The following is a 144179-nucleotide window of genomic DNA, read 5'->3' on the forward strand; positions in this document are numbered from 1 at the left end:
TCATTGCCTATGTGGTCTTCATCATTAGGGTTCAGGTGGATGCCATTTTCAAACTCTTCCATGCAACCATCAGGCCAAAGGGATTTTTTGGTCAATGTTACAGCTCTCAAATACCCACACAACCTCAAACCATAGAAAATACTTCCAGTATAATCAGAGCTGGTGACTCTGAGGAGAGGAAAAAAATGGATATCTCATTTCTAAGCAAACAGACTGCTGACATAAATAGGAACTTGATAATGACTTCAAGCTGTTGGGTGTGTGACATCTAAAAGGCCAAGTTAATGCAATACCTTGGGCTGGACAATTCTTTAGTTCCTTCTAAGCCTCAAAAGCAGTGTCATACCTGGACTCAACTTTTAATGGCCTATGCTATCAAATATTACCTCGTTAGGCATACAATCAGCATAACTAACATTCAAAAGCTCTCAATTTTGGTCCTTGATCTGAAGGAATTCACTACATTTGAAAAAGAATCAGGTGTTGAGAAAGGCTCTGGGGAGAGATTGAAGTTCAAGTGATACTGGGCATCAGAGGCTGGATTCAGGTTAATGGCAGAAGAAATCAGAGAGCAGATACACAGCAAAATGCAGAGAGGTTTAGCCAGTGAGATGGAGCACGATCAGAAGCAGCTATGTGACAATAAAGGAAGGGCTCTGTGGAGGGAAGGTATTGCTCAATCAGAGCACAGAGTCATCTCCAGGCATGCCCCAGTTTTAGTGCTTTGCTCCAATGACCCTGAAAATTTCAAAGGGTCCACATTTTAATTTAGGTTATCAAGTAAATCTAGTCCTTGGGTCTTGGCTCCTCAGGCTCTTCTAGTTCTCTCATGTTTCTCGAGGGTGATACCTTGTAAGAACCATATACCATATGACCTGATTTAAGGCCAAACTCCTTCTGCCTCCTTTCCTCCAGAAGACCCTATAAATTGGAGATACAGGTGTATTCAAATTAACACAACCAACATACTTGTCATTTTGCAACCCAAAAGACAGAGCCAGACTTGTGCATGTGTATTTTGAAGGCTGAATTTGCAGCCTGCCTCTTATTTCCAGCCTCACATACTTGGTCTGTGTGGGCAGGGACAGGGAGAACTCCAATATGTATTCAGATACAAACATCTATGCTTTTTCAAACCTTACACTCAGAAGTTTACTTTAAAAAAGAAAGGAGAGACTACATTTTTGTGAGTGCCTACGCTGCAAAGGTCTCTGGCAAGCAAAGCTTGACAAAGTCTGTATTTTACAGGCATTTATAAATAAGACTAGATCTTGGTTTTATTTCTCATGGAGTACATGTCCCTAGGTTTTAGTAGAAGTATCCAGGACTTCGGACTCCTCATGTAACTGAGAGGTTTTTAAAGTCAATATAAAAGTCTTCACTGTCTTGTGATAGTCTATCTTGCCTACATAATAACCATAATAATAAAAACAATAACAGTAACAAAATAATCATAATTAATATAATACAATATAATGTGATATGTCTTGAAAAACAGTTTACTAGCAGCAGAGAGTCCCAGTCAAGGGAAAAGATTTTTTCAGCCCTTGACCAGTGGGGGTGTTGCATACTTTTTTTTTTTTGTAGTGAAGCTTTGAAAGACTGGCCCTGGTATGTTCACTGCATACATACTTTGCAAGACTGGTATGCTCAAGGTTTTAAACTGTTTTAACATTAAGGAGTCAGCAAGCAAACACAGGAGTCTTTAGAGACACACATGCAACTGTTTGTTACCTTTGGTTACCTGTATTTATTTGTAAAATTCACCTGTTTGAGCTAGGAATTACATAAGAACTTTCAGCTTCTATTTAATATCTGTTAACTAAGTTTTTTTCCTGTTGCTCTTTAATTTGTGAAAAAAAATTTGTAAATGTGAATCCTGAGCACTCCAAACCAGAATGCAAGTAAAACAGTTTTTAAAATATTGTCAACTAACTTCTAGACAATTTTTCAGTTCTGGGTTTTTTTGATAATTAAATTAGTTATGAGTTCTCTTGTGTCAAGAATTCTATCAGTATCTCTACATCTAAGCCCAGTTCATCCCAGGTTAGGTTCTCCAAACCTGACAATACACAGTTTTTCCCCCTTACCATGTAGCTTAAGTGATAGGCTAGCATTTGATTTTTCCTTTCTTGACTTGGGCACTGATTGAAAGCTTAATGTTAAGACAAATTCAAGCTAGAGGGACATTAAAAGACATGAAGCCTGAATGGTGCTTGAGCTCTAGGTGGTGAGACAGCCCCACAAAATGATGGGTTACAGAGACCAGCAGGCAAGTGGCTGAAAGGTCTGGCAGACCACTTGTTGGAGTCTCTGCAGCTGCCTGCAATGAGCCCTTGGGTGGGTGAAATTTTCTTTCTGGGAACACCATAGGGTAATACTGATACTTTCTTACCCCATTTCAGCATTTCTGAAAACAGGAAACGGACGTTTGTTCATTCATCTTACCCATGAAGCTAACTCCAAGTGTAAGAAAGTCAGGGACTGGCTAAACAGCAAAAAATGAAAATCGTGAGGCTTTGGGGTGGTGGTGGGGGGTTGTTTGTTTTCTGTTTGTTTAATTTTGCCTACTTTTTTTGTATGGGATAAATAAATTTTTCTTCATCATCAAAGAAACAGACTTACGGAAGAAATCCAGGCAAATTCTCCCTTTTCCCCTTGCACAAACTAAAATTTTGTTGTTTCCATATTCCAAGAGCTGGGAAACCCAGGATATCCCTGCTAGGTTTGCAGTATCATCATCAGAGTTGAAAGCAGGATTGGTAAAGGGTTTATGGATTCACACAGTACCACTAGCAGGCCACACACTGAATTAGCGCTCACCTTGTTCCTTCAGGGCCTGAAAGGGGTTCACAACTATGTACATACATTTAAAAGCAGCTACAAACATACTGCAAACGGGGGTAGGGAAGATGAAGATACAGCAGTGTGCTGTAACTACAGGCTGTGAGATTCAGAGGCAATGGCTTTCACCTCTTGTTTTTCAGGGATTTCATCCCGGCAGCATCTGAACTGTGGAACCTAGGTACTCTCCTCAGAAGATGCCCCAGAAGACTTGATGTGTATACTTGATGCCTGATTTCCACGATGACAAGAAATCTGTTGACAAGTATCAGGAGCTTGCTATTATATTCAATTATGATCCCACCTTGGGATAGCATTGGATTAGGATCAAGGGTCACACCAAAAAATGCATCTGGGCTACAGTTTAGATACAACCTGGAGTGACCTGTAGCAGCCTTTTTTGCTACCCATATTCAAAGGGCCTTTGAATCCCATATTCAAAGGGCTTGCTCTTAAATGCCAACCTAAAATGATGATGCAAACTCTCATGCCATGTCTAGATGTAATCACCTTCACTATTCTCCAGTTATTTTTTCCTTTAAACATCTGCACAGATTTATTTGCTTGTGACTTTAGACTGTATCTTTGTATATGGATTATTCTCCCTTCTGTATTTCAAGTCAATCCTGCTTTCCATCCTCATCCACAACTGCATCTCTCTTCGGAAAGGAAACCTGAGAGCAAGAGGCAGGTGTGTCCCTTCCCTCGCTGGAAAGAGCTACCTCAAGGGAACAGAAAAATCCACATAAAACCAAACACACTTTTGCTTGGACGAGCGCATGGATGGCGGCACCTCACACTTTCCATCAGAAACCTCCTCTTTGGTTGCCACATTTTGGGCTTGTCCCAAGGGCGCACTGGCCACCGAACGAACGCGGCAGGCAGAAACGCGGAGCCAGGAGACGTCGCGATGCGACGGGACGGCTGGGACGGCTACACTCGTGGCACCCGGTTTGGGTGGGAAAGCGGAGTATTTTGCAACTCGCCAGCTCATACGCTCTCCCGCCGGCCGCGGGACCTCGGGTACAGGCCGGTGCGGAGCTGCGAACACTTCGGAGCTCGTTTTTTTGATTTCTACACCCAAACCTCCTCCTCCTCTCCGTGTGGAGAGGAAAGTCAAGGCAGCCCATACCGTGTCACTCGCGGGCCCGTACCCCAGGGCGGGGGTCCCGTCCCGGCGGGTGCCGGCGTCCCTGCGGGGAGGGGGCGGCGGCGCTGCCGATGGGTCAGGCTGGGCGCCAAAACACCGTTCGCCGTTTCCCGTTCGTGGCCCCCACCCCGACCACCCCATTCCCCCCCTATCCCCTTCCCCGCTGCCCCCTCTCCGCCCCCCGCCCCGGCAGCGGTAGCGCCATGGCGTACGGGACGGCGGCCGCTGCATCCCACACGCCCTGGGCCGGTCCGCGGCCCTGCCCGCCAGCGGGACGGGGCGAGGCCGGCGGGAGGAGGGCTCGGCTCGCCGCCTGCCCACGTCCCCTCCCCGGCCGAGAAAGAGGAGGAGGAGAAAACGAGAGAGGTCCCGGCAGAGCGGTTAGGAGAGGGTTTGAGAGAGCCCTCCCCGCCCCCGGAGGGGAAGAGGAAAGGAAAGCCGTGGCGGGCGGCGGAGGATGATAACTTAGGGCCGTGGCTGGCGGTGGGAGCTGCCCGAGCTGCCCGGGCGAGGGCGGCTGGGAGGGAGGCAGCGATGTCCCAGTGCACGGCAGGAGGACAGGGAGCGCCCCAGGTACTGCCGGAGGGAAAGGAGAGGCAGAAGAAGAGGAGGCGGAGGAAGAAGAAGGAGAGTAAGACGAGGCTGGTGCGGTCCAACTTGCTGTTACCTGAGGCGGAGACTGAGAAGTCCAAGGGGACCGTCCTGGCCAACAACCGCCTCAAGACCACCAAGTACACAGCACTCTCCTTCCTGCCCAAGAACCTTTTCGAGCAGTTCCATCGCCTGGCCAATGTCTACTTTGTGTTCATCGCCCTCCTCAACTTCGTGCCGGCTGTCAATGCCTTCCAACCGGAGCTGACCTTGGCTCCCGTCCTCTTCATCTTGGCGGTCACTGCCATCAAGGACCTGTGGGAGGATTACAGCCGCTACCTCTCCGACAAGGAGATCAACCACATGGAGTGCCTGGTGTACAGCAGGTAAGGTGGAGCCGGTGGCTGCTGGGGATGGGGAGCGTCACGGTGGCAGCCGGTGCTGGGGGCTTGGGCAGGTGTGGAAGAAAGGCATTGAGCAGGTCCGTGGTGGAGAGCTTTGCTCTCTTCAAGTGTGAAGAAACTTCCAGTTGCCTCTGGAGCTGGCGTCTCCCATCTCTTTACTTGGAACTGCAGGAGTTCCTACAGTCCTGTACCTTCAGGTGAAAGTGAATCCGCTCTGATCGGCGGGGTCCCACAGTAAATCACTGATTTATGAGTAAGCAACTTTTTACCTTTATTTTATTTTCTTTTATTTTTATTTTTCCATAGGTCTACACATACGCTCTGGGCTTCTTAGCTTTTGTTTTAAAGGAAGGCCAGTGCATGGCTAAGTGAATGTGAGCGTCACAAGCAGTGATTGATTTGCAAGTGTTTATGCAAACACTTCCAGTGTGAGTGGTCAATTACACCGCTGTATAATTTCAGACATTAATTTGTTTTTAGCAACATGAGACCTCACTTAAGTAATCAGCTCATAAATCTTCACTGAGCAAAGGAAGGATAGAGGCCGGAGGCTTCAGCATATGAGTTAGAACTATGAGGATTCATGACATGCAGGTTAGCAAGCCTGAGCTATGTTTGCTTTTCTAAACTATGAGGCAGTCTTTCCATTTCCATTTTCTCTTTTAGAAGAGTGCCTTTTTTTTTTTTTTAATCATCTCAAATGTCATCATTCCCTGTGACTTCACTCTTTCCCAGAGCTCATGGATGGAGTGTTGGAGCATTTATCTCCTTCAGATTTTTAAATTTTTAGTAAGTATCTGGGCTACACATTTAGACCATGGTTTGATATCCGTAAGTCAGATTCAAATTACTTTTGTACCAACATTTGTGTGCTCAGAATCTAACCTTACAGAATTTTTGGTCTGCTTTTCTCTCAGTTCCAGATAGTCACTCACCTTGTAATAGCTACTGCTAAGGTTTTCTGGGGACTGAGAGGAGAACACATTTTCCGAGGGAGCAGATTTTAGTTCTCTTTCCGCTGCTTCTGAGTCTAACTGAAACGAAACACGTGCCAAGAAGCTTACATTCTGATTCCACAGGCTGTCTGGGAGGGGTCCTCTAGGCTGACGTAAGCACTGAGACAGAGAGCAACTCTCCTATTGCAAGAAAGGCATGTGAAAAGAAAAAAAAAAAAAAAAAGAAAAAAGAAAACAAAACCAAAAAAACCCCAAACCAAAAGCAAAAACAAAACTTAAAAGGGCTCAGAATAAGCGTTCTTTTAGGCTGTGTTTTCAACATCAGCAGACTCAGCTTGTTATTTCACAAAACTCGTATCACAAGAAATTTCACCCTGGGTTGTTCCCCAACCACTAGATATGCATACATGGGAACACAAACCAACCTTATTTTTGTAAACTAAACAAATAATAACCTACACAAATTACACACATAGGCACTGCTAACCTGAGGCTGTGCGTAGTGCCTTTCTTTCCTGTAGCTGGCCTTTACTGTGAACACTTCTGGCACTGGGAGAGATGGGTGGCAGGAGAGATAGTAGGAGACTATTCTTGCAGTTAAATAATATAGTGCCATTAAGGATGTTTAATCTAGCCTCAAAAAGAGAAAAATCAGTTTGTAAATAAGCTTGCATGTCTTTCATGCTGAAAAGAAAGAACTACATGTTGCAAAAGCTGTTAAAAAATACTAAGAAATACTGGTACCGGGATACTAATTCTGGAATTTTCCCCTCCCTTGCAATTTCCCATATACCTTTCTGCTACCAAAAAAGTGGACATCACTATAAGAAAATAGGTATCTTTGGTGTTACTAGCATTTGTGCTTCTTTGGGAGTCCCAGAGAAGTGCACTTCCCTTTGTACTGCTTATGCTGTGCCAAAGTGAAAATCACAATTGTTTATTTCACTGCAGAGTGACACTTACACAGATTAATTTGAGAGTAGTTTGCCTTTTCATTTTCATCAAAGGCACTTGTTAGCCTAATCCCTGTAGGGCATTGAATATGGAAGCTTAGGAACTCCTTAGGACCATCATCACCTGTGGTGGCACAGCTTTCTGTCTGCAAACTGAGAGATGTGTCCTTACAGCCCACTGTAGAAGCCTAGTCCCCACTAGCAGCTCACCAATTTCCTTCTTCCAACAATTCTTTGGAAAAGCTTCCCTCCCACAGCTAAAAGGCAAAGCAGGAGTTTAAAATGATTTGCCTGTAAGTTTTTGATCTGCTCACTTTTTCTTCTTTTTTAGCCCTTCACCAAGTCACCTTTTTGAACATCCCCCAGCCCCAGTGGGTGAGATAAGACTAGAAACTTGCTCTTTTTGGAGATTAAGATTCTCAGCAACTCAAATGACAGGGAACCAAGATTGAGAGATTTGTATCAAGGTCATGAAAGCTGCTGGGTGTGAGTTCACAAAAGTTGTTTTCTCAGGAAGGTGTTACGCCAGGAGAAACACAAGTGATTAAAAGTGGCTTTTGCTTTGCCTCCTTAGACCTTTTGTTTCTGGAAAAACGTTGAAGTATAAATGTCACATAAGGAAGTAATAAACGACAGCTTTTCTCCCCACATCTGTTTTACGCTTATCACTTCATCAGTTTTAACACCTTTAGACCAAGCCAGGGACTCTCTCTGTCTCCCCCTGCTCTGCCACATCCTTGTGGTATGGTGGAGGCAGACTTTGATGCAAGTACTGTCCTCAGCAGAGATGTTTCTGTAGGAGGGGCAGGTTAATGAACATAGCCATAGTTGTATGTTCCCGGGGGCTGCCAGAGAGCAGGGACTCTTCACTTGCTGATGTACCCAAGTGTCAGGGAGGTCCTCTGCACTGTGATGGGCTCCCTTTCCTGACAGTGTCCCACAAAGCCCACCTCAAACATGGGCCACAGAGTTCAAACACAGACTACAACAAATGACAGCGAATTACAACAGTCAGCAATTTGAGACAGGAGATTTTTCCTCACAATAGCAGGGAAAGGCTTCTATCGCATGTTATATACTGTTCAGTGACCAAGAAAAGGTTCAAGTTGGATCCTGTGCGCTCTGTCATATGTCCTCCACATGCTGCTTTTGTGACTGCTGAAGTACCTGTCTCCTGTTAGATACAAGCAGCAATTAGTGATGCAAGATCTACAGGACAGAGGGAAAGCAGGGGGAGGCAGAGCCTCCCTCCACTCAGGAGAAGGTTCAACAGCCACAGGCAGCGTCCACTATGAGGTCCTCTGGAGCAGCCTATGCAGCTGTACCATATTGGTAGTCTGATGTGGGGGAAAAGACTGTTCTCCTCTTTCTGACTGCTTGACAGCTGGTGTGCAGGCAAGGCCTTCTTACTCCTGCCTGCCCAGTGGTGTGGACTCAGATGACCCACTCTCAGACAGCCACTGCTGAATCAATGACTCAGAGGCTCATAGTTGGCAACACCAGACAAATGAACAGCAAAGGATGATGCAACCTAACGTAAAAAGCTGAAGAAAGATACAGCTTGTTTTCACAGAAAGAAGACGACTTCCATTTAGAAATTCTGCAGGTTGTGGAGAGTCTTTCAAAAGATACTGCTTTCTAGAGTCATGGAGGAAAGGGGAAAGACCCCATTCTTTGAATAAACTGAAAGAAGATGTTGAGTTTGAATTGGAAGCACATCTCAGAGAATGAAACACACAGGAGAACTGCAGATTTGTGTTGTACTGTGATGGAGTTTGCAGACCCGCCTGGAAGATCAGTCAGGATCTTGACAGGCAAAGAAGAAAGGTTTCTTAGCCAAGAGAAGTTAATAAGGCATCTCTCTGTAGGCCTTTAAAGGTACCTCATCTGTTTAAGAATACAGAGGAAATTAGGGACTTACTTTAGGACAGTCTTAACAGGTCACCTCAAATTTAGGTTTCGTGCGGTTCTTAAGTTAGAAATGATGGATCACAGCCAGAAGTCTTGCTCAGTTGTTTTAAATGGAGAGAAGTTACACAGGCCTGAGATCCCAAGCCTACAGAAAATGGTTTTGTGTACCTAACCTTTGCAAACCTGTGATCATTTTAGTCTCCTCTCTTTGTTCTTTTTCCTCATTTCCATCAGCCAGGGATTAAAGGTGAAGACTGGAGACTGGAAATTCGCAGTCTTAATGGCAAAATCTTGTTTGGCTATCTACTTTCCTTCATTATTATCTTGAACTTAGAGGATGAGAGGGTGATTTTTTTTCTTTGCAGTTACTGTCCTCCAGTGCTCATCAGCTCTGGCTGGAGTTGTGGATTGCACATGTATATTATTGTTCCAAATAATTCCAGGATGCAGACATTGCTGCTGCTGTTAAATATTTGATAGAACTAAATTTGTCACTGGAGCAAAAGTGTTAAAACTATTCTAAGCAGGGGCTTTGTTTTTGGTGTGCTGTTCCAAACCATAGTATACATTTACATGGTATGTAAATAGAAGAGGAATAGTGATAACTACAATCACAACAAATAATGGCACTCTTCCAACAGGGAATTACATTTTATTACCGCCTGCATAATGCGTTGGTGAAATAATCTCTGTTAGCATTTTTCTAGAAGCCTTACGTTCAAAACCAAAGGGCTTTGTTTTTTAAAATCTACTCCCTAACACTTGCTGTGTCCATTGAAGAGTATTGCTAAAGAGTGTAATGGTCTCTGCATACTGATCACAGTGATAACTGCTTCTTCCATCAACCTGTGACTTAGAAAATCCATGATAAATTGGAATTTACAACCAGATATTTGTCTCCCCTGAGGAGTGGAAAATGTTTAATGGGGCGCTCAGGCAGCTATCAAAGCAGGCTGTTTTACATTAAATGCTAATTTCTTTCTGCAAAACTCAAGAGGAGGATAGAAGAGATTTTGATGTGGACAGTTTCCAAAGTATGCTCCCTTCTTCCTCTGTCAGTTTCTAGTGAAAGCAATCCTAACCTCGGAGAAAAAGATACCGCAGTGTTACCAGATCCTCACAGAAGCACATCAGATTCCATTTAAAATAGCCACATGATGACTCGCCCTGCAACCACTTCACTTCTTAGGTACCTCTCTTTTCTGGCAACACCAGTCTCTGAGGGCTTTGGCTGTGATTATCTCCCACTACTACTCAAACAGACTAGAGTATTGCCTTGTCCCAGAAAGTGCTGGTAGGGTAAGACGTTTCTCACCAGAATAAATGAGCTTGTCTCATCCCTTCTAGAATACAAATGTCACTAGGTGTGATTCAAAGGGAAACTACCTGGGATTACTCAGTTTCCTCTGTGGGTGAGCTTGGTGCACAGAAAACTGAAAGCAGAACATAGTGATCTGAGTCTTTTGGTGAAGTCAGTGTTCCCCCCTTGGTTTCTCTGTTCGTCTTACTCTGTCTTTGTCCTTAACTTCAGTTTTGGCCAAGACAGCAGCGAGTAAAACTCACTGGGAAACACAGTAGAAGCACTTCTGTTAGACTGATAGGGACCAGTTTTATTCTGCAGTAGAGCTTATCCTACTAGCAAGGGATGTCTGTGCTAATCTTCTGAGATGTAGCCAGCTGCAATGCACAGGAGAATCCATCTGTCTGCCCAGCTATATGTATGCAGTTTATATGCTATTCAGCGTAGGGCAAATTTTATGAGTGCCTGAGCTTCAGTACTGGAAAGGAAAAATGCTTTCCTCTTATTACTAAGCTCTTTCATTTGTATAGGATGTCATGAGAGCAGTTGTAGGCTGTTTCACATGCCTCTGGCTAGCTGCCAAAGAAGATGTTGTTAATCTCCACTGAAAGACCTAGCCATGTCCTCACATTACTTTTTGCAGATACACGATGCACTCTGGAGATACACTTGCTTGTTCTAAGCAGACCGCAGCCCACAAGTGCAGGTGGCCACTTTGTGAGCAGATCTGCTTGTCATGTGGCAGTATTATCTTGAGACTGATTATTTCTAGAGGTGGCCGAAAGATGAATAACAGATCTACTTGGTTCAGTCAAAGCTCAATTCCAAAGAAACTATAAAAAAGCTGATATAAAAGTTTATACAAAAAGAATGTCATGTATTGTTCAACTCTTCCTGATACTGTAATCCCAGATTCCATCTTCCACATATGATCTAGCCAGCAGAGTTGGAAACCAGAATTGCAAACCCTGACAGCCATACTATAGATCAATGTTTTATGGGACTGCTTATTAGCTAGCAGGGCATAACTGAGACAGGGCATCCCTCCTGCTAGCAGATCAGTACTCCAGGAATACTTAATCGAGTAGTGTCTCAGGCTCTGCCTGAAAGGCCTTAATGGTATTGTAGGAATGCTGGAGGACCCCAGGGAATGAAGAAAACTTAAAGGGCTTCTTATGGTTTTCCTTACTTCTTCTGTTCAGAGTTGGCTAATGAGGCAGATGAAAATAGGGAAAGAAAGGAGGCTCCCTGCCACTAGGCAGGATTTACTCAGGCACCTCATCCAAGCTGGCCCAGCCCATATGGATGGACAGGCTGCCTTCCTTGATGCAGAAGCAGAAGTCTGAATACCAGATCCACCCCTTGCCATGCAATCCAGCATGTTCCTCCTTTGCAGGATAGTTGCTCTGTACAAGAGCAGTGTAAGAGCTGTCTGTCCTCTCCCCCTGCAACACTGTGTTTTTTGAGTACATGGAGCTTTTGTGGATATGCACAATAAGGGCAATGCAGCTGGCAAGCCAGATGCATCAGGGTTATAACCAATTTGCAGAATTTACACTGTTCAGGCTTGGTTTTAGCAACCACATCTACCAAGAGCAATTAAGTTAATGAAAAGCAGAACTATTTGTTTCACTTCGCCACAGCTGGGGAGGTGAACCAGTTTCCATGGCTTACGTTCAGCCTTGGTGTTTTCACTTGGGAGCTGGCACTAATGCAGCTACATTAGTGGTCAAGCACGTTTTTACTCAGAATTGATCCACTGCAGAAACACAATCCAAAACCTGCTGCTACCTTGCAGCAAGACTCTTCATGTACTGGAGCAGGGAGTGTGCATTTCAGTGAATGGCATGGCTGTAGAGAAAAGAGACAGCTCAATGATAAAAGCCAGAACACTGATCTCTTACTGATAAATTTGCACAGATATGGGCAGCATCTTCCTCTGCTGTATTGTCAAGCACAGAAGTTGACCCATACCCAACAATTCAGCCACAACACAAGTATGCTAGCATATAGCTCTTCCCATGTAGGTGCTGGTGGTGTTTTGGAGAGGAGAAGAGGTACAAAAAGCATGACAATGACATCCTGTCCCAGGACTGTGAGTGGCCCTAATATTGAGGTAAACTAAAGAAATACGCATATACAAATATAACTTTAATTCCAAAAGATTTGATAAAGCTGAAGATTTAGTTTCAGGAAGATTGCCTGCATTAATTTTTTGGTTTAATTATTGCTGCATGTCCAGAAGGCATGAGGGGGAGGTCAAACTAAAAGCTTACAGTGCTTGAAAGATGTGAGCTGAGAGGAACAATTTTCTCTCTTTTACTATTTCTAGGGTGTTGCAACACACTGTCCACAGAAAGCTGCCAACCACCCAGCTAACAGGGTGTTCTGTCCTGTAGGCTGCTGAGGGTATCCAGCCTTTATGAGCTGACAAACTGCCACCAAGTTCTTTGGTTCAACAGGTGCAATGTTTTATTCTGTTTCAGGACTGTTGCAGGTAAAAATCTCTGCCATAGTCAGCTTGCATCCTTAAGGCCGTTGTCACAGTTTTAGCTAATTCCTAAGTGAAGTATGTTCTCTCTTATTCCCCAACTACCCTCCCAAGGGATGACAAAAAAGGGAATAAGGGACTTTAAGGTTGCAAGAAAAAAATAGTATAGTTTTAATAAAGTAGTAATAAGGATGGTGAATTACAACTATATGTTAATAGGAAAATATGGGACCTGTGCTCTTCAGTGAGCAATTACTTCCCAACCGAAAAAGTCCCACACTGGACTTAGCATCAGATGGTGGTGCCTGAGTCCTGGGTCCCTGTGACAGTCCACAACAGCCTTGGTACCACCAAGCCTACAAGCTACTTGAGGAGGCAGGAGAAGGCTACCTGTCTCAGTAAACAATGATCTTCTCGAGGGAGGCATGACTCCAACCCAGCTAACACACCGAGAGGAGAAAACAGCAAAGGACTTGTTTGGGAGCTGGTTTATACTGAGCACCATGGGCAGGAGCACTGTGATCAGTCCATTTGGATCACCTTACCCACCTCCTCCTCACAGGCACAGGGCCCCCCCCACTGGAGCTGTGACAGCCCCATCCTGGGAGCTACTGAGGGGAGGGAGTGCCTGGGAGGTCTCAGGTTGGTGTCATTGCAGGCAGGATTCTGAGTTGTGGCTTGGGTTTTGTTATTTTGTGGGGGGTTTTTTTGCAATCATTCTGCTCCTCTCAAACCAGGACAGCCATGTCTGTCAAAGGAGAGCATTGAACTGGCAAGGGATGTGTTTTCAGGGGTGTGGCATGCACTTTAGGTGTGGAAACATCTGCCAGCTCCTCTGCTATTTTGTTACACTATTATTCTTGCCTGATCACAATTTCTCCAGGGTGACACATAGGCCAGTCTCTCCAGTGCAGTGGCCAACATTTGCATCATGCCCAGTCATTTCATAAACCCAGACTCTGCTGGAGTCTTGTTGTAATAGGCATGGAGGTCAGTTGTTTTGTTTTTATGTTCTGGTTGCCTGGAAATACTGACCTACTTCAAGGAAGAGTTTAGATGGTTGACAGCTGCACTCCAGTTCTTATGTATCTGTGCTGCTGTTACATGTAGTTTCAGTGGAGGTTTCAGCTTAAACCTTTTGAAGCAAAGTCCTTTATGAAATTACAGCCTTTATAACCATATCTCTCTTACCTTTGTATGTTATCTTATGCTTGCACAGCCTTGTAGCTGTGCAGTTGACCCTTGTCTGTTCACCTTCTTGCCTTCCAGAAACCTGAATATGTCCATTTTAGCTAGGTTATGTTTTTTTGGTGTTTTTTGTTTTTGGTTTTTTGGGGGTTTTGTGTTCACTAAAAAGTTCTTGGGCTAATTATTGTGAAATCTCCCAAAATATTGAGGCCAATACATAAAATACTGAATAGTAGTCACCCAAATAGGACTGTGAACATATGCAGGGTCTCTCAAAATGTAAAGTGCCTCCAGGAAGATGCCAGTGGACAAGTTCTAGCAGGCAGATTTAGCACCCAAACACCTAACGGTGCAGGAAGTTCATTAAGTGCATTTTAAAGATGTAATCTATTTTTGGCAAAATCAAATCTAATCCACCTGAGTAAGTCTGATCTTGAAGTTGTAGTGCATTATTTTTGTGTGGGCTTACACTTAACATTTGGGCGTTCAGATGTGTTCTATATTTTCTTTTTCTCCTTTATTATTCCCGTATTATGTCAACTGCCCTCTGTTGTACACCTGCAGAGCCATGAAGCAGAAGCTTGATCTATCAGAATAAAGATGCATATTGTTTTTATCCACACACTTAAAAGCATTTTGATCTTCCTTCCTTCACTAGCATATTTCATATTTTATCAGAGATGCTTGGATAACAGTACTTGTCTCCTGATAGACAGGTTGATTTTTATCTTAACTCTCTTCATATGCTGTTAGTTGTCTTCCCTGTAAGCAACAGTGAGCCTGCTGGTTGTAGCTGACAAGCTGGAATCCCTCTGAAGTTCTAATTAGGGTTTCTCTAACTTGACAAGGGTATTTCCTGAATGTTTTTGGTGGGTTCTTTCTGAGACATGAGGTAAGATTTATTTCATGTTGCCTTTAGGTAAAAGATACATGCCCAGTTTGACCAAGTCATCTACACTTGTGCCACAATCAGCGGAGAGCATTCAGTGGTTCAGGGGGGAGAGGGAAGTATCCTTCCAGTTTATTTAACGTCCCTTAAGTTAGTTTCAATTAAGAAATCCTTACCTCTTTCCAGTGATGATACCAGTGAAGCTGTACTAGATGATTTGTTTATACATCTGCTTTAAGGTAAAGCAAATCCCATTAGTAAACTCGGGGGTGTAGATTTTAAGTCCTGACAATGCTCCTTACAATTTTTGGACAGAAGAAGAGTAGCCTATCCTGCTTACTATTTAGTGATTTATCTAAGAACTACACTTTGAGAAACACAGATGGAAGTATGTTCACACACCAGGTGAAGGTGATAACCCAGTCTCCACTGTTTCATCTCCTGCCACACTCTGCCTTCAGCATTATCCATTAGCATATTTTTTATACTTTTGAGATGTATTATATTATTTATCTCAGTGCTGAGAAACAGTGTAAAAGATGGGTGTTTTTATCTTTCCCTCTTTGAATAACTGATTACATTTTTATTTCTGGGGAGTTTTTCCGACATCCCACATAATGTGAGGTATCTTGGTATTTTGGGATGTAATTTGTTCTCTAACCTCAGATGCAGTTTTTGAGGAGGAGTGTTGAAACAAGGTAGGAGGTTCCTAATTCTGCTTTCTTCTGTTTGTCTGGATCTACCTACACATTAGATCACTAAAACCACTTTGCAAGCTGGGTCTCTTAAAATGAAGCAGGCAGTTGTGTGTTTGACATAACTGTGGCTTTTACAAGAGTGAAAGTGGGGCTTCACTGTCAGGCATTTCAAATATCACATATGGCTATTTGGCTTATGTTTTACATTCCAGAGGATCAAATTTTAAAGCCTGGAAGTGATACTGCTAGGTGATCAGGGAGTGAATCAGAGGGATCAATAGTGAAACTGTTCTGCTAAATTTGAGTATCACTGATTCACCTTTGGTTGCCAGTTTCTATACTGGAACTTTAGTACCTCTCCATATGGGATCACAAGCACATGCAGACATACCACATAGATAGATGTAAAAGAGCTGCAGCACTGTAAGATGTCATGGCAGTGTTTGCTGTCTTGAAAAGTCTTAAGTTCTGCTCGTGGCAGCATTTGACACACTGCTCACCCTTATTGTTCAGGCTTAAATGTACTGTCTCCCATCAGATTTCTCTTACATACCTGTCTCATTTATTGTCAGTGCAGTTCCTTGTGTATGGCTGCTTTTTGTGAAGGGATCATGGCCATGTGTGGGAGCTCCTATTTCTGTCAGATCCTGGGGGAGCTTTCCAAAATGCAAGTTCGACAGAAAACCTGTACGACAGCTGAGCCAACCATCAGTCTAGTAATGCTGATGTTTCATCTGCTGCACCCATTTTCCAGAAGTCCAATTTAAAGTCCTTGACAGGGACTGAACGATCCATGATATATTTTTAATTTGAAGAATTCCACAGTGAACTTAATTTTTCAGGTCCTACCATGTTATATAATAAATGTGACTTTTTAGCAGTGAAATAGCTTTTCATTCTGGAATGGGACATCTGCCAGTGCATGCCAGAAAAAACATGTGTACAACCAGTGAGATCTATCTGCCAAAGAATATTGTAGCATAGGATCCCTGGTCTGACAGTGCACCACTGTGCATAGTGCTAACAAGGCTAGCACTGAAATGTTGTCTGTGATGAAAAGGCAACAGCCAGTTGATTTTCTGTATTTGCCAAGTGTTTGCTTGATGTGGTTTTTGTTTGGTTGGTGGGGTTCTTTTTATGTGTTTGTTTTTTCTTCCAGTTAATAAGTCAGGTAGAAAATATAAGTTATTAGCCTTGTTTCAAAGCTGTTAAAGAATCAGTCTGGTCATTACCAGTCTCACTAAAGATAAAACTCCTGAGAAAACTTAAGTCCAATACACTTGTTCCTTCTTTTCCTAAAAGAAGTACTGAAGAAGAATCTAGTATGAAAAAGACAGAAATAGTATCTTTGAAGCACGTACAGTGTCACTACTTTTTCAAGCCTTTGTTTAGCATTTTGGTGTAAGAATTCTGTAAAATTCCCCATGGTTATTCTAAATTCAATCCTCCTTGGAATGCAGAGAGCAGAAGAGGAGGAAAGTTCCTGAGTTTATTTTCAATGGCATTTGGTTTAGCTTGAAGGATTTTTGTAATGCTAACTTGGTCCTTGCATATTAATTCATGTTCTTCCTCTGCTGCTTCTAAATTGGAAACTTACCATTTTACATCTGGCAATCTTGTCCTCAGTTGTTTAACCTTTATAGTTGATACTAGATCAACTTTACACTAGATATAGCTATTCTGTGCAGTCAATCCAGCCTCTTAGTCATAACAACATTCCCTTTTATAGCTTCTAGAAAGGCTTTTGGTTTGGTTTTTGTTTTGTTTTTTAATGAGAGTCCACATTTACAGAAAGTATGCCTGAGCTGATGGTGCTTTAAGTTTTAAGCAAGAAAAATAGAGTACGTGTTCTTTACTTGTTACCACAGGAAGAAAGTTTAGAAACACAACCACCTCCACAGAAGTGGTTCAGATTAATGGTGCATTAATCTAGCTAATCAAGCTGCATTCAAACTATATGCAAACCCAATTGTTGATCATAAAGGAGCAGGCTGCTTACTTTTCCAGTTACTGAACATACATCCAGGTGTCCATCACTTCTTTGAGATCTCTCCCCATCCGTGTCTTAACTCAGTTCTGACTGGGTTTTGTAACTCATTAGTTCCAGTGAGATTCCATAGAAGATTATTCCGCAGGGGTCATACACAGTATTAAAATATTGTCTGCAAAGGAAGGATTCATATTCAATGTTTCCTGTAACTTCCCTGTAAGTAAAGCCTAGAAGAAGAGAGATTTGTTGTCATCCTACACAGTTGGTTGCACGAATGCCAGTCCTTAAAATTCTCAGCTGTAAAAAGTGTGTACAGCACACATTAAGCAGGGAGCAGGGCTTTCTCAGCTGGTGTATCTAAACACCTTCCAGGTACCATACAGAGGTGCTGGTGCAATAGGGGCCATTCTTGCTCTGCTGTCTCTTAGCAGGGCTTCTGTGCTTTAGCATGGCCAGGCTCACCTGCCCAGCACTTTTCTGTTTGTGGATGGGAAAAAGCTGATGGGAGGCTGGGGATCCTGTACCCTGCTCTAGTTTATTGTTCTCAGACTGAAAAAAAAAACCTGTAAGAATGCTCAGTAAATGCAGTTGCAAATTGCATGATTGCACTTAATTTGGGTGGGTGTGTTTGGGGAGGTGTTTCAGTGTACCTGTGGTGAGATCTATAGTGAACTATGATTCCTATTACTGACAGACAGTTCAGCAGTTGCATTAGTGACATTGGATGAGGAAGTAAATTGTAAAAAATAAAATCCTATCAAAACCTTTTTTTTTTTAATAGAGACATGTATTTAATAGGTGTGATTTGCCACATCAGCACATATAAAATTACTAGAAGGGTCATGATTCTGGGCTGAAAAGCAAATTAAACAAGCTGGCTTAAGGTATTCAAGTGAAGCATATGTAAACAAGCACTACTGCAAGCTGTTATTATTCTATTGTATTTCTGCCATCTGAATCTATTTTCACCAAGAACCTAAATGAAGTGAAAAAGCTGCTTTTGAATTCTTAAGAAAAGAGAACAACATTCTTAGGAGTTTTCCAAAGCTTCAAAAACGTAACCTGTCAGTGCCGCAGCAGTGTGGGCAGTTCGTGTTCCAGCTTCAAGTCAGCAGGAGAACTCTCTCTGAGCCATGATTTTCCCCCTGTCTTTCGAAAATAAGATCCTTTTTGCAAATCAGACTTTCCTTTGGTTAACCTGACACCCCCTTCTGTATGATGATGTATGGGATCACCTCCCATGGCCTTAAACTTCACTGGCTTTCATACTTGACATCTTTCTGCATCCATCCCTGTTGTAAAAGCAATCCCTGGTGATGATTTGTGTAGGGAACTCAAAGTCATTTTTATGCCACCCGGCAAGGAGGTCTCAGTTGGTGCTGCAGCAAGCTTGTGTGTTGGCACTGGCAGAGCCCAACGCAGCATTACTGACTCAGATCAGAGTCCCCAGCCTGTCTGCTGAGCCACCTAATGCTGCCTTACAGCTGCACTGCTTTGAGAGAAAAGCTGGCTGTACAACAGTTTATTCAGATGTCTCCCATCGAGATTATATTGCACCTTGGCAGGCTCTGGAAGCCTGGTTTACATACACATTCTAATGAAGAAGAAATACCGAGGTTAAAATGTTGACAGCTGGAGATAGCATCATCAAGTGTTCAGTTCTTGGACTGGGAAGATACTAAAAAGATGGCTGGGAGCTTATTAAGTCCTAAAATGTGTGTGAATAGAGTTCTAATTGTTACTCTCTAATGAAGCACAGGGCTTTTGGTGAACATTGGGTCAGTTTGCTTTACAGAAGGGTGGGTACATGGAGAAAGTGACCAGGGTGACAGTTTTGATGTCTTGTCACAAGAAAGTGTGATTTCACACTTAAAAGTCCATATGCTGATACAGCTGTCTGTTTTGCATAGCTGTGCTGTTTATCAAGAATGCTCTGCAAAATAATAGGCAGTAAAGAGCAACTGAATGAGGAGCCATTGCAAAAGCAGAGGTCAGTCTTTTTCCACAGGCTCCCAAAGAGTCCAGAAGCTGATGGGCAGAATAACCAGAAGTGTTTTCCTGATACAGAAAGCAGGCAATGCACAGTGGCCAAGGAAGTGGAAATCCTATCTTTTCACCGTGACCTGGTATTATGCTTTGGCCAGCTCAGACTTTTGGTTCTGGTTTTACATTTCCAGGGGATGTGCTTTACTTCTGAAGCAGTGCTTTCAGCTCTCCTGGCACAAGAGAGGGCTGATGGTTGATGGAGAGATCAGGCTGCAAGGGCAGTGCAGGTGGTCCTTAATTCAACCTGGTAGGACAGGGGAGAACAGAGCCAGGCTTCATGGATCAGTAGCACTAGCTCTGTCTCCTGTTATTAAAATAACATTTCACTGTTTTTTTTAAAAGGCATTTTCCTAAATGCTAATTCCCATAATAATTTTAGATGAAGGGAAGTAAATATTTTTCTTCTACCACTGTGTTTTGGGTCTTTTTCCCTGCTTGGAAAGCATTGGTATTTTGGGGTTTTGTGTTTTGTTTGGGTTATTCTTCTACAATATTTAGGATGAAGTAGAAAATAGCTTTGCTACCAACACCTTGAAGCTATACATGCACAAAACACTTGAACTTGCCAAAACAAGTTATTTTTTGCATCAGCATTCTTGAGTTTATTTTCTGCTTGCATGTTTTCAGAAAAAGAGTGCTTCTTACCAGCTGCTGTGGACAAAACATTTGTGTCTGCAAGATCAACAAACTGATGTCTTTTTAGTTAGCGCTGTAGAGGTCAGCTATCAGGGAGACAGTTGGAGAAAAATAGGCAAAAATGTATTATTAGAAGGCCACCTAACATAAGAGCAATGTTAAGATAAATTTTAAAAATAGAGCAAAAGACAAATGTGGTGCTGTCCAGAAAAGTGAATCATTAATGCTTATAACTGGGCCTTGACATGAGCCCTAGGAGAAGACTGGGGTTCTGTAGTGGCTTGATTTATATCCAGGCCTTGATTTTTTCTTTTTTGATGGGCAGTTTTCTAAATCACAACAGACTAATTTTGCTTCACAAGCACATGAAATGTCCCTGCAGCAAGATAGGAACATCATATGTAAGAGAAAGCCAGAATTGTAAGGCAAGCTATATCCTCCCCAAGTCCAGTCTTTAAGGGATAAAGATGTGTTTACCATATCCTTCCCATCCATTTAGAGCTCTGTTAAATGTCCCATCTATGCTAAAGTCATGTTCCTTTCTCCTCTCTTAGTTTTCTTGGTTGGTGGAGTGTCTTGTTGAATTACTGAAGGCCTTGAAGCATTTGGAGGAAAAAGACAGCACTGAATCTAAACACACAAGAAGTCAGCAGATCTCCACTAGGGTCTTCAGTATGATCTCCAGCAAGCTTCATAACTGTTTCTGTGTGTCAAAGTCTACAAAATGGGAATCTCACAGAGTTTTTGAGGTTTGAACTGGGATTTTTAGAGGAGATCTTTGTTATGATTTGTTCAGTGTTTTGATTTTCTCATTTCAGGGTTCTTCGAAGCAGCTACCTATGTGAAAAATTTTAAATTTTTTTCTCTTCAATTTTTGGGTTCTTAATGATCTGATTTAAAAATCTCTTTAAATAGGGAAAGAAACAGGGTATGGAAAAAGTAGAGTCCCTGATATAAAGAAATCTGTACTTACTATCCATAAGGACCTAATCAGTCCCAACACAACTGTGGCTAATGTTTTATAATTGCTCTACTAGTTCCTCAGTTCTCAGATAAACCTCTGAAATAAAGAAGATTTTAAAGGGGTATCGTCAAGCACCCCATAGAAAAGGTGCACCTTTAGTTTAGACAAAGCAAAACATGTGGAGGTACCATGTGCAAAAATAACCCTTTTTAGAAATGCCTCTTTACTGAAAAATATTACTGCACAGTAACAGTTTACAACTGCTGGAGATTTAAGAATCTAGAAGGAATAAAACAGAATAAAATTGTATGTACAGTAAGAAATTATGGGCTGAAAGAGAATATTCCAAATTCTCCATTGTGTTCCTTAGTTACAAATAATCCCGTGAAATATTTGTTCCAAAGGTCAAATAAAACAAGACTTCAAAGCAAATAAAAAGGGCAATAGTTAAACTGTGTCTAGTAGGTTTATTCTGAAAATACTTCAAAAGATGAGGAACTTTTCTTATGCAACAAGAGTCTTAACAGATTTTTACTGTAGGTAGTGTTCTGAAAACACCTAGACTTTAGGATCACTTATGTCATCAGACTGAAAATGAGTTGTGTGTTTTTGGAAAGCTTGTTTGGAGGGAATGCTGAAAAATGAGGGAGATACTAAGTCAAAGTCTGTGTTCACTTACCTTCCTTAGGAGTAGATTGTACAACAGTTTTAAAATTAAAGAAGACAGATTTAGATTGCAGATGAAAAAGAAATTTTTTACCATGAGGGTGGTGAGGCACTGGAAGAGGTTGCCCAGAAGAGTTGTGGCTTCCCCCTCCCAGGAAGTGTTCAAGGCCATACAGGACATGGGATGGGGCTTTGAGCAACCTGGTCTAGTGGAAGGTGTCCATGCCATGGAAGAGAGTTGGACTGAGTGATCTTTTAAGGTCTTTTCCAGCCTAAATCATTCTTTGGTTCTATGCAGCAAAATAAAGGATTTTCACGTGAGCATCTGATCAGAAGTAAAGCTCGGATTTCCAAAAAACAGGGAGACCAAGGTGTTAATTACCCTCTGTATCCATCAGCCAAACTTTCTTTAAACTGAAGTTGCTTGGCTTTCTCTGGAACTATCTAGAGCAGCATGAGATTTGTCTTGCTTGGCTTTAGTCACTTGAATGTTAGGCATTCATTCCCACCAGACCCTTAGACCTTGACATTAGCCTGGGCAGAAAGATGGGCATCTCCAGAGAGCTTTTCATCTCATCCATCTTGTGTTGGTAAGAATCACGCACCAGAAGTGCCCTTGTGCCCCTTGCTATGTGCTGTGGAGAGATGTAGGCAGATGGAGCCAATGAGATCCCTCACATCTGGACAGCTGAAATAAGATGAAATGCAAAAGTCTCACTAGGAGGGTGGATATGGATGTGTAAAGGTGGTCTTAACAGGAAAGTATTTCACTTTTGTACTGATGAGAAAATGGAATCATACTGTAAGACCTGTCACCTGCTTGTTTGATTTTGTTGTAAATATCAAACTCTCTTATGAATTTTAGCCTTCATGTTAGTAAGTTTTAGGCCTAATTACTGTTATTGTATTGCTTTATACAAGTCAGGAAGGTGGTCTCTCAGAATCAGCTTTTCTCATCGCACTGAGTGTATCACTAAGCTGTTCATCAGCACCAAATCCCATGCTCCATTATTTTGTCAAAACTGTAATTTTGTTAGTGCATCTGCTTTTTTCCTAACAATTGTCATGCTTCATTTCTCACTGGATAGAATTTGCTTTTCCTGTCAAGTGTGACTGAAGCCAGAAAAGCCAGCAGCAGCAAGGCAGGAGCCCAGATCCAGGCTGTCCCCAGCCATGAACCAGCACAGTGCCAAGGGAGCCCTCTAATGTCAACCTCGTGTTGCCAGTAGCCAGCTCTTTGCTGCTGCTGTACCTCTGCCAACACTCAAGAAACATAGTATTTCAGAAGTTGTAGGCATACCTGAGTCCACTTAGATCTATTGCCACAAGAAAAATGTTAGGGTAACCCTTTATGGTATCCTTTTTTAAATTACTTGGGAAATGTTCTTACATTTCCTCAATAGTACTCAGCTTTTCTTGTGTAAAATGGAATATCAAAATGTTATTTATCATCATCCATAATTAAGACATTGACATTTATAAATAATCGGTGCTAAAGTCTTTCTGGCAAAGATTTGGATGGTACTACAGGAAGCATTCTCTTATCAGATTTATAGGCAATTTTAATGCTTTTTCATTTCCAAGAGCATTGAAATCTCTGCAGAATGCTGTATGGGGAAATGTCTAAAAAATGTGACATAAGAGTTTGCCCATTGCCCATGCTGTATTCCGTACCTCCATAAGAATTTTGTAAACATTAGGCCATTTTGAGTAATATAAATTTTCAGCTCTATGAGGAAAGAAACCCATTGCTAAAGAGCTGCTAGAGATCTGTTGTTTTGTGAAGAAATGTAGAAATGGAAAATTTATATACAATTTTATTTTCTTTAGATTCTTCTGCTTGTAGTGGCACATCTTTTTGTCTCTTTCCAAGCATTTGATTTTCTCCTTCTGTTTTGTTCTTCACAGGGTGGGATGGGAGCAAGGATAGGGAGGAAATAGAGCGAGCTTGTGAGTAAGATGGGAAAAAAAGTAACAGTTATTTTTCAGAGTGGAATATGGATGTTATTCACTGGCCAGAAAAATGAGCCACTTGTGTAAGATTTAAACTCTAAAAATGAAGGACACATTTCCTACAAGGCCTGTAGAAGACTATAGCAATTCAGGTATAGGAGTGAATGCTGTGGGACTCAGCAGTGTTGGAGTCTGTTCCCTTCTCCAGCTCTGACAGCCTGCCTGTGTCCTCTTGGACATTTTCTCCTGAAATGCACCCAGCAGTAGTTTTCCACCTGCATCAACAAATCCCAGGAGATGCGGGAGGCATTATACACAGGTTCTGTGAAATATAAAAACAACCTTATTGTTAGTAGGCTTAAAAAGCTGGATCTGTACTGCACAAGAAAAATGTTTGCATGTAAAATAGAAGACAAACCTCAGACACTTTTGGTATCACGCAAAGTGAAATGGTAAATTTTCTTATGCCTAGTGTTTGGGACTGAAGCCAGCTTCAAACTGCAAAGACTACAACACTTTATTTGAACCTATCCAGTTCAGAAATTTTGATTTTATCCTAGTGGAGTTGCTGCCCCATCACCTTTTTTTGTGCTATTGTGGAACCTGCAAATATAACAAGTGGACAGACTCTAATGTAGTGCACTCTACTGGAAAATAATAAAAAAAAAGGACTCAATCACTCTGTTATTACACTTGCTGCTGTCACCCCATTGTTTATTTTCAGATCATGCAATTATGAACAAAAGAGGGTTTTGGTGTTTTTTCAAGGTGAGAAGCTGTAAGTTTACTCTAAAAATAAAACCAGAGCAGACTTGTAGGAAGGGCTGAGGTATGTGTTTTCTTTAAGGAGGGCTGTGCATTGTGCTTCAAGTAGAGACATCCTTACTCATCACGAAGAGTACTTATTTCCTTTCTCTTGGGGAAAAAAGCCAGGCCAAGCAACCAAACAGATAATTAAGGTGTTCCAACTCTATGTATAAATTTTTTTTTCATGCTGTGCTTCAATCTTGTTACAGTTTTTCAGGAATAACAGTGATAGTCAGACATTCCTCTGATGGGAATTGAGTAGGGTGTGAATTGCTGTAGAAAAGCACTCTTTCCAGTAATAACATGGCAGGTGTTTTGAAAGAAAGCTGCTCTAGCCTTTCAGATTGCAGAGGCATCCCAGTAATTCTAAGAAACACAATATACAAATGTCTAATTTCACTATTATATTGCTAATTAAGAAGGGAAAAAGGTGTGAGAAAGTGGAATTTTGAAAGACATTCTTCTACAAGTTAGCACCTTCTTATCGCTGAGCTGTCACTAAGAAGTGGGAAGGTCATTTACATGTAGTTTCAGGACCTCCATGATTGGACATTGTGATGCTAGGATTAATGGGCACTCCAGTTACAAAACTTATGCTTTTCATTGCACCATGGAAAACAGACTACCATTAATGATAACAAGATAATTGTCTGATAATCACATTGTCTTGATGGCACAGGACACAACTTCTTTAAAAGATTTCTCCATCAAGCTGCTGTTCAATGCACAAAAGCTTGTCCTAAAAATTTCACCTGCATGGAAATCTTCCACATCCCTTCTGAAATCATCCTGATGTTACAATGAAAAACTTGCATATCATTTTCCATATGAACTTTGTTTAGATTTAGTTTTTAGTCGCTGAATCTTGTTCTTTCCTTTCCCGATCACTTCTCTTGGAAAGCTGTGCCCTGAGTAGCTGAATAACAAATTTTGATCGGGTCATTTCTCATTGTTTTCTTTCTTAACTATTACCCACATCATTCACAGAATACCACAAGCTCAAGAATTGGTTAAACTTTCTTCCTGCATAGTACAGTATCTATTGAGTTTACAATGCAATGTTTGATAAAAGTGTAAGAATCAGAAGTCATGTAGGCAGGGTAAATAAAATTAATCTGTGTTCTATTTTCAGGTGATAGATTACACATTGCTCAATGCCCAGTGTTATGTTTTTCATTAGTCACTAAGGACTGTATTTTGCCTTTAGGTTTCATTTAAATCAGCTATTAAAATAGGCAAAAATTTTCTGTGTCAAACATTGTGAAAGATATTCTGAGTACAGTTGGAATCAAACCTATTCCCACCCATTGTAGCGTAGGAGTATAGAGGCTAGTTCAGAAACTTTTGCTTGGCAGAAATCTGAATGCACCAGAGACCTGCTCTAAAGTGCACAGAAATCACCGAAAAACATTTAGTAACTTCAGTAAATTTGGGGAAATCACTGGAATTTTTCCTGAAAGGGGAAAAAAATTACAAATATTTCTAATTGTATGTAATTTTAAGGCAGACCACTTTTTTTAAACAAACTTACCTTTAAGGAGCTGCTGGAGTCCAAACCCATGTATAATCTGATTAGTATGATGTCTAGGATGGTTTTTTCCTGTTTACTCTTTTTAGCTGATGGAAAAAAAAAAAAAACCAAAACATTTTCTTACAAGCTTACCCCAGATTGATCACAGATAAATTAAAGAGCTTTGATGTGTCCAGCAAAGCATACTTACTGATCTAATAACAAATAGAAGTGTTCTTGGAAAAAAACCTCTGGGGCGTATACTGAAATTTCATGTTTGTTTTTCTCCCCTTTTTTTGAATAATAAAAAATTAAACCCATTTATTTTTTTTAGAAATGTTTCTTCAAGCTGATTGTTCTGCTTCAGCTAAGCACATACTTCATGGCAGAATGGATAAACAAGTACAGCTTTGTACTTGGTCCAGAACTAGGGACCCTACATAAAAAATCTAACTATAAAAGCTGCTGAGAACCTGACTTACATTGCTGTTGCTTGACTTCTGTTCCATGTAAGGCTTACTGCTACCAGGCCTATCTGCTCTTAATTTTCCAGCATTAAGAAAGCATATAAAGACATTAGAAAATTCTCTTGTTTGTTCTAAAATTTAGGGGTGAGAGATCAAATTACCGTTCCTCTGGTTGTTGTTAGACTTTCTTCTTAAGAGGGAAGGAGCTTTGAATTACAGCAATACCTGATGATAAGCTCCTATGTGCTCTTTTAGCTGACCAGAAGATGATAAGTTTTCAAGTTGCTGATGCTCAGCACATTGAAAATAAAGACACTTGCTTAGACACTGGAAAACATAGGTGTCAAGGCCTTACTGAGCTCTGTGGGGACAGAAACTTGCCTGCCAGTAGAGGCACAGGGGTGTGTAGGATTCACAGTCAGGGTCTTCATTTTCAGAATTTTTGTCACTGTGTGGATGAGGTGGAACTGGCTCATGCTGCTCTGCCCCTGCTACCTATGGAATCGTCCCTTTCATCACACTCTGCCTTAAAATGCCTCCACTCCTCGTCCAGACCACTGCTGTGAGAAGGGTGACCTACTATACCTTTCTGTGGTCCTTAGAAATCCTATTCTTTCCAGCTTTAGTTTCTCATAAATAGTTTTATAACTACTTGGTATTTTCCAAGGATTTCCATCTCTTTAAATAGCCATTCTCTTCCTCTCATATTTTTTCTCATGGAAGTAATCAAGCCATTCTCTGAGCTTTGTTTTCTATGTCAAGCAAACCAAGCCAGGGGCAGGTGAAAAGGATTTTTCCTATTATTTACCTTTAGATCATTTTAAAAGCTCAAAATGAAATTAAAAGCTTTTTGATGGACACAAAATGATCTTTTTCCCCCACAATTTGATCATTGAAAACCTTGAAGCTGTTCTTCATTCTGGAGGAAACACTTTTACATTCTAAAATGTTTAAGGAATAACTGTTTGAGACATACTATTTTAAACCATAAAAACCTCAAATGTCTGAAAATTACCATCTGTCTGCCACAAGGGATCTTTAAGATAAATGGCTTGCTGTGGAATAGCCCTCTCTTTAATTTTCCCATCTCAGTTAATTCCTGATGCCCATCTCTGAGAGTTTCACACCTGTTCTCTGGGCTTTGAGCTGAGCCCAGGTGACAATGCCATATAGTGCAGGGCCTTGTGCCTTGGACATAATGCTTTTGTCCCCACCTTTGGTAGACCAGCCTTTTGGAGCCCTGGGCTTTGGAAGGATAAAGCCTCTCTAAGATTCAATTTCCAATTAATTGTCTGTTGTTTTTAAAAATGCAAACTCCTGCCTTGCAGTTGTTAAGTTCTATTTTGAGATTCCTGGTTTAAGTTTGTTCCAGTGGTTATTTTTGTTGAGGAAATAAATTACCTTAAAATACGTGCTATACCTAGCTGTTGAGTTAACAGAGGATATCTCTATTGAAAACTAAAAGCCTGAGGATTTTGGGTTTGTTTTTTTTTTTTCTTCTGGTGTTTCTTTTTTTAATCCCCTGAAGCTATCTACTATATTTCTGTTGTGGCTGACTCCAGAACTACTTAAAACCAGAACAGAACAAAGTTGTTGGGAGACACACAAGCCTGATTTTAGTTTGGAAGGAGTAAATATTTATCTAGAGAGGAGATGACTTATTTAATGGCTGACCTAATTTATTATTTAGGAAAACCACCTTGCAGTATCCACCCTGCAGCCAAGAATTGTCCTTCTTTTTGCAAGAGAATATTACAGTTTAAGAAATGAACCACACAACCCAGAATATACTGTCAGGGACAGTGTCCCAGAATGGAACTAGTCATTAAACTAATTTATCCTCCTAACAGACCATTCTGAAAGTATTGCAGCACATTAGGGACAAAGCTGGATTGCTGAAAGGTCACGGCTGTCAGAGGCAGTAACTATAGTGGGTGGCACCCCAGCCAGGTTTGGGTTTGTACTATGTTTTCACAGGATGCTTATCCATGACAGACATCTTCACTCAGCAGTTCTGTTTAATCATTTTCAAGCTATGTGGCAAGTCAACCCCCAGCAAAATAAGTCTTGGAGAGCATGAAGGGGTCAAGGAGGTTGTTTTTACTTTTTACATTTCATAATCACTTAAGTTAAAATACTGGCAGAGGATGAGAATCATTATAAGAGTTTCTTACTTGGGATTGATTTTTTTAAGCATTTTTTTAGTCTTGTGCAGACATGATAATGAACATACCATGTTTGCTGGGAGTGACTAAAGCATCAGTTTGTGGTCCTAGCAAGGCTTGGAGAAAAAAATGCTTTTCTCCAGCAGAAAAATCCTCTCTGATATAGACCTGGAGGAGAGCAATGTGGTTACACATTTTGTTCTAGCTGCAGCTGAGCCCTGCAGATGTGGTTACCCCCAGGACCCTCATGCACTCCTTGAGCAACTCAACCTAACTGCTTTTAAGGTCACTTCCTAGATCAGTTCCCTCAAAGTGATCCACATGAACTTCAGCACTTCTAAGAGTGGGATTTATTTTTATTTTTTTTTCAAAACTGACCTGACCTAAGAAGCAGCCACACCAGCAGCTGTGCCAACAGCTGGCGTGATCAGTCACCTCTTACAGGAAGCCAGTGGTGAGCAGCCTGCGGTGAGCTGCATTCAGCTTGGCCCAGCAGTACTCAGAGTCATAGAATCATTTTGGTTGGAAAAGACCTTTAAAATCATCACGTTAACCATTGACCTAGCAGTGCCAAGTCCACCACTTAACCATGTCTCTAAGCACCACATCCACACGTCTTTTAAATACCTCCAGAGATGATGACTCCACCACTTCCTTGGGCAGCCTGATCCAGTGCCTGACAACACTTGCAGCGAAGAAATTCTTCCCAATATACAATCTAATGCTCCCCTGATGCAAATTGAGGCCATTTCTTCTTGTTCTATTGCTTTTTATGTATCCAACACTCACCATGCTACAACCTCTTTTCAGGCATTTGTAGAGAGTGAGAAGGTCTCCTTTCAGCCTCTTCTCCAGACAAAAAAAGCCCTGGTTCCCTCAGCTGCTATTTGTAAAACTTATTATTAGACCCTTTACCAGCTTTGTTATATTTCCTTGGATAATGCTCCAGAACCTCAGTGTCCTTGTAATAAGAGGCCCAGAACTCAACACAGGATTCAAGGTGCAACCTCACCAATGCTGAGTGCAGGGGACCAATCACTGCCCTACTCCTTCTGGCCACACCATTTCTGGTACAAGTCAGGATGCTGTTGGCCTTTTTGGTCACCTGGGCACACTACTGGCTCATATTCAGCCAGTGGTCAATCAACACCCCCAGGGCCTTTTACTCTGGGCAGCTTTCTAGCCACTCTTTCTCAAGCCTGTAGCATTGCTTGGGGTTGTTGTGACCCACTTCCAGGACATGACACCTACCTTGTTGAATCTCACAGAGCTGGCCTCAGCCCATCAACCCAGCCTGTCTAGACCCTTCTACTGACCCTTCCTACCCTCAGGCAGATCAACACTCCCTCCCAACTTGGTGTCATCTCAAAACTTACTGAGGTTGCAATCAATCCCTTTATCGGAACTGTTGATATAGATACTAAATGGAACTGGATGCAACACTGAGGCCTGGGGAACACTATTTGTGACCTCCTGCCAGCTGGATTTAACTCTACTCACCGCAACTCTTTGTGCCCGCCCATCCATCCATCCAGTTTTTTACCCAGTGAAGTGTACACCCTTCCAACCCATGAGTTTCTCCAAGAGAGGGCTTGACAGCCTGTGACAGAACAGGTGAAACCATTGCATCATTTTCCTAGAGGGGTGCAGGGAAAACATGAAATACCAGTGCCTCTGCTCTGCTAGTGTTCAGGATGAGATCAGGCTATCCAGCTTTTCCCCCTTCCTCAAGTGTGAATCAAATCAACACATATGGATGCTGTGCTGCTTGAGGATAACAGTAGTGTCTGTCTAGTAGTCCCAGTCTGGTAGTCTATGTTAATGTATTTGCTGCTCAAATGTAAAATACCTTATGGAACTTAGATCCTTTTTCTCTGTCTGTGACCCTTTGTACCACACAAAATTCTCTTTCACTCTTTCATGTAACAGCTCCCAGTATTTGTAAGGTTATCACATCTCTGCAGTTGATTTGAATGCACAGTACAACGTACTTAGTTATTTTTATATTTCCTCCTAAAGACCTTTCCATGTTTGTGTTCTCTGAACTCTGCCCAGATTCTCATCCCTTTCATTCCACTCTTGAGGTCCCTGGCAATATTTCAAACTGCAGAGCAGTAAGAGAAGCAGAAATCTCTGTGTTTAGCTACAAATTGTGCTGACCCTCAACTGCTGTGTTTCAAGATAGCATTGGCATCCACACCCTCATGAAGCCTTAGTGATACTCTTGTTCTTTGGTGTGTTCTCACATCGTAATCGCTGTCATCTAGACCTGTGACTTGACCAGAGTATATCACAGCCCTCTTCCACCCACATTCTGTGACCCCATGCTTCTGTATTTATTTTGTATTTAGTAGCTCACTTAATTTCTTCAAACACATAATTTCAAGAGGTGGTTCAGAAGAGAGATTCCTCAGTGCTGCTTACAGGGATGAAAGGTCTTGTACTTAACCTGAGTATCTTGCATTTTTGCACGAGCACTGAATTGAGCAGTCTTGCTTTGAAAGGAGGAGCTATCTTAAAAACTGAACACAGCCTAATGCTAATAAAACCATCAGTTTAATTTAACATGGCTATGCTTGTGTAATAAAGAAGACAGGAGAAAACTTAACCTCACAAGTCCTGTACTCTTAATATTTGATGTGTCTGGTGTACCTTGGTTCATATCAGTGCCTACAGGTCATTAGCTTTGATGGTGACTAAAACTGAAATTAATCAAGCGCTTCTCTGTGATTCTGTCACTGCTCTATATGCTGTCACTTATTATTAGTCTATGTCAACAGTCCTTTCAGTAATTTGTAAGTCAGGTGCTCTTTACACCTGATGCTATTAAAAGTAACATTTCCAGAAAGCTTTTGTGACATACTATACTGATGAGCTCAACTTTTATGAACTTTCTCTTCTTGTACTGCTAAGCTTTTGGAAATGCAGTCACTTTTAGAGTTATGTCTTTGCAGGTGTTTTTCTGCAGCTGTTTATTGCCAGAGAGGCCAGCCAAAAAGCTGCAGTTGTCATCATTAAGAATTTTGACACGATTGTTTAAGAGGCCTGTGTTTCTTTTGCCATCATTATTCATTCTGGCCCTTAACGTATTTCTTCACATATATTGGCACCCTAAAAATATGATTGCAAATTTTGAGACTCATAGTACCCACTTCTTTTTTTAGGTTTAAAAAAAGAAAAGTGAGGATTTTCATGGAATCATAGGATTATAGGATGGTTTGAGTTGGAAGGGACCTTAAAGATCATCTAGTTCCAACCCCCTTGCTGTGGGCAGGGACACCTCCCACCAGACCAGGTTGCTCCAAGCCCCATCCAGCCTGGCCTTGAACACTTCCAGGGAGAGGCAGCCACAGACTCTCTGGGCAACCTGTGCCAGTGTCTCACCACCCTAACGTTAAAGAATTTCTTCCTGATGTCTAATCTAAAACTACCCCCTTCCAATATAAAGCTATTACCCCTTGTCCTATCACTATATGCCTTGCAAAAAAATCCTTCTCCAGCTTTCCTATAGGCCCCTACAGGTACTGGAAAGCTGCTCTATGGTCTCCCCAGACCTTTGTTTTCTCCAGGCTGAACAGCCCCAACCCTCAGCCTGTTTTCATAGGAAAGGTGTTCCAGACTTCTGATCATCTTCATGTCCCTCCTCTGAACTGGGTCAAAGAGCTTCATGTCCTCTTTGTGCAGAGGGGTCTGGAGCTGAACACAGTACTCCAGGTGCAGTCTCGTAAAAGCAGATTAGAAGGGAATCATCTCCCTTGACCTGCTCCTCATGCTTCTTTTGGTGCAGCCCAGGATAGTGTTGGCTTTCTGGACTGCAAGCACATATTGCCAGCTCATATTCCAGCTTCTCACCAACTAATATCCCCAAGTAAGTGTTGCTCTCAATCCATTCCCTGTACAACCTGTAATTGTGCTTGGGATTGCTCCAACCCAGGGGCAGTATTTTTCACCTGGCCATATTGAACTTCATGAGATTGGCATGGGCCTGCCTCTCAGGCCCTCCCAAGGTCCCTCTGGGTCGTATCCCTTCCCTCTAGCATGTCAGCCACACCACATAGCTTAGTACCATCAGGAAACTTACTGAGGATGCATTCACTTGCATTATTCATGCTGCCAACAAAGGTATTAAGCAGTGCCAGTCCCACTACCAACCCTTGAGGAAAGCTATTTTGAGTATATCTGTACAATCCTGTTACACTGGTGGCAAAATCCAGACTTGTGTGTCTCATCAGGGAAAGCACCATAATAATTCACATCTTTTCATAAATTCTGCAGTTTGTCATAGACTGCAAGAGAGTATTTTTGTTTTTTTTTAAAGCTGGCTAAATGCTATTAAATAATAATACATTACAGTCAGTAGATTCTTTTACAGAAAGTACAAAGACATATACAGTGTCCTTGTTAAGTGATCAACATTAGGCATAGAGGTGAATGAGGTACACTAGCAATTAAAATAGTCATAGTCTCCAGACAGTTATATCTTTTCTCATTTTTCCACTAAGCTATTTTAGAAAAATATAAAAGCATTTGACTCTTCTTGAAGAAAAGACTGCATATCTTTGTATAAATAGGAGCCATGGGTAAAGGAAACAGAAAATTCATTTCCATAGATAGTTGACATTATTATTGGATTTAAACTTTGGCAAATTTCTTAGATTTGCTGAAAATAAGTGTTTAACCTTACAGAAACACCTTTTTATATTTTCTGTTCTACATGCAATAGATTATGTTAGACCAGGAATAACAGAGTAAAAAGTAAAAAAAAAAAAAAACATTCAAATTAACTCTGAATTAAAGCAGGAAGAATAGATCTGTATAGTTTCTCTAATGTTTCCCAAATGAACTGACATGGAAGCAAAATGTGATAGGTAATGAAGTGTAATAGGATATATTGTGCATATCACACATACAAAAACATTGCTGGTTCCTTTAGTTTTGTATGTCATTAAGTGTACAGAAGTCAAAATTATTTACCAAATGAGCTGCAGCTGTCTGTGAAAGCCACAAGTAAGGAAATTTGTCTTCCCTCCCTAGGGTTCTTGGGAGAAACTGAGCACGTCTTGCTGCTCTGAGGTGGATCTTTGCAACACTGACAATAAAATACAACATTCTGCTGTAATCTTTCTGACAACTAGCATGGCCCGTGTATGAGACTGAATTTGAACAGTTAATTTACATTCTCTTTGTCTCCTGTGTTAATAAAAGATACTGCAGGAGTGCAACCCTCAACATATATTCAGAATGTGAATTTATTTCACAGTCTGCATCTCCAAAGACCATTGTGCCCGGCAAACTGATAGAATCTCAAAACTAATGTGGCAGATCCTCAAGACAGAACTATAAAGTACTGCATTACTTTGCAGTCTTTGCAGCAAAGCTGAGGAGTCCCCAGCAAATGTAGTGTCACAGAAGCAACAACCTTTTATTACCAGCCAGCTTTAGTTTCTCCCCATTTCAAATTGCTGACTGATTTTTTCCAAAACCAGAATTTCTGTTCTCTTGCTTAAGTTAAAGGAGGTTTCCCTTAGCAGGCCATTAGTTCCCCTTCTCTGCTTTTAATCTCTTTTACAGGCTTTAGTCCAGGTACACCTCACACTTTTGTCTTCTGTATGTTTGTACCCAAGGTACCTCTTATCATCTGTCTGTCCCCATCCAGCAGAGTCCTCTGCTGTCTGTGTCTGAGACATTTGTGTGAAATCAGGTTTCTTCTAAAACCATGTAAAAGCAGCCTGGAAGGGATCTGCTTACTGATAAGGAGGTGGGAAGAAAGGGGAGACATACTTTGTATTCCTTGTTAAAGATGAATTTGTACAGTGGGCTAGAAGCCCTTGTGTAGTCTAAATTGAATATTACCTGCATTGTAACTAAGATGGTACCTTTCCCAGATGTGGCTTCACTGCATAAAGTGCCAAATGGAGTTTCTTGCAGGAGTCTCATTTGGTATCACCTTAGACTAAAGCAGCTGAACCATTACAGACACTGGCCTGGTCTTCTCCAGTGGGTTGCCAGCTGCAATGGAGTAGTATATGGGCAGTAGCATAGGCTGTAGGCACCTAGAGAATGTTTGCTAGAGGATGCCACCCTTTCCCGTGGTTCATTAGACACCCTCCAGAGGTTAAATGTTCACATAATTAATATGTCATAGTAAACTGTATGTTGGAAATCAACAAGTGTGTGACAGACACTTTTACCCTTGCAGAACAGAGTGGTTTTCATTTGTTTGCAGTTCTTACCAAGTTGGATTTTATGGAGGAATGCTCTGTAGTCAGAGAATGAATTTGGGGCTGCCTATGGCATTGCCTCTCCGAATAAGATGATGTCACTATTACTGCTTAGTCCTGTTGCTTGAAAATATGAAGGAAAACTATGTTCTGTACATAGAGTTCTCAAACAAGGTTTTGGGCCAAGAGCAATTTTTTTTCTCATCTTGAACAACAATGTCTGGAGATGCCTTCCTGGGCCCTGCAAAACATTCTGCTAATTTTTATGCAGGAAAAATTAATATAAGTCTGAACATGTCAAGTAAACTTATTTGTTTGGATTACACTTAAAAAAATATTACAATATTTAGTTAAACCCTGAAGAATTTATATATTTGTCTCACACCACTCTCTTCCTCTAATACCACAGCTCAAATAGCAGAGTAGGTCATGGATTTCTTAAGGTGTCAGTGGTGTATGGCTTTGTCTCCATAGACAGACTAAGCTGTAGGCAGTACATAAGCCAGCAGCCTGCTGATGATGTGACATGCTGTATGTTGGAAGGCATCTAGACTGAATTTCTGTCCTAGTGACACAAGTTACTCTTGAGATATGTTTACAGAAGAAGTGGATTGTTCTGTGGATAGTCAGGAAAGCATTTTCAGAATGCATATGATACGTTTACAAAGCAGCTTGGTCTATATTAGTACCTGTAGATCGAGTATTGTTTTCCTTTTGATGACTAAGACCCATATCACAGCTGGATTGCAACAGAGACTTTCAGTTTTAGTTTTACAAGCTGGGGTGTCTTCCTTACAAAGTATTCTCCTTAGTTAATCTCACAGTTAACTGCAATGTAATGTGTGGAAAAGTGTTTTATCCATAAGGAGAGTAATTAAAAAAAGATACATACACCTCAATCAAGAGGTGACAACAAAGAAGATCACCATCTTCTTGGTGGTGGAACAAAAGCTAGATAAGAGAAGAGAAGTGCTTTGAAGAGGACTTTTCTTCCAACAGGTTATAGGGAGGAGGAGCCATTGGGTTCAAAGTCACTAATTGCTGAAGTCAGAGAAGTCATAGCAGAACCAGTGTGGAAGAAGGATGGAGGCAAGTACTGGAAACGAGTGTTTTGATACAATTTTGGCGTTAGGGATAGAAAGAAAGGCACGCATTTACTATATGGTGACTTTTAATGATGAGTAACAAAGGAGTGAAAAATGACCCTCAGTTGTGATTTTGAGTAATAGAGATATATAAATGGTTATGTAAAAGGGAGAGAAAAAAGTCTTCAAAGGAGGTTTAAGAACTGGAGTTAGATTGTGTTGAAATTCAGCTAATTTGAAGTCCTGTGTTCTCTCTGAAAAACTGCAATTCTTCTCGTGGGATAAGGGTTCAAGGTAAAAAATTCTTGTGTTAGACCTGCAACTATTATCTGCACGATTAGATTGGTTTAATTTGGGATGGCACATTAAGAGATCAGATTGAAGTTCAGTTTTAAAGCTGGTATTCCTGCCTTTCTAAGCTAGCTTCTGACTAGAGGTTGTGACACGAATGTTTCGCTCTCAGCCTATGCCGGGCTGCTCAGTGCTGCTCTTCCTGCCCACAACCAGGGTGGCACAGCACCTGCTGAGGTGTTTTAGGTCTCCCAAACTCTGTTAAACTGCTCATTTCTGCCTCATGACTCACACCCTTTCAATAAATAGTCTCTTTGTAATTTCTTGCTCTAAGCTCCCTTTCTGGGCATTTCAAAAGTGGAGTTGTTTGCACAGTCACTTTCTTCTTTCAGCTGCAATAAAGACTTTGAAATTAATTTTTCTCTAGGGTATTGAATTTCAGTGTTTTATCATTTTCCCCCAAGGAGGGTAAGAATGTGAACTACAGCAAAGTCTTCTTTCTAGATTTCAGCCAGAAAGAGTGCTTTTCCACCTGAGCTTATACATATTTAAGTACTTTGTTGAATTTGAGCCAAGAGTTGTAGCCTGGTCTTAGAGATGAGTGAACAATAAGTGAAAACCACAAATGAACACTTTTTAAATTGTAAGAATAACAATATCAAATAATTTATTTAGTAATTACCAAAAAAGACTGAGCTTGGTGGAGTAACACTTTCCTTAAAAAGAATCAAAGTACAATATCCATTGCTATTTGTTGGCCCACATAGATTTTAAATTCTTAAAAAACAATGGTTCCCATTAAACTGTTCACAAATGATACTATTTCTTTATAACAGAGTAATACTGCAGAAGTGTGTATTTGGAAGTGTGCATACTTTTTTTTAAACATGTGCATGCCTGACAACCAACAAGCTCTTGAATATATTCAAGATGCTACAATGATTTTTAAAATGTTTAGATAAAACCCAAAAAGTTGAAATAAATACCATAGAAATTATTATGGAAAGATATACTTTGTTGTGAAAACATGTTGCCCAGACGTCACAGATGAGAGTGGAAGGTCTTAAAGTTGCTTAAATAATCTCCAACAATGAAATCAGAAAAAGGTGATTTTTAATACAGACCTATAGAAGTGCAGCTTTACAGAATTCAGTGGCAAGGTTTACTCTCTTAATTACTGTGCCACTGTGGAAGGGGCATAAAGGGGTTGGAAATGGATGGAAGTGATTTATATGGGAATCAAAGGAAAAAAATAATACAGGGATATGGCAGACTGAGTTGGCAACAGGCTGGAGTGATTTGCACAGGAATTAGGGAAAAGAATGAGGAAGGTGCTCCCACTGAGACACAACTTTCAACTCCTGCTCTCTAGTCTCCTTATCTAGTCTCCTTAGTCTGGATGCAGCTGAATCCACTCCAAGTCCAGACTTTGTCAACAGTTTACAATGGATGGGTTTAAGTGCAGGGATTTCAGTGTAGTTGCACTAACATAATTATGAGTCTGGTGGGATTTGGAATAGCAATAAATGAAGATTGGTTACCACTGTGGTAACAAATCATAAAAATAGATTATATGATCTTCTAATAGCTTAATAACCTAGAATCAGTTATAATCAATTCAGAGGTTCAAATGAAGTTCCAGCAAAGTTTTTAAACTAAATTGCGCACATGCACACAGAGATAGAGAGGTTAAATTTTGGTACTTAATATCACGAGAGAAGTCACAGTCGTCCCCCTCCCTGATTACCCAACAGAGTCGTATTATAGCTGCTCATATAATCATAATTTGATTTTCCCTGTTCCTAAGATAAGTGGCTGGCAACTTACTCTTTTAATGGGATGAACCAGCTTCCTTTGTGAAACACACGTGATGTGGGCAGCAGCTCAACATGATCCCGGAGGGCTCCAAAGAACCTCCTTCATAAGACCAATATTTATAGGATCCAAGATGATTGACTTTGGTCAGTATTTTTCCATGATAGCCACAATACAGGTTAGGCAGTCTTTGGCAACTTTCAGGGTGTGCCTGTGTTCTGAGCAGAAAGGGGTCTCAGGTATGTTCTGCAAACAGAGTTTCAGGTACTGTCAGGGGGTGCCTCATCGCCCCAAATCAGTTTGTTTGCACTAGGATGAAAAGATCCCAAATTGGAGCTCACTACTCCAGTTGGCAAGATCAGAAAGTGCTGAATGGTATCAGCCTGCTGCACTTGCTATGGAAACAAGAACAACCTTAGGCCAACCTCTCTTGTTTTGTAACTAGAACAAGGACAGTGGTGACTGATGTTGATGTTGCAGTGTGGCTCAGTGAACACAGGGGTCTGCACCACCACACTAGTAAACTGATGGAAAGAGTCTATCAAAATTTATATTGATGGTGTGTCATTTGTTATAAATGTTGCCCTTTTTATTGGTGGTAGTTAGTAGTTGTGGAGAAGTGGTAAAGATGACTTACTTTCTTCCAGAGCTCCATAATTACAAAGCTTTTGAGTAACTATGTCAACAAATTAAGATGTGCTGTCTGTGTTAGCTGACTATCTTATAATTCCACTCGGCTGACTACAATTCATACTAATTTTGATTGTAGATTAGTGAGATGGGAAAGGAGTACATTTGGAAAGGAGTACATTTGTGAAAGCAAAAGTCTTATTCTAGCTTTGTCTTTTATATTAAACTATACTCACAGACTGGCTTCAGCTAAGTCTGGAATATTAATGAGGTGAAGACCAACATCCTTAAGTCAGGGGAAACAAAAGATAGTGTGAAAATATGGGCTATCCGTATAGACAAAATGACATGGAAAATATTAAATTAATTATTATCCTGAATTTTTCATAGGTAGGTACCAACTGTAGTCAAATTGTTGAATCTGAACTGCTCAAATGTTACTAAAGACATCCTACATTTCCTTTAAATAGTAGCATTTTGCATTTCATGGTTCTCACTTCTTCAATATGGTTCTCTTATTATTTACTCTCACCAAGGATTTTGAACATAAAATTTGCATCCATAGACATACTTGTTTTGACTCAAACCTTCAAAGATTGATATCACTGCATATGATTTGCATTCAGTTTGGTCTTCTAATTCTCCTCTGATAGAAGTGTGGAATATTTCTATATTCTGAATTTCTGTAAAACAGCCTTATATGAGGCTGAATTCAAACTGAATCAGGACCTAGAGCTCAGCACACTGAGGGTTACACACACCCTGGTTTCAATCTAACTCTGGATCCAACCCAGTGTGTGCACTCAGTCATGAATATTGGCAAGTGCTGCCAGGTCCCAGTTTAGATACAGCCCTATCAGTCTTCATTAAGAAAGCATTCTTGAGAAGCACCTTGTTATAAATTTATACCAGAATGTTAGAGCTTTTCATCTTGTTTTGAGAACAATATCGAAAGTTAAACATCTCTTAATATTAAGATACAGCCTGAGGCTGTTTGCTTTTCCCCAGATTAATATTCTTGTCTTGCTGGGGCAAGCAGTGATCCAGAAATGTAAAAACAGGCTGCATAACCTATGAGAATGGATAAATATAGACAAATTGGCTACATATAGCCTAGGATAAGTCACTGTGTTTAAAACTTCAACTGTGTATTTCATATCAGCCCCAACTACAAGTTAAGGCCTGCTATGTGGAAAAATTAGGATTCTTCTTAGTTGTAATGCCTTTTACTACTCCTTCACTCTTGGGAACGTCCTGACGCTGGAGATGGATGTTTATGCTTCACGTCAAGGAGCCCTCGGGGATTTATACTGATACTGCTTCTCACAAAGTGAGATCTAAGTTGGAAATGTCAGGCAGTTCTTCCACTCTGGCTATCAGGACAAGCACTGGGGAGAGCACTGCAGCAACCTCTGGCTCTTCCATGTTTGGTGCAGTCACTGTGACAGACATGTCTCTTCTGAGAGGTCTCATAGCACTTGGATTTTAAAAAACTGCATGGAGAAATAGTGACAAGATATCATAGTAAGGACTAAAAAAGTCTTTAAGTAAAAATACATTTATGTTCATATATAAGGTCCTTAGCTGACTCTTCTGTTCCTCCAGATGAAGAAGAAATTTCTCAGAACCAGTTACCGTGGAATTTCTGACCTCTTTTCTGAAGGGCCATAGCCATCTAGTAAGACATAAGTGTGATGGAGCATGAGCAAGGGAAGTGTTATCTCACCCCACAGGGAGTTTGTATCATCAAGGCACAGTCATACCAGTGACAGAGCTCTAGAAGCAGCTTACAGCATCTGATCAACAAAAGTTGGCCAGATGCTACTGTAACACACATTTTGGGCAGGTTTTGCATATTCTGGGGCCTCTTTTATTCACGTCAGCATTCAGTGTAAAGCCAGTGTATGTGCACAAATCCAGCCAAACCTTTCTTCCATGACCGTCAGAGAAGCCTACAGATGTGTCCAGTTTGCTTTGTCTCCTACCCAGGAAGAATCCACAACTGCCTGAGTGTGCCTGAGCTTCAGGTTTCCCTATTTCTGCAGTCTACAAAGAATGCATGTCCTCAAACAGAGAGGAAAGTAATTCCTTAGTAACTCTAGAGTTGAAATTCATAAGAATTGACAGATGAGTACAACAGAACATGCTTATAGCTTCCTTGCAGATCAGTAATCCACATATTACAAAGAAAGAACTAGGAACATCTTCTGCAGCTTTATAGTAGCATCCAACTTGGTTTTCTGCAAGATGTTTTCAGTTATATTGCATCCAAGGTGGTTTTTTTTGTTTTGTTTTTGGGTTTTTGTGGGTTTTGTTTGTTGGTTGGTTTTTTTGTTGTTGTTTTGTTTAAAGCCATTCCTAGCTCTTTAAGCTGTTTGCTTTTTTATTGCACTTGAAGTAACAAGATCTTGTGTATGAGCTAAAGCTAATTTCTGGAATTGCAGCTAGAAGAAAATTAGAAACATCATTTTGGTTGTTAAAAATAAAAGTTTTGCACTTGTGTTTGGGTAGGTAAATATTTTCCCTGTCCTTAACATGAACTTCAAATTGTCCAGATGAGAGCAGATGAGAGCATGCAGATGAGAAGGATGTGATAGGTGGAGCTTCCCCAGACAAGAACAGAAATGGAAGGAAAATGCAAAACTTTATTATTTTCAGGAGGAACTGGAGAAGATTGAACACTTATACTTAATTTTGAGATGTTGATTTCCTTTTAAATATGAAAGTGGTGAATTATTAATATCCTTTTCACTAATTGTCCTGTTAACATAAAATAGATGAACTCTGTTAACTTCCAGAGTGCTTTTGTGTTGCGATTACATAATGTGTGAGCTTCAGAGCTTTAAAGGAGTTGTATTTGTTTGATTTGACATAGTTTGGTGGAGAAACATAATTCCCCAAACTGAGTATCAGTGAACAGCTCCATCGGGGCCGTGTACTTAATTAGCAGGAAATACCTTTCGTGGTAAAAATTGTTTCAACTGTTACATGCTTAGCTAAAAAAAAAAAAAAAAAAGATTTTTCAAAATTCAGGAAGCACCTCTCTTTGCAAATGGCTTTTTGTGTATACATGGTGAATATATTAATGCATTTTTATGGCCTGGGTTAGTCATTTCTGATAGCAAAGTAGGCAGGTGTGTGGAACTAGAAGAATAAGAGGAAAAACATTTCCATCGAAGTGCCTGAACCTGTTGAACAATGGGATTTCCCTCATTAACTCTACAGAGTCACGCTAAATTTACCTTTTAAAAAGTACTGTTAAGAGGTGAAGAGCTCCCTTGAAATGGTCACCTAATGATTACACTGGCTTAAATGGAGTGAAAGAGCACCAAATGGAGGATTTAGTCCACCAAATTTATATGTCTAGCTTGCATCTGAATTTTAGGCACTTGTCTAAGTTTTCTTGAGTGTCTTCATGCTATTAATTACTGCTTTAGAGGACAAGGAACCTGAAAGATTTCTACCTAGGGCCCATATCTTACCAAAATTTGGTACCTAAGATCCCCCTTGGTAGAGTTCCTGCTTATTCTTTGATTGTTTAGAAAACAGAGGCAGGTACAGGAGATTTGTGTCGTTAGCTGTCTATAATTTCAGTAGCTTTCCTTTAGTCAGGAGATGTTTTCTTCTTCAATGTTTGCACAAGCTCAGCTGATTCTTTTTGCACCGGATTGGAACAACACTGTAATGTAAATATTCAATCTTAATACCTGTGATGGTCCTGAAATTCAGGATGAGAACTTTACCTGGCTGTGGTAGCAGTCTCCTTTGCATCTTTTTTTCACTCTGGGTACCAGTAAGAAATGCTGTCAAAGTGGAAAGATTGTGTTTTGTGATGCTCAGGAAGAAGACATTTGAAGATGAGTGCCTGTTGCATTACTTTGTTCAGAAGAGAAGTTCTCATATATCACATTATCAAAAGCTTTGTAGCTTTAGTATGGAGGTGCCTGGCTGGTGGGCTTTAATGTCTATAGGACTAAATACAAGTTATATCCAGGCCATTCTTCCACTTTTTCTACCCTTTGTGTGATAACCATTTTAGGAAGCCTAAATTATAGGCATTACCTGTCTATTCTGCTAAATGTAACCAATATAACCAATATAAATATAACCAATATCTCACCTAGTATATCTGTTTACTGAAAAAGTTACAGGAGTTTATAAGCATTTTTGGCAATAAACATAGGAGTGCTAAGAATCATACTAATTAACACTGGATGTCTCTCTGAAACAATTTTAGAATGTTAAAATCATGGTCTGGAAGAGAACTTTTTCTTTCTTCTGTTTGTATAAAGTTTCATTACATGTTCTGTTTTTATGTTTCATGTTGTTATTGCAACAAGCTTCTTGGCTGAAAAATCATTTATTCCGGGTAGTAAATGTTTCATTATAGTGAACAATAGTGAAGTTTCTTTCAACATGGTGTATAATGTAGAGAACACTGCCAAGAGGAGTTAAATTATTACTTCCACATTATAAACCTGAGGTTTCTTGGGTACATTTTTTCATAGGACGTTTGACTTGCAACAGAAAAATTAGCAGTTTTCAGAAGTGTGAATTTAATTAAAAGGCATCTTTATGCCTTGTCATTTTACACACATTTTTTTCTACCAACTGCAGCATACGTTTGCACTTGCTAATAATAAAAAAAGGTCCATGAAAACAAGAAATTTTTTTTGTGCCCTTAAAATAATGTGAAGATTAAGCGGTCTATTCAGAAACTTTGGTCGTGGAGAGACTTTGTTCTCTTCAATGTTTCTCAAGAACACAGTCTGTTAATCTGTTTTGTCTGATTAACATCAGATTCAGAGCCTCTTCATGATTTATTTGCACAGAAACAGATGTTATCGTTTGGGGTGGAATGGAGACATATTCTAGGCATTATGTAACCTGCTTTGGCCTTAACTTGCGCTGCATGTTTTTCCTTCATTCTGCCACAACATTGCAATTGTACCCATGCGGTGCTCAGTGCGTTCCCATAGATATTTAGCATGTTCAGACTTTGTGTAGGATATGCCTTGGTCTAATAGGTATCTCTTTTTTAAAAAAAAGTCAGGGATCTGTGACACATGTAGTTTTCAAATCGCAGTTGTTAGTGGTTATAACACAGTTGGGTTTCTGCGTGTGTTTCAGTGTTGTCCACCAACTCTGCTTTTGTAGCCTGTGATGAATGATGAAAAGTCTCTGCTTGCCACTTAGGTGTCAACAGGGTGCTATGGGTTCTGTTAGTGGGAACCCCCACGCCCCATTTGCAGGAGTGTCAGGAGGAGAGGTAGAGGGTTGAAGGCAAGGACTCCAGCGAGGGAAAAAAATGAGGATTTCAGAAAACTTTATGGAGGGTCTGTGAAGGACACATTGAGAAACAGGCTGGAGCCTCCATTAAGAGAGTTTGGCCTCTGGGACTACTGTGCTTGTGTTGAAATTTAAGGTTATCTTTCTGGAGTTGGTGCTCTGCTTGTTCCCTGCTGATTAGCCTCAATATTTAATGTTTTTGTAGGCTAGGTCTTAACCAGGACACTTGGTACAGCAATTGTAGCCAGCTGACTTCAAAGTATTTTGAGTCACTGAGGGCAGAGATGTACCTGATATGTTCTTTAGTGCTACCCCACTCTATTTCTAACTCCTCAGGTGGAAAGTAAGGACCTGGCAGACATCAAGAGCAGCTCCAAAGTATACCTTGTACATAACAACACTTTGACCTGTCTGTTGTGGAGGCTTTTCCTCTTTCACAGACGTAATTTCTTGCTGTGCTGCTTTTAAAGTCTAGTGGTTCAATGATCAACCTCAGCTGGCAGGGAAAGCAAAGGATTCTGATTTCCTTTGAAGTGAAGACAATTGTTACTTCAAAAGCAGGTCAGCGGATGGGCTTGGACTGGGAAACAACACTTCAATTTGGGTGTTTTGAGAGGCTTAAGAACCTCTGGGTTTCAGCTGCAACCTGTGTAGGGTTTGCTATGTGAGTTGGAATGAAAGCTCCAAATGATGCAAGAGAACATCCTCTACCTGTTGTTAAATATATTTTACAAGTCCTGGTGATAGGGGGCTATGTTGGGACTAAATAAGGCAGTGTTACACAGAAGTACAGACGTCCTAACCACTGACTGGAATTGGTGGGGCAAATCTGTGCTAGCCTTTCCTACTCATTAGCTGTATTTTTTGTCAGTGGAGAAGTGTAGGAAGCAATAAATGATTTCCTAGTAGTCCTATCTCCTCAATTTAACATAAAAATTTCTAGTATGCAGGCCTGGCACAAGTGGAACAGATTACAGCTCCACGACCTTCACATTTCCAAGCGGTACTGCTTGTGATATTTCCCCAGACAATAAAAAAAAAAAAGAGAGAGAGAGAGAAGGAAGATTCCTTTTATATTTTATGTATGTGTAGTATTTTAATCTTCCTTTAAGTACAACCATTTTGAATAATTCCTACTATACCAAAAACATTTTAAAGCTATTCATAAGAAGGAAACAATTATTTCTACACTGTTATGGGCATGATCATATTAGCCACAAGAGGGAAAAGCATGGTTGATAGGAAAAGTAAATAGAATTTCTGAGCTTCTCAGTTTCTAAATTTACAACTGAAATTTAAATTAAAAAAAAAAAAAAAAGTAAATATATTTTGGTTTGGTTTTGGTATTAACCACAGCTAACTCAAATATAGCACAAATCTGCTGCTTAGTCTGTTTCAAAACAGAGCATAGGTCAAAGATATGTAGCAGGTAGAGTAATTAGGTAGAGTAATGCAAATTTTTCATAGCAAGTAAAGTGATTTCCTCTGTGTTCATACACTTGCAGGGGCTGCAGACTCCCTTGTACACTTGAAAGTGGATGTGCTGAGATAGTCACACTTCATCGTTGCAAAAGAGCATCAGCCTCTGGAGGATTCTGACTACTGCCAAGGCCACAGTTGCTGTTGGCTGGCAGTACTGATGTTGGTGCAGCTGTGGGTTTAAACCACAGTTGACAAATACAGTCTTTTCATGCAAAGGAGTTGATAAAGATAAGGTTGTGTGCAAGAGGCTCAACAAGTTTTAATATGAGGCCAAAACAACATGTTACAGTAGCTGGGCAGAGCTGTCTGAAATTAATCATTCATCATGGAGAGTACCAACAGTATCAGTTCTTGTTGTAGAATTGAAGTGGTTCATGATACCATATTGATTTGGAAAACTTTTTATCTAACTCTCCAGCTTTGGAAGATAAGAATTAGTATCTTTGACCTCTTCCTGTGGTTCATTGTAATTTTGGCTTCTTGTAGCATCAGCCTATGGTTTCTTATAGGTACTAAAATGTATCTTGAGGCTTGTGATAAGCAAGGGCATGTAGAACCAGAGTTGTGGGGTGTAACCTTCATGCCTAAATACCCATAGCAGGGCTTCCTGCAACCGTGGGAGAGGGATGGACCTCCAGCTGAGATGCTGCATACCGGTCCAGTGTTCCTGCCACAATTCTTTGGGCCCTTTGACAAAATATCTCAGGAGGTTGTGTGATGTTTACTAAAACTTGCAAAAAGCTTTTGTTGTGGAGTCCCCTGCAAGCAGATCCTGAAACCCTGTGCTGAGACTGCAGAGGACTGTCGTCGACCACACAGTAGTGATAGAGTCACAACAAAGCCAGAATAAATGGGAAGGTCCCAGAGAACTAGCCCAAGGCATCTGTGTTTGAAACACTGATTTATCAGCTGTGTAATTATAAAAGGAAAGACAGCAAAATACAGTTATTTTAGGATATTAAAGACCAGAGAACGGAAGACCTGTAAGAAGCACCTGCCAGGTGTATTGAGAGAGGAGACACTGCCAGGAAAAAATTGTACTGACTGTTGGATGAGTAAAGACACTGCTGCATTTTGTTGATTTTCTGTAAGAGTACATAGTGTGTGGTGTCCATTACCCAAATGCCTGCAGGTGCAAGGAGATGGTCCCTGGGATCTGTTATCCATTCCAGTCCCAGGTGTTGAAATGTTGGTGTCCTCCAAACCTCACCATTACTGTGAAGAGCTCAAGCGAAGCATTTGCTTAAATGTTAGGTTTGTTCTGATGCTGAAAAGTGTACTGAACCATTTGAAAACAACACTAAACATGTAATGATGCATATATGCCCAACCTCTTCTGAAGAGGGACTGGAAAAATATTGTCTGTGAGGATGTACTGAAGCAAAACTGCATGAATCCCTCAACTTCAAATAAAATTTAAATCAGGCATTTTTGTTTGCCACACCTTACAAACACAAAGGAGAACTCAACATTTTAAAGACAGAATTTTTCTTGTAAGAATTGTGGCATTCCTAATTCTCATGTAATCATATAACTTGTTAAATTTATTGGCATAATATAACAGCACGAATAAACATTTAGCAGATGTTATAAAACTTGGATGACAAAGTCCTGGCTCTACAGAAGTCAATAAAGAAATTGTAACTGGATCAATAGGATCATTTGATGGTTTTGTACTGGGTAGAGGTTGGGCAGTTGTCTCAAGATAAGCTAACCTGCACGTTCAGAACTGCAAGCTGAAAATGTCAAAGGAAGGCTCCTAAAGGACCAATATATTTGTAGTGTATCTGGAACCACCCCATCTGAAGACATTTTCATTACTTACTCTGGGGGGAGTTCTTGCAGTGACCACTCTGTGGCCATAATGAGAAAAGGCTGAGTTCAAGGCTGTGTTAGAAGATAAAAAGCTATCCTGACCAAGGAGGATTAGGAAGTATATTTCCATGTGGATGGTAATTTTCCATCCACTATTTGACCTTGTTAGCAAAGAGCTGGATCAAGTGGAATTCTGGGCTAAATTGTTCCTGTGAGTCTGATGAAAGGGAATTTGCCCAAGGGACATCTTCACTAGATGAGGTCGCTCAAAAGCCCCAGCCAACCTGTCCATGAACACTTACAATAATGGGGCTCCACAGCTTCTAAGTGATCTGTTCCAGTGTCCCACCATTATCATAAAAAAAAAATCTCTTCCTTATGTCTCACCTAAATCTACCTTCTTTCATTTTAACACTGTTAACCATGGTAAAAAGTCTCTCTATCTCTCTTACATGCCCCCTTTATATACTGAAAACCTGCTATAACTTATCCTGCAGCCTTCTCTTCTCCAAGCTTAACAACTTCATTTATCCCAGCAGAGCCATTTGGCCTTGTGTTGCTCAATATCCACCCTTCCTGCCACAGTGTATATAATTGTGGCAGTTGCTAAGCATGTGAGAGATGAGGAAATGCTAAAATAGCAGTGCTTTTAAAACAATAGAACTGAAATGAAAAAATTCTAGCACTTATAGCATAGTATTGGACTACTTGCTATTTTTATCCTGATCATACTTCTATACTTCCACTCTTTGTACATGTATTTGAACATCACCCAGTTTCACGGTTACATGAAAAAGGGTGAAGTGCAATGACCAGATATGAAGGGATCTGGAATTACAGGTTGCACAGTTAACAAACCATTCTGATCTGTGGTGCTGTGACTTGTACTGCATTATGACACTCCGGGTTTCAGAGCAATTTATACTCATTAGCAGAAAAAGTTAAAAGGTTTCAGCCCACGTGTAAAGGGAATGGAATGGCTAGTTTCATCACAGTGTATCCCTGTCTTTGTCAGACTATCATGTTTTACACTTGGCTCTTATTAGTCCTTTTCAGGCTTTATCAAAATAGAAACCACAGCCAAAAGTTTCATTCCTCCCTGTATAAACTGGATGTTAGGACAGGGCAATAATGAAATTCTGGGAGGTAAAACCTGGTCTGACACATCCTTGTTGTGCTACTTGGCATGTTATTATCCAGGACTTAGCCTAAATACACACAAAAAAAGCCAATTAAGTTACTAATTCCTTTTAACACTGGTGAAAGCAGGACAAGAATGAATTATGCATGGCATAACTTTTAGTAACTCCAAAGTAACAACATTGGCAGGACCTGCATGCTTCCACTGGGTTACAAATCTGTTCACGTTACTACTGAGCCTTTTGTGTTTTAAAATAACACACTTTAACAAATATAAAATATGTTCCACCACAGCCCACTCCCCATGAGAATGCCATTCTGCCAATGAAACTGCTGTCACGGAGTCTGTATTTGGTGACAGTGACAGTGTCAGTGCTGACAGCCTCGTCAGTACTCACACAGCAAAAGGCCTTCTGACAGCTTAGAAAAGTACCAGAGTAGCAGCTTCCCCTTTTCAGGAGGTATTTTACCAATGGATGCTTTAAAATTAATTTCTTTCAAAAGTATAATAGAAAAAAGAAATTTACACAACTGCCAAGGAAACGTGGGTCTGTGCATGTCATGAAACTAAAATGAACTTTGAAGTTTACTTAGAATTAGTTATGCAATCAACTGTTCCTTTTTCTTCATGCTCTCAAGAGAAAGATAAAATATTTTAAAAAACACCAAACTATCATGACCTTTAAGACTAGAGAGGTTTAGTGGCTGTACCTAAATGAACAACACACACTTCAGTGTTTTGCTGGGTTAGTCTTTGAATTGACAAAGAAATTAGACACCAAAATAAAAGGTTTAGAGTAAGGAAGCAGAAGTTAGCTTTGTAGCAGACAACAGAGTGGCTAGGGTGGAATTACTGCAGCGGTACTTTATAGAACTGACACTGTCATTTCCCAGTAGAGCAGCTGGGACTTCACTTTTCCAGATTACACATCCTTGCAGTTCAAGGTTTAGTAGTGAATTGTGGAAATTCCTTTCCATGATGGACTTTTGGCTCCTTCATCCAATGATCAGATGCAGCATTATACCAAATTTGTCCCTGTTGGACAAAGCTCTCCGAGGGTGCATCAGAGAAGGATGCGTGATGGAGGATGTTCCAAAACTGTGTCTAGCAGGTGTCCTGTGCCCAAGGCTGTTCTCAGTTCCCCTCTTGCCACCCTGTCCTGCGAGTCTGCAACTCTTTTCACCTGGTGCAGACAGTTTCCCCCTCCCCTTCATGGAGACAGATGCACGGCTCAGAGTGTAACAGGAGGGAAAGGTGAGCATGTGAAGCCCTTGCTTGCCCTGCTTAGCCAGGTCTGTCATCCACACATGGTCCTCTGGGATGTAAAGAGCATCTTGAGAACTAAAACCTGGTTCTGAATCTGTGGGAAGTGGCTTCCTGGCAGTTTGCTGAGCCTTTTCCCAGCATAACTTGAAAGCACCTGAGAACCTTCCAAAGACACTATACTCCTGTTAAAATCAAACCAGATCTTATCAGATGTACCCAGTCTGTGCATCTTTTATACATATGACCCATAAATGTGCTTTTTTTTTTTTTTTTTTCCAGGAATGAGAAGAAATATATAAGCAGATACTGGAAAGAAGTTGAAGTTGGAGACTTTGTGCAGCTTCGCTGTAATGAAATTATTCCTGCTGACATACTGCTGCTCTCCTCAAGTGATCCTGATGGGCTGTGTCATATAGAAACAGCTAACCTGGACGGTGAAACTAACTTAAAGCAAAGACAGGTGGTGAGGAGTTTCTTAGAGCTGGTAAGTCACCATTCCTAACTCTTACTTAATATAAGAATTTGTTTTGGGTAAGTAAGCTGTTCACCAGTCCTCTTCGCACCAGCAAAATCTGCTTGTTCTAGCAGCACTAATTAATTTTTGCTATGATTGTCATTAAAATAGTAGCACTTGACAAGAGCAGACCTCATCAAAGTCTCACAAGTCTTACCATAACTTTTACCTGAATTTGAATAGGAATTATTTGGGGCAATTGTGTGTGGATGAAAAACATTAGGGGTTTTTAATGGTTTCTATTGTAGCTTGATTTTTTTAAAATGTATTTTAACTGCACAGTGAGAAAATATTTGGATATAAACAACTACTTTTCCTGCCTGCACACCAGATCAGTTTCAATTAGGAATTTTGCCTGAAACTGTATTGCAGAATATCCCTCCAGCACTTGAAGCATTAAAGCTTCTAAGATTTAGAGGCAGCATGCATGCATTCTGGAGGTATCTGCACTGAAAATCTGTTTTACTGCTCTCTCACTGTGCTTATCTCTCCCCAACAGCACTATTTTGAAACAAAACAAAAACCAGATCCGTTGCTGTCGGCAGAATTAGAGGAAATTACCTGAAGTTTTACTTGCTTTAACAATCTTATTGAAATAGTGTTTATTTGTATTCTGTCCTCTCTCATCTCTCTTTCCAGCTAACCCCAGTTTCCTGTATTTTGTCAGGAGAAAAAACAAATTATTTTCTAGAACTCAGCTGCATCTTTTTTCCTAGCAGCTCTTTTCATCTGGGAGATTTTGCAAACAATGGGCACTACTGCCCTTAGCAAGGGTAACTACAGAATCTTGTAGCTGTGTTCAGGTAGATCAGTATTAATGAAGTTGCAATCCAACTGACAAGATAAAAAATCAATGTGCCTTCCAAATAATTCTTTATGGCAGACAGAACCTTTCTCTGAATAGCTTATAAAAATATGAGATAAAGTCTTGTTTAATCATGAGTGATTTCCACACAGAATTTAGGCATGACAGGGCAGCTACAGCCATGGCAAGAAGTTTAATCAGCTACATGCCAAATGTTTCAAAAACTCTTGTTTCAAAGAAGCTAATTGAATCGCTTCTCAAACATCCCATCCTGAGAGGGTAAATCTCTCCCAGTGGATTGAGCTCCAGGGAGGTATTCAGATGATGTGTCCCAGTTTTTTGCAAGTATAGACTTCCTACATGACCTCAGGCATGTTGTATAAGACAAAAACTATAGTTTCCATGTGTGCTTTTGTGTCTGTGGGTACAGCTGTAAGCTAAGGGCACATCCCAGTTCAGTCTCAAAGACATGGGAAAGCACCAGTTCCTCCAATCATCCACAGGAGATGGTTGGATTTCTGTGATCCAAGACCATCTGACACACAAGAGGAAGTGTTGGTAAACACAATGAAAGGAACTGATGTATCTAAGTACAGTTCATCACGAGACTGGCTTTGAAGAGCCTTACTGCCCAGAGGAACACCTTATACTTTGTCAAGATCCTCAGCTTCCTTGCAGAAGAGTTGTGGTTCAGCACTAGGAGTGTGATTCCTGGAAGCTGGTGGGCTGAAAGGAGACCAACTGGCCCTACAGAGTCCCCTGCTCCCGGGACCACTGACACTTAGATATGTGCCTGGAGCCACCAGTAGTGAAGTCACTCTTCTGTCTTTAACCAGTGAACACATGCATACATTAATACATCAGGAAAACCAGGAGGAAATATCCTTACATTCTTGTGTTTGGCATACTCATTGAGGTTACAATAGTTGATCCAAACCAGGAAGCTGAAGACATCAGGTCTGGGTTTTGTACAGTTTGGTAAGAGCCATAACTAGACTTAGACTGTTGGAAGTAAGTAGCAGTGCCATTTCCTCCTCAAACACACTATTAGAGACTGAACTAGGCCCTGTTATGCTTCCATAAGGGTGAGGAAACAGGGCCTGCCTAGGGAAGCAAAGTTAGGTGTATGTGCCAGGCAGCTCAGCACATCAGGGTACACATGGCATGGCTTGCTCAGCATACCCTGCTTCACTGAGGAAAGCAATCATCATATTGATACTTGCAGTCAGTCTTGTAGATGCTTACAAAGACCTGTGCTCCAAAATCTGTGGGTAGGTAACTTTTAAAAACAAAGTTTAGGTCACAGAAATGTCGAACTACAACAGCAGTGGTGTCCAGAATAAATTGTCAGGTGTTAAACTGAGGTCAATGACAGAAAGCTCATTCATTTCAATGCAAACAGTACTGGGCCCCCAGAAGTCAAGTATTGAAAGAGAACTTGTAAGAAAACCACATATGACCACCTCCTCCCTCTTAAAATAGCTAAGAAAGCAGGAAATACCCAAGCCTAGGGTTCCTACATCAACTAAGTTGAAGGCAAAGTGCATACCTGCAAGTACCAAGTCCTCAGCAGCTGCAGCATCACAGAGCCTGTCTGTAACAGCATCTCATAAGTTATCCAGCAGAATACTTTACATCCTCATTTAAATCCTGATCAAAACCTGCCTGAGCACCCTGTTCATTCATGCAGCAGCATTAACTTCCTCACTTCCATACTAGCAGGGATAGCCTCTTACTGGTTCTTGAAAGTGCTGCCCTGCTGAGAGACACTGAGCAGTGGGGCAGGGGGTTGATGAATAGTAAGATCAGACCCAAGCTGCATGGAATAGGAAGGTGACACCCATTTTTGAAGGGAAGCTCAGTTTCTGTTTGGGTATGCCTAAGTTGCCACAGCTGGAGAGGACTTACTGCTAGATCTCAAAAAATACTTTGGAAAACCAAAATTTTCTTGCATCAAATGCTGATCATCCTTTTAGCAAATCTCTGAGGCATTTGTTCCCAAATCTTTTATAGGACCTGAATCCCAAATTGTACTCAGCAGAATAACTCTCAGTTATGTTTGTAGCTGTTTGGTTCTGTGTCACTCTGCAGCCTTGTTGTTCAAGCAGGAAAGCAAACAAATTATGTAGTCCTGACCCTCTCTTTCCCACACTGCTAAAACTCTTTCCCTGCTCCCGTTATAGAATGATGTGCCTGGTCATGTGGCTCCTCACAGGACAAGAAACACAGATTCTCTGGAAACTTCTTAAAATATCATCTGCCCATAGCTTTCTTTGAATAATTTCTCTGTAGCACTGTCTCAAGCATTTAGAAGAAGTAGTTACAAAGCTTAGCATTTTTTTTTACCGTATGAACCTGATAGCTTCCAAGCATGTGACTGTGAAGCAGGTCAGTGAAGGATACCTATTTCTATCCACATCACTCTGCTGGGCATGGGAAAGGAGTAAGAATGGGGGTAGAACAGTTGTTTTAGGCCACTTTAAGCTTTCCTTATTCCGTCCCTGCCTTCTGCTCACCCATGAAATTTACATTCCCACAGGATAAACAGAGCTACTTGCTGTACAGAGCCTGGTTGAAAGTTGTTTTAGAGTTGCTGAAGTGCAGCACTGTCTCCAAATGCCTTCTCCATAGCCAGAGGCTGTCAAGCCCAGTGCTGTTGCCCAGGTTAGAGATATTCTCTGGAAGGGCAGACTTTTTGCCAGCATCCTCTGAGGGATCATTGTGTGTCTGTCTTCAGCATTAACAGCATATAAGGTCCATAGCCACAGAAAGTAAAAGGTCTTACAGTTTCCTTATTCCAAACCTGTTTGCTCAGAAAAGTACCATCCGATCTCTCTTTAGCCTGACGCTTGAAGCAGCAATAAGTAATTGTAGAAGTAGTTCTGTATCCTTGTCTCCAGTGTTTTTTTAGGCATTATTATACTTTAAACATATGCCCAGAAGACCCAAGAAAGATCAGCATTTGTAGGCTTGGATTGAACCTATCTGCTAGTGACTTCCAAGAAACTGTTTTGTTTTGTAGAGCACTTCACCAAAAATACTCCTTATTTTAGTACTGCTTTGATTTGTCTGAGTGATTTATAGCAGACTGGGAACATACTTCTTGTTAGCTTTGTGTGTTTGTTAAAAAAGTGATCTGGGACAAACCTGTACTTTCTGTACTCAGTTTTACTCCCAATTGTTACACAAGCTGTGAGAAGTCACAGATACTCTTCTGTGACTTGTGTGTCCAGAAATACCTGTTTAGATGTATACCTTGTTGTTGTACACTCAAAATAGTAAAAAAAAAGGAAAATCACTCAGTAAGGTTAAAAAAAGAACCAAAAAAACCTGATAGGATATTTTGTAAAGGCCTTGACATTTTTTCTTCAAAGACTTTAAATACTGTGGTCTTGCCATCTGGCTCCTACAATGACAGGATGTGTTAGAAATGTTTAAAATAATCAGAAATGTAGTTCTGCATGCTCTTTTTTGAAAGCCAAAAGGGTAGTGGACTCTTCACACTGAAACACTGATCATGTCTGTGTATGCAGTATGACATGCTGGCAAGTGCAGCTGAGAGAAAGCACTATGAATCCCTCTGTGACTGATCCAATGGTGTTAACAGTGACCAGTAAGCATCTCTTGGAAAAAAAAAAAAACATAGTGTTTCCTGGCATTCCACCAGTCCCCTTCTAGTTTCTAACCCAGCCAAGTCCCAGCAGCCATTTCTGGTGTGCTGTATCTAATAGGAGACGCAGTAGGCAGGAGGAATCAATGTGTTTTCTGTGCTGCTCCCCAGGCTGCCGTGCCACCACACCCTCTGGAGCTGCTCATGGAATGTTTTCCGTCCATCTGGGACGTTGTGTCAGCCGCACTTCAGAGAGCGGATAAGCAGATACAGCTTGGGCTGCGAAAGCTCAAAACGCCCTTTCAGGTTTCACAAACTTGATTTAGGATATTTTGATAGTGTGAATCTAGACTCATGGAAAACATTTACAGTTTCTTGCTGCCTTCTAGTACAAAACAAACAAAATACTCCACTATTTTTACTCAGTGTGCCTTTCAACAAAATCCACAAAGACTTGCTGTGAATTCTGGAGCAGCTTAAGTTTTATTAACCACTGGCCATGTCCTGGGTGTTTATATGGAAAGCTTCAGTTCAGCTGAAAGCTAAGCTAAATCTAGCCACTGCCATCCCCTGTGAGAAGGTGCATGTATTCCTGGTGAGCTGGTGGGGTTTGGGGATGGATTATTTTTTTCCTTTGCATTTTTTCCAAGGAGTAGGCCATTGTTCATAACAAGCTTGTACTAGCATGATGAAACAGGTTTAGATAAGTCTTGCAAATGACTTTGTGGCTGCTTATTTGTCTAAAAGCACATCTGAATTCGGTGTCTGCCTGTTTGGGAGGATTCATTTGCATGCAGACTAAAACCAAAATAACTCATCAGTCTGATTCCCTTACAAGTCAGTATGTGAACCCTTCTGGAATATGGATGAACTCAGGCCCTATGCTTACTGCGGGCACATTTGCTCATCTGTCCCAGCCTAGAAACAGGGCTGAATTGACAAAACCAGCTTTCATTCCAGCTCTACCTGTTTTTGCACAATGCTGGAAGCATACAGCTGGATTAAGAGGAACAGTACCACAGCTCCCTGTTCCAAGCATTAAGCCATTTTATACCCATCTCTTTTTTTCCCTATGAGAGAAACTAGTCCAGGAGAGAAGACAAGACTGCTTTCTAGAGGGACTGCACTGTCAGCCTGACTGTGGTGGCTTCAGGCTGCTCTGTGAGGTGCTTTGAGAAGAGCAACTCATGCTAATTGCATGAAAGCAGCTTACAAGGCAGCCTTGATATCTCAGACTTGGTGTTCCTTTTGCATTCAGTTTTCCTCCCTCAAAAACAAATAAACAAATAAATACAAATTTAAAAGAGAGAGGAAAAAAAACCTTTTTCAAATTATGATTTCTTGTGCAGCCATCTGCATTGGATCAAGTAGTCCAATTTGAGAGAACAGCTGAAGTTCAACCAATACGATTTTCAGGCAGACTGGTTTTCAATTCACCTACTTAACATGAGCTTCTTATCTCTAAGAAGCTGATTGAGTCTTCTAAAGACACACAAGAATGGGCATAGATATGCTCTCCCTGTGACTCCTTGTCCCACTGATACCCTCAAGCTACACCATCCACCTGAAATTAGTGGGAATTGTACACTATTATAATCAAATAGATGTGAACTGGTTAGCATACTCAGTGTTGGTTAGATTGTAAGTACTATAACAGGGTAGAATCAGGACACAAGAACAGTGAATGTCTTGGGGAGGGGAGGAGATTATCCTTTGTGATTTTCTTTTTTTGCAGTATTTTGGGAAGGTTCACATGTATAGGAAAAGTGGCTCGAAAATTCCAGATACACACATGTTAAAACAGCAGATTAGAGCTCCATCCCACACGTTGCCAAAATTAGATTTCCCTGAGGGAAAAGAGAGTTAAAAAAAATAACCAAACGAGCAAAAGAAAACAATGCTTTTTCCCAATACATTACCAAAATATTATTCAATTAAAACTAATTTTTTTCCATTTTACAGTTTAGATGAAAATTTTAGTGAAACAAATCTTGTAAGAGATGTTTTTCAGTGCAAAATGCAAACATGTCACACCCCAGGAGGTCCTCTGTTTGAGGTCATGCCCTGATCATTCAGTAGATTTCTTTGAGGAGGGTTGAATCTCCATGAAAAGCTCTTCACATATATTGGTATCTTTATTTCAGAAATAACCTGTGTGGAAACTGTGGATATGTCAGTGAAAGAGGAAGCAACTGCTGTCTATTCTAACAAAGAAACAAATGCATGGCAGCTTTGTAGAGAATGGCCTGATGTAGAGCAGTGCCTGAGTCAGTGCTGTGACAACTCTTGTGTGAGATAAAAGCAGTAACTGAAGGCTGAGAATAAGTTTTCACTCTGCCATTTTATCATGGTGTTTAGTCAGCAGCCTCAGCCTCAGGGGCAGAAGTAGTTGAAAATAAAAAAATGGAGAACAATGGTTCACTTCCTCCTTGGTCAGCTTTGAGCAAGGTTATTGTGTCTTTCCAGTTTCCATTGTGCAGGTGTCCAGGCCACAAGTTTGACTGTCAAGAGAACTTCATTAGAGGGACAAAGTATTTGAATAACTGTAAGAGAAAATTTTGGATATCTTAACCTAAGCACTGGGGGGAGGCAGGGAGGGGAAGGACCTGAGTTCTTAAGAGTGCTGGGTACTTGATATTTACCATTGGCATCATCTAGTTTTGTGTGTAAATATAGATTAAAGGGGCTAAATTGATTACTCTTAAACTTTTAGTGTCTTGGCATTGACATTGACCTCCCACTTTCCAGCACTGGTGGAACAATGGTAAAGCTATATCAGGAAATATATTATGTCAGTGCTTATGCTGCATCTGACTTCCAGAGAGGTGGGACATTTTGTTCTCTTTATTGGTAATCATGCATCTCTCAGTTCTTTTGTTTCTCTGAAAGAGCTCTAGAAAAAAAGAGAGCATTTTAGCTTCACAGAGAAAATAAAATGCTATTTTTAAATTTTTTTTTTCATGACTTTTCTGATTACCTAGACTAATTTTGTTTCAATAATTTAAACAAAAGTTTATTTCAGTAATTGTTTATTCCTTAGCCATGCATTGACCTCTTAACTGGGAACAGGAAATAATCTGGAATACTTGTTCTCAGAAATGAGATTTTCTAATCAGAAATCCCGATGCTGAGATTTTTGAGCTGGAAACATGTCACACTCTGCTTGTCTCTGATACCACAACCACAGCTGGCAGTATCAGTGTTTAGGAAAGAATGGAAACGCCTTCTTTCCAGAGCAGGAGGGTTCACAGTATTAAGCCATGTGTAATAAGCTCCAGTGATGACAGTATGATCTCACTTTGGAAGCACTGGTGGAGAAGGGGTCTGATCTTCTGCTAGAAAAGGCAGAGTAACAGAATGAGGAACTTTTGCATCCAGGATTTGAACCCTGATCCCACTTCTCTTTTTCTCTACCTACTACCCTCCAAGTCTTGTACACATTTTAGTAACGATAACACCACAGAGGCCAGTAGAAATTTGCATTAAAGTGTTGCTTACAACAACGTGTCTGGCCATATGTTTCAAAATAGTTATTTCAATAAACTCATTAAAATTTTCATTCCTTGGTTGTGCTCAGGTTCATACTTTCAAGCTCTGCTATGACTGTGGTGGTCAGACACTTTACATATGTGTATGTACTTGTGAGAGAAAGCTATGATAGTCTGGAAGGTACAGGAGTGGAAGAAACACTGTTCAAACAAAACAATAGTAGTAATACTTCATTTGGTTTAACCAATTCCATTTGGAATTAAAAACATCAGTAATGTGTGGAGATTTTTAGACAGCCATGCTAATTCACTCGTTCAGCTTTCTTAATGACAGAGTAATGAACTGTTCTACATCAAAGCATGGAACACAGCATTTTGGTTTCAAAGAGGAAGAGAACTTGATGTTTAACATACAACATGAAATCATGTATAAATTGTCACGAGCATTTTGGCAGGCTATTTAACTTTTCCACGCATTATTGCATGTTATATTTTTGCTTATTCATATACCTGATACAAAAACATGTCCCCATATGGCTAAGCAAACCCATATACCTGTATAGCAATGTGGCATGTCTGACTAAGATCACGGGGATCTGATTTACAGGCTGCTGCTGTGTAATAGGAAAGGATAAAAGTGGCTTTGTCCTGCTGTTAATTATAGAGGTGGGTCATATCAGCTATTGAGCAACAAAAAGCAAATGGATTATCTTCTGCTCCTCCACAGTTGTTTAAGCAATCTCTTTGTAAGTTTGCAGAATAGGTAACTGATCATGACATGGAAGAAAAATTACACAAACTATCTTATTCAATTATGTTCTTCTTGTTGGTCTTACTCCTGACATTTGTTCTCATTGGTTGCACTTCCACATCTCACATTTCTTGAATGCTTACACTAATTAGTATTTGCATAAGAATCACAGAGTGGTTTGGATTGGAAGGGACCTTTAAAGATCACCTAGTCCCAGCCCTTTGTTGTGGGCAGGGACATCTTTCTCTAGATAAGGTTGTTCAAAGCCCTGTCTAATCTATGACCTTCAGTGATAGGGCACCCACAGGTTCTGTGGGCAACCTGTTCCAGTGTCTTTCCACTGTTATAATAAAAAATTAATCCTTATAGCAAATCTAAATCTACTCTCAGTTTAAAACTGTTAACCCTTGTCTTGTCACTGCAGGTAAAGACTCTTTCTTTCTTATAAGCCCTCTTTATATATTGAAAGGCTGCTAAGGTCTTCTCAGAGCTTCCTCCAGGCTGAACCTCATCTCTCTCAACTTCGCAGTCTTCGCAGGAGAGCTCCATCCCTCTGACCCTCCTCTGAACCTGCTCATACAAGCCCATGTTTTTCTAGTCCTGGAGACCCTGGAGCTGGATGCAGCTCCGTTTGGTACTCCAGGTGGGGTCTCACCAAAGCAGAGTAGAGGTGGAGAATTCCCTCCCCTGATCTGCTGGCAACACTTCTTTTTATGCAGCCCAGTATATGATTTGCTTTCTGGGCTACAAGCACACATTGCCAGCACATGGCCATTTTCATATCCGTCTTTTCTCACAAGGCTGCTCACAATCCATTCATCCCCTCATCTGTACTGATACTGGGGATAGTCCTGACCCAGGTGCAGGACCATGCACTTGACCTTGTTGAACTTCATGAGGTTCACATGAGTCCACTCCTTAAGAGTCAAGGTCCCTTTGGATGGCATCCCTTCCCTCAAGCACATCAAAAGCACCAAAGGTTGGTGTCCTCTGCAAACTTGCTGAGGGTGCACACAATCCCACTGTCTATGTCATTGGTAAAGATGTTAAATAGTATTGGTCCCAGTATGGGCCCTTGAGAGACACCACTCATTACTGGTTTTCACTTGGACATCAAGCCACTGACTGTAACTCTTTGGACGCAGCCATCCAGCCATTTCTTTGTCCATCTAACAGTCCACCTATAAAACCCATATTTTGTGGCAAGAATGCTGTGGAGAAATCTATCAAAGGTTCTTGCAGGAGTCCAAGTAGATGACATCTGCCCAGGGGAGGAACAAGCTGGTGAGGGAAGACTGCACTTGAGTGCAGAAAGCTGCTGATTACTGAGGACAATATCATGCAGGAACTTTTTAACCATTGTGCATACCTGAAGCATGAGTCAGTTTTGCTGAACAGAGAAGCAAACTTCAATCTCTACCTCAGTGATACATCTTTGTCCCCCTCAGCTCATTTCTGAGCTCCGCTGCCCAGTTTTGGAACTGGCGAGGCTGTTGTGAATTTCTTTTCATAAGATCTATGTAATCAGCTGATGTCTTTAAAAAAATGTCTTTGGATCCCTTGAGTTTTTGAAATAACATTCTTCAGTTTGCTACTGGAGCCATTATCATGTTGATTGAAAAGGAACTTGTTCAGTAAAATAATAGTAGGTGAGAACAGACAGACCAGAGACTGAAGTTCTTCCTCATAGTGCTCTGCAGCCATTCCAGCTTCCCCCATGTACTGTGCATGTCAACCACAGTCCTGCTGCCCTCAGACTGACTTAATCTTCACAGCCAACCCTCCACGGGGCTATGAGGGAAGTACATAAACAAGTGGGATTCAGGACAGAAGATGCACTCCTAATTCCTTGTTAGGAGCAAGTAGTAGGGCAGGCATGCAATAGTGAACAGCAGTACAAGACAGAATTCCAGGTGAAAATGACAGCCCAAAGTCCAGCTTTCCGTTTTCATTTGGTTATAGAACTGCCTGGTGCTGAAAACACTTGTGGAAAGGCTCAGAAACCTTTCATAGTGCTGATATGAATGCTGCCCTGTAGTAGTTGGAATAAAAGGTGTCTTTTCATTAGGACTGTTTCTTTCCACTCTGGGCTCTCCTGTAGCTGGCAGGGGCTGAAGTCTCTGAGTTCCTTTTGTGGCTGCTGTATTTTTCAGGTTTCACTCACATCCTAGAAATGTTTCTTAAACATAAAGCCTTGCAAGGTAAAGCTGCTTTTATCCAGATTACCCATCTTCATGTTGAGATTGGCTTATCAAGCTTTGGCATGTTATTTGTCCCCTGACACTACAGCCACTATGGTTAGGTTTTACCATTCATAAGGAAAAGCTTTTATTACCAACAACTTTCCTGTCAGCACTCTAGTGTTCTGTTTTATATTTGTGAAATGATGTAAGAGAGGTGCTTGGCATTTCCCTCTTTGTGTTGAAGGGTCTTTGTCCTTCCCATTCCCATTTCTTCTGGCAGAATTTCATCCCACATGAGGTCAGACTGGCCATCAGCCCAGACTAGAGCAGGAATAGGCCAAGGTACATTCAGAAGCTGACCAGAGGCATTGTGCTACTAAATTAAAAGGACTGTGCTGTACTTCTGCCACCAGCCAAGTGAAATTTCTTCCTGCAATTGTGAAATGCAGCAGAAAGATTGCTAGAAATCTCTCCAGAAGGAGGGAAAAGCACTGGAGAGTGGGAAGGGTTACCTCTTAGCAAGTCTGTGAGCATCAAGTGAAAAACTTCTGGAGGAGCAATGTGGGTTGTACAGTTTTTTGAGCCATTGAGATGCTAGGTCTGTGGTTTAGTGGATGTTCTGAGCTAATACTGAGGTTAATTCTTACAGGCTATGAACCAGTGTATTTCAGTGACTGACTTTTGGGACAAGCAGATAGCACTTTCTTAGCTGTCCAGATCTGGGTCTGTATTTCATCTTTGATGTAGTCAGTTCCCTTGTCATTCACCAACATTATGATACTTGGTGAACTGGTTCACTCACACCACTGTACTTTTCAGTGTGTTGCTAAGACTGGCCATTATCCCAATGAAATTAAAACTTGCAAGTGTCTATTTCCAGCATTGTTGGCACTATTTTGATACTTTTGCCCCATTGCTGAGGAACAGCTGGTTCTTCATCTCGCTGTTGTAAAATTCTTGAGGTTTTCCTGGGCGTTGCAAACAACACGTTATGTTTCCTGCAGGATGGATATTGCACTGTTGCCTCCAAAAAATTTGTACAAAGGAGAAATCTTCTTTTACTTAGATCATCCAGAGGAAGGTCATGCCCCTAACATGCATTTGGCTCGCTCAGCTCTTCCATTGTTTCTGAATACTGAACATCTCTGTTCCATTTAGACAAAAGTATTGAAATTGAAAAAAAACCAATTATAGTAGTAGCTGTCAATGTGAAAAACAAAGATATTAAATTCTGATGTACAGCTGGATCTGTTTAGTTCCTACATAGCATAGATCAAACTATTTCTTCATTTTCTTGTGAATTAGAGGCACAGATAAATTCTGCCAGAGAGACTAATGTGGTTTAGACATTAAAACATTTCACTCTTTCAGTATATAAGCAGTCTGCATGCTTTGAATACATAAAATCAATATGTAATTCCAGTTGCACATTAATAAAAGGTCAAATTAATTTTATATGGTAAATGCAAAGTACTACTACATAAAGCAGTAATAAGATGGACCAATGCATTAGGGGGATGAGTTCTCGTTGCACTTAAAAGCTTTTAAAGGGGAAAGCTACTTTTCTGGCTGAGGCACATTTTTGTCTATTAAATATTTCCCTTGAGTTATCCCCATGACTCCATTTCTTCTTTTGTCTTTCCCCAACACATAGACACCAAAACAAATCCCAGAGCCCTCACCCAGCAAATTCACTGCAGGGAGAGGCTGAGATAAGATCCCCAGCATAGGCAGTAAACACAGTGTGATAAGCAAGTAGCTGTCACTGTCACCCAAGGGCATCCTGAGGAGCTCAGGCTGTTCTGTTGGAAGGAAGGAACATTAAACTGTTTTCTGCAGCAGTAAAATAGGGCAGATAAATAAAGGAAAACATTTTAATAACTATGCATTATTAATATCACTAGCAAGCTATTAAATCACCCATACAACATGCATTTAATGAAGGGAAATATGTTGTTTGAATACTGTGTAATTGTCAAACTAACTCATTTGGCAGAGCAGTGTGTTTTGCTTCTGAATCTATGACAGTTTTGTGAGGTTGCCAGCAGAGTCAGAAAGGTTGGCATTTTGCTATATAGATTCAGAGTGATTTTAGCTGCAGCTTCAAAGTCATGTTGGAGAGAGCTAAATTCAGTCTCCTTTTTTTTGAGAGAGACATTTACAGTTTCCTTGATTCATCTACCTGTTGGTTCCCTGCTCTGTAAAAGAGGCATCGTAACATTTTGCTCTTCTTTACACTTTGCCTTTTTAGGATAGAAGTTTTTCAGAGTGATAATGTCAATAATCACATGAGAGATAAGGGATAGGGAGTTATTTTAGAGAATATTTTAAAGAAGATACCTTTCCATTATACTTTCTTTATACTTTTTGTTTGTGTTTTGTATGTTTTGTGCTCCAGACCTTCACCAGCTTCATTGACATTCTTTGGACATGCTCCAGAACCTCAACATCCTTCTTGTAGTGAGGGGCCCAACACAGTTTGTGACTTGGGACCTCACCAGTGATGAGTAAAGGGGCACAATCACTTCCCTAGTCTTGCTGGCCACACTGTTTTTGATACAAGCTAGGATGCTGTTGGCTTTCTTGGCCACAAGTCTGTGCACAGTAGCATGGGTAGAGGGGTTTCAACTATTCCCATTTATTTAAAAGAAAGTGAAACATAGTTTCAGTTCCTTTTTCAGCTCCGTAGAAACCAAATCTGCATTTTTAAACTACAAAGTATCATCGTTCTCCAGTAGTGTCATTGGGACAGCAGTGTGCCCTTGTGGCCAAGAAGGGTGTTGGTATCCTGAGGTACATTAAGAAGAGTGTGTCCAGCAGACCGCGGGAGGTTCTCCTTCCCCTCTGCTCTGCCCTAGTGAGACCACACTTGGAGTATTGTCTCCAGTTTTGGGCTTCCCAGTTCAAGAGGAACAGGTATGTAGTAGAGAGAGTCCCAAAAGACGGCTATGAGGAGGCTCAGGGCACTGCAACATCTGTCTTATGAGGAAAGACTGAGAGCTGCATCTGTTCAGCCTGGGGAAGAAAAGACTGAGAGGGGATCTTATAAATGTTTATAAATGTCTGAAGGGTGGGTGTCAAGAACAGAAACACAGGAAGTTCCACCATAAGATGAGGAAAATCTTTTTTACTATAAGGGTATCAGAGTACTGGACCAGGCTGCCTAGGGCAGTTGTGGAGTCTCCTCTAGAGACTTTCAAGACCTCTCTGGATGTGTTTCTCTGTAATCTGCCCTAGGTGATCCTGCTTTGGCAAGGGGATTGGACTCAGTGATCTCCAGAGGTTACTTCCAACTCCTACCATTCTATGATTCTACTATTCTTCTGTAGCTCTTTCAAAGAGAATTCAAGATTGATTCTCCTGGAGGGAGAGAGGACAAGTGGGAATATGATTGTGTGCAGCCTTAGAGTGTTAATGCAGGAGTCAAAACTTTTGAGTTCTGCTGGCTTTTTTTTTTTCCCCTTTCTCTTAAAGTGCTTGATTTTGCTTAGACTTTGACACAAATGGTACTTATATGGGCTTTTTTCAAACTCAGCACTCACTGAAACTACTATAATCATTCCTGGCCCTTCTTTTAGATTTCTTGTTTCTCCAAGTAACCTTCATGTATCCTTTAAAGCATGTTTTTCCATCACGTCTTAACAATGACCATTCTGTGCTCCAATTAAGCACTGTCTGGTAGTAAGAACTCTCCCTTAAGGATAAGCAAGGTATTTTGCCTTACCTACATTGTACAGGGATTAATTCTTATAATTAGTTATGGTCATTAAAATTCACATTAGGAATGTGAATGTAAGAAAGGAAGAACAGGTTATTTAACTGAAAAATCTGACTAATATGAAGAGAATTTAACCCTGGTCTTTTCCATCCAACAGGTTTGTGGAATACTCTAGGGAGCTTGCAATCAGTGAATCTCTCTCAGCTTTGTGTGAACCACAAAGTCAGTTGTTCAAATCAGCACTGCTCGAGGCAAAAGTTTTGGAGACACACAGAAGTACCATAGAATAGATATGACACCATTTTATACCTCCAAAAGAGAAAAAAATGTTCCAAGCTGCTTGTTTGTGAGTGACCTAGTCTTGTTGATTTATACTGGGAGGCCAAAAAAGCACCAGATAAGTCAAGTTCTAAGGGAAATTAGGCACTTTAAAACCACAATTCATATTTTAGTCTGTCCTGTCCAGACATGGAACTTTTCATCCCTCTTGGGACTGGGACAGCTTTAATGCCCAGCAGTTCTGTAAGTGAGAAGGAAGACTGAAAAATCAGGAGCATCAAATAACTGTTGCACAGAAGTCTAGGGAATTTCTAGTTTTCACCATAACAGTGATGCAGAAATTCAGTGTAAGAGAAAATGTAAAGGTAGTAGGGATGAATTTTATTTTTCATTGGACTTTTGGCTTTAACTTCCGTCTAGCTGCAGCTTCTCTTAGATGTTAATACATGACAGCATCATAACAGTTTATGTTTCATTTGCTGCTGAAGTGTGGGTATCAGCATAAAAAGGAACAAAACTTTGATCATTGTGAAATCTCATGTTAACTTTGCACTTCTTTATAAGCACTGAAAGCAGTCACACACAAGCAGTGTTGCAGTGTTTAACTTATTTGTTCGTTCACTTACCAAAAGGCATTTTCACATCAAAACAGTGTCATTAGTGTTTATCTGCCCTTCCATTTCACAGGGAAGAGACTGAGCTGTTTGATTTATTAATAAAATAAAATAACTTTTGCCATAAATCAGAATTCAGCAGCTTTTTTTCCTTACGTAAACTACTATTCTAATTGAATTTTCTCTCCTCCCAGATATTATCTGGTTAAAGACCATAATCACGTATTTCAAGTTAATTTTAACAGAACATAAATACAGAGACGGTTAGATTTACCGATAAAGGACTTTTAGTTCCAAAACTGAGCCATAAATTAAAAGAAGCCAACAAACAGATGAGGGAAAAAGGCTGAGCTGCACGGTAATGATGTAGGTAGGTTTAGTCCCTCTTATCTTGAAAAGATCTTTTTTTCTTAAGACTCTAGCTCTAGATTTTAAGTAGATTTTTTTTCTTCTCATTTGTAAGGTTGCTGGCTTTGCTGTCAGGCTTTTTTAGCAGAAAGGGACTTCACTCTGACAATTTGCAATTGCTCCAGAAGTTATTGCATCTGTAGAGCACTGAAAAACTATGCTCTCTCTGCTGAGTTCTGCAGCCACAGAAATCCTGCATTTGATTGCACTGGGTTTTGTTAGTAGTTGTCTCTTGGTTTCCCTAAGGGGCATTCATCAAAGATGTTAAGATTTCTCTCTTTATTTTAATACTACAGAATAAAAATTTGTGCTCAATTAACTATACTATATATAGTATGTTACAATAAAAAGACAAGAAATATTTATCTTTCTAGTCTGTTCTTTTCCTTTAGTTTTACAAATACAATTTAAGCTACAGCAGTGCCTTCTTTAACACAGTACTTAGGCAGAGAGACAGTATATTATTGAAACACCTTCAGCAATGTTTTTAGATTATTTTTCCTGTACAATTATTTTTTCCTGCCAAGGAGCATACCAGGGCAAGGAGGGAAAAGTATATCATGTTCTGGGGCAGCAGAGCAGGTGTTACATAGGCAACAAAGGCTTTCCCAGCACAAAAAGGTTGGATGAGGCTTTGGAGAGCTTAACCTTCTCCAACAAGCTGAAGTGAAGCCAGCTACCAGGTAGCACTGATTGCTAGTGTAGTGTTTCTGTTACGTGAACTTTTGCCTGCTGGAGGCAAGGACAGAGGTAGAATGTACAGTAAACGAACTGTAATAAGGTATTTCAGATGTCAAGGGCTGAAAGCTTTGTGATATCTGTGCTCTCCAGTGATTCCTTCCTTGTGACTGCTAGTGTCTGAGCTGGTCTGAAGTAAGCTGCTGAGGAAGGAGGGTCAAAGGGAGTCAACTTGTGGCTTTACAGTGTCTGTCCCATTCTACAGCCTAATGATGTCTCAGGTGCCTCTGTAGAACTGGGTACTTTGGAGCACTCCTAGCATCAAATTTCAGTCACTTAGAAAGTTAAGGATGACCTCGAGAAATATCTAGTGACCTTAAATAACAATAGTATTTGGTGCTGAAAAGATCATCTGGATTTCTTTATATGGTACAGATGTTTGCCAATTTTGACATAACTCAGGGAGTCTGATTCTTAGCATAGCAATCTTTGCTCAGAGCTGTCCTCTGGTTTCAGTCCTTCCCACCCCCACCCCATTTTTCACAAGCTGTATCCTGCATATAAAAGTGATTATTTCCTCCAATGAGCTGTAGCTGCCTCTAAGTGGCAACCCATCATTCATAGTTCTCTTAATCATCTCTTGTTAATTGAAAATACCAAGAAGATTTCCAAAAGTGTTGGGCATGAGTAGTTTGAAGTCTCCTATATACTGTAAGTCTATTTTTCTTCCCATTTTAACTGACAGAAAAATGAAGCAGGGCACTGATGGTGATGCTGACATATCTTCTAGTTTCTTTTTTGTCTTCTTTAAAATCTACTTTCATTCATCTCATCTGAGTAGAGACAGCAAAAAAAAACAGCCATCTGTGTGTTTCAGACAAGCTCTCAGTAAGACTGTGCTTGTCCTTTTGTTACTGATTCCTAATCAGCTGTTCCCATAGGGTGTTCTAAAAAGTAGTGGCTGGTGTCTATGGCAGCTCAGCAAAACCATTATAAAACATAACGTTTGCAGTGTTATCACTCTTGAAAGCTTAATAATATGGTAATTTACATTGGTTCTTTCATTCAAGTGGTGTGCAAAGCAGTTTTCTAAAGGTAGTCCTTGTTGATGCAGACAAACAGCTTTCTCAGCAGTACCAGAACCTGGTATCTCTGATTTCACTGCGTAGCTTCTTTGTCTGGCAAAGAAGGGAGAACTTTGATTTTTATTTAACAATATTAAGTAATTTTGCTGTGATAGGATGTTTTTCCTCAGACACAACAAGCTGCTGACTACAGGTAGATATATATAGTCAGCAAAAATACCAGCCTCACACTAATGAGCTGGAGAATCAAGAAGGTTTTTAACTGTTAATTAGGAAAAAATTATTCTGCTGTGTGTGTGTAATTTACTGTGGTAGATCAATTTATATGTGTTGGCATAAAGCAATTAAGGATTCTTGCTAATATTTCAAAAGCTCATATTAGCTTTCTCATAATTGGCAGTATATTGGCTTATGTTGTCCTAGATTTTCAGTAACTTCACTGAACTAAGTGTAGCAATACCACTGAATATTTTGAGACTTCCCAGGCAAATTTCTTTTTTTCACTCCAACGCAAATTCATTTGATGCCTGGGTTTGGTATCTTTTATTTAATGCTTTTAGAAACTCGTGCTTTTCTACTTCCAGAACAAAAAAAGTCATGTAAGGGATATTTTGGAAGGCATGGAAGGAATTTTGGTGCCCAGGTCCCCTTGATTTTTAGTGCCACTGGTCAGTGTCATTCATTTGCTTACTTTGAAAAACCTGACCTTTAATATATTACGAAAGCTAGAAAAGAAAGTGATTTTGGCTACCATTTGCAAGTCTTTTCCCTAAGTAACTAACACTTTTATTATTTCAGGACTCAGAATTTGACCCCTTGAAGTTCACCAGTGTCATTGAATGTGAGAAGCCAAACAATGACTTAAGTAGGTTTCAAGGTTACATGTGAGTATTTCATATAATATCCTTCAGTAAATACTCCCTTTAACTAATATGGAATAAAATAAATGCTGGTTTGTTTTGGACTGTGTTCTTTAAGTGGCATTATCAGCACATCTAAATAGAGCTGCATATTTAAGGCTCTTTTAGAGGGTCCTCACTTCAAAGTGAGATAGGAGCCTCATATTTCCATTCCTTGAGATGGATTTAGTTGTTAGTTTTGATTATTTTACACTCCAGAAAGGAATGCATGAAGCAGTGCAGTTACAGATGCTCTTTTCCCTTTCCTTCCCTCCATGGGTCACAACAGCCCATCTGTAGATGGGAGGAAATAGAAAATCAGTCCAAGAGACCCAACAAACACAATCTGTTATACACTACTTTTATGAAGATGGGCCTTTTTGGTATTTCTTTTACTGTAAGTGTCACTGAGGAAAATCAGAAGGTAAAACTAGAATTTCTCCAGCTATGGCAGTATTCCTTTCATCTTATTCATACAAAGTAAAACAATAGGCTTATGGAATGGGTGTGCTTGTACCTTACAAGGCAGAATCACCTCTTACCACATGACTTAATTCCAAACAAACAGAACTGCATTAATAAAAGTGTTTATCTCTTGCCAACCAGTCCTGCTCAGAAGCAAATATTTTGGTAGGTGCAAAGCACTTAGTTTCCAATATAGCCAGGACTGTAATGTGTGGACATGCCAATAGTGGTGACCTTAGGAGATGCACTTGTGTCACTTTTTTTTCTACAGCCTGTGACTATATGGAGAGTGAGGGCTGCGGATATTTGATTTGTGTCTACATTTTAATGAAGCGAGTCAGACATAAATTCTGTTTAGAGTTTACTGATTTATTACCCATATTGATTAGGAGTAATAAGCAGAACTGAATTGTGTAAATGGCACAAGGCAAATTGCTGGAGCTTGGGGAGGTTTTTTATTGTGATGCTATTTACCACCTCACTTACTTACAACTTTCATATGTCACAGATTGTGTGGGATGTACTGTCAATTGATTTAAATCAGGATAGATTTTTTGAAACTACATCAAGTTGTAGTGTAGGAAAATGTGTTCCTTTATTTAACAGCACAAAGCCCTACAGTGCATTTAAAGATAGGAGGTTAGTGTGAGACATTACTGCATGAAGGTGTGTAACTGCCTACATTAATAGAGAGCCTGATCTACTGAAGAAATGACATTTCCAGATATAGAAATTGAAAGTTTGGCAGCTTTTCTAGCACAGTTCATGCGCTAGAATCAAAGTCCCCCCAGAAGTTGAATACTGTAGAAAACATGCATAAATTTGTCTTTCTTTGTGTATTTACTTATGTACTCCATGTGAAAAATGTCTTGTTGCATATAAGTTACGGAACCACTGGAATTAGGTAGCAAAAAACATGGCATTATCTTTTGGAAGACTGTTGTTCAATATGTATTCTATTCAATATTTGTATTTTAATGTTTCACAAATTACGTGAATGTATTTTGACACAGCAGAAAGCAAAGATACCAGTTTTGAACCTGGCAGAAAGCATCAGACAATTTCCAGGTCTCATCAGCTGCGCTGCAAGAGATTTACAGCTAAAGGACCATAGGACGTTTGAAGTAAAGAGCAGAGACCAACACCTCAATAAATACTATCAGTCTCCTGATTTATCTAGGGATAAAGGTTTTTTCCCCCTCATTTTCAACTTCCTTCATTGGTATAGTGAAATCATGGATCTCTTTCAGATCATACATTAGCAAGATAAAAAGTAGTTAGCACATCTGAATTGAAACATGTCATTGCCATGTCAAACTCAGATCTTAAGTCTTATTCAGAACATTACCAGTAGTCAGTGCCTGAAAGAAAGGTTCACGTAGCTCCCAGCCGATAATACCTCAACTGAAAAGAAATATTACTGAGATACGTAAATAGGGTTGCTACAAAATAATAGACTTTCAAGAGATCTGTATGTAAAGGTGCTTGAAGTTTTGACTATTTTGTAGGTTTCATTTTTTTAAATAAGTTTTCTTTATCTTTTGAAAATACCAAGAGCTCCTTTGGTCTAATGTCTGTGCTGACAAATCTTTCCAGGAATAGAAATATTTACTTTTCTGTGTGTTTCAAGCGTTTTAAAATGTTTACAAAAAATGTAAAAATGCCTGATCCTATCTTATATCTGCAAATATGTGGTGTACACAGTACTACATAAGAACTTTTCAGTTACATTAACACAGTCTGCAGTGAGCACACTCTCGGTGTGCAGATGGACAGGCAGACTACCATTTCTACTCAGGTTCTTGATTTAATACTGCTTTGAAGTTCTGCATCCTCAGATATATCCCAAGCATAGATCCTTATTTATGTTTCCCCTGTAAGAAGTCGTCTGTGTAAGAATAGAATAAAATCTAACATGGCTCCTACCTGTGCTGGTCCAACTAGATTAAAGACAATATGCATGGCAAACATTCAGAAATCCCATTCCAGACTCCAAAAATAACAAAATTGCTTTAACATCTTGTTTATAGCTTTTTGTGAGTATATGGGCAAAGGAAAAGGAAATGTAGCATTTGGCATTATGGCTTTTCAGCTTTCCTCTGAAAGTAAAATTTCATTATTACATGAAAACAGAAAACGTCATAAAAATAAATATAGAAAGGAATTACAATAATTATCTGAATACATATGTGTGTTTCTGTTTCAAAGCTTGTCATAAGATAAAAAACCAAAAATTATTATAAAATTTAACAACTTTCTTTTAAGACAAAATGTATAAATCTATTCAGTGATGTCTCTTTAATGTGCTATAGCAACACCACCTCCCCTGGAAAACAAAGCTACTTTTCATTGTAGTTCAGAGTCGGGAGGATTCTGACTGATGATGTGCCCTGAGACTATATTTAAGATTGTTGAATATTTTCTTCGGGAGTGTCAAGCCTTGAAAAGTAATGCCAGCTCTACCATTTGCTTTTGAAGACACTTGAGAAACCTTTCTACAAGAACACTTTCATAGTGCTGTAGCAAAGTCATAGCTAACAGCATCTGCTCCACCCCATTTGTCCTAATTAATCTATTTTAGATGTTTAGATTCTGCATATTTGCACTGTCATCCATGTGAGAAATTGCAGAGAAAAAGGGCATTGCACTTGCACCACACCAGTGCATTCCTCGTGGACTAAGCTTCTCATTCCAGGCATCTGAGCTGCTTCAGCCAGCCGCTGTTTGCAATACTGACAGAGAAAAGTTTCCTTCTTTGACTCCAGAGTTATACTGGCCTAAATCCAGAAAGGGGAAAAAACAGACTGTTCAGCCTTTCTAACAAGCTTAAGGTTTAGAACTCTGCAGGGCTAGAAATGGGATGTAAGCCATCTCTCCACCAGGACATACAGTTACAGCCTTGGCAGGTTTGTTATCAAAGTGGGCAGTTGTATCTAACTCTGATTTCCAATATTTTTTAATCCAGACCTTTATGGGCATCATTTTTGATTCTTTTATCATCAATGCCCCGTTGCCTTACATATGTGTTCTGTTAACGAGTCACTGGGAGTGAGTGCAGAGAAGAATAAAAAAATTACAGAATGTTAAGGATGGGAAGGGACCTCTGGAGATCACCTAGTCCAACCCCCCTGCCATAGCAGGTTCACCTAGCGTAGGTCGCTCAGGATGGTATCCAGTCAGGTTTTGAATGTCTCCAGAGACAGAGACTCCACCATCTCTCCAGGCAGCCTGATCCAATGCTCTGCTACCCTTACAGTAATTTTTTTTTCCTTGTGTTTCAGTTGAACCTCCCGTGTTCCAGTTTGTGACCATTGCCCTTTGCCCTGTCACTGGACACCACTGAAAAGGGTCTGCTCCCACCCTCCTGACACCCACCCTTTAGATTTTTATAAGCACTGATGAGATTCCCCCCTGAGTCTTCTCAAGGCTGAACAGGCCCAGTTCCCTCATCCTTTGCTCATAGGGTAGATGCTCCTGTCCCCCAATGATCTCAGGGGCTCTGCACTGGACTTTACAGTAGTTCCTTCTCCTTCATGAACTGGGGAGCCCAGAGCTGGATGCAGCATTGCAGAAGGGGCCTCACCAGGGCATAGTAGAGCAGGAGCAGAATTTCACTCAGCCTGCTTGCCACACTTTTCCTGATGCACCTGGGTGATGCTATTGGCCTTCTTGGCCACAAGGGCACACTGCTGTCTCATGGTCATCCTGTTGTCCCCCAGGACTCCCAAGGGACCTTTTTCTGCAGAGCTGCTTTCCAGGAGGTCAGCCCCTAACCTGTACTGGTGCATGGGATTATCCCTCCCTAGGGGCAGGACCCTACACTTGCCCTTGTTGAAGCCCATTGGATTCCTCTCTGCTCAGTTCTCCAGCCTGTCCAGGTCACACTGGATGGCAGTACAGCCCTCTGGTGTGTCAGCCACCCCTCCCAGGTTTGTATCATCAGCAAACTTGCTGAGGGTACACACTCTCCCTTCATCCAGGTGAAGATACTGAGCAGGACTGGACCCAGTACTGATCCCTGGGAAAACCACTTGTTACTGGCCTCTAACTAGACTCTACACCACAAATGCCAACCCTCTGAGCTCTATGTCTTGTCTTCTTTCCTTTCATAAAGACTGGAGTGACATTGGCTTTTCCTCCAGTCCTCTGGACTTGCTCGTTCTCCATGAAAAATAAGAAAAAAGGGAAAGAAAAAGAAAGGAAACAAAGAGTTTCCTCCAGCCACTGCCAGCTTCTTTCTCCTAGATTTTTATTTCAACCATGTTTTCTAAAGGTCTGGTGAGCAACAGGTGAGTTGATTGACTTTGTTTGGATAAGTCAAAGTAAAAAAGCAGTGCCACACACTTGTAAGGATGAGATTAGTTTTGTTGGGAAAGCATAGTGTGGGTGAGATCAGTAGTCTGGGGTCTTGACACCTACAGCTTAGCTTTAGATGTTGCACCATTGTTTTGGAGCAGGTTCAAATGTACAAGCTAAGGTAGTAAGGACAAGAATATAATTGTGTAGAACGTGTATACAAGTAATTGCATATGAAGATTGCCATGTACAATATACTTGTCACAGTCCACTGTTACTGTCAGGTGTTAAGAATTGATGAAGGTTATAAAATCATAAGCCAGAGTAATTACTACTCGTCTCATTTATTAACAGGTATCATAACTATCATTTGGAGACATTATTGGAAATTCAGGCTAATATCCCCATGATTTATGAGAAAGGTTAATGTAGAATTCAGCCTTAAAAAGCAGAGGAATGGCAGAATCCAGGTAGTACTGTAATTTTTAAAATATGGAACCATTAAGAAATTATTTCCCATAGTGTAAGCCCAGCCAAATTTATGTAATTTTCCATCTGGCAATCAGTGCTGGCACCTATTTGCATATCACAAAGAGATATGTGAGAGAGATTTTGGGCATCCCTCAGTTTTTGAAGCTCCCGTGGCAAAAGCTGAGGCAGTGGTCTAAGGGTGTTTGCTGAAGAGGACAAAAGCAAAAACTCTGTTCTTGTATTTGAGGGCAGCAGGAAGAATGGTCTGAGCAGGGGAACTTCTCTCCGAGTGAAAAAGCAACACTTCATTTTTGTATCAGAATCATAAGCTTCATATTATATAATTTTTTCCTTTCTCCGTTTGTTTCTGGTCTCTAGTCTGATGTTACTGCTGCTGCAGCCACCTCAGCTGTCAAACCCATCACTTTTTCTCCATCCTTACAGCAAAAATCTAAGCATACCTGTTCTTTTACTAGTTCTTTTAGTTTATATTTTTGAGTAGGGAGTGGATATAATATATTATGCTGAACTAAAAAAAAGGACTTTATATATGTGTCTGTATATATATATATATATATATATATGTATGAATGTATCTATATTACTTAGGAGTACATTTTACTCACTAACTTCATCAACTAGAGACTACATAGCACAGCCAGCATAGCAGCATAATCTCCAAATAGTGATACTAGGCTGGGAAAGAGTACAAAGGGTTCAGGAATGTGAACCTTTTCTTCTTGCAGATCTGAGGATATCTGATATAGTTCTCCAGGCCTGAGATCCAAGAAGCATGTGCTAAAGTTAGAATTTTGGTCCTCATTTAGAAAAATATAACAGTCAGAGGAAAGCATGAAGCTGTAATCCAGGTATAAAGGCTAAGGAAATAAGCAAAGAAAAAGAACTCCACATTTTTATGAAAGGCACAATTTTAAGCCTAAGTCTGTAGGTTTCAAGGGATGCAGGATTTTACATGCTTAAATTCAGGTAGCCATAGAATTCAGCATGGCAACAGCACAATGTTAATTTTATTATCTCATTATACAATCCAAGAATTCTCTTGAACTCCAAGATTTTACTAGTTTTATGTCTGGTTTTTAGACTCTGGAGTTGTGGGGGTTTAGATGCTCTGAAAAGTGTATACAGAACATTTAAGCAATTCATACTTGGCTTTAATCTTCTCTGAGGCTGTGGGATACACCAGTTTTTATATAAATTTTTTTCATTAGAAAAGGCTTGAAATTATTATTTGGTTTGTCTTTTTTACCTAGTAAAACATTCTATTGCTATTTTTAAATTGTTGTTTTTATTGTTTAGCATTTTCCTGGTGAGTTGTTTCTCATAAGTCTGTTTTCTCTGTCAGCTGAAATTTGAGTCAGTCCATCAGGAGATAAATTGTAGAAACGTGACTTTGTTCTATTTTTTTCATGTGTTTTGGTGATTGTCAACAAGAATCATCACATCACTGACCATTTCATGTTTGTTAAAAAGTCAGTGAGAGACTTCTGGAAGGAATTGCTCTTGTTCTCACTGATGAACACATGGAATTTTTTGCTTTTCCTTTTCACTGAACTGGAGAATATTATCCCTGTCACATCTTCCTTATTGTCACTGCTTCTGAAGCCCAGTTTCACCGTATTTATTTCTAAGATTTCTGTGATAAGAACATGTAAATAGGAGGTTAATAATATGCATTACACAGCTGCCCTTAGGTGGACTGTGTTAACTGTGATTGTAGAGTCAGTTGCACATACATAGACAGTACAGTGCATTTTCAAAGCATTGGTAGTCTGCACACATACTGTAGATTTGGTCTGCATGTCTGTAGTGAGCATTTATCCATAATATTTGTACATCCAACAGCAACTGGTGGTGCTGCAGATGGGCTGCTGCATATCTGGAATTCTTGGGTAGGTGTTTTCAATTTTCAGTCTGCCAGAGAGTCTTCCCAGGAGAAAGATCTAAGGAAATATCTCACCATCAGGCGAAAAAGAAAAAAACCTTTGTAAACTTTGATGGTTCCTGGGCTTGCTATATTACAGAATAGTATAATGTAACAAGCTTAATGTTTTGACATCCTGTGCTTTGTTCTGCTTTTAAATTTTCTGCAGTGTACATAAAAGTGGAAAAAAAGATGGACTGTTCAAAGAAAATCTTCTGTTACGTGGATGTACCATTAGAAATACTGAAGAGGTTGCAGGAATAGTAATCTATGCAGGTAAAAGATGTTTTTCTGTCTGATGATGTACACTACCTTTTTGTAGTTTCCTTAAAATAGTAACAACAATCTATGTGACATCATTTAATGCAATTGCTTCTGCAGGGCACGAGACCAAAGCTTTGTTAAATAATAATGGACCCCGTTACAAACGCAGTAAGCTTGAAAGACAGATGAATGCTGACGTCCTTTGGTGTATCCTCATACTTCTAATCATGTGCCTGTTCTCTGCCATTGGTAAGTGCTCTTTACAAGTAGAAATTTAAGTGTCAGGCTATCTTAGGATTCACACACCTTATCAAAAAAATACAGATCTGCCAAAACGTCACCTCCATGAAGATCCCTCCATACTGACTAATTTTTGACGTGTTTTCTTCTTTGAAATCAAGATGCCTTAATACATAAGGTCATCTAAATAGCCTCTTAGTATCAATCAAATATATAGCAATCAAATTTATAGCAAGTACCAGAGATCTGAAGGCTTTCATGCCAGTACCCTAGCATTAAAAAATACATAGTATTTAGTATACAGTATATTTAGCATATTTAGTATATTTAGTATACAGTATATTGATAGTATACAAAGTACATAGCATTAAAAAAATGTCAGTTCCAAAAGAAGCCATTTTATATGTAATCCCTTCAAAATTACAGGTGGCAGAGTTTAACATGCCATTAATCAGTCAGCAAAGTAATTTATGAGCAGAAACATAATTAGGACAATGCTAATCCCCAGTACTATTTATTAAACCAAGGGCACAGTGTACAACACTGACAAACTCTCCCTAAGGCTGCAGCTTTAACATACAATAAATAAATAAAAGTCCAGATCTGTATAAATCCAAGTAAAAGATTCTCTAGACTTCACGTAGCGTTAAAGGAAATGCTGAGGTTCAGGTTAATACTCTTCAGGCTGTTTTTGTATTCACTCCTGAAAAGCAGTCAAGTTTTACATTTGGCACCCAAAATGATTATTTATGTATGGCACATAAATTCCAGATCCTTAATGTTTACGTGTTTTGTAATGTTTGTGTGTGAGTCATAAGGCATAAACACCGGAACGTTTCCTAACCACCACAGTGTAGTTTAATAACAATCTTATGTCATTTTAATCCATGTCTGTCTGCCTTTTTCCAGGTGTTGTTAAATGCTGCTTAAAGATGAGTTTTTCCAGCTGTGAATAAGCCAGCGTATTTTGTTTCCACAGTGTCCTGTGTTCAGGACACTCTTTTGTGTTGCTTCAGTGCTGGGGAGCCCAGTTCTCAGGGCACAAGTGCCACACTGGGCTTAATTCCAGGGAGTCACTGCCTGCAGCTCTCCCGCACTGCCTCTGTATCTGAAGTGTTGCCACCAGAGCAGTGGCAGCAGGGTGTGTGCTGCAGTGGTTTCAGTTCAGGTAAAACTCCTGAGATGCATAAATATGAGGGGAAGGAGGTAGTTGACACATAAACCTTCCCTTCTGTCACTTGTGCTACAAAGGTAGACACCTACAAAGGCAGACACCACGACCAGAGGGACAGAGCAAACTTCAAGAGGTGGTAACAACCAAAAGCAGCTGGAAAGACATTTGCTTGAGCCCTTGGAAGCCAGAATTCTCTAAGAGTGAGGCAATTTTTGTACCTTCAGTCAAGAAAGTATAAGGGGAGGTGCGGCACTTTTGAAAACCCAAGTCAGGATATTTATAAAACAAGTTTAGGTCATTCTCAGCATGGGGCTTCCAATTTTTGCTCTCAAGAATAAAAATATAGACATGTCCTGGTTTCACTGGGATAGAATCATAGACTAGGCATAGAAGGCCTGCCATTAATAGCCCCATGTCAGCTGGGAGCCTAAGTCATAGATTCACAGAAGAGTTTGGGTTGGAAGGGACCTTAAAGATCATCTCGTTCCAACCCCCCTGCCATGAGCAGGGTCCCCTCCCACCAGACCAGGTTGCTCAAGACCCCATCCATCCAGGCCTTGAACACCTGCAGGGAGGGAACAGCCACAACTTCCTTGGACAATCTCTTGCAGTGTCTCATCACCCTCCCAGTGAAGAATTTCCTCTTTGTATCTAATCTGAACCTATCCTCTTTCAGTTCAAAACAGTTCTCTCTTGTCCTATCACTACATGTCCTTCTAACAAGTCCCTCCCCAGCTTTCCTGTAGGACCCTTCAAGTACTGGAAGGCTGCTACCAGGTCTCCCTGAAGCCTTCTACAGGCTGAAAAACTCCATCTCTTTCAGCCTGTCTTCATAAGAGAAGTGCTCCAGCCCTCTGATGACCTTTGTGGCCCATCTCTGGACTCATAGTCAGGGCAGCTGACCCAAGTTGACTAACAGGTGTATCCCATACCACTTGTGTTGTGTGCATTGTGGAGGGGGGAGGGATGCTGAGGGTTCTCTTTTCTGGGGCTTCTGCAAGTCTCTGCTACTCCTAAGGACTAGGCTGAGTATAAGCTTATATCATTTATGTTGGTGTTCATATTGGTTTTGTTATTTCATCAAATCTGTTTATACTTTAGCCCATGGGGCTTCCCTCCTCATTCTGATTCCCTTTCTCAGCTATGGAAGGGTCACTAGGTGAGAGAGCAGACTGCTTCAGTTTAACCTCAGATATGGGCTACATGAAGACAAGGCATCAATAAAGGCATCAGTTTGGCAATGTACTCATATTGGGAGTACAAAAACAAAATAATTTGCTGAATTGGCTTAAATAGTGTTTTCATTTTTCAAGTGCTCAATACTGGGTTTATTTATCAAGATGTAAAGGACTTTCTCAGATGTGGTTTACTTTTAAAGTAGGCCTTTGCCCTCTTTTTCTGATTTCTGATGTGTGGTGACCATACTTTTAAAGCTTCTTATCATAGGAGAATTATTCCTTGTCTTTAACCTTAAAAACACCAAGCATACTATATTGCGTCTTTTAGGACTGCAATTCCTATAGTTCTATTTCAGAAGGCAAATTTCTGTCTCTTTTAACAAGAATGTAATTTTCTCAAAATAATAATAACCTAGTCTTTATTTAGTTATCAGCACAGTAAACAACCATCAAAAGGGTTTGAGCAAGGCTTAGAATTTCTTCCGTTCTTTGTTCCCCAGCTTCCACGCTCTTGACTTTGCTGGTACTGTTACTTCATTAGTTCTGTAGACATGGTGAGTAAGATTCACACAGGAAGATTGAAGTCTCCTCTTTGTCCAGCTGAAACTAGTTTGGTGATAGCTGGTTAGTAATACATACACCCTTGTGCAGTCAATGGAGTTCTTTCATTTTAACATGTCAACTATCACTGAAATAAAGGACTTTCTGGTGTAGTCTTGTTTTCTCTGCTGATTACAGAAAGAGCCTGAGCTACTAATTTAAACTACCCAGACTGTTAGGGGAATGTTATGTCAAATGATTCTTGCATGGTGTCCTTAAGGCCAAACAAATCCCCTTCTAAAACTCCGGATCCCAAGGCAAAACACACGTGGTTTTAAGGCCTTTTTCAAAAGACATGCCAGATAATTAAAAACAAATACTACTTTCTCATGTAACTTGGGTCTAAGAAAAAATTTGTACAAGAAACATTTTTCCTTGGAGGTAACTTGTGGGTTTTTTTTTCTCTTTCAACTCCTCTGCAGGTCATGGGCTATGGGTATGGCAATATGATGGGAAGAATAAACCAATTTTTGATGTCCCAGGACCTGATGGCAAATATTTGTCTCCTGTTTTAGCTTCAGTGTATTTATTTCTGACAGTGATCATAGTTTTCCAGGTAAGAATTTGTATGTGGTGTCACCTCTGTTCATAGTTTGCTGTAATAAAGTTATAAATGTGTAGCATATGTAGTACCAGCTCTACCACTAAGTCATGTAAGAAGATAATGCAGGTAGTTTTAAGCTCACCTTGGTAGCCAAAACAAGATTTGCTTCTGTCCCAAGTTTCGGTAATCACCCTTCCAGACTTAATAATGCATTTCACCTTGGTTTTTCTTCATCTAAAATACTGAATAAACTCTTTCTGAACATGCTTAAAATATATGTTTATGTTCTAGTCTACTACCAACTTTGCTATTTTTTAATAATTCAATGTATCTTTGCTTCTATTTTCTCCTAATTTTCCTTCTTCCTTGTGTATTCCAGGTTATGATTCCAATTTCTTTGTATGTATCCATTGAAATAGTTAAAATCTGCCAAGTATACTTTATTCATCAAGATAGAGATTTATATGATGAGGAAACAGACTCTCAGCTGCAGTGCCGAGCTTTAAATATCACAGAAGACTTAGGTCAGGTGCAGTTTATCTTTTCAGACAAGACTGGGACACTTACTGAAAACAAGATGGTTTTCCGAAGATGCACTGTTTCTGGAATAGAGTATTCCCATGATGATAACGGTGAGCTCATGATCTTGTTTTCTATCTAATAGTTTTACTGTGGGCAATCTGAAGTAGATATAAATGTTACTGTAATTGTAAACCAAAAAGAAAAACAGAAGAAATAGTATCCCTCTACTCAAAAAAGTCCGTAATCGCTGTTTTCAGATTTGTATAATGTGATATCCGCATTCAGCTGGCAATGACTATCTTATAAAAATGTTAATTTACAGTATGTTACAGTATACATTTACAGTATGTTATCAAGGCAATTAAAGCTTCTAGTTTTCAGTTATCACTGGTAAAGCACTTGAGCACATGGCTAATTTTAGCAAATCAAAAGTGGAACTAGTATCAAAATTATTTTGTGTATTGAAGTATACCTTGTAAAACATGAGTTTTAAGTATACAGAAAGGTTAGTGTCTTATTTGGAATTAAATTATCAGTTTGATCTGAGAAATAGATGTAAACCAAGCTACTGGGGTTTGTGCTTAAAAGAAAAATAACCTGATCTAATAACATATTTTGTTACCTTCATCAGACACTTTTCAGTGCCTCTATATGAAAGGTGTCGGCATTAAGGTATCTTCATTGCTCTATAAACACAGCAGTTGAAAGATTGTCAGTTTCTAACACTAAGAAGTCATTCTCTGTCACAAAGGAATATGAGGGTTGTCATCTCTGTGTCATCTCATCACCTTTTTAAAATGAAGTGATTTTCTGTTTTTGTGAATTGTTTGTAATTTGTGCTATTTTCTTCTAACATTCTGTTGTTACCGTTTTTGACATAACAGATCTTAAGTCCTCAAATCACAGGCAGTCTGCATGCAGGAAAATATTGACATCTACAGTACTACATTCCTTTTTACAAAAAATAAGTTTCTTAATCTATGTAATGTGTGCAGATTAAAGGTCACTACATAAATTCTGTTTACAAATAAGGTACAGAGAAATAATCAAAATAGACTGGAAGATTTAAAACACGCTTTAAAGAGTTCATAAGGTTTCGAATTAGAAAAGGTATTTTGAAGTTTTGGATTATGCCAGGATTGTTCCTTTTCTCCTATTTTGAAATAGTGCTGATATTTTACATTTAAGGAACTCTATTTCAAGAAACTATGTGTTTGGGTATCTTTATTACCCTGGTGTTACAGAAAGGAGAACTTAAACAGGGAGAAGCTCTGACTTCCTACCTCTGTAATGTAGGTAACAAAGAGAGAAAAATTACAATTAAGTGCATGTTAAGGGATACCTAATTCTGCTTGTGATGCTCTGATTATTCATTCTTTTTTCTTCTTCCTTGCCACTGATCATTTGCTTGCTGATACTAATTCCACAGTGTACTCTGTACCTTGCAGGAGTGATGATGATGGTGATGGTACTGCCAACTTAAACAGTACAGAAAGGGTATTTTTATGAGCTTGGCATTGTCAGCTAATACATAAGCTGAACTTGGGCTCCTGAATTTGAGTATTGAGTTTCAGATCTTTTTTTCTTCAAATGTAATGTATTTAACAGAAATCTAGGTTCGTCCATGCTTTCCTCTTATGATTTCAATTTACAGTACAGATGTTTATGAAAGCAGGGCAAATTTCACTACAAACAGAAGTGCTGAATACACAAAATGAGTTTGTTTTCAGTCATTCTGAAATGACTGAAACATTTGGGTACATTTGGGCTTTCTTTTAACTGCAGTCAGTATAAAATTTCTGACAAATACAAATTTTAAATTCACACAGAATATATAAATAGTATTTTATTCTTTTTTTCTTCTCTACTGAAAATAGGTCTTTCTCTGTCATTCTGTACATAAATAGTGATAATTTCTATTGGTAATTTCCACTATAATCAGAAATAATAACACAAACATCAGTCAAGTCTTTTGGTAGCTCTGTTCTCCAGCCTGATTTTCTCCCCATCTCATCTCTTTTCTGCTGCTGAAATCTCCTTGTTTAGATATGATAAAATGTCCATCACTCCTCTTTTTCTTTTTAGGGAGTGCATGAGCAACATGTCATTGCTGTGTGCTTAGTTGCATATCATTTGTCAGCTACTTTTCTGTGTCTTATACCAGAGTATTTACATTACCCTCTGAGGTTTTTAGGCTTATGTTATAACTGATGCCACCCATCTCTGCAACTCAGGTTTTGCTGTGATTTTCATGAATTAGAAAATTCTAAAATCTTTCACCTGGCTGCCATATACTCAAGAAAATCAAATCAAATGGATCTGCCTTTTGTTACCTCTTTAAAAGATGATCTGTGTCTTCCTTCTTTTATCTGAGTAATTTTTCAGGCTTAGTGGTTTCTTAATTGGAATGATACTCTGGGTGGCACTTCAGACAAAGGAAAAAATTTAAAATTGTTGTACACAGGTTTAGATTCAAAAGCTGAAGATAGATAATTTCACAGAATCACACAGGATCACAGAATTGTCATGGTGAAAAGACCTCTAAGATCACCGTGTCCAGCCATCAATGTCCCTGTCCCCAAAATAAATAATTAAATAAATTTAAAAATTATGTATATATATTTATATATATATATGTATATGTATATCACCATACCCTTTAGAGCATGTCCTGAAGTGCCTCATCTACACAGTTTGGACTAAGTTTGTTTTTCTGCTGTGGCTGGGTAGCAGTGCCTGTTATTCCAGTAGCTTGACCTTTCTCATGGTCAGATCCTGTTTTCAGTTATAGGGGACTGTACAGAACTTCAATTATTTGGTTCGGGTTTTTCTTACAAGATGTTTGGCTCAGGCCTGAATTCTGAGGGAGAAATTTCAGTCAGAACATCTTCATTCAGCCGTATCTGAGAACAAGGCTAAGATATTTTTCAAATATGTAAGGGGTGAGTGTCAGGGAGATGGAGTTAGGCTCTTCTCAGTGGTGACCAGTGATAGGACAAGGGGTAATGGATGTAAATTGGAGCATAGGAGGTTCAAGTTGAATATTCGAAAAAATTTTTTTACTGTAAGGGTGACAGAGCCCTGGAACAGGCTGCCCAGGGGGGTTGTGGAGTCTCCTTCACTGGAGACATTCAAAACCCGCCTGGACACGTTCCTATGCGAGGTACTCTAGGTGGCCCTGCTCTGGCAGGGGGGGTTGGACTAGATGATCTTTCGAGGTCCCTTCCAACCCCAAGGATTCTATGATTCTATGTAATACCCTTTTTTTCCCATGCTAAGAAGTTCTGGCAAATTTTACTCTGAAGTCATCTAAACCCCCTCTATTCTAGAGCTCAGCCATGCACACACAGAGAGGAGAAAAGTTATCCCCTCAGAGGAGATCTGACATTTCCTCAACTTTGAGCTTTATCTTTTGTTTGAAGTATTATTTCTGTATGATCTAGGATTGCTGCTTATCTGTTAATTACTCAATGAACAGATTGTGCATAGCCTTCACAAATTTTCTCTGTGCCATATTATAAGCTTTTCTCCCCCAAATTTGTTCAGTTCTGAGCAGTTATCCCATCTTTTCTGTTCTACAGGGGTTGTTATAATGCATTTGTCATCATCACATCCAAGTTTCTCCCACTGGTGCGTTAAGCAATGCGTGTGGCTGTCCTTACATGTACTTTGTTCTTTTCCCCTTCTTCCTTTCCTTATGAAAGCAGTGCAGATTTTGGCAGATGTTTACAGGCTGTGTTATGTTTGGTGTGTTTGAGGTAGCATGTCTTTTCTTGAGTGGTGGGAGTGTCCTTATTTTCTTCAGAAATGTTTTCCACAAAGCAATGTAAATTTCCCATGTGCAAGGTGAGCTTTATGATTATGAGAGGGAGTTCTGTTTTGCACCATATGTGGACGTGATAATCATGGGTTTCATCACAGAGGCTTATGTGGACCTTGTGCAGCCTTGAAGCAATTAAATGCTTCTAAAATAGAAACTGAATCCCTGAAGAAGACTTAATACTTTTATTTTAGGTAGTATAGGGAGCAGTTTTCATTAATTTGGTGGAGAAAACATTTTGCTGCAGAAATTCTTATTAGCTTTAAATTTCTTCGGAAGATGATGGTGCTATGCCCAGGAGTATTGCATTGTTCTAGTCTAGACAAGAGGTGACAAAATAATAAGAGAATAAGAGAGGCCAATAAATTGCATTAGCATGGGACAAAGACTCTTAGCCAACTGGAGGTAGTACAAAGTATTGCTCATGGGTACTGCTATGTGAAAGCTTAGCACTAAAGAGGAATCCAGGAACACTGGTGGAGGCTTTGAGAGGAAGGTGTGAGTTCCATCATGCAAGTTCTGTCAAGTACTCATCATTGTTGATGTCACCTATAGTATTTTCCTGCTATGGTGATAAGGATGGGATTTGTTAAGATTTTAGATATTTGTATGGAGTATAGTCATCTAGTGACTTTACAGTTAATGAGGAAAATTAATAATTTTTAGGATCTAATTCATCAGAACTTTTTTGAGACAACTACATTCGTTGTCCAATACATTCTTGTTTCTTTGTGGTTTAGAATTTTAAATACAGGTGAACGAGAATTCCCACTTCACTTCATATGTGACCTGCATTCTTTAAATCTGCTCTATTCTCTCCTTCAAAGGTTATTCTTGGTTTGCAGTGTGCTAATTCAGGAACAGGAACTGTAATGGACAAGTCCAGGTGGAAGAATGATTGTCCCATTCCTAAATGTTCCAGGCATTTAGAAAACCCATTGACACTGTACTTCAGTTAAATCCCCCAAATGGATGGACTTGTATCTGTCTGTTACTTCTTAAAGATCACATCTTGTTACATGTTTCATCCACAGTAAGATGACAATGCTAAGGAGTGATACACACCATAAAAACCCAAAAAAACCCTCTAACCAGTACTTTGTCCTGGCACAAAAGAATGTGAGGACCTGAAAAAAAGGACTGTTTCCCTATATTTGAAATTACATTGACGTATAATATCTCTTCACTTCAGGCTAGTAGCCAGATTCTAATAACTCTTAGAACTGGCCATACCCCAGGTCCCTCTGCTAATCCCAGAGAATATAGGTGCCCAAAAAATGACTGTGCTTCTGAAATTTTTTTTATGATTTATCTACAACCACATACTCTTGGCCCAACATTTGCCCTAGTTGTTTTCCAAATACTGAATTAATGGCACTCTTGTCTATGGGTTGTTATCTCTGTTTTTCTAGTTTTAGTCACACACTGGATGAATCTTTCAACAATACATGAGTTGAATAACCATTAATTCAGCCACACAAATCTGAAAAATCTGATTTTTGTCATTCTTTGCATTCTTTCCCCTTCCTTCCAATGACTTTGGAAAAAAAAACCCCTCTAAACAACATAAGAACAAGTAAAGTTTATGGGTATGAAAGCAAATGTTGAAAACCTCAGTGATTTTCTTTCTTGTCTAGCAAGGTTTCTTAATCACTAAATCTGAGAAAGGAGTTTCTTTCTGCTGTTTATTTTTCCTTGCTGAAGATTAGCCAGCAACTACTTTTCATTGGAAAATGCATTATATGAAAAAAAATCTCTTTCTAAGTTTAGGGGATTGTTTTGAAGTGGAATTTTCTTACACTTCTTGTATGTAAGTCAAGAGGACATAGAATGCACATTCCAACCATGTTAGACAACTGGATTTATTAAAGAAAAAAAAAATCCAACTCCAGAACATAAAAATCAATAAAGCTTTTTTCATAAATGCAGCTGTTGCTTCCAAAGAGACTTCTTACCTGCCACTTCTACAATTTCACAGCTTTTAGAAACTGGAATAATCTATTGAGGCCTTCCCCAGAATGATCAAAACCCTAAGCAGGACTGAGTGCTTCAGGCACTATCTAGTTTGTGTGTAGTTTCTATTTATATTTGTTACTACTTTTTGAGAATTTTTAGTTGGCAACTGAAGAGACATCCATTGCTAACATGAAAAACTCAGTACATTGAAAGTGCCTGATTTTCAGTCCTATAAAGAACAGAGTAAGTCACATTTAGAGGCAGGTAATACTTTCTTTGAAGTGCATACCTACACTCACAGGTTTTCAGGAAATCTGCCAAAACGTAGGAATGGTCTCCATTTCTAAATAGTTATTAACAAAGGACTTCAAGCCCCTGGGGATGCCAAGAGGAGAGGAAGGAAAAGCTTGGTGTTTTCTAATCTCAAGACTTGTCCTTATGGGGAAGATTTACAAAGTAAATTAGGATTATGCTAGTACACTTGTACACATTTATAGGATGCTAACTGCTTAACTGACTCTTTATGACTCAGTCTTTAACTCGGTCTTTAACTGAGAGTTAGAGTATGCTTCAGAATGAAATAATCTTGCACTCATTTAATAAAGAAATAAGGTGGTGTTGAGTACTGCACATCCAGATTTACTTTGTGGTAGTTCAGTAATAGCTTTATTCAAATGGTTTGGGACAAAAATGAATAATCTCATTCTGAAATTAGGGTTCCCACACTGCTGAATTTTTTGGGTTTAGAGAGTCTGCAGTTATATTCTGCTTGAGCACAAGTCCTATGAGGAGCAAGTCCTATGAGGGAGCTAGGGTTGTTTATTCTGGAGGAGGCTGAGGGGAGACCTTAGAGCTCTCTTCAGCTGCCTCAGAGGAGGATGGAGCAAGGAGAGAGAAAGCCTCTTCTCCCTGGTAGTGTATGACAGGAGCAGAGGAAGTGGATGCAAGCTATGCCAGGGGAGGTTTAGTCTGGATATTAAGAAACATTTTTTCCTGAAAGGGATGTCACTATTGGAATAGTCACCAACCCCGGCGTGTTAAACAGCGCGTGGACCTGGTCTTTAGGGACATGGTTTAATGGTGAACTTACAGTGTTGGTCAAAGGTTGGAATGGATGATCTTGAAGTTCTCTTCCAAAGAAAGACATTCTGTGATTCTCTGATTCTGTAAGTCCTTTAGAATTTCCTGATCCTCTTTTTTCATTAGTGCAACATTTGGCTGTATAGCAACAGGGTCTTTGGTCAGCCTGGAAAATGGATTCCTCATTGTAGAATGGATTCCTCATCAATAGCATGGAAGCTAGAACAAAACAAAAAAAAAATGTAGGGAGGCTTGTTTAAATAAATAAAAAAAAAGACTCTTCAGATACTTAGAATCTTCTACAGGAGTTTTATTTATAACTTAATCATTGTCTTCTGAAAGATGGAGGAGAGTTCATGGAATAAGTCTTAATTATTGTTTCTTCTTTGTACTGTAAATATAAAATGAACTAGACGATACTGAAATTTGAATTTCATGAGGTAAATTGCAGTGTTTCTCAAAGTTGTTTGTGTCTTTGCTCTTAATAAAAACTTCCTTATCAGACAAAAGATCAAGGCCATCAATTTTCAGTGCTGAAACTGAAAAGCATCCCACAACAATGTCTTTCAGGTTATAATGTTCACAGGAGCTCTGAATCGGAGAGGGCTGAGTGGGTGGAGAGAACAGTGTGTTCCCAAAGCAGCACACTTTGCACAGCTGAAGCATTGTGAACCTTAGCCATAATGTAACGATTGAACTGGCTTTCATTATTTCTTCAAAGTGCTTTCTGCATAATATGTAAGACTGCACTTCAGAAAATGTTCGAAGGTGTTAAGGCCTGTTTTATTTGTTATCAAGCTTACCTTGGTATAAAACTGAAATAACACCATTTGTATCAAAATAATTACATTTGACTTGAGTAAAATGAGATTCTAGTCTTTTATCTACTTTCCCCCCTTTTTTTTTTTTCTCTGTGGCAGGAACTATTAAATGAATATGGTACAGTGAAAACCTGTGTAGAGAGCGAGAAGTAGCTAATATTACATAGACTAGAAATGACAGTGCTATTGGTGCAATTCCAATAAATAAGGAAAAAGCTTTTGATATGTTGAATAAACAGACAATTTTTCTATGTAATGTAAGAAAGAAGAAAGGGCAATGAAGAATACAGATATATGCTACGCAAGCATAACTTGCATGAAATGCATTCTTTGCTAAACCATGAAGGTAAAATGACAATATGTTCAGAGTCATATATTATTACAGGATGTATTTTCCAAGTAGAAGCATAAAGTAGATATGATTATTAAAGAAAACGTGTGTCCTTTTTAAAAAAAAAGCCTTAAAAGGGAGTGGAACCAACCAGGTACCACATTTTGCAAAAATGTAAAGAATAGCTATAGCAGTCTTTTCCCTGTCAAGGACTATTAGCTGTTATGTGAAGAAGTGCAGCATTCTGTCAATCTGCCATTCAAATGCCCAGCATCCATAGTAAGAAAGATTATTACTACTGCAACCCCAAGCTTTTCTTATGCTTTACCTGAGAGACTGGATGTCCACATTTGTGGACAAAAATGTGATTCTTAAGATTGTTTTAAGTCTTAAAGGTTGGCACAGTGCAGGTCTCCAATTTGTCTGTGGCCCTTTGTACCTCCGTGTCCTGACTTCCAGCAGGAGCCCAGGTGAAGCACAGGGTGTTCTGTACCTGGGCACACAGTTACAGCAATAACCAGGTGTGCATTCACAGCCAGGGCTGGGAAGCTCTCCCAGCTCCCACGTTTCAGACAAAGCCTGTGCATATTTCAAATGGAGTTGAAAAAAAAAAAACCCTCTGATGTACGATACTCTGCTGATAGAGCTATCACCATGTGTGTGGTCCTATTTCAACTCCTCCAACTCCTTACTGACAGCTAAAACATGTTTGAAAATTGCAGCGTGTGGCAAAGATGGGTTTTTCTTTGATCATCGAGCTATATCTGTGTTAAAAGTGATGCCATGCCAGAGCACTATATGTAATGCAAGATTTTGCTCAGGAGGTATTTTGGAAGAAAAATTTTCATGGGCTTTCTTGGGATTTTAATTTTTTATATATATATGCTTGAATAATTGACTTACACGCTAGTGATTTACCATTTGACACTATGAAAATCTGATTTGTTACACCAGAGAATCAAAACAAAGCCAAGCCACAAGGATGTAACTTGTATTATCTTATCTGGATAGTTTGGATTATTTTAGGGTATAATGAAAAGCCATTCAGTGAAGTCTAATGAAGGAATAAGTAGATACCTGCTAAAGTGGCATGTGCCTGTCTAATGAAGAACCCAGATTATTACATACCCATGTTCTTTAGGAATGGAAAACTATGGAATCAGTTAGAGCTTAAGGGATCTTATCATTAGAGGAGTTGGATTCCATGGCTGTTTCACACCTCTTCTTTCTGTGTTCATTCTAACTTCTTTCTATCAAACTACCAGGATTTGTTTCTAATATCAATTTTTGCAGTTGGATTCTTCACTTGGGAAGTGTTTGTCTAAAACACGTCATTTGGGAGAGCTCTGTGTACAGTAGGTATTGCTCACTGCAGCAAATGGTGATTAAACCAAATGTTGCAGCAGGTGAGGGTTCCCTGGTTTTACTGCCATATGCTGCATCGCCCTGCCTGCCATGCTGTTCAGAGAGGAAGGGGTAGACTCCAGGGTGGCTCCAGCAGCAGCCTGCAAGTCAAGCATATGGACTCGTGTCTCCACTGCCCAGCAGATTGTCCTGACCTTGGGAAAGCCTTTTACTCTGAACCTCATCTCTGTATGTAAAATAAGGGCAGTATTGCTCTGTGGGTGTGTTGCTCTGAGGGCACTTCAGATGTCGCTTAACTTGGATGGGGTAGATGTGATATTTTTTGCTGGAAAATACTTTTTTGTGAAATTTGCACATTCTGTTGGAAAGAAAAAGAAAGTTTTCTGGATTGTTTATTTCTTTCCCCTACTGCAAGTGAAGACCAAATTATTTGCTTGATTTCATCAGGCTGAGCTGTGAAATAGTCTTGGAAAACGCAGTGTGTCACCTCTCAGAGAGAGTGCAGTGATGAGGGAGGCAGTGTATTGTGTTACATGTCTAATTACCTTATCTACATTCTCCCTTGGATACTATCATTCAATTAAGGCTAAATTTTGTTATCCCCTGATAATGGAGTCGTTCATTCTTGCAGGAAGGCACAGGATAATATTAAAACCAGATCATTTGCAACAATGTCACTCTATTCCTTTTGCTCTTTCTCCGCCACTTTTAACATATGCAACACTTCTCCCTCTGTTTTTACTGATAGCTAAACGCTTAGCCATGTACCAAGAACCAGATTCTGAGGAAGATGAGGCAGCCCCAAAAGGAGGAACTCTATCCCAGCGTGACAGTATCTGCAGCCATCAGAGCATCAAAGTTGTCCACAGAAGCCAGAGCACCAAAACCCACCGGCGCACGGGTAGCAGAGCTGAAGCAAAAAGAGCAAGCATACTCTCGAAGCACACTGCGTTCAGTAGCCCAATGGTAAGTCATGAGAACTAAGTGCAAAGTGTCCTTTATCTTTTAACAGAACAATGTCCTGAAAAGGGAAGGGTAAAGAAAACTGTAGTACATGGTGTGCCTCTTAGAGACTTAGTGTTGCCATTTTTTCGTCTGTAGTCACAGCTGTTTGTGAAAAAACAATCAAGTGGTGGCACAGATCTTATCTAAATGCCTTCTCTGTAGGAGCAAGCTAAAGATAAAGGCAATTTGGATAAAGGACAAAGACAATTTGAAATTTTTGTTTTAGTTACACCGTAATTTTGAAAAAAAGTTGTATGCCTTCCTTTTATCTACAGAAGCTGAGAGTAGCGTAAGATTTGAGGTTAAGGATTGTAATTGCTGTGTATATTCCTCTTCTTTCCCCTTATGTCAAAGGATTTTAAAACTAGGAGTTTCTGGGCTGGATACTAAGTATTCCAGTTCTTCGACACTGTTCACATACACCCTATCATAATTATTAGCATGATTCAGGATTATCAATGGATTTCATGTGTTATATTAAAAAAAACCAAAAACAAAAACCCAACTTTAAATTTCAAAATATTAATGAGCTTATGTCATAATAACTTTGCTTTGTTTATATTATACTGTTGTAATTCTCTGGAAGTTTTACATGAGCTGAATGTTAATAAGACATCAGAGAAGCCAAGTCGTTTCTAACTAAGGATTTTGCATTGTTGCACTGTTGACACAAGTTCACCCTTAAAACAATTACAAATATAGACACAAAAAAATCCTTTTGATTTGATGAAGCTTCTTTATTTCAGTCAAGAGGGCTGCAGTTTTTACACCAGAGTTCTGTGGCTGCTCAGATTCATTAGCAGCTGAACATCAGCAAATAACATTCTACTGAAGAAAGAGTCTTAGATTGGTTTCTCTTAATCTTTCATATTCTTGCATCCATCCTCTTTTAAATATACCAGAGTTTTGCTCTGCTGAGAAATAGATTAATAAATAAGTAGAAAGTACAGATGAATTTAGGAAGGATATTGAGGTCCTGGAGCGGGTCCAAAGAAGGGCAACCAGGCTGGTGAAGGGACTCGAGCACAGATCCTATGAGGAGAGGCTGAGGGAGCTGGGGCTGTTCAGTCTGAAGAAGAGGAGGCTCAGGGGAGACCTCATCGCTCTCTACAACTACCTGAAAGGAGGGTGTAGCCAAGTGGGGGTTGGTCTCTTTTCCCAGGCAACTCTCAGCAAGACAAGAGAGCATGGTCTTAAGTTGTGCCAGGGGAAGTTTAGGTTAGATATTAGAAAGAATTTCTTTACGAAGAGAGTGATCAAGCATTGGAATGGGCTGCCCAGGGAAGTAGTGGATTCTCCATCCCTGGAGATATTTAAAAAGAGACTGGATGTGGCACTCAGTGCCACCGTCTGGTAACCACAGTGGTAGTGGATCAAGGGTTGGACTTGATGATCTCTGAGGTCCCTTCCAACCCAGCCAGTTCTATGATTCTATAAATTAGAGTGGAAAGTGTGTTGTTTTTCACAATGTAAAAAAAACGTGAATTACCTTCAAACGTGTGGCAGTTGTCCTTCACTAGCAAACAATACTATCTGGTTTCTTTTTGTTGTACTGATACAAGGCCAAGCTTTCAACATCTTTGTTGTCTAATTTTTCCATTCTTTTGCACTCAGTAGTGTACCACAATTCAGGACTAGATGTCTTGCATTAGACAGGGAAGAGTGAAGAGTAAAAGTATGTAACACTTTTATCCACTACCCAATCAGTATTGCTGCTATAGTTATCTACAGTGAAAAAGTTGATAACACACTCATATTTCAATTTCTGTTGGTAGGGTCATTTTTAGCTGCTTATTGTCTAGAGTAAGTGCCTTACAGTTCTCTCCAACTCCTGTATGATCTAGGGCCAACATAAAACTCTTTATATTGACAGTGTTTTGGTTGCTTTGATTGTTCATTGCTGCTTAGGAAATTTGCATGATCACAGATATAATAACTGCTATTTATTACTAGGAGAAGGATATCACACCTGATCCAAGCTTGTTAGAAAAGGTGAATGAATGTGCAAAGCATCTGGAGGTTATGAGGAGCCACGAACAGCCATTATCCCATCTAAGTCCAGAACTATGTGACATTTTTGACTTCTTCATTGCTTTGACTATATGTAATACAGTTGTAGTTACTGCACCAAATCAGCCCCGACAAAAGGTGAGTCAAAGAAGCGGCAGATCAGAGTTTATGACTCTTTTGCATTGATACTAATATATCTTTTAACTTTGGGAAATTAAAACTTCCTGTTCATGTGAGAAATAAGTACAGCTAACCAGGAAAAACCTCTTACATCCTGTATGCGATCGAGCAGTTTTAGTTAAGCATTACTTAAACAGAATATGTCGGCTTTTTCAGTTACCTTCAAGGAAAGATGCTTTCTTCAACAATTTCAAGATACTTCTGAATCTTTCCCAGTATTTAGTACTGTGACTTACTCATTTAATACATGGAAGTATGTGTGGAATTATGTGGGGACACTAATTGGTATATGTGCAAGACTTCCCAGAAAAGAATGTAAGCTGTCTGTGAATATTTTGTACATATGAATTAAACTAAGAAAAGGCTGAAACATTTCTTAAAAGCTTAGAAAGAGAATATATATTTAAAATATCATTTAAAACTTTCAAGTTATGCAAAAGATGCATCTTAAGCTCATGATGAGAACTAATGATCATTACTGCTTCAATTAGCCTAAGCCAGTGTCATTCATGAATGAGAATTTCAAAAATGCAATCCCAAGGTGATCTGTAAAAGGAAAATGTAAAGCAATGTGCTATTAAAGCTAGCTAGCAGATAGAATTTACATTCTGGACAAAATTATGAGAGCTGTTTCAGTTTCAGATTGGAATAAAAAGTGAGCTAGTCTGCAAAAGGACATGGTTTTGTGCCAGGGAAACATTTGGACAGGGCGTAATTCTGCTGTTTCAGGAATGCCACACTGTTACAGTAATTTAATATATATTACTATGAATATACCATTATCATTAATAGCATTGTATCTGTAAAAAAGATTTAAGTAAATAGAGATGTGTCCTAAAACAGTAGCAAAATGCTTTGATGCTTGAAGACAAGACAGAGGAAATTATTTATTTCAACATATTCCTATTGAGAGTGTTGCTGACATTGGCCTATTCTCATAAAACTTTTTTGATGACATACTTTCAATAGAAAACTTTCATTAACTTTTTTTCTTAACTTCCTTCACTGAAAATACACAAAGAATGGCAGTGATTTCTGCTTATGATTGGTCTTAGTGTGTACTGCTGCTGGTGATGCAACACTGATAAACTATCCATTAGTCATATCTGAGGAGATGAATGAAGAAAAATGTTTTTAATACAAACATACATGCTTTCACAGAGGCACAATTCTGAGTTCTGATAAGTTGGTTTGGTTTTTTTTTTGCTGTAAATTCTAGGTTTTATCCATTTACTTTACTGTTTCACAAACAGCATTACCTCTTGTTCTCAAAGAAATTTTCCTCTTTAGCTGGAACTGCTTTGCCTGAATACCCACGTCGGAATTCTTGTACAGCTTGTCTTCAGTTTTTTTCATTGGTTTCCTTTTTATTTCTCAAGGTTAGAGATCGATTTGAACTAAGATCTCCAGTAAAAACCATAGAAGACTTCATACGAAGATTCACTCCAAGTCGCTTAACCTCTGGATCCAACAGCAGCAGCTCATCTAGTCTGGCTACGAGCAAATCAATGCACAGATTTGGCTTAAGTGTGCTTTCATCCTCATCTACAGATAGCACTTTATTAAAACTGGAAGAGAAGCTGGCATACTCTGCACAGATCAATAACAATGGCTACAGCTCCCAGCAAGGCCGGACAGCTGTGAGGAGTGGACCTGAGGAAGGAGAACTCCGTTATGAAGCAGAGAGTCCAGATGAAGCTGCTCTTGTCTATGCAGCAAGGGCATATAACTGTTCGCTGGTTGGAAGGCTGTCTGACCAGGTATCAGTGGAGCTACCTCACCTGGGAACATTAAACTTTGAAGTATTACACACATTGGGTTTTGATTCCGTCAGAAAGAGGATGTCGGTAGTAGTCAGACATCCTCTCACAGATGAAATAAATGTTTACACTAAAGGAGCAGATTCAGTTGTTATGGATCTTCTTCTACCTTGCTCTTCAGGTATGCCTCTTACTTACCTTTGTAAAAACAGGGGTGGGAGGGAGGTGGTTCTGGTTAACTGCTATAAACTCATCCTATCTTGGTGCCTTGTCTAGCAAGGAGACCCGCCTGCTCTTGTTGTGAATATAGACAATGGTAGGATGGCTGCTAGTTCTTTTATAATAGTTTGTTATACTTTCTATAACAAGTTACCAGTTCCCCACCTTACAAGAATGAGTTAAATTAAGTTTATGCAATATCCTCTACTATCAAACTTTATTAGGAAGGAATTCCTTGAAACTCTGCCAAAGCAATTTACATTTCTTCAGGAAAACCTGCCTGGCAGTGCTTGGCTATTTGAGTATTTTATATGGAACCCAGGCACTTCTATTGCAGGTCCCCTTTCTGTTTCCTTTGTGAAGCTTTACTTCCTTTTGCTGCTAGATGTTAGTATAAACCAATTCATTTACGCTGTTTTGACTGTGACACTAAAGGGCACTGGTGAATCAACTTGCCACCAAAGCAGAAAGGTTGTGGCAAAGGAGAGATGCCACTCAAACAAGAAATGTTGGCTTCAAATATGTAGTTGATTGTAAGGAATAGACATGGAGCTGTGAACATGCAGTACTTCCCTAAAGCACAGAGTATTTTCCCAGTACCCACATGTCACATGAAACAAAGACTTTAAATAGCTGCTAATTGTAATCAGTCGGATTCAAGAAGAACCCTTGTAAGCTTTCAGAAGTCAGAGGAGACACCTGGGTTTCAGTTTGTGTGACTCAGTTTGCACCTAATTTACTGTGTTTTCAACACTGAATTTAATCCAGTGTTCAAAGGTTACCTCAGAATGAATGCACAGAGCCTGAAAGTTCTAGAGGTACTTCCCATGTTTCACTAATGCGTTGACTTTGTGGTTAATTTGACATTAGTGGATGTAAACAATTGTGAAAGGCTTTTACTGTGTAATTTTAGCTTAATGAAATACAGAAAAACATTGGCATTAATTTTCTGTTTACAGCCATGTAAATCAAATCTGAGCCAAAAAAAATTAAGAACAACTTGTCCTTCATGAATAATTTTCTAGTAAAGATCTAATATCACAGAAGATGCGTAGAGCATCTGTGGAAATTTGTTTCCTTCCAAAGTACTAACAGAGAATTAGTAGTACTGAGAATTTCTAATAACATACCTAGAAAATAATGTTTGGACATGAGTTCTCAGAATGAGAACTGAGAATTAAAAATAAAGTCAAAGATTATTTTGTCACTATATAACAAACTATTTACACAGCTGCTGTGTCTCTTCACAGAAGACTCAATGGAATTTTCAGGCAAATTTCAGGCAGATCTAGGACCCACCTGATTAAAACCAACAAGGGCAGTTAGAAGCCTAACAGCAACATTACCAAAGGTAAAGTGTGCCAGAGGGAGCAAAGTTCCTGAAAACTGGTGCTGGCAGTGAGCATATTCTGTAGTGAATTCCAGCATCTTCACAGGCAAGCAAAGGGAATGTGGCTTTGAAATAGTGCCCTTTTATTTTTCAGATTTTTAGTCCAAATTGAACTATGAGTTTTAGCATGTTTTGCTTTTGTGAGCAATATATAGTGCAGCCACTGGAACCTCATAAGCAGTATCCTTATTTTCTAGCCCTGTAAGTTACTGATGGCTTCAGTAATTCTGTACATTTCAGTGAATCTGTCTGGAAAAAACATTCTGACATTTCTCCTGAGGAGCCTCACTGCTGGAACTGCATTCTCGGTTTCTGCCTGAAGTATCCTCATGTCAGTGAATATATTAGTTCCTGAGGGAAGAGCATCTCCTTCCCATTGCAGGGAGGTATTTTCCAGGTGGAGGGAGGCTCAGGAGATTTATGCTGTGGCTATTATGCAAATATGAGAGGAGATGTAAGGCCAGAAGAATTCAGGCATTTATCATTTCAAGGAGTTGTCCAGTAAGTGAATTGACATGACTGCTAACCCCAGTGCTTGCTCTTTGCTATCTTAGTGCCTCAGGGACATGTAAATTGTACACCAGTCGAGTGTGGATTTGGAGACTGTAATTCTGATCGTCTTAGACTAAAAAGCCAAGGCAACACAAAGCAACAAAATCTCTGAGGTCGAGCATCATGATGCATGACTGTGTTCTATCAGACACAAGCATCCTGTTTGTTTGGAAGGAATAGCATTTTAAAATATGACATAAGGAGCAACCAGAGGCAAATGTATGATGATGTAGCTTTAGTTGTGTCTTACAGAAAATTTGAAATCACCATAAGACTCACAACTTAAGTTCATGTCTTATCTCCACTTGTTCTGCCTGTATATCTAGTTGAGACTGTGAAGCCTGACATTTTCTGATAGCATACAGTTGCTTCCAAAAGCCTTGAAATTATTCTCAAGAGTGTATTGTTTTCAGTTTATCTCAAGTCACCATGTTCATAAATAAGAAAGTTACTGGTTGAGTCTATAACCAACATGCACAGGAACTGTGAACATAAGTCACTGAGAAAACAATGACTGGGTTGGCTTTTTGCAGCTTGTGATTATGGAAAGAAATGAAGCAAGCAGAACACCACTAGTTTTATCATTCTTCTGGAGGAGGCTTATTTGCTGGTTTTCACTTCCATGGTGCTTGTGGTCACACTGATCAGCATAAACACTGCATCCCAGCTAAAAAGAATCTCCATAATTGGGTTTTGTCTTCAAGAGATTTCTTTCCTCCTTCAAGATTCTGAGCATAATATGAATCTCAGGATAAGACTGATGAGGCACATGAAGACCTGGAAGGGATTTAGCTCTCATTGATATGCTGGTGGAAGAGGGATATGCAGTCTTCCATGCTGGAATTGGGAATTCACACAGAAAATGATGTGCACATTTCTACTTGTAGATAATTGCTGTATTTATTCATTGAAGGTGGTAAATCATTTGACCTTGTGATCACTGCAGTGGTGCCTGTGGTAATCAGACTGATTTGAAGTGATTAACAGTACTTAAAGTGATAGAAATCACTTTGTGTGTGTTTAAACACCTGTTCAAGTTTGCACCATTTGAAATCAGTAAGTGACTGAAATAGCCACCCCCAAAAGAAGTTTCGTGTGAGATATGCAAGAAATACATTTCTCTCTAGAATAGTAATGTATCACAAAAGGTTAGGAAGAGTGCTTGCCTACTTTATTCTTCTAAAGTTAAAAAAAAACTGACTCACTAATACCAGAAGGTTTGCTACAGTACTTCTCCCAGAGAAACATATCACACAGCCAAGTCATGTATGTCAAAAGGAAGATAATGTACAAATAGAAAAGAAGCTAAATAAAACTGTGTCAGTTTGCCAGTTCAGTATAGGCACATTTCCACTTTACATTGCAGCAGGTTTAATAGCTTCTGAAGGATCCTCATGGTGTGTGTGTGTGTGTGTGTGTCTGTGTGTGTGTAAGCTACAAGTGTAAAGCAGTGTAAGCAGCTTCCCAGATGCAAATAATACAGCAAATAATATTTGTAGTGATGTTCTGGAATAATGTATTTGTGTTGATACTTTGGTAAAATTTATAGTGATAACATAGGTAGCATTAATAGATAGATGGACAGACACACCAGGATATTCGTACCAGTATTCACCATATGACCTTAACCTGAGAGAGAGCTAAAATGAAGAAGTGCTTGAAATACCAAATACCCTTTATGGAGTCCCTTAGGAAGAGATGAATATTTATGCTCCTATCTTTACAGACCAAGAGACATCCAGATAGTCTTTAAGGTGAGAAGATAGCTATACAGTGCATAAAATATGTGGATACATGGTTGAGATTATAGGAAAAAAAAAACAGAACATGGGGATTCCAAGCTCCCACCTCCTTCCTTCCTACAACGTCAGTACTTGTACATGTTTGTGCTGGAGCCTCAGATTCCTCAGTTTGATGGTGTGCTGATGTATAAATACAAAAGTGATGAATGCTGTGTACATTTATAGACAGACAAATCACTATATATATGTGGTCACACATAGCAGTATCAGATTTGGTATGAATACACACTGGGAAAATGGACACTGAAAAGTATAAAAACTAAGATATTTATGTCATCTAATTTAGATGCCTGTATTAAGTACTTAATATAAAGGTATAGTGCCCATAGGTTCTCACTATGGTCAGCTGAGAGAGGTGAGCACACACACTAGTGAACTAAGGTCATAGGTAGTAGATCTTGAGATATTTGGACTTCTGCTGATGAGTGGTGTTCACCTGACTCTTTGAGTACAGGTAAAACTAATATTGCATTAAGGAGCAATGCAAACTTCAGGAAAAAAAAATATTAGATCAGGGAACAGGAAGAGCTGCCACAAGGTACCACTCATTCTCACTAAGTGGTTCCAATCTCAAAACAAGCTTGTACATTTAGTTTAATACTAACCCTGCAATTCATATTATTTAAATTTACTACTACAGTATGTAATACATGAACCTGATCCTAGATGATAAAAAGATGTATATCACCTGCTTTTAACTGTTGAAAATATAATTTCAGGTAATAATATGGAACAAAATGTGTTACCATCATGTTTATTACTCTTGATTGTAGTACTTGAGATTTGCTTAAATTTAAATTCTCTTCTAAATGATATTACTGTCATAGCCAGGACTTCTTGCATTGACTCAGCTCGATTGGTAGTATCAGTACAGCAGTAACAGGAGTACCTTCTTACTATTAGGTATACAAAAGAGAGCACTGTTTCTGTTCTGTTTGAGATATTAACCTTGGTGAAAAACTAAGTGATATTTTTAAGTGTCATTTTTCTGCTGCTGCTGAGGCATGGAGAGGCATTTTCTAGCAATGTATTTGATATCATACTTCTCTTTCTGACAGTATTATTTGCTGTGAAGATTATAATAATTTCTTAAAGTACTGAGGCCAAACAAATACATGAGGGGTAAGGAAAAGGTCCTTCTAACAAATACTTACTGGGATTTTAGGAGAAGACAGATGATATAGAAGATAAAGACAAGATTTTGTTTTTTTCTAAAAGGAATATTTTACTTGAATTTCCAAGGAGACATCAGCAGCTCTTTAAAAGTATCAGTTATAAAGTGACATACTGAGTACTTGTTATTCTCTGAGGCCATTCAGCTACTGTTATTTTTCAGTCACTAATTTCTTTTTTTTATTTTTATCTAGATGACCCTCGGGGCAAACATCAAAAAAAAATTCAAAGCAAAACACAGAATTACCTTAATCTATATGCTGTAGATGGGCTGCGGACCCTCTGCATTGCAAAAAGAGTAAGTAAATTCAGACTCTCATTTTGCCTTTAAGGAGAGTCTTGACAAAAATTACTGAAGGCATTTATTAATTTATTGTTCTTGATTTGTAGCTTCTTTTTTATTTTATTCAGTAAAGTCTGAATGCTTCTGCATCACATTGACTGTGCCCTCACATACTCTTTTTAATAGGTTCTCAGCAAGGAAGAGTATGCCTGTTGGTTAAAAAGTCATTTAGAAGCAGAATCTTCTATTGAAAACCGTGAAGAGCTTCTGTTTCAGTCAGCACTGCGAATAGAGAAGAATCTTCATCTGCTAGGTAATGAAATAAGAGCTGGACATGAAATTAAAATGTGTAAAAAATTCTGAAAACTTGGCTATGAAATCCATTTTTTCTCTTAAATGGTTTTTGACAGTCCAGAAATTGGCTTCTTTTTGGCTGTCATGTGCATCACCACGAAGGAATGGAATATAATTAACATAACAGACATACCTTGTTTTCCTTGTTCCTGACATCATTTTATCACTATTGAAATGAGTGGAGTAATAACAGAGATTGATTTGACACAATATGATAAATGGGATCAGCTGCTCTAAAGAGTAGGAGGACTTGGCCCAGCTTGTCCACAGGATTTCATTTGCTTAGTGTCACTTCAACATATCAGAGACTTCCATGACTCCAGTGACACCAGAGACACTCATGGAGCAAAGCTCATAAATTGCATTTCTGAGAGGTGTCAACTCTCCTGTACATAAGGTTTGGAACACATGCTCAGGGCCTGTGTGTTCTGTGAAAGGGACTGCAGTACTTCAGAACAATGCAGTTGGTATCAATATATGTAAAATGTATACACCAGACTAAGTCATACTGAGTTGAGATGTTGACAGCACTGGTGTTCTAAAATATTTAGATATATCCACTACTACTCCAAGCATCCAACTACTTTTCTGTCAAAGATACTGGGACAGCTGTAAAACTGTTGGGGACAGAAACCTTTGGAATTGCCAGCATGTCTGTCTTGGGGAAGTGAGATCCACTTCACCTGACTTCTGATATGCCAACTACAGATCTCTAAGGCTCCCCAGGTAACCAACATACAGGGAAAAAAAAACAACAAACAAAAACAACAAACAAACAAAAAACGCCAGTTCATTTGCTCTGTGTTAAATACTTTTTAGGATTAGATGAATCAGTCCCTTAAAATGTCAGTTTCCCTCCTCTGACCGAAAGAGGAGCATTGAGTGACTGAGACCACATTAATCAGGAAGATCCCACCATGGTTTTATTACTATGGTGGATAATAATAGCTTTCTTGACATTGCCCCTGTTTCCGTCTATATGACCAGTGCCCAGACTTTGTGTAGACTTCCGTTACCAATTTTTATTTTTCAAGGAATAACCATAGGAATAACAAATAGCATAAAATTACTTTGCTTTTCTTGTTGTTCCAGGTAACTTGGATGTTTATTACTTCCCCATTCTCTAGTAGTGAGAGCTTGCATGTCTTCACACTGAAGGCTCTCTGAAACTCAGGAGAGCAGTGATGTATCAATGGTGACACTGAACTTGGTCCTGAGCAGCTTTTGCTACTGTGTTTGAATATCTTGTCTCTCTCAATTGATTTATGAAAGCATAGGGAAGCTACTGAGTCTCATATAATAGGTAGAAAAAGAATCTGAAAGCGGGAAAAAGCCGCATTTTACTTTCACATCTTGGTGAACAGATTTATGATTTATTCTCTGCTATATCTCTTTTGGCAACCAGTATCTTTCTTCAAGAGAAAAGAACAGCAATCAGGCCAGAGAAGGTTTATCTCTGCAGCCTAATGTGCTGTTGCAAAGCTGCAGTTCTGATGTCATTCCTCTTCAAAAAGGAGAAATCTCTAGTGACCCAGCCTCTTCTCCTTGAGGAAAGGCAGTTTAATACCCTTAAGAACTGAAACTCTTTAGAAACAGAAGTATCTTCTAGCAACATTCAGAAGAAATGGTGAAGATACAGAGCAGACACAATATGCAAAGGAACATCAGCCTTGTGAGCCTCAGAGATTAGAAGTGGCATAAGATTGCTTTTAAAGTTTTGAATTCTGCACATGTTGTTGGCAATGCAGATATTTACTCCAGATACATTCTACTCCTCTTGATAGCCTGGAAAAGGTGCCCAAGTCCTGCAACCCTTGGTAGTTTAGCAACTCCCAAGAAGAGTGACTGCTGGTGGTTTGTTGTTTTTTTTGTTGAAAACTACAAAGTTTAAGTTTGACTTGGACACTTAAGTATTCTTGCTTTGTGGACTATTTTGCTTTTTCTGTGTGTCTAGGTGCAACTGGCATTGAAGACCGTTTGCAGGATGGTGTTCCAGAAACCATCGCAAACTTGCGCAAAGCTGGTTTGCAGATTTGGGTTCTGACTGGAGACAAACAAGAAACAGCTGTTAATATTGCATATGCCTGCAAGCTACTAGATCATGATGAAGAAATCATCACTTTGAATGCTGAATCACCAGTAAGCAGATCCAATAAGCAAGTTTACTTGCAAGCTAGCCTTGCTTTTCCAACTTGTAAAATCTGAAGTTTGATGACTTTTTTTTCCTTTCCCTCTTTTTTTTTTTCTTCTTCTTTTCCTGCTTCATTCGTACCTTTCAGGTAGGATGTCTTGTCTTTGAATACTTCTGTGTCAATCATGCCTCTACATCATAGTATCTTGTATCATAAACTTACTGAAGACATGTAGCTGTGTGTAGTTGGCTCCACCATGAATGAAAATTTGTCATACCAGTGTATATACCTGCCTTTGTCATTCATTCTCAAAACATCCCTGGTATTGCTTATTGGCATTAATTGGTCTCTAAAAGCAACCTGTTATTATACATGTGAAGAAGAAAACAATTGCTTACTTGTCCAAAATTTGTGCTTTCTTTTATGCCACAGAAATGTAGCATTTAGATAACTAAGTCATTCGTGTTTTCTCAGGTGGCTTTTTCTCTGGAGATAGAAGCAGTACTTACATTTTGATGCTAACACTGAGAGTCAGAAAACCACATCTACAGTAATGTCTTGCTTCCTAACAGACCTTTTCTAATTCTTACTGAATTACTGATCTTTCCTATGCTCAACTTGTTGCAAGGAGTCAAAGAGCAAAGTTTTCTGATATGGTCTAACATACAAGGAACCAGACTGATAGTGCTATAGTCCTTTAATGGGGTGATAAAATTGGACTTCAGATCAACAGAGGAGAGGTAGGCCAGCAGCATCCAGCTCCAATTTCTTTTGAAAAGGAAGAAAAGATAACGGCATTTTCCATTCTTGAGTGTATCAACTGAACTGGTAAATTGATTTTCCATGATCTTTCTTTTTTTTTGTCATACTTTGCTGTAAGACCAGTAGCATTTCATTTTAAATGTTCATATATTCTCAATAACATCGCTTAGCTGCGTATGGCTATGAGAGAGAATTCAATTTAAAGAACCTTTGTCTGGCCTTTAACAATTCATAACTATTTGATCTGAGCTATAGGCATGTACATGGTGTTTATCACCATACTTGGTACTAGTACTGACTATATCATCTTCCAGCACTGTTATTCTGAAAAGGAGATAATATAAGTTATTGACCACCCAATACTGCATGTTAAGCAGGAATTAAATTTTAAGTTCTTTTAAGTTCTATTTGCTGTCATATCTTCTGGAAGAATTAGGTGAGTTTAGAACAAATGGAAAAGATTATTAGAAATTAAAATTCTAACAGTGCAGCGAATATAACACATTCCCCATATTCCTTGTGCCTAAATATACAGCAAATACAAATGTTTGAGTACATGTTCTTTTCTCTCAAGAATGCTTATTTTGATTTTTTTTTTTTTTCCAGGAAACATGTGCCTTATTGCTGGAACAGTGTCTGCAATGTGTAGAGTCTAAGTTTTCAAACAACACAATAGATGAAGCTACTGGAAACATGACTGTTGGGTTCATACCTATCTATCCACCCTCTTCCACTGTGCTTTCTAGCTTGGGCCTAGTGATTGATGGAAGGACTTTAGCTTATGCCCTGGAACCTACACTAGAAGATAAATTTCTTGCACTAGCCAAGCGGTGCCGTTCAGTACTGTGTTGTCGCTCTACCCCTCTCCAAAAGAGCATGGTAGTGAAGCTTGTCAGAGACAAACTCAAAGCAATGACCTTGGCAATAGGTAAGTATCTCAGTTTAAACTACCTTGCTTTGATGTCTGCTATGCCTTGAGAATGTTGAGGTTTTGACATGCAGTATTACCCTTTCAGCTGTTTCAGAACTCAGGTAGCTTTCCGATTTTGTCTGAAAAAGTGTCAGACAACTCTGTAACCTATTTATTGAGAACCAAGATAGCACTCTGGAGCAGTATTTGGGGTTTCTTCCCACGGAAGTTATGTTACCAGGACCCAGGTATTCTATGAGATGTTGGCACATCTGAACACATCTCTGAAGAACTGAGTTAGTTGATGATGTGCAGAACACCATTTTGTAATCACTGTATTACACAGAACAAAATTGTGCTCAGTCCTTTTTCATCCAGTCATGTTTAAACTCAAGGTTATGTGGTTTTCATCACAAGTAGGCCATACAGCATAGAAAGTTAGTTGGCCTCATCAGTATAGAGAATAGATTTATGATTAGCATCATGACAGCACTTAAACTTCCTCCAGGCTGATTGCTTAGTTAGCAAAGAAGAGATTTTTTTCAGTCACCCTGTTTTAAATCTGGCAACATCTTCCATGTGTCCATGATTTTGACAAAAGCAAAGTCAATCAGTTCTTTCCCTGTGTCGAGTTTAAGCTTTTGGTTTGGACCTACCCATGTGAAACCTACATGTGGTTTGGACCTACCCATGAGAAACCCTAAGGACATACAATAATTGCCATACTTCTGTGATATGTGCATCACCAAATGTGTGCTGCTTATAAACCTCATGCTCAATATATCATCTCTACCTTGAATATGCCTTCCTTGCACTGAATGCTTGACTTTGGCTGTCTGACTTTGGACACAATTATTTGCATATGTTGTCCAAAACATCTGGCTGGTTTATTTGAATTATCCAGAATGCTTAAAAACTGGTGCAGGGTGGGCAGCTTGCATTTTCCTACTTTCTGAGCATCTTTAGCCTGTTAGTTGAACTCAAGCACCTGCTGTAGCTTAAAAGCCTAAATGTATACATCCTTCATTTTAATCAACATGGGTAGTTTTGAATTGTGTTGCACAGTCACAGAGACATCAGCTTTGTCAGGTGAGCACATGTCACTCTTACATGTGCCAACAGCAGGAAAACTGGAGCAAAATGTGAATATATGCCTCAGCCACTGAAGCTGGAAACCAAGTGTCTTGTCATTAACTAATACAGTTTCATTTTCCACTAGTACACTGGCTGTAAATGTAAATGTTAAGAAGTAGATACATGTCCCATGCTGGTATCTGTTCTCTGGCACTTATCATTTGTGGTATTATGATAGGAAGCAGAGCAAGGGATGGTGACTGTGCAACCAGTACAGTTAAATCTACCTGTGCTGGGTGTGTTAAGATCTCTGACAGGTCAACCCAAGTCAAGAATTCATCTACTTTTTTAAAACTTTATTGTATTTTTGTTGTGTAGACATTCTCATATGTTTTAGGCCTCCTTGTGCATTTCATTCGTAGTCATATCAGTTGCAGACAGACAGTTAATCAGGAAGCAGGAGTATTGGGAAGCTCATTCTCAGCCTTCCAGTGTTTTAGTATTCATGCAGTTCAGCCCTGACACTTGAATTTTAAGTCTTATTAAACAGAGATGGATTTATTTTATTTTTACTTTTCCATGATAAAAAGAGTCAAAACTATCAGAATGTCGGCATCTTTGCCAAGCTTTGAACTTTACATTCTAAAGATGGATCCCTTCCTACTCCACATCTCCCTTCCCACACACACCCAACACTCAGTAACAATTAGTTTCCTTTGCTTTGCAGCTGCTAATTATTCTGGAGCTACTAGTGACAGCAAAACTGTATATTGTCATCTTTAGGTGATGGTGCCAATGATGTCAGCATGATCCAAGTGGCAGATGTGGGTGTGGGGATCTCTGGTCAAGAAGGCATGCAGGTAATGTTGCTCATTCACTGAAAAATAGTTCCATGAAGGGGTGACATAGGCACTCCCCCTATGTCAGCTTGATCGAGCTACTTCTGGGTGGCCAGCACAAAGAGAGGAAAAATGACAAGTTGTGCTTAGAAGTGCAGTTGCACGTCGTAAGTATGTTTTAAGCTAGAGTTTGAGCTTGCGTTTGTTCTCAGATCTGTGGTGAATTTAAACATGAATTTTCTCAGAAAATTCAGCTTACCAGATCCCTCTAAGCAATATGTTTTAAGGAATCATTTGTTAAATACTGATTTAGAGGGGGGAAAAAAAAACTCGGCTATGCATTATTTAGGAAATTAAGGTCCATCTTATTCTGAATTTTATTCTCTCTCCTGTATTGCTTGGTAGGCTTCTCCTGCACAGTAGGTGCATAAGCACATCCAGCTAATGCAGCTCATTTGCATCGTGTGGTGGTGACCTCTAGCCCAGCCATCCACACATCTTGCTCACTCAGCCTATTCAAACAGCAGAAAAATGAAGACAGGGAAAGTTGCAGCCCTTTGCAAGAACCCCTGCTCACTACCCACTATTCCAAGTCTTCTTTTCTTCCCCATCTTCTGCCACAGGGAGCAGAAAGATAAGGAAACTTGCCCTGTAGTCTTTTGGATGTGTTCAGCCTGTGATTACTGTGTTTACCACTGTATAAGAGGTACATCTCCCATCCCATGTATAAGAGGTACATACCCAGAAGAGAGGATGTGCATGCACAGGATGTGTTACCTGATGTATTTACTGTGTACTTCAGCCTTCTCTACTGCCAGTGTAGTTCAGTTGCCTTGTGAGCACTAGATGTGGCAGTAAAGCACAGAGAATGAGGAAGGTTCCTCATTTCCACAACCTACCACATATTTTAGCTGGGTGAAGACATTGCATGACAAAACCAAGTAGCTAGTACATGATAAAGAGCTCTTCAGAGAAGATGGAAAGTGTTTCCAAACTGAGGACCTAAGCAGATGAGCATCCTTCTTAACTTAGTTACTAGTGGGTGGATCTCTGACCAGCATTGGCTGGATGTTTTGCTGGAAATGGAAGAAAGGCATCCTTCACATAGTGCACAAGTTGGCTATAGAATTTTATTCCATGGGATTTCATGAATGCTGTAATTTAATTGGGCCAGCACACTAATTTATGGAGGAAAAATTTAGCTGAGCTATGAACTTGTATGTCAACTTTGTGCTTTTTTTGATGTGCAGATCACTAGAAGCTAGGAGAGGGCTCTGTAGAAAAGTAAGTGTTTTATTTATTCATATACTCTTCCAAAGGCATCCTCCCTTGGCCATTGGAGACCAGATACTAAGGAAGATGGGTTTCAGCCTGACCCAGAAGAGCTATTACATTTGTTTTCCTTTTTTATAATCATCCACTTTGTTGAGTCAAAGTAGTCCCCAGGGCAAATGGGTGTCCACCATCGCTCCTTGAACAGATTTCAGGCCTGCAATCCAGTAAAAATGCTTCTCCAAACATGTTAGCAGCTGTAAATTAGACTGGAAGGAAGCTGCCACCAACATATTCAGATATTCATTGTGCGTGTGACATCCCAGGCATAGAACCTATGAGTCTAGCTCTGGTGGTCAGAGAGGGCAAGGAGAAAAGGAAGTCTTGGATTAAGCTGATACTCAGTGTATTTGTGGTTCCACAGCCTTCTCCAGCCCCTGGGAGCAATACAGGCAGTCCAGGCTCCAGAGAGCCCAGAGGAGAGTGGGTTTATGGGGTCCTTTCCAAGCTGATCGGATTAAAAAAGTCTATCTCAAACTCCTTGGGTTTTATAATCTCTTAGGAGCCTATCAGGTCCTCTAATCTCTGTGTCAGTTCAGATGTCTTTTTTTCCTAATGCAAACATAGAGAGCTCACAGCATTTTTTACTCCACTCCTCATTACACCTCTTTCAGTTGAGTTCATACACTAAAAATAATCAGTCCTCAGATGCCCCTGGCGTTCATAATATATTCAAATCTGAAAGCTATTTGCTCATTAACCCATTAAAATCCCTGGGTTTTTTTTCTAAATGAAAGTTCAACATCACGGAAGATGTTTACAGTTCCCTTCCTTTACTGCAAGGCCCTAAGGAGCTACGCAGGCTTCTTTCCTATAAACAACTGTCAGAATCTTGCACATGGCAGGTACTCAGAAGGCACTGAGCATTTAGATATCTAAGCCAGCAATACTCTCTGATTTATTTTCTTTCCACATTCTATGGAAGTGTGTAGAGCATGAATCACTTTTTCCTGTGAAAAAGCTGGAAGAAAAAATAAAAATGTGAAAATCGAAGAGATATTTTGAGACAAAATAAACATGCAAATGTAATTGGATAACACCATCTTCTTCACTATGTTCCTCACTATAATCAAAAAAGAATTAAAAAGAAAAAAAAAAAACCAACACGTCTCACTATGTGTTGAGAAGTACTATGTTAGAATCACAAATGAGAAGTAGCTTGTGGTTTTGTTTTGACATAGGGATAGGCTGAAAGGGAGTGGAAGACAAGGAAGCAGACATAGCACAGCTCTGTTCTCAGACTGCAAGATAGATGTGTGTCCTCAAGAAAAATCATACTGTTCTGTGCAGGGGGATTATGAAAAGTGTATTTCAGTACCTGAGAAAGCCCAGAAAGTATCAACATATTTAAAAATATCTCAGTGCTTATGTACATTTGTGGCTTAAATTGCAAGACATTATTGCACCTTCCATTGTTTTAGAGTTTATTTTAATAGCTTCTGTAAGCGCCTATCTGGAAAAACTGAGCCCTTTTGATGATTTACCAAGAAAGGGAATTAGGAAAAATTAAAAGGAAAGGTGTATCTCATCTAAAAATACAGCCTAAATAGGCTATACAGAGTGTGAGGAAGACATTGCTCCTTTGAAGATTTCCACCTTATCTCATGGTTTTTTTGCTAAATTGTGAGGAGAAAGGTGATTTTTATCAAAAGAGAAAATGAAACATAAAATAATATTGAATTATATCTTAGAGTGATCCCAGGGATATGGAAGATTATAAACCAGCTGTGGTAACACCGTCGTTTGCAAGAAGCCCTCACTTAGATGTACAGGACCCTAAGTTTTAGTCAGAAGTAGAGAGAAACCTGGTGATTCATTTTATCAGTGTGATTTGGCAGCCTGCAGAGTCACAGAGGAGTCTCATCTAGTGTGATACTTTTTCACAGACAGTTTTAGAAAACATGCGATTTAAAAAATCTCTCAAAACATGAATATCTCAGGACAGCTGAGTAAACTTTATAAGCCATAAATGTTAACTAAAACTAGTGGTTTTATTGCTTTGTCTTTCAAAGTCTAGTAATTATGATGCAACCACTTTATAGTGCTTTTCTTATTTCATTCTCTGGAAATCCCTCTTGCCCCGTAAGTACCCTGTAGCTTTTACAGAGGGAGATGTTGCAGCCACCTAGTAGTTCACATGTGAGCCCTTGAGTCTTCATGCTCATGCAACTGCAATTGCCAGCCTTTCTCCCAACACTCTCTTCTTGCTGCTGCTTGTCACCATCTGGAAGATGGACTGTCATCTCCTTTGGGTGAGCCCAGCTGCCAGGTTTGCTCACCTAGACTGCAGATCACTGCAGCAGTAGCTGCATTTCAGGTGCACCCTAATGGATTTCAGTCGCCATTTTCCATTGACTGTGGAGATGATTATGGATCCACAACTGTAAGTGCTGAAGGTGACTCTTAGGAGTAATGATTCCAACTTGTCTTTCCTTAAAGGCGGTGATGGCAAGTGACTTTGCAATCCCAAGGTTCCGGTACTTGGAGAAGCTCCTGCTTGTTCATGGCCACTGGTGTTATTCCCGACTCGCCAACATGGTGCTCTATTTCTTCTACAAAAACGCAGTAAGTGTTTGACTTGGCAGCTTTGTGGCATCACGTGTTTCCAGGGTTTATTTTGTGCTAAGTGAGCTTTAGGTCAGCCTTCAAATGGTTTATAAATAAGCTGCAAAGAAATGTGCAGAGTTGAAAGACAGCTGGCTGCCATTTGCAGAAATACAGGGCCTACTCCATAACAGCTACAGTGTGCTGCTGAATGTGCAAATTAGGTAACAGAAATAACAAGCACTGCTTTAAAAAAGTTTCTTTATGGAGCAGTTTTGCAGAATTTAGCTGGCTAGACATAGGAGTCTTTAATGCCAAAGCTATCCAGCACTGGGCCAAAGCAGCAGTTGAGTGTATTTTCTCTTCCTGACCCTATCCATTTGCTGCTTATCCCTTTGCTGTACATATTCCCTTGTGGCCTGAGGCAATCTGAGTCCTCTCTGTTTCTCAGATGCAGAGATTGGGAAGGTTTTTTCTTGATATACCTTACTTTCAGCTAACCAAAGGAGTCCATTAGAAAGGAAGCACATTGTGGTAAAGAACAAACTGTGGGTTTGCATTTTCTCCCTGGTGTATGAAAGGGGAATTAGTCCAGTGCTGGGCAGTGAGCCAGCAGCAGCTCAACTCCTTGGCCCTAACAAAGGCCCTTTGCATTGACCTCAAAGTACAAAGATGACTGAGAACTGCCAAGGAAGACAACCAGGAATTCTATCGGCTGTGTAGGAGTCACTGGCAGGCACACAGATCTGCTCACTTGCAGCACCTACAAATCACCTTGGGAGCAAGGGGTATGAAGAAGCAGGAAAAAGAGGTGAGCCAGACCTCTCAGACTTCTGTTTGCTCCTAGAAGGCAGTGTGTGAACTGTGAGCAGGATTTTGTCCTCAATATCAGAAAAAAAGTAGCTCTCAGTTTTTAAAAGTTCCTTTCCAAATTTAATCTACTCAGTTTTTTCAGTCAGTGGCAACTTTTAATGAAATACCTTTTGTCCTGATTAATCCCCATCTGACTTTGATCTGAAGGTAGGTATTTTGTCAGGAGAAGATCGTAATTTGCTCAAAAATTTGAACATCACAGGAATACCTAAGGGAGCTAAAGAAATAATAAAATGTCTTTGTGTTAACACAAGCATGTTAAAATATCATCTGTGGTTTTGTCAGAAAATGCATGCAAACAACATTCTAGACACAAAAGGAAGAAGGGACTTAGACATTCTGAACTGCTGCCTGAGTCTGAAATAGCAAGCAGATTTAAATAATTCTGCACTGGGTGGGGAGCCACCTGCTGAAACACATCAGTGAAATATCTTCTGGTGTTCAAAGTCTTAATCCTGAATGGTGCTGAACATCTGTACTCCCACCCCCAGGGCTGTATGTTTCCAGGATATCCTTTGGCTTGACAGTTTTGCATCTGAACTTCCAAGAAGTGTGTGCAGAGGCATCCTACATTAAAATAAAATTTAAAACAAGTAATACATATAAGACATTCCAGCAATCAGCAGCCAGAGATGTTTATACATCTACATTTTTGTTCAGCTCTTGTAAAATCTTGCTTTTCCTTTGGAACAAGTCCCCTTGATTATGAGTATTATTTCTCATGCCATTTTTAGTAAGACATTTTCAGAAGTTGCTGCCTCAAGGCTATAATATAACTGGAGAATACCTCTGTGTTGGCTCTACTTTGGCAGCCTTGAGAGCTTTCTGAGCATTACTTGTTGCTATTGATTCTAAAATTATAGTGGGGTACCCAGCATATAGACATAAATATATTTGACACAGCGCCTGCCCTTAAGGAAAGAATATTCAAACATGAAAGATGTGAGCACCTGATCCCTTTGCAAGGAGACTACTCTGGATGATTCTCCACAGAGAGTCAAGTTAACTGCACTGCAGATATTCTGCAAGTGTTCTGTTTTCTCAAGTGTTTTTTTCCCCATTTGCTTATATGATGAAATTTTTCATTCTCGACTAGAACCTCTCTAAATTAAAGTTTAAACTACAAATTGCTGCAAAAGCCATTTGGAAACTCAGATTACCTATCCAAGAAAATGTTTGGTTTGGTGGAGATAATAAAAATACAAGTGAGATATGTAGTAAAACATAGGATGACTGGAAATATCTGAGTTGATGAAAAAACATTTAATGTAAACCAAATTCTACCTACACAAGCATGCACTGCTTCTTTCCCTTTATACATTATCTCTGCAAGACAGCACTGGACATTTTTGGAAATGTACTTCATTCAAAAAGAAGTTTTGTCTGGAGCCACATAGATGAAGCCATCTCATGTGGGGGGAAAAATTAAACCTTTTTTATTGAAATTCTAATTCAGTTTTTCATGTGAATTTCTTTTGACTTTTTCTGGGGAGACTATCTTGCACAGAAGCAAGAGAGAACATTATATTTGAAATTAAATTAAACTAGTTTAATAAAAAATAAAATTTCAGGGCAAAAACTTGATTTGTGCTTAGTTACTGAAATGTCATTCATTTGTACAGCTTTCTGTGACAGCCCGGCTGATACCAATACTAGAGGTGGTAAGAAAATTTTCAGCTATGTTCTTATCAAACTACCAGTTTTTGTCAGAGCCAAACTGTTTCCAAGACAGCTTAATCTTAGCAAGTCTCTGGAGAGGAAAATGGTTTAGGTCCAGGATTAGATGGATTTTGTTTATTTCAAATGAGTGACATAAAAGTATTTAAATCTACGTATTTATTGCAACTCTGTTTTGAGAAAAGACTCACAAATTGTAGTTGAGTTTCTGTAAAGGAAATAAATTTCAATATCTGTTCAGTTTTGAAATGAAATTGCCACTTTCCAGCCAACTTTACTGAAGAGGATAAGCTGTGGTAACTCAGTCTTATATTGGCCAGAGGAAGATTTTTTTTTTTTTTTTTTTTTTTTTTTTTTTTTTTTTTTTGCTAAAATGCATTTACAGAAACATCTCTAGAGATGCTACTTAAAACAAATGCTACCGTTTAACTTTTCATAGGTTAACTTGTAGCACAGACTCACAAACGGGAAGAGGTATTTGTCTGCTGATATACAAGCCACTTCAACATAGTGCTCAAACACTGCCTGAATATATATGTCTAAAATATATATGTGTGTGTATGTTTATATATACATTATATATATATATATATACACATTTATACACACATATATATATACATATATATATATACACACACACACACATATATATATACATATATATATATATATATATATATACACATTTCCATACAGCAGGCTTACCCTCTTACCCAGTGGCAATTCCCCTTCACGATATTGGCTTATTCTCTTTACAGAAGTTTTCACTAAGCAGACCATAGCTTTCTCTTTTCTCCTGCATTTAGACCTCAGCCATATTTTGGCACACAGATAAAACAGATCTGTGTTTTCCTCTGTATATCCAAAAATGCTGAGGGGTTAGCATACTCTGGCAGGCTGAAAGCTTTTGAGAACAGAATACAAAAAGAAGAGGAAGCGAAGGGAGAGATCATGTAATTTCCTTTCTTCATAGTAAAAATGGGGAAAACTCTTGAGGGACAGTTACCAAGGTTTTCCTGGTTGCTTTCTTTTTAGTATTAATCACTTCACAAAGAATGAGAAAAGTTGTGGGTTTAGGAGGACCAAGACTGGGAATTTTTTATGTTCCATAGGAACCTGTCTGTCTTTTTCTAAGACTCAGATGAGATCAGCACCTTTCCAGAGCCCTGTAAGCCTTGGGATTCTCCATGCTGTGGAGATTGTAGAAGAGACATGACTTGTGGATTGACCCTTTTTGGGTGATTCCAACCCAACTACATGAACAATCTCGGTGTAGATGTGTAGGCAGCTGATTACATTACACAGCTGAAGAGCAGAGAAGACTGAGGAATCAGCACTGCTAATCTGAATTTCAAAGCAAAGAGAATAGTTAAGACAACTTTGCTGGACCTTTCTGTTTCACCTCTCTCATTGCTGCCAGTGTCATGTTGATCTTGCAAAAAAAATCCACATTTACCTCTTGTAGACCAGCTGAGCCTTCCACAACATCTCAAGCCAGCACAAGATATTGTTATGGAGTTACTTACTCTTACAATAGTAATGTAAATGCTATGAGATCAGTACTCATATACTTCAAGGTCAGTGATGTCTGTGAGAGCTTTTCACAGTTAGTTAAATTGCACCTCAGAGTTTTTCAATTAAACTGAAAGATAATTTTGTGTGAAGTCTTCCTTGACACCTGAGATCTGAGGTTCCAGCAGCACAAAGACTTGCATGTGTGCCAAATGTTTGCAGCTTTCCAAAGTCTCAGGAACAACAAGTTGAGGACTAAGTATTCTTGTTCACAGATTTAATCAGAGAATAACAGACAGTAGACAATTCCTTGCTGAAGTGGAATCAAAAACATTTCAGAATGTAGTGGAATGATGACCCCCCCATTATTGTCATATTTGCAGCATTGCTTATTCTTTTCCAGATGTTTGTGGCCCTTCTCTTCTGGTACCAGTTCTACTGTGGGTTCTCTGGCTCAGCAATGATTGACCAGTGGTATCTCATCTTCTTTAATTTGCTCTTTTCTTCACTTCCACAACTGATTACTGGTGTGCTGGATAAGGACGTGCCAGCTGAAGTGTTAGTTGCTGTTCCTCAGCTTTATAAAAGCGGCCAGAATATGGAGGTAAAAACCTCTTGATTTTTCAGATTTTTTTTCCTAGACACCTTTAGTTTCAACCAAAAACCAACCCTGCTCCCAAAGGGTGATTGACTGATATTCTGATAAACAGTCTGAGAAGTAACTATTATTATTTCATGGTATTTTTCATCCAAGACAATGCAATTAAATGTCAAAAGTACATTTCAAACAAACAAACTAACTAACTAACAAAAACCTTTTTTCTCAAATATTTAGTAGGAGATAAGTCTTAATGCTTTAAGTTCAGAATACCTCCCTCATGGTCCAGGCTCACAACTAACCAAAGAAATAAAGCAGATTACACCTTGTAGAGACTAGTGCAGACATCCACAGAATAGTTTCACAGTAGTGAAACTTCAGGGCCCAGCCCTTTAATATCAGAAATGAAAGATGGCTTTAGGAATAAGCACAAAGGTCAATAGACTTAGACTCTGAGGGAGCTAGTCACCAGCAGATGACAGATTCAGCTGAAATGTCTTTTGAAAACACCTTGTCCCCATCTGCTTGAATTGTACAATGAAAAAGAAGAAATTGCAGGAGGGATTGGAGCCAAACTATTTCTGGTAATTACAGCTACAGTGCACTGCAGGAAAAATCTTTCTGCTTGGCAAAACTCTCCATATTGAGACATTGCTTCCAAGGCAAAATCTTTTCTTAAAAGTATCTGACATTGTGCCTTCTGAGAGGAGGCAGTGAGTATCTTTTGCCTCTAGCTGTGCACCTGCATTTGGTACACTAAACTAGTAGCAATACTAGTAGCATTGCCAGACACTGTCCTGGAAAGATGAAAGGTAATTTTAGTGTAACTTATTCATATAGCTTTAGTCCAAATTCTCAATTTTTTCACCCAGCTGTTGCTCTCAATTTGCTGCATTTCGTTTGTTCCAGTGCATTGCACTTTAAAGATCTGTGACATTAATACCTTCCTTTTTTCACAATTTGAAGGTGATAGAAATCTTCTAATGTCTTAAGCTTGTTGGGAAGTGGTATCTGCCTGTCATAAGCTGGCAGACAGAGGAGAGAAGTCTCCCAGGTTCACAGAACAGTTTTCATAATCAAGCCTGGGGACCATTCTAATTCTTTGTTTGAAATCTAATGAGCTTAGTTACCTAGAAAGGCTTTTTAAAAACTTGCCAAATATCCTGCTTCAGGTAGGATCTCTTTCAAAAAGATATCACCAATTCAAAGCCAGAACAATTACAGAATAAGCTAGGTTGGAAGGTCAGATTCAAATTGCACTCTCTGCAAGGGGTAAAAACCCACCCAAAACAAAAAAACAAACAAGAAAGCAAAAGGGTGTCTTCCCAGAACAGAAAGACTTCCAAGTTTACTCATGCTTCATCCACAAGAGTATCTGACTGGCAAAGTTGTGCAGATATTTGTACAAGCCCTTAAAAGTGCCATTTAAAGACCCATCCTCAAATTACTTGTTCCAGCAAACAGCATTTTCATTAGTCTCTGATTTTCTTAACTTTTTTGTGCCACAGGAGTACCAACCACACATGTTTTGGATGAACATGATTGATGCTATGTATCAGAGCCTGGTTTGCTTCTTCATCCCCTATTTTGTAAGTGTTTGCCTTAAGCCATTCTGTCTCTAGCATTTTGAGGAGGAGTAGAAATACAATTTGGACTAAATTCTTTCTCCTTCTTTACAGACTTACAATGATTCAGAGGTGGACATCTTCTCCTGGGGAACTCCCATCACCACAATAGCTCTTTTCACCATCATACTACATTTGGCTATAGAAACTAAAACTTGGGTAAGGCACCCACAGTCGACATAGAAACCTCACAGGCATATACATAATTCTTTTCTTAATGCCATTTTTTAAAAATGGAAGATGGCTATTTCTTCCCTTCATCACATTGCTTTTTAGCAAGCATTTTAAGTAAAGATGAAAAGATTTTTAACTGTGATCTACAAACAACTTTGTGGGTTTGTATCCATAATAAGAATTTTTGAAAATACAAGGCTCTAAACTCTTCACTCATTTGGCTCCAGAAATTAAAATAAATATAATTCAGAATCACAGCAAATTTCTCAGAATGTAAAGAATCATTATTCTTTTTTTATTTGTGTTTTTTTGTTTTCTTGTTGTTGTTGTTCTAGACTTTCCTTCACTGGTCATCTTGCATCTTCAGTATCCTTTTATTTTTCTTCGTGGCTTTGGTTTACAATGCTTCCTGCCCAGTATGCCATCCTCCATCCAATCCCTACTGGACTATGGAAAGGCTGATGGGAGACCCTATGTTCTACTTCACTTGCATTATATCACCAGTCATTGCCTTGCTGCCCAGGTATTGTATCTTGTCTCATACCTTGTCTCATCTGTGAAAGCACTTTATGTGTATGGTTAGGAGCACAAGAAACATTTCTTTTTCCTCTCCCTTTCTTTCTTATGGCCTTACCAGCCAAGTCAATTTATTTCAGATGCTGACCCCATGAGGTCAGGTTGTGTAACCTTTTCTCTGCTCCTGATCACAGGAACAGACCACAGCTCCTGGCCACAGACCACAGAAGTGGGATAGATGTAGGTTGTTGGTCAAACCTCCTGACCAGGCAGAGATTTGCTATCCTCTGAGGTTTTCCATGATGCTTCCAGAGTCAGCCCTTTCTCCCATAACATGCACAGTACAGAAATACTGGTAGTGTATTGTGGACTTACTTGCATACTTATGGATGCAGGAGGCCTGCCCTGCAGATTGATCCCCATTGCCTTTGGATTTCCATCAGGAAAGATGAAATACTGTGTGTAATCACAAGGTGGATCATTGGCTAAAAGTGCAGTTTTATTATACTGCTTGTTAGTAATCAAAATACAGTATTTTCATTAGAACAGCTTTTCATCTGCAAGCTTTCTTGTATCAAATCTGAGAAAGGCACATAAAACTCTTTGTTTTCTGTGATGTACTTTTGTCTTGGATACTTTCTCTTATTAATATCTTGGGTGCTTCCTTCTTTCAGTTATTTTCATGTGCCTATTCTTCCCTTGCAGATTTCTCTACAGAACCCTCCAGGGAACACTATTCCCAACCCAGCTTCAGCTTGGACGCCAGCTGAGTAAACTCTCCCCAGAGATTCGCACCCAGCTCCTGACCAAACTGAATGTAAAGGAAGCAGTACGTCAGACACAACCTTTTGCAGGCAGCTTCTCACCAAGCCTTGGTTCAAATGCCAGTGATTGTTACAAGGCTTATAACCAAAGTACACCTTTGCCAGCAGCTCCTCAAACAAGCGAGTCACTTTTCCAAGAGCACATCAAGGCACAGCACACAACAGATCAGACTGTGGCTGCTTCTCCCCAGGGTGCAGTGCTGTATGGGGGAAACACACGCCCCCCATCAGCAGGTAGTCTGGAAAGGTCCCTGGGATTTCATGCAGCCAGACATGGCACTTCAGAGATGGAGTCATTGCCTGTGGGAGTGACATTCCCGTGGAGCTCAGCAGTCGAGCAAGCAGACTTCAGCTTGTTGAAGTGGATCACATCGACTCCGCTCTTCAGTCGCATTGGGACTGTTTTACAGGTGTCATCGAGCAGTTTACAAAATGAAACACAGGATGGGGGGGGTGTGCTTGGCTCTCCTTTGCATGTGGACTTCAAAGGCTTAAAAGAACAGAGCTCAAATAACTTGCAGGACAAAACGAAAGGGACACCAGCTGATCATTGTAAAACTGACACTTGCGAGAACACCTTTTTATGACGTGGGCCTTAAAAATATTTATATATTTTCTATTTGCACACACTTCTAGTGAGATTACTCTTATTTGTTTCCAAAGATGAAACAGAAAATCAAAGGTACAGAATGATTATTTAAGAATGTTTAAATACAGTATATTGAAATAAGAGCTTTAAATATAAAAAGAAACACTTGAAAGTTCCATTTATATTGTTTTATTTTTTCATCTCATTTTGTAAGGAAATGCTGTCTCTTTATTTTTCAGATTCTTTTCTTTTATTCTGACACGTACTGTAAAATCAAAGAACCTATCTACCGTATTCAAAAGGATTAGATTCAGCAACAATTCCTGGTACCATTATAAGCCATTCAGTAATCAAGGAGGAAAAAACATGATAGTAAATAGACACTGTATTCCATCTGTCATCTGCTTGCCAGGGTGTTTTGTCACTGGAGCGAATCACTCAGCAAGACTATTGAATTATTCTACATCTCTCTGTAAATGTTAACAGTATCTCACCACCACATTAGTAATACTGGTATTTTGTAAGTGACACCATATTTTGATATTGCAGCCGTAGCATTTCATGTGTCATGATAAAACAATAAATAAATGACCATCCATATTGCAAAGTGGCTTCTCAGTTTGGCATTAATATCAATTCAGCCCTTCACTTGGAGTAGCTGCATCTGGCAGGCTGTTCAACTTCTGAAGAAAAGCTGCAGCTTCTTAGTGAGGAATGGTTTGGTGGCAAAGAGCTGGTGCTTTGTGTCCACTGTAGAGTTTGACCTGTGAGGGTCTGTGATCTTCTGTGCCAGAGCACTACCATGAGTGGGCTGGTTTTGCTGAAGCAGTCAGTCCTGCTTGTGAGGAAAGGTGGAGTTTTGTTAGGCACCTGCAGTGTCATTACAGCCAGGTTAAATCAAGTTGTTGGTGACCAAGGAAAGGGGCATGGCCAGCTACCTGTGCTGAGGTGGTTGAGCCTGCTCTGAGAGAGACTGTGTCCTGTCCCCAAAGCAGGGAGCTGCACTGCTTTCTGAGGTAATTCCTGAGCTGACCTTACATCATCATACACCACAGCTTGCCACTGGTACATGGGTGTGTGGCTGCACTGTGCCAATCTACCTTTTCCCTGGGGATTTAACCTTGGAGAACTGCTTGGTTTTTCCGTATCTAGTCACCATGACCACGTATGAAGTCCATATCTAGTCACCATGCACTTCTTCTTTGTTGAAGGTTATCATACAGCCTACGCCTCACTTGTCATAAGTTCTGCAAGGCTAGAAGTTGTTCTTGCCACTCTCTGCAAGGCAACCTGGCTCCCCCGTGGATTGCCTCAAAGCATCAAGCCACAGTGCCTATCGTGTGCCACTTGCTAATCTACTTGGGATCTTTTTTCTTTTTTTAAATTTATACATGTGTATAAATGTATGTAAGTCTTGGCCTCTTCCCCAAAGGCAGAATTGCTGACATGAAACTGTAAAATGCCAATGAAAGGAAGAGGTGTAAGGAATCTAAATTAGAGTTGTCTGCCTGTAAATACACTACCCTCATGGAACATGACACATCAACATGTAGTTAAGATGCTTTGGGATTAGAATTGACTGGGGACAGGACAAAGATGCTGAGGGACTCACGGGATTTTCAGTTGCCAGTGAACAGCCTTAAGTATGCAATTGATTAAAAAAAAAAAGTAGCTAAAGCAAAACTTTGTCTTTTTATCCTCTGATTATCAGGGTACATGGGCTTATCTATGTAGATCTTAATGGAGGAAAGCACAAGTATTGACTTCATTTATTACTGACTGTAAGTGTTAAGCCATGGTCACAGAAACCATTCCATGGTTCTATTAATCTACATTATATTTTCACAGTGGAAATAAGGCAGTAAGAGTGGATACTCAGTTTCTGTGAAAGCAGCTGGACATCAACACTACCAGTACCAACATGAGCCAGGAGAGGAGCCTCTGGGTTGTGCATCCTGACACAGACTTGTAAAGCAGAGCAGGATCCCACTCCCTCAGAGCAATTATTTCTCACCTGTCCCTGGAAAGGGCACCTGTGGGACTCAGCTCAGAAAATTCCTCTTCAAGGGTTTCACATTGGGCAAGGCAGTTCCTATTTTAGGCAGCTATCCCAGCCTCCTCAGTCTTGATAGTAGCTCTACTGGGAGGACTTTGCAGGTAGTTTTTTGCAAGGTTAGCTGGCTGTATTTTATACAAACTGTGCAGTGATTGTCATTATAAATAATTCACCTGTGCGGAGCTGTAGTGCCTTTTAATGTCAGAGGGGAAATCAAATGCACTTTGGAATGTGTAAATATTGCCATCTGGTTAGAAAAGTAAAACAGGATCTCACAGAAGGGCACAGTATCAGATACCAGGCAAGAAGAGTTCATGGTCAGTCTGAGAGTGTCACAAGACAGTAGCAGGAGCTTGCCATGGATGTCACGTGTGTGTGTCCTCAGGCCAGTGATCATCACCTGAGCTTATTGACTCACCTGCATCTTTCCAGTGTGGGTTTGGTGTCCTACAGGCCTTCATGCTGCCTGCCTTCTGCTGGCAGCAGAAAGGGCTGGAACATCACTGGGCTTTGGCTCAGACCTGTATTTTATGATATTTTCATCAAAAAGAACCTAAATACCTCACTAGCCCTGTCTATACGATAAAAGGTTTGGTTTTGTTGCTGTCCTTTTCAGTGTTTCAAAGACTATTTGTGGAAGTCAGGCTTGAAAGTTTCTTTTGGGACTGAGAGATGCTTGTGTACTGCCAGACAGTTGTGTTAAGTTGCCACTGTGAATGTGAGGTAGTACATCTGGGTCATATATTTAAGGAAACTGTAGATCTAGATCCTCAGCTGCTACAATTTTAGTAGACCCTTCAGTTTCTGCAAGCTGATTTCCCCCAGGAAGGAATCAGGCCTTAGTAACTGCTATATTTTGCTGAAAAAATAAAAATAAAAAAATCCTGAGAAATAAATTTTGAAATACATAAATTAGAAAAGCTTCCTTCATACCCTATTGAAGTGGCAGCAATCCTGCAAACCTGCATGAGTTTAACATTAAAGAAATCCAATAATCCCACTGATGTCAGCAGGAATGCTTGCATGCTTACAGATAGATAGGAAGATATGCCAAGTTGAGGCCTCCATGTGCCAAAAGTACACAGAGAAATGCATATGGGCACAGAACCAGGTCAGTAGGATGTCAGTAAGCAAGAGGTCTTCATTTTCTTTTGGGAAATAAATCATAAAATCATAAAATAAAATGCAATTTAAATCACAGTTTAAAGGGAGAAAAAAAATCACAAAAAAAAACCCACCCAAAAACAAAACCAAACAAACAAAAACAGATTCCACATTTGGGAAGAAAATATTAAGCAAAATAATTATTTTCATTTTAAATAGGATGTTCGCTCTTCAGCTGCCAGGAGACAAACATATCAAAGCATGATACTTGCTGGGCTTCAGGGTTAGTCAACATTTTGATGCAGCTGTTAATATTGGAAACATTTTAAAGAAACAAATGCTAATGGCTTTTTGAAGCTGGATACATTGATTTTAATAGGAGAGAAATAAACTTGTGAAGTTATCCCTGTCAGTGCACTAGAGCAGTTACTGTATCAGGCAAAACAAAGCTTTAAATTCATGAGACCAATCCTCAAAAAACATGCAACTGTTTAATTAAAGATTCCACGAGGCAATTAAAACAACACCTGATTTTGGTCTGTTACCAAGACACACACACATATCACTTATGTTGTTCCAAAAATTTGGACTGAACTGTGCAAGCACTTCTTCATCTGTACCATGTTGCCAGCTGCAGCAGCGCGGCTGAAACTGATGGCTGAGAAGAAGAGAGTTGTTGTCCTGGTTTGGGCCAGGATAAAGGTGGTTTTCTGTTTCTGTACTTTTGCTTTTAGCTAAGTCCCTTGTAAGTAGTTGCATTTGCTGAAATTAACAGCAAGTTTCTCATGCAGTGTGTGTGCTTTTAGGACTGATAACACTTGATGTTTATAGTTACTGCTAGAGACTGGTATGCAGAGCCAAGGACTCTTATCAGCTCTAAGGAAAATATTTAACCCTCCAGAAGGAGTAAAGAGGTCCCACCTGAACCCTCCTTTAGGGAGGAACGGACAAGATAGATGCCAGAATTGACCAGAGTATTCCATCCCATATACGTCACACTCAGTATAAATTTGAGGCATCACGTGGGCCGAGCCAGATCTTTTCCTGCTTCCCTTCCTTCACCCGGCATCCTGGAAGGATCCTGTCTGTTCATCTGCCTGTGGTCCTGATCCGTGCCAGCCCATATCTGTGTGTTCCTGCCTCCAGTTCCCGACTGCTGCCGACTCCAGGAGTCCAGCCTGGACTTTCCCAGGGCTGCCCTACAGCCTCGGTGGTGACGTGAGAGTTATTGGGGGAAAGGAGGGAGGAATGTGGTTTCCATTTTCCTGTATATTTGTATATATTTAGTAATTTTTCCCTATTTACCATTACTGTTTCATTAAAGTTGTGTAGTTTAGTTTCCAACTCATAAGTCTCTCTCCCTTATTCTCTCTCCTTTCTCTATCAAGGAGAGACAGATTAATAGAGAGCGTCTGTCATTCAGTTTAATCGCCGGGCCAGTGTTAAACCGTGACAGTTGTGAATTACCCATCATAGCATTCCATATTTCTTATTCTTATTTATGTGTACTAACTTCTCAGTGATTTATACATTTTATAAATTTCTCTTGGATGTGTAAAGGTCTTTCAGAAAGGCCCACAACTCTTCTATCAGGTTATCACTCTAATCTCAGAAATTATATCTCCTACGCAGGACGGTGCATGGGAGCTGGACATATAAATGTTGAAACAGGAACAAAACAACACTCTCATTTTTTTTTCAAGATATTCCAGCTATACATCACTGCTTTGTGTGCTCAGACAATAAAGTACCTGATTACCATCCTCCTGCATTGGCTGTGGAACCACAGCCCTAACGTTGATGGCTATTAAATGATGTTACTCTTTTCATAAACTGGAAAGCTGATGACAGTGCTGCCTTCTCACCGTGGCCAAATCCCTTGGCACCCAGCAGTGATTTAACTGCTCTGTTGATGGGAAGAGCTCATCTTCTAGCTTGCAACGTTTCCTCAGATCCAAATTATTCAACCAGAGACTGCTCTTGCTTCCAAGATACGACTTTCACATCTTCTCTGTGCTGAACCTTTTCTTGCCATTTATTCACACCCAAATCTGCTTAAGGATGCAGTCTGTGCTTGCTCCCAGTATGTCTCCTGTAGGCTCTACCAGCTTAATGAATGAGGGCCATTTCATTACATCTTGGCCCAACTTTCTAGTGTCACACTCACATTTGGCTCCATTTCAGGCTTATGCATCCTAAATCTTGCAGGCTGATCACCCCATCCACATCAAGCGGGTATGGAAGTTTGGGGGAAATTTATCCATTAAAGGTGCTACATAAAGGGGTTTTGCATGAATACTGTTTGCAGTACATGGAGGTGTTAAGCTTAAAAATAAACTATGTCAGAACTGCATGTAGTTGGATCGTTTGGGAGTGATAATTCCTGCCCTAATCATAACCTTAGTATCAAAAACTGCACTGGAAAAAAAAAAGAAAAAGAAGAAGAAAAAAATAAAATAAAATAAATTTTTAAAAAAGGAGCAGCTACTTCTTGATCTAGACTGCTCAGAGCCTCAGGCAATATTCAGCTCAACATTAAATTCAGCAGTGCAGCACTGGGCTTTTGTAACTGAGTGCACATGGCAGTTCAGAAAAAATTATGCTGATGCAAAGGCCATGCACTGCAGACCCATATGTCAAAGACTCTGTGGAAGCTCGCAGATACTAGTCACCTGGAAGAGAAGCAGCTGAAAACATGGTGGGGAAATTGTTCCTGCTCCATCAGGGATCTCCTTTGCCATTGCATAAATGCCTCTCGTTTTTCTCCCCTGCTTTCCAATAGAAATCTTGGTCATTGAAAAGCCCCTGAGATGGCTGCACTTCCCGCTGCTGAAGATGCTTTGAGGAGTCTGCTGCTGCCATCAGAAGTTACCCCTTGAAGCACCCATGCCTGGGACCACTGCACTAAGGATGATGGGCTCCTTCCCTCTTAGCAATAGCTCCATTGGTCACCACGTGTGCTCACCCCACCTCACCTCACCTCACCTCACCTCACCTTGCTCCACCCCACCTCACCCCACCTCACCTCACCTCACCTCACTTCACCCCACCTCACCTCACCCCACCCCACCCCACCTCACCTCACCTCACCTTACCTCACCTCACCTCACCTTACCTCACCTCCTCACCACTCTGAGGATCCTTAATGGTGGAAGGGACACTGCATGGTCACAGCCCATTTATCTTCAGTTAAGAAAAAAATCAACAAAATACTTTCTCCCTGATGTAAGAGGTTCATTGTAGGGAAAGAATCACAAATATCTCTGGTTCTGGACACCCAGATTCAGATGAGTGTTTTCCAGATGTCCTTGGCTGGGAAACTCTGCAGTGCATCACACATTCAGAGGAATCTCTGGTGCTTTATGTCTTCAGAACTTCTTAGGGTTTGTCTGGCCGCACTCAAATCCCAAGATCCAAAATCTGAAACCGCTGTTGAGAATGGTAACTGTGCCACAAGAACTGTTTTCTTTACATGGAATTGTTGAATCATAGAATGGTTTGAGTTAGAAAGGATCATCTAGTTACAACCTCCCTGCCATGGGCAGGGACACCTCCCACCAGACCAGGCTGCCCCAAGCCCCATCCAGCCTGGCCTTGGACACTTCCAGGGAGGGGGCAGCCACAGACTCTCTGGGCAACCTATGCCAGTGTCTCACTACCCTCGCATTAAAGAATTTCTTCCTGATTTCTAACCTAAATCTACCCTCTTCCAGTTTAAAGCCATTAGCCCTTCATGTCCTATCACTGCATGCCCTTGTGAAAAGTACCTCCCCAGCTTTCCTTTAGGCCCCTTTCAGGTACTGGAAGGCTGCTATAAGGTCTCCCTTGAGCTTTCTCTTCTCCAGGCTGAAAAACCCCATACACAAACACACACAAAAGAGGTCAGTTCATAGAATCATAGAATTGGCTGGGTTGGAAGGGACCTCAGAGATCATCGAGTCCAACCCTTTTACCACTGTTGTGGTTGCTAGACTATGGCACTGAGTGCCACATCCAGTCTCTTTTTAAATATCTCCAGGGACGAAGAAGTTAGAAGAAAGGAATAACTTTTAAGGAAGGTTTTCCTATATAGCTGCAAGAGGAATTATCTCTGTTTTGAGCAGCAGCTTCTCTGTAAGTCTAAGTACATCTGCTTGTTCTGTGCAATAAAGCCTCCCTTGATACATGAAGGGCAGCACTATAGAAACCCTTCCAAGAGGAGTTTTAGCACATCCCAGCCAGGGTGGGCAAAGTCAGCCAGGTCCTGCAGCCAGCTCTGTTGCTGGAAGGACTTTAGCTAGGTCAGCTCTCATAGTCCTGTTTCATCAGCTTGTCTTGAATAATGCCTGCCCACAATATAGCCTCATGAGAGGTGTGACTAAATGACAACCTTGTTAAAAGTGGATTAAAGATTTCAACATTTAGCATGGCCATCGGGTTTGTTGAGGCACATATAGCACCTGGCATGGAAACCATCTTTTAGTGAAGGCAAAAAGCTTGAAAGAGCCTTTTGAGAGACTGGAAGAGGTGTCACTGAAGAGCTGGCACCAGGCAATTCCAAGCTGCCCAGACTAGGTGGAGTGCCTGGTTCTGTCTGTAGGGAGATGTCCCAGGACTGTAAATACTGTTTATTTTCTACCCAGTTGTCCCAAGACAGCCCAGGCTTCAGGTTTCCAGAGGCAGAGCTGAGTCAGAGATGGAGCAAGGGCCTCCTCCCTGACATGACATGACACTGTTTTACCTAAGCTAGAGTAGTTCCTGGCCTAGAATTCCCAGTGTTATATCCCTTGTGCTTGTCCCTTGTGTTTTACAAAAGCTGTAGGTATTAAAGTCTCCATTTTATTGCCAGATACATGCCACTTTGTGTGCATGAAGGCACCAAACTATCCCAGTGGTCAGGCTTCCTAGGATGCAGTTCCTGACTTTCTTCCCTTCCCTACTTTCCTGACCAAAATGTAGAGGCCATGAAGAGCCACCTGGACCTTCAGAAACCCAAACCATGACAGAGCTAGTGCCTAGAAACACTACATTCCTGGAAACAAAAGACAATGTGGGCTCCAAGCCCCTTGTGTTAATAAAAATGACTGATTTAGCTGACATGTTGGAGGATACATTCTTTTCATCCTGCACAACTACCCACTGTCCAGTGGCATCCAACACTGCTCTTGACCTATTCTTCACATGCCAATACTCCAAAACTTGGGAATGATATTGAGCTTTTTGCCATAAAAACCTGAAACTGCAAAGGTCTTTTTTAAAAAATAAAATTGCTGAAGTAAAATATGAGTGTTATATTTACTAAAAACCTATATTTCCAACAAACTCTTTCAATCAGACCTGTGTACTGTCAGAGCTGCGTGAACAAATTTTATCCTGAGTGGGCTGGGTGTTTGTAAGATCCCTGTCATTTTGCAGACACAATCAACTTTGTAGCTGGTTTGTTTTGCTAAGCCCCAGAGAACTCAGTAAAAGAGTTATAGCTGGAGGAGAGTCAATCTTCAGCTCTACATAAAATGATAGAAATAGCAAGTCTGGCGTGGAGTCACCTGGAAACCAAAGGCAATGGTGACACCACAGGAAGCATTGCAGGCAAAGGCTCCTCTCCCTTGGGTGCCTATGGAAATGATCATGTTCAACAAAGGTGCCGAGAGGTTTTGAGCTTCAAAGATTATTCATCTGAAGTAGTCTGAATTCTGAGGCTTAAAAATGAAGTAATTTAGTTATGTCTGATCATACTGGAGCTGTGTGCAAATGTGAAATCCAGGCAACGTGAAAGAGGCCTTCAAGAAATCTGGGGAGTGACTTTCTGCAAGGGCATGTAGTGATAGGACAAGGGGTAATGGCTTTAAACTGGAAGGGTGTAGATTTAGGATAGATATTATTAGGAAGAAATCCTTTAGTGTGAAGATAGTGAGACACTGGCACAGGTTGCCCAGAAAAAATGTTGGTGCCTCTCGCTGGAAGCGTTCCAGGCCAGGTTGGATGGGGTTTTGAGCAATCTGGTCTAGCAGGAGGTATCCTTGCCCATAGCAAGGGAGTTGGAAGTAGATGTTCTTTAAGGTCTTTCCAACCCAAACCCTTCTGTGGTCCTATGAACAGCATTTTCTACCCATTGAGTTGTTATAAAAGGCAGCCCAAGGCCCATGGCAGAAGGAAGCCAGGCTCTTGGATTATGTGGTGCTACTGAAAGGGAGACCGGCTTTTTTAATGCAAAACCCTGTCTGATGCTATTGCATTCATTTTGCTGCTGCTGTAGCCACAAGTGACCACCTTGCCAAATGGCTCCTACTCAGCCAAAGTCAAGCACAAACATGGTTTTTTATACCATGACATTTTGGGAACACACCAAACACTGAGAGGTTTCAGTGGATACCTCTGTCCTGTGCAAAAAGGGTGTTAGGGAAGTCCCTGTCCTCTCTCAGCCTCTAGAGAATCTGCACCTTCCTGATTGCTCTGAGCATCTCCAGCCCCTGCACATTCCTCTTCCAGGGGAAGCAGTGCAAGCAAGGGAAATGTATTTCCATCAAATCACTTATGGGCCATCCTCTTCCCCCCCAGCTCCCTGGACCTCACTCAGTCTGCTATAACCATTCACTGGGATCTTGCTTCAGCCACTTTCATTTCTCTGCATAGCACTAGCACAGTTTCTTCTCATGTACTGCATTCAGGGTTCATTCTTTGTCCCAGGGGTCCATTATAAAAATAAAATATCGCTTTTTTTGTAAGCAGGAGGGAGACTGATGAGACACGGCTCTGGGACAGCATCAGGAGGTGCTTCACCACGTGAATATTTTTACAGCCATAGGTGCACCACCAAGATTTTCCATCCCCTGGCACCATGGAGTGGAGAGAAATGTTGGTAAGAAAAGAAAATTAAATTCAACCTGTCTCCTTTTCTCTTCCACAGCTGCTTTCTGAGTTTTGAGTTTCTGCTGCCCAGCAGCTCATTGTCCTCTGCCACACAACAAGGACAGGTCCAAAGTCAGCACCTTTGGAGCAGCCCAGAAGTCACTGCCTCCAGGGGGCCAAGGCCAGCAGCAGCTCTGCTCTGCTCTTGGGAGTCATCAGAACCCACTAACTGATTTTTGAAGAGGAGAGAACTTTTGTTTTTCAAAACAAGCAGAAGAAAGTATGAGGCCTTCTTCAGGCTTAAATAATAGGCTCTCGAACACATCTTAGAGGTAATTTAGAGTTGTCTGAAGAGAGAAACAATTTACATTTTCTGTTGTTTGTTGGAGCAGGAAAAAACCCAACAAGAAATAAAAGTGGCTGTATTACCACAGTGTGGTCTTATTTTTGTTAATCAACTACCTGAAGTCTAACAAAGCCTTCATATCCCTCTAGTGCCCCAACTTAAAGAAAACCAGTTTGTTTTAACTCCTCAAGCCTTTATCTGTTTGCCCCATGTCTGACTTCAGAGAAAAACCTGATGAGATGTGGAAAATGGGACAGAAAAGAAGAAAATGAGGAAAAAGCAACAAAGAGGATTATTTTAAATGCCTACCACCAGCCTCCATCCTACCAGCAGCACTGGGATGCTGGATGTCAGCATGAGAACTGCTTTTCTCTTCCTAACTGCTTGTCCAGTTAGACACCAAAATCTGTACATCATATACAGAGTTCAGTCTGCTGTACTGCAGTGGCTGCAGGGTGCTCAGGGCCATGGAGCAGTCACTACCACATGAGCAGGGCTGGGAACACAGCCAATGCTTGAAATGGCCTCCACTTGCCAGTACTGGCCTATGTTTTCAGCCAGTTGTTATCAAGGCTGGCTACAAAGAAAAGGTGCTTCAGCACATGGGGGAAGAAAAGCAAATTTCAAAAAAAACAAAAACAAAAACAAACAAACAAACAAACAAAAAAAAAAAACAAAAAAACCAAAAACAAAAAAACCCACCAAGCCTATATCAGCTTTTTCGAATGGAATGGAATGGAATGGAATGGAATGGAATGGAATGGAATGGAATGGAATAGAATAGAATAGAATAGAATAGAATAGAATAGAATAGAATAGAATAGAATAGAATAGAATAGAATAGAATAGAAATACCTACTAGACCTTACATAGAATAGAATTCTATGCATATCATAGAACCAAATAGAACCTCAGTTGGAAGGAACAATCATGTAATCCAACTACTTGACCACCTCAAGGCTGACCAAAATTTCAAGCACATCATTAAGGGCATCGTCCAAATGCCTTCTAAACACTGACAGGGCATTTACCACCTTCCTAGGAAGCCTGGTCCAGTGTTTTACCACCCTCTCAGCAAAGAAATGCTTCCCAAGGCTGAGTCTAAACCTCCCCTGGTGCAGCTTTGAACCATTCCCACAGATCCTCTCCCTGGATCCCAGAAAGAATAGCTCAGCACTTCCTTCTCCATGTTCTCTCCTCTAGCAATGAGGTCACCCCTTGTCAGCCCTTTCTCCAAATCAGACAATCATAAAGTCCCCAGCTCACATTTCTTCCTGCCCTTTCACCAGCTTTGTTCCCCTCCTCTGGATGCATTCAAGGACCTTCACATCCTTCTCAAATGGAGGTGCCCAGAACTGCACACAGTGTCTAAGCTCAGGCTGTACCAACACTGAATACAGATGAAACCTCTTTGGGCTGGCTGGTGATGCTGTGTGTGATCTGGTTTGCTTTCCTCACTGCCAGGGCACACAGTTTGAAAAAAACAAGGAAATTTTAAACCTGTAACAAAGTGCCTTGAGATGAAAGCTCAGCTTCAATGGTCTCCAAGTGAGAGAACCACATTTTGCTCCCTGAAAAACTGAAAAAGAAAGTGTGAATGAAAATCTGGAATATGTTCAATTATATTTGCTTCAGATTTATGGGAGTCTTATCCTTAAGAAACCTATTTGAGACAGATTTATGAAGACATTTTAAAAGGTCAGGATATTTTTACATCACCATTAATCTGGAAAAATGCCCCTACCTTATATAAAGTTCTTCCTCATGCCTCCCAAAAAAAAAAAAAAAAGATGCACACACTGCTAGCTAGCTCTATTTCCTCTATTTCTTATTACTACTATACTACTCCAGTTTTCAAGGGTTTCAAGGGACTGAGTTTCTGGGAAAGCTGTCCCCACCCTAAACACACCAAGAGTCCCTAGGGTCCACTATGGGCACATAAGGGCAATGGGGACTGGGTGGTGCCTGGGCAAGGCAGGAGCTGGAGTGTGTGAGGCTGGGACAAACCTCCAAAACAAACCATTGAACAAGGCAAACTTGTCCCCCCTCCCTCTTGTGATGAACAGTTTTCCATGCAGGGTTGGTCTTTTCCAGAGCTTTTCCCAGGCAGTGCAGGGTAAGCTGCCAGGCCTTAGAGGCAACAAAGAAGCAACACATCAGTCAGCAGAGAAAGAATAGTGGGGGCAATTAGTTTTGTTTCTGGTGTTAAAAAAATGAAAAGGTCCATGTGTATGTGTTGGTGTGTGCGTGCCTACTGAGAGATTAAAATAAAAGTGTGGAGTCCTGCTGGGCCCATCCCTGAAGAGCCACCAGGATGCTGCATGGTTGGTGTGAAAGGCAGCTTTTTTTCCTGCTGTAGAGACACTCACCCCACCTCATTTTATACCCCTGTTTTCATAGAATCACAGAATGTAGTGGGAAGAGCCTTTCTTGCTCCTGAGGCTCGATGAGCTGCTGACCTCTCCATTGCCTCACACCAGAGTGAGCTTTCCTCTGTGGGTGTGTGTCCCACCTTTATTGGTCCCCTGGTAATAGGGGGCCTGTCCTAATCAGGCACAGGTGGACTCACACCCACTCTTTGGCAACTCAAGGCACCTGGTTTATCTTGTTTCTCTACAACAGAACAGTTTGGGTTGGAAGGGACCTTAAAGATCATCTACTTCCAATCCCCTTGCCATGAGCAGGGACACCTTCCAGGTTGCTCCAAGCCCCATCCAACCTGTTTTCACCCTGCTTCCACAGTCATCCATCTCTTTCCACCAGCCTGAGAAGGGACCTTTCTCAAATGACACAGCAAAGGCTAAAGCCATCTGCGAAAAGCTCAACCCTTTATTTTCCTGTTGCTCCACAGTCTGCCTTCGCTTCAAGGCACTCCAGAATTTTCTTCCACAGATCAGAAAAAGATACCTGACTTTGTTGTTAAACTACCAGCACTAATTTGCTTCTCCTTGACTGTGTTGGTTAATTCAGGAATGCAGCCAGTTTGTCTAGGAACAAGCAAGGTTTCTTTTTATTTATTTATCCACTCAGTGAAAGACCATCAAATTTTTATAGCTTTTGTTTTTCTAAAAATATCAAAAACTAATTAAGACAAAATCAAGTACTTTCCCTTTCCCATAACTTGATTGCTGTCATCTGTATTGATTTAGGAAGGTGTTATCTGATTTTTTATTATTTTTATTATTTTCTAGATGAAGTACTTCTAGAGTTACCAGCTATAAAACACCCAGGATGTAGATCAAAAACCCAGAATGCTGCTGTGCATGAATGCAATGCTTCTACCCCAAATATTGCTTTTAAACATGTCCACTCTCTTCTTTTTCTCTTCTTATTTTTTTATTCAAAGTTGGTTTTACTATTAAGCTGTAGTCCAAGCCTTGCTCCTTGCTCTCTCCCTCTGGCAGGACTCCAGGAATCTCCAGGGAAGATTTTACTAAAATTTGGGATAAATATCAAAAATTTGTACAAATTTGCACTCCAACACCAGATCTGCCAGTGCTCTTATGCATTTCACATCCTCCTGGGCACCATCACTCTTTGGGGATGCTCAGGCAGCATGACAAAGGCCATCATTACCTGATGCTGAGGGTATCTATACTTCTATCAGTAATTTTGACAAGAAGTGTTTTTCAGAGTATGGTCACTTCTGGCAGGTGGATCAGCTGAGTGACAACCTATAAAAGACTGAAGAGGCTGGAGCTGAAGTGCTGCATGCCTGATATCTGGGTTAGTCCTCTTGCCTTCAGCCACCACCAAAGCATGGTCCTTTGTGTCAAGTAAAATCCTTTAATTAGACCACACACTTACTGGAAAACACTGGAAACTGAAAAAAAATTTTACTATTTTTTTACCTTTTTTTGCTTCACGTTTTTTTTTTTTTACTTTTTTTTGTTTGTTTGTTTTTTACTTACTGGAAATGCTCTGAAAACACTGCCTCTGGTATTTTAATTACAACTATGTCATGCAGCCATGGAAATCTGTAAGAAACATTGCTTTTTGCTTTTTTTGTTATTTTGTTAGTTTTGATTTTTTGTTTGTTTGGTTGGTTGGTTTTTTGCTTGTTTTTTATGGTATGCTGATGATACAACACAACAAGGAATTCCCCTTACAGGGAGGCTGAAATTCCAGGATGCTCTGAGAAGTGCCTCTATTCTGTTGGAAGCCAGAGGAAGATTCAGAGTTGTGGGAGGGAGGCAAAGCCCCTTGTCTTTGCCCCCTGCAAAACCACCATGAGCCATAAGAACTCAACAAAAAAATCCTCCTGGAGAAAGAGCAGGGTCTGTGCCCACTGAAGGCAGCTGCAAGGTGAGGGATGTCAGGAACCTCACATCCAGACTGAGAAGTCTCTTACCTCCTCTTCTCCTGAACCTGAGGTGCCAGAAGAAAACATTTGCACAAACTGAATATCATATTGTATTGCTTTTCTTCTACATGGCACGGTTTTGGGGAATCTGGAAGGGCAGGGGATGCACTAGGTTGTCCTGTTGTTAAAGTATGGATCATCTTAGGAAACGTGGGAGGGTATCTGATCTGTACAAAGTCCTGTGGTAACCAGCAATGCCTGAGGACCCAAGGACCCATGTCTGCTTACACCACCATGAACTTGCCACAAAGTTCTGGAGGTCAGCAGAAGTTTAGGATCTCATTTTTCTGTTTTTCAAGATGAAGAACTACTTGGTTTGGATGAAGATAAGGCCAGTACTGGAGAACTGCTGGTCCCCTTGGGCTTCACCCATATTAGACCTGCTTTGAAGTCTTGGGTCACACCTTGGCAAAGAGCCAGAAGATGAGAATACCAATCATAAAATCATAGAACTGGCTGGGTTGGAAGGGACCTCAGAGATCATCGAGTTCAGCCCTTGAACCACCGTTGCGGTTGCTAGACTATGGCACTGAGTGCCACATCCAGTCTCTTTTTAAATATCTCCAGGGAAGGAGAATCCACTACTTCAGTGGGCAGCCCATTCCAATGCTTGATCACTCTCTCCGTAAAGAAATTCTTTCTAATATCTAACCCAAACTTCCCCTGACACAACTTAAGACCATGCCTTCTTGTCTTGTTGAAAGTCGTCTGGCAAAAGAGACCAACCCCCACCTGGCTACACCCTCTTTTCAAGTAGTTGTAGAGAGTGATGAGGTCTCCCCTGAGCCGCCTCTTCTTTAGGCTGAACAGTCCCAGCTTCCTCAGCCTCTCCTCATAGAGTCTGTTCTCGAGTCCCTTCACCAGCCTGGTTGCCCTCCTTTGGACCTGCTCCAGGACCTCGATATCCTTCCTGAACTGAGGGGGCCAGAACTGGATGGCATGGAAAATTTTTTTCTGTACAATACTTGCTCAAAGACAGAATACAGCCTTTTCCCTCTTCAACTTCCTTTGCCCCTACACCTTCCCAGTCTTGCCCAGAAAATATGTCTCTGTGGCAGGGAGTTACTGTATTTTCTTGCCTCAATCACAGAACCACAGAATCACAGAATGATTTTGGTTGGAAGGAACCTTTAAAGGTCATCTAGTCCAACCACCCTGCAGCGAGTAGGGACAGCTTCAATTAGAGCAGGTTGTTCAGAGCCCCATCCTGGTCTTGAATGTTTCCAGGGCTGGGACTTCTACCACCTCTATGGGCAACATATTCCAGGATTTCACCATCCTCATTTGTAAAAATTTCTTCCTTATATCTAGTCTAAATGTATTCTCATTTCATTAAAAACCTATATCCCTTGCCCTGTCAGAACAGACTCTGATAAGTTTGTCTCCATCTTTCTTATAAATACCTCAAGGCTCTATAAGGTATCCCCAGAGACTTCTCTCCTCCAGGATGAACAACCCCAACTCTCTCTGCCTTTATTGTATTTTCTTTTTGCATCCAGACTTAATTTGTCTTCATCTAGCTATGAAGATTACTGGTGGGATTAAGAGACCGTGATCAGATACATCCTTGGAATCAATACAGACCAGAAGAATTTTCATGCTCTGTTTTTGGAAAAAGTCTACTGGAAAGCATGTGGAGAAGAAAGGGGAAATTGACCCTGCCTGTTCCTTACAGTACTTTTGAAGCTTTCCAAGGGGTTTGGCTTCCCTGCAGCATCTATCCAACTGCCTATGCTGCAGCCTCTGCCCACCACCCTCCATGGCTGCTTTGGCATGGGGAATTGCTCAAGCTCCCCAATAGAGCTGTCAGAGAATCTTTGTCTTTCTGCTGGTGAAAGGTGGGAAAATAAAGCTGCCCGTCCTGACAGCAAGGGGTTTTTATAACCCAAAACATCTCCCTGGTGATGTTTCTGCAGTCACATCCATGGGGCAGGGGCTGAGAGTGCTCCCCAGAGGGCTGGGAGGGTGCGACCACCTCTGTTCATTCCCTGGGAAAAGCAGAGGATGATGCTGGAGGCTGTAGCCCAGGCAGAAAGCCTGCAGCTGAACCAAGAGAGAAAATCTGGGCTTTCTGCAGGCCAGAACCTCACCCCTCACTCCCCCAAAATGACCCTCTTTTTCTATCAGAAATAGCCCTGGGTTTGTTTTTTTCCACTGAGCAGTACAGAAAGGGCTTGTCGAGCCATTCAGTTCCAATTCTGTGCTGAAAAGTTTGGGCTAAAAAAGCTGATTTTTTTTTGCCCACATTTTGTAACTTTCTGGCTGAGGTTTTGGACTGAGCCCACCACTTAGGTGTGAGGAGACCCAGCTCCAGCCATATCACTATCAGTGGTCCCAGGTAGCATTTTCCCAGTAAGGTTGTTGCCATACCCTGAAATCACCCTGGAGTGCTTGAGAAACACCAAAAAGCCCATCCCCTTCGTTTTTTGTATTATATCAGCAGCAAAAATTATTCCTAGTGGGGGGATGGGCAGAACTTGGTCCTCACCTTCACATTACATCCCAAATGCATCCCATCCCTCTGTGGCAATACTATGTCCCTTGGTTTCACATATCAACCATTACAAATAAAGCTGCTAAGGAGAGGACACTGGAAAACCTCTTCATTTTCTTTTTTTCCTTTTTTCTCTCCTCTTTTGCATTAAATGATACACAGACAAAAAAAGAGATTAAATACCATGCCTTTCAGGGTATACATTTCACAGAACTATAGACTAGAAGCTTTTAAAGCAATTCTCTCCCCTGAAATTAAAACAAAACAAAACAAAACAAAACAAAACAAAAACCAACCCTGCTCTGAATAACATTTGCTAGGCTCAGAGGGGTCAGAGGGATGCTGATTTCCAAGCTACTTCTCTACAGCTTGTTAGCAGGTGTGGCAAAACACATGCACTTCCCTTGAATAAAATGCAGTTCAGAAGTTATTATCCATCCTTTGGATTATTTGACATTTGCACTTGCATCACCCCAACAAGGAAATTCTTCAATTGATTGTGCAGGAGTGTATAGAAAACAACTAAGTCAGGATCCTTCAGGAAATTCTCCTGTCTCCCAGCACCTGGCCCTTGGCCCAAGGTACAGATGGAGAGGTTGGTCCTGAGGCTGCACTTTTATGGTACATACAGTTATTTATCAGTGGGGCTTGTTTGTCGTCCCTGCAGAAGCAATAATATAAAAAGTCACATCAAGGCTGAGATAAGAAACTGCAGAAGGTCTGAAGTGTGTTAGGGATACAGATGGGACATTAGCAGTTGGCTTTTTTTTTTTTTTCCCCAATATCTTTGTGTTCCAATGAGATTTTTGCAAACCATGCACATCTGTCTTTTAAGGTTTTTTTCAAGTTTAATATGTTAAAGCACTAATGAAAAATTGCTTCAATTTTTTTCTTTCTAAAGATGTTGTTACCTTGGTGCCACAAATCCAAGTGCAAGTATCCCATTGAGAGGAAAAAAAATCACAATAAATACTGCTTTCAAAACCAACCTGCTTTTAGGACTATGTGACATCTTGACTTTATGATCTTGTGTCCTGAAACTTAGCAGGATCTGAAACAAATGTTATTCCTGACTTCCATTGTCTGATATTCCTGGGCCATCACACCCCAAAGAGAATCTGAAGGACTTTCAGAGGTAGCTCTGTACCCTCAATATCAGCATTTCTCTAACCTCTCTCCCAGTAAGAGAGCAAACAAAACTCAAAATGAAATCCTAGATTGAGTAATTTTCACTACAGACCTCTTCCAGCAGAGACTTTGTGTGATTTCAAAGACCAATATTGATTTAGATATGTTTTGATAACCAAAGTGTGCACCATATTTGCCCAGCTAAAGCACTTTTTAAACCCGTCTGCTTTAAATGGTGTTTTGACTGCATGGAGAGACCCACCTTTTCTGCATTTAACTACTGTATTTTCACCCAGGGGGGCATTTTGTTCCATAGCAATCCTTCAACACTGTTAGTAACATTTAACTCAGCATGGAGCATAATCATAACAGCCATCTATTTGTTTGATGGAGCTGGTAAACTGGAAGAAAGAGGTACACAAAAGAAAGGAGAAGAAAGAGACTGAGCCCTGAAAAGTACTGGGGCTACCAGCTGTGGTATGAAATCAGAGACCTTTGATGGTAAAAAATAAAAAGAAGGATACTAAATTTCAGTAATGAACTCTTTCAGAGACAAAAAAAGAGATTTTTTTTTTTTTTTTGAGCTTTGAGGTTACAAGTTCTGAAAAGCCAGAGAGATGATTGCCTTTAGCAACGAGCAGCAGAAAGCTTTTGTGTAAAAACCCAGCAGGAATTCCTTTTAGTACCTATTGTTTGTGCATGTAATTCAGAGGCATTTCATACAGTTTAACTAGAGACGCTTGCTCTTGCAAATTAAAAATAATTAAAACTGGACCTGAATATCATGTGGTGCTCTGGGGACCAGCTGTATCTCCCCAGTCTGCCCTGTTTGCAGGCCAAACTCTGTTAGATAGTTTTTCACTCACTGCAGGTTTTTTTAACTATAATATAAGGTGGACAAGAGGAGGCATGAGCAAGCAGCCCCCCTGCTGAGGAACAAATGTGTGGTTGGGACATTTTGGATATTTCCTTTGGGGCTGCTAATGTTCCCCTTCCAGCACTCAGCTGGATGAACCTTCTGGCTGAGCAATCAGAAGCAGGCCTAAGATACTCACTGAACAGGACCAGGGTTTTTTATTACAGGTGCACCTATTCGTGTCCCATATGGGGCTATTCATTCTTTGTGACATGGTCTACATGATGAGTGTTGCTCCCCACAGTGAGATCAGAGGTTTTCTTGGGGAGAGTTTGCTTCCTTGTTGGAGAAGCAAGATGGTCACAGGCTTCACTTTGAGGCTGGAGAATGTCCCTGGTGCTGGCTGTGAGACTCTTTCAGGCTTTGTCCCAGAGAACTATCAAAAGTCCTTGAGGGGCTCTCAAGGAAAATATTGCATCTCCAGGAGACCAGCAGTTTGATTCTCACCTGCTCTTGGATGTGCAAATTGCTCCATACAACTATTCCCAATGGAGGTGTCTTGGCTGTGGTCAGGTGATATAGATGCTGGAAAGAAATAGACACTTGTCCCTTCATTATACAGGAAATCTCCCAGTCTCCCTCGGTTTTGTAAAAGAATGAAATGTAAAAGGTTGAGGAAAATTCTATCTTTTCTACAGATTTTTTCTTTCCTTTGAGAAGCTGATAGCACGAGGCCAAACAGCCCAGATCAACTTAGGAACTGCAGAGGTCATCATGTCTATACTGGAACATTTTTTTATTTTTTTAAGTATCCCCATGTGCCCCAGTGCAATGGCTGCCATATTTTACCCTGGTCCTGCTTGGCTGTAGTTAATATCAGCAAGAACACAGCTCTCTTGGGCCAGAAGCCACAAGGTGGGCATTGACTCCACAACTTGCCCTCTTGAGAAATGCTTCATTGCCTTGTAAAACACAGTAGCAAGAGTAATTCCCTTGCAGCAAACATGCTCTCTGTCACTGCACAAGTGTCACGAGGAGTTCCTTCCCTCACAGGCTGTGTGCTTGGCTGCACAATCCTCAGAGCCAGGACCTCCACCTGCAGTCTGGGTCATTTTGGTGGCTTTCTTGTGTTTGTGCTGTGCAGCTGCTCTGCCATCAAAGAATGGAATTTTTTTTTCTTGTTATTCCTTTTTTTTTTTTTTTTTTTTGGCTGTTAACAGAAGGAGAAGAAATGATGAAAGGAGAATGGGAGTGCTCTTGTCTTTTCCACAGAGCTAATTTCAAAATATAATCCTCTTAGCAGCCACTCTCTCAGGAGTACATGCATGAGAGTCTCCAGTCACCCCAGGGAAGCAGTGGATTTCCCAACACTGGATACTTTAATGATTCATTGATAAGGTGCTGGGCTGCCTCATCTGGCCTGTTTGCCCACTTGGAAAGGCTGGATCAGATGATCCTTGAGATCCCTTCCAACCTGGCATTCTATGATACTATGAATTAACATCAGAATATGATGGCTGTAGTGACCCTTGCCAGTGGCAGGTTGCAGGTGACAGAGTTCATGCAGCTGTGACTGGTGGCAACAGCTCTTCCCTCATGGCTTTCCTTGGCTCCAGCCTAGACAATGCAAAAAAGGGGTAGCCGTGAAGAAAAGATCCATGCACGGGGTGTGACAGCTCTGCAATTGGGGGCCTTCACAGTTTTTCCCTGGAACCTGGGACATGAAAGCCATGGCAACTGATAGTTGCACAGGAGATGTGATGAAATTTTCCCATGGCAGACACAGCCAAGCTGGAGGAGCAGTAATGTTGTTCCTGTACATCCTATCCAACAGCAGCTTAGGGAGCTCTTAGGGGAAACAAAAATAAACTCCAACATAAGGAATTTTAATTCCTGACACCACTACATTACCATGGGAGGTACCCTCTTGTTTTACCTGTGCAGAGTCCCTTAGCAAATTACATAGACAGTGATAGGTCCTCCGTGGCCATTTACTCACAAGGTATATTTGAAGGTAGAGGAAGCCCTGGCATGGACCTAAGGGAGCAGCTGCCCCAGGAGAGAAAGTGAGCAGCAGCTTCCTGAGGGGATGATTACTCCCACAGCTTGGTTACATGGCCTGTGGCTACAGATGTACAGACTTGAGCTGTGACAATGACCTCCAGGGACATGTTTTTAAGCTTCCTTGAACTCATTCTCATTTTCAGCCTGCTGCAGGAGATGATATCCTGCCACTGTTGTTGATGTTGCTGCTGTCAACAGACCCAGGCTGTCCATCCATCCGTACTGTCATGTGAGCCTCTGTTTGCTGGCTCTAATATAGATTTTCAAAGCACTGAGGAGGGTTGTTACTATATAATGCACTCAGCCTAATCATAGGAACATGGTAGAACTGAAGAGGGGTTGACAGAGCTTCCCTAGGGGAAAGTCACCTACTTGGACCTGGCCTTACAAGGAGGGAGTGACATTTTTCCACTCCATCACAAGCCAAGAATAAGCTGTTTGGAGCAGGTCCAAGATGACCTGCTTCACCACTTAAAAAAAATGCATCAAATCAAACTGATGCTTGTGCCTCTGCTCTCAACCATTAGAGGGAATTAGTATTTCTCATGCAACCTCCTCCTGGCATTTTATCATCGTACACTGGCACTGGCTGATTATGCTGGCTGGGACAGAGGCTGCATCTCCTGGCTTGTTTTATGCTAGAGGAGTTCTCTGCTGCAGATGTAGGAAGCAGGGAATGCCTCTGAATAGGTGAGTGAATTACCCAGGGCAGGCAGTAAAACATGCAGTGCAACACCTGCTCTTTTGCCTTGCCTTCACTTTTCACAGCCATCCTTGCAACACCTTCCCTCACCAAATGTCCCCTTTTGCATCCAGCTGAGCAGCTCCAGAGGTGAGTCCCACACACTGGAGGAAAGCCACTTCATAACTTGCACTTCTGATTTTCCTATAGGTGAGAAAAGAGCTTTCATCATCCTCAGCAGTCTGGCACCCACCCTTCTTGCTTGTTGTTTCCACCAAACACGTTTGCTGGGTCTCATCCACATCAAAGGGTAAAGACAGTTAAAGAAAGTGTGTTTCACAAAATATGTTTTCCCTACTGCTTGCAAGCAATAGGAAAGTGTTAGTGCTGTCCCGGCAGATAATAAAAATGTCATTTTTTTTTTTCACAAAAAAAAATGCAAACCAAACTTGCTTCCAGATCAACACTCCTTTCTGACGATTAAAAACCTTCCTCTACCCAAAAGAAATTCAAGGCCACTAAGTATAATTTTCATGGCCACCCTAGTATATTTTAAGCTGGAGACAATGTTTTTCATAAGGACTGGAAAGCTAGCCACAAGGCATATACCCCTTCTTCCTTTTGGAGTACTTGCAGACGTGTGTGCAAGGTACATTTTAGATACCTGTAGTTAGAAGGCTAAACTGGGTAGCAACACAGCTTCATGGACACATCTGTGCCAACAGAGAGAGACTGGGCACACAGTCACCCTCTGAGCATTTCTGAATTGCAGAAAGCATGAGTCCATGCAAGAGTGCTTGGGGAAGGATCCCATCTCTGCATTGCATGGGTGGAGTCCTGGGTATGTGATTCAATCTCTAACCCAGGAACAAGCATTGTCTTTTTGTCCTTTTCACACAGACATATTTCTATTTTTCTGTCTGCGTATGGCTATAGGTATATTCATCAACCCACAAGGCTGCTTTTATTTATAGTAAAATGCACTATTTTACTTAGGGCATATATAAATGCATTTAAGGATGCCTGCTTTACATACCCTCACACGTGTTGGCTCTGTGTAATATTACAGGAAGCTTACTTTCAGACTTCCTCTGGTTGTTTCATAAGTGCCTCTGCAGAACTGCATAAACAAGCACAATACAAGGATATAAAGGGTGGGGGAGTCATTTTTTTTATAACATACAGTAGTGCAAGTAGCTGATAACAGCAAAAAATAAGTGATTGCCTCAGAAACTGGAAATCTCTATAGCTGAATGGTGCATTCGCTCTCTTTTGACCTCAAGAGCATTCAGGAGTAAAAGGTGATTGTCCCTGCTTTGCTGTCTCATTCAAATCTGGTGCTGCAGCTGAATCTGAGCATTGAGTGTTTGCTCAAGGACTCATTTTTCTCCCATTTCTGTTTTTGTTGCAGAGATTCAAAGAGTACCAAATATTTAAAAAAAAAAAAAAAAAAAAAAAGATTATGCAAAAATTAAATTCGCAGAGGAGGGTGTTTTTCAAAGATTTCTCATCATTGTCAATAATTTTGTCTAGTGATATTCAGGGAAGAAAAAAAGTCACAAGCCTTTCAGCTGGTAAGTGATTGCCATGAATGCTCAAATTAAGGAAGCTTAGAACTGAAGGGTACATTATCGATAATAACTGTGTTAATAGATATGATTGCTGTGGGATGTGGCTGATAGCCTTGCAAACACTGAGTACAATTGCCTTTTTTTTTTTTTTAATTTCATGTATTCCTTGGCACAGCTATCAGTCTCAGTTTTCTGAACAGATTTCAGAGCAAAGTGGTCTCTGTGATATAGTTGTGTTGTAGTAAGGCCAATGCAGCTTCAACAGACCAAGCTGCCACTCAGCAAAGCATCTCCCACAGACCATCTTGCTACCCTGTACCTAATACCCCTTAGTAATGCCTCATCCACCACCAGAGAGCTGACAGCCAGAAGATATCTCTTCTAGATGCTGCTTACAGGCCATGCTAAAGCTGCTGGAGGATTCAGTTCTGTCCTCCTGCTTCACAAAATCACATCAAAGTTGGTAACAAACATGTAGGGGACAGGAAAGTGCCCCTGGTCCTGCATGAAGGGGCAGTGCAAACAGCAGCACTCAGACAACTAGAATCAAGAAACAGGGTCAGCTTCACATTTTGGTGGGCATGCAATGAGCTAAGTGTGTTCATTAACCTCTGAAGGAACTCTGGATGCCTGTGCAAGATCTGAACTTAATGAGATTAACCCTGCTCTCGGGAAATCCAAAGTTTTTTCTAGGTAGCCATGGCTTAGCCTTATGACTCAGGAGGTTTGTGCTGCTCTCCAGCACCTGGGGACAAATCTGGTTCCTTGTCTGCTACCCTGGGTGCTCAACCTGCAGGCAGTGTATCTTTCCCCTCGCCCTCCCTGTTGCCAAATCTGTCCTGTCCAAATACTTAGTCTTACAGCGCGTCAAAGTGCCATTTACAAACAACCTGTGAGTTCTGCTATTGTCAGGATCTTAATCTAAAGCATAATTTTAAATAGTTTTGTGCTTCCCAACCCATGAACCTCAGAAAATAACCATTTCTCCCCAGATGTCAAGTGGGATAACACAGATTGTAAGGACTCAAACCAAACTCATTTCATTAGGAAGATGACCCCTACCTGTCTCTCCTTTTTCAGCACTCTGAAGGAATTTAGCACAGCAAAGACACACTTTTCTCCCTCCTTCCTCCATCCCAGTCACCAAGTGTTCAACAGCCTTGCAGCTAGATCAAAGGCAGTCAGACGAGTCAAAGATTTATAGTATTACTTAGTAAGGGCAAGCACGAAAGTCAAATGGTGACTTCCCAAGAGAGACTGATTACTCTGAACTGCAGTTAATACAATTCGCTGACAGAGAGTTATGAAGACATTAGTTCACACCAGGGCAAATGAAAACTGCCTCATGGAGCCTGGTGTTCCTACCAAACCCCCTCAGCACACTGCTTTCAACTCACCATTCAGAAATACCCCTGTTTCAGGCACCCATGAACAGCAGCAAAATCCCTCTAGTTTTCTAGAAAACTCTTTTCTGCTGTATTTTTTTCAATGCCATTGGCTTTTTGCTGTGTCAGAGCTCAAGTAGAGAGCTGTCTTTGGCATCATGTGGCCATTTAACCCCTCCAAAGCCCTTCTGCAGTTTTGCAGCTCCCCTACTCACCAGAGAGGCAAATCCACTCACAATGTTCCCACGAAGCTGACACATCTCCATGGTGGGTTTTCTCTTCATTGCACCAAGGCTGGAACCACCAAGATTTCATCTACAGTTAATAAATGGCCAGCTCAATCTTTTCCTCCAGCTGCTGGTGGACACACTGCCCATACATAGGCCTGCACTCAGAGGTGGCTTGGGGCTGTTCCCCAAAGAGGAGACTCATGTTTTATTCCCCATTATCCACCAGCTCTCCCTAGGCCACAGCATCCCCTTAACCACTTCCAAGATGACTTCTCCCTTCTTGATCATTCTCAATTCAAAGATGGATGGTCCCAATGCTTCCACCAGGGCTCAGCTTGGCCTTTCTCTTTAGTTAGCAAAACAGGAAACTCCTACCTCGATCTATTTCAGTTTTATGATTTTTTTTTTTAAAAAAAGGCCAACTGGGAAGGGAAATAACAGGGAAGGGTTTAACATTTGTTTTCTATTTAATGAGTTTTGCACTTGTTCTGAGAGGCTTCTTGGGAGAAAAATCCTTGCCAGCTTTAATTTATAGAGAGGTGATGAAGGAAATTATGGGGGGGGCAGGGGAAGGGTGAATAATTCTGTTAGAGCCTTTCTTCCACTTACAGAAATAAAATGTATTGAGACAGCGGGAATGGCCAC

The 144179-nt window shown here is 40.3% G+C and overlaps 1 protein-coding gene across 1 annotated transcript; it reads left to right on the plus strand.

Moving 5' to 3' along the window:
* The first annotated feature begins 4391 nt into the window (after window positions 1-4391).
* On the plus strand, window positions 4392-118597 carry ATP10A (ATPase phospholipid transporting 10A (putative)). Its single transcript, XM_008498077.2, has 21 exons — window positions 4392-4971; window positions 49894-50098; window positions 68546-68631; window positions 75990-76096; window positions 76202-76333; window positions 79699-79832; window positions 80200-80452; window positions 90464-90681; window positions 92674-92868; window positions 94290-94851; window positions 100001-100104; window positions 100276-100402; window positions 102398-102582; window positions 103944-104265; window positions 106105-106181; window positions 109932-110057; window positions 114505-114705; window positions 116208-116288; window positions 116379-116483; window positions 116834-117021; window positions 117720-118597. The coding sequence occupies exons 1-21, from the start codon at window positions 4529-4531 to the stop codon at window positions 118423-118425; spliced, it is 4557 nt and encodes a 1518-aa protein (XP_008496299.2). The 5' UTR covers window positions 4392-4528; the 3' UTR covers window positions 118426-118597.
* Window positions 118598-144179: the final 25582 nt, after the last annotated feature.

This window comes from Calypte anna, chromosome 1 (genome assembly GCF_003957555.1).
Source record: "Calypte anna isolate BGI_N300 chromosome 1, bCalAnn1_v1.p, whole genome shotgun sequence".
Classification (NCBI taxonomy): domain Eukaryota; kingdom Metazoa; phylum Chordata; class Aves; order Apodiformes; family Trochilidae; genus Calypte; species Calypte anna.

What these genes read in the sequence shown, in the direction of transcription:
- ATP10A (XM_008498077.2), top strand. Translation starts at nt 4,529, where the DNA reads ATGTCCCAGTGCACGGCAGGAGGACAGGGAGCGCCCCAGGTACTGCCG. An exon ending in AGCAATGACCTTGGCAATAG is followed by an intron (nt 104,266 to 106,104) that starts GTAAGTATCTCA and finishes TGTCATCTTTAG; the next exon opens with GTGATGGTGCCAATGATGTC. An exon ending in GCTTCTTCATCCCCTATTTT is followed by an intron (nt 116,289 to 116,378) that starts GTAAGTGTTTGC and finishes CCTTCTTTACAG; the next exon opens with ACTTACAATGATTCAGAGGT.